We start from the raw sequence: 144,179 nt of genomic DNA on the forward strand, positions 1-144,179 counted from the left end.
CGAGAATTTTCAATTCTATTAAGGACACGGACACGAGGATTATGCTTCTCTTTCGTTTATTGCTACTCACAGCAGCCAATGAAAACGTTTTATTACACAAAATAAACTACATTTCCCATGATGCTTCTCATTACATCATTTCTTGTTGGACCCTATAAGAGTCACCGTTTCCTTTTCCAGAGCCTATTTCTTTGCACACATTTTTAGTCCAATATAACATTAAGTCAAGTCCAAACTGTCATCGTCCAACGTGGAAGAACCATAACCAAACTGGAATGTTATACATCTTCTTCAACCAGAAGCACATCCATTACGTCTTCTTTTTGGAACCTGAAATGAATGAAACATCAGAAAACCCGTAACTTCTGTTAAACAGAATATAAAATACGTACGGGTGAGCATATATTACAGACATTGTAATATAACCGTGTGGGATAATCCTCCCCTCTGTGTCCTTAATAGAATTGAAATTTCATGGCATGAATGCTAGCAAACCTTTTATTCTATTACAGGACAGGAGGCTTGCGATTATGCTTGTTTAAAGCTTATCAAAAACCACAGTAGTTATATCACCCACTGGTTTATAATAAAATTGTTTAAACACAGATTCAGATGACCAATCAGCAGATCTCGTAATGTCCTGAATGGTTGAACCCAACATAAAGGTTTTGGACGCCATAGCGCCACGCACTGAATGTTCTCCAAACACCTGGGTATCTACCCCAGCTTCTTTCATGACTATTTTTAACCATCTCGCTATTGTCGCCTTAGATACTGACTTGAATGGTTTTTGCAAGGCGATCAATAGCTGCTTGGAACCTTCTTGTCTCACAGACCGTGTACTCTCCTCATTTGTCTTCAAACACTGTACCACACATCATTTCTCATTATTAGGAAAAGCAATATATTCAATGCTACTTGACATTGTTTTCGTCCTGCTTGTAATGGTAAAAGAAACTCCTACTGGAGTATATACTTTACATGTTATGTCTAGAGCTTTCACATCTGAAGAACATCTGCAAGCAGAGAGACACAATAACATAGCTGTCTTAAGTGTTCAGACCGAAGCCCGCAGTAAGGCACTATGTAGGACGCGCAGTCTCGCTGGGGAAGGAGGGGGCCTGGGGTGATCAGACCCATTGGGTTGTATGGTCAGCCCAGGATCAAGCCCTGCTTATGACGAGCTGTGCGGAGTGTATGCGGAGCAAGATGAGGATGTGGGTTTGCAGCATTGGTACCCTCCCAAAAGCGACTATCAAAGTGGTAGAGCCCCGGGCCAGGGGACTTGCCCCCTTCCGACCCCGGAGGTTCCGCCTGCGTCTGGAGCAGGCGAGGGAGAGGAGGCGCTGCTACATGAAGCTCCAAGGAAGATGCACAGCCTTCCACCGGTGGCAACTTTCTTCCCACATGAAACTCTGTTGATCAGTCTGGTGAGAGGCCCCCTCCTCCTTCCCTTTAAACTTTGTTTTTGACTTTGCTGCCTCCCGTTCTGCGAACAGCTGCCTTGGCACCTGTGGTCTTTCTTCCCTGATCCCTGGTCTCCGGTTCGAACTCCTCTGCCCCAGCTCCTCATGGATGATGAGGCTATGACTTTGCTGCGGACTGCCTTACTCCCCTCTTCCTGGACTTTCGGACTTGGACCTTTGTACTCCCCACCATTTTCTTTTTATGACTCGCCTCTTCTTCTACCTTTCTACTCCGCCATTTTAGCGATCTCTGACCTCCCCCTCTGTCTTAGCGACCTTTCTATTGTCTCTCCTGTTGCCTCTGACACACTCCTCGCTGTCTTACTCGTTACTATCTGCTTCCCTCTCTCGTTTGTCTCACTTTTCTGCCCTTCTATGTCCCTTCCCTGGTGCTGTGACTGCATCCCCCCTCCGACCCCACTTAATGGAACTCTGCTTTTCTGTAAATAGAGATAACTCTAATCACTAGTATTTGCAGTAGACCTTTGTACTCTCTACCACTCCTATGTGACTCTTAGAGTATATCCATTCGTATCCCTTCCCTATGTATATAGAGATAACGCTAATCACTAGTATTTGCAGTAGACCTTTCTACTCTCTACCATTCCTATGTGACTCTTAGAGTATATCCATTCATATCCCTTCCCTATGTATATAGAGATAACTCTAATCACTAGTATATGCAGTAGACCTTTGTACTCTCTACCACTCCTATGTGACTCTTAGAGTATATCCATTCGTATCCCTTCCCTATGTATATAGAGATAACGCTAATCACTAGTATTTGCAGTAGACCTTTCTACTCTCTACCATTCCTATGTGACTCTTAGAGTATATCCATTTGTATCCCATCCCTATGTATATAGAGATAACTCTAATCACTAGTATATGCAGTAGACTTGTGCACCCTCTACCATTCCTATGTGACTCTTAGAGTATACCCTTTCGTATTTCTTCCCTATGTATATAGAGATAACTCTAATCACTAGTATATGCAGTAGACCTTTCTACTCTCTACCATTCCTCTGTGACTCTTAGAGTATATCCATCCGTAGCCCTTCCCTATGTATATAGAGATAACTCTAATCACTAGTATATGCAGTAGACCTTTGTACTCTCTACCATTCCTATGTGACTCCTAGAGTGTATCCATTCGTATCCCTTCCCTATGTATATAGAGATAACTCTAATCACTAGTATATGCAGTAGACCTTTGTACTCTCTACCATTCCTATGTGACTCTTAGAGTATATCCATTCCTATCCATTCCTTATGTATTTAGAGATAACTCTAATCACCAGTCTCTTCTTTGTGTGACTTTACATCTTGTACATTTGCATTTTTTTCTGTTTGTATATTTTATGTAACTCATGTAATCCTTAGTCCTTATGTTATGCAACTGGTTCTTATGTAAAGCGCTCTGACACCTTCGGGTAAAGTTTGCGCTATATAAAATCGCATAAAATAAAATCAAAATAAATAAAATAAATTACCGGGCCATTTATCAAACAGATTTAGCACTATTGATACATCCCATAAACATGAGTACTTTGGTTTTGGAGGATTAGCTACTCTAATCCCCTTAAGCAATTTACACACAACAGGATGCATGCCGATTGGCTTACCATCTACCTGGGTACGTCCTGCGGAAATGGTGGATCTGAAATTGTTGCTGGATCGATATTCCAAGCCCTCTGAGGCTTTTCAGATAGAAAATTCACAACCTGGGGTAGCTCTGCCGCCAAGGGATCCATATGCCGTTCCATGCACCAACATACCCAGCATTTCCAAGCTGAAGAATATCTCTTTCGAGTGGAAGGGGACCAAGCTTATTAAATGAATTCGGAAGCTTTGTACGAAATTTCTGGCATTTCTCACTGTTGCCTGAAATCCTCCATGCCATCAGGGACAACTGCCTGACGTTACCAATGGGTGCAGTTCCCCATGAGGGCCCTGGAGCAACGTCTGAGACCAAGGGAACATCGTGGGAAGATCGCAACTCATTTCCAACAGAACTGGGAACCAAGGTTGCGCTTTCCAAAGCGGCGTCACCAGTATCACTTGGACTTGTTGTAAAGCTATGGGAGAGGTCACTCGGGGATTTAGGATGAATGGGGAAAAAGCGCAGTTCAGGTTCTGTGCCCATTGCTGGGTTAAGGCATCCGTTGCTATCGTTAAGGGGTCTGGTCTCCAGCTGAAGAATGTCTGCAGTTGTCGATTCAGTCTGGATGCGAAAATATCTGTCTCGCAAAGACCCTACACCTTCTGTAACCATTGAAACAGTTGCGGCTGGAGCTGCCAGTCGCTGTAATCCTTCAGATACCTGGAATTCCAGTCCGCGACAGTGTTGGACTGCCCCGGAATGCATTCCACAACCACCGATATCTGATGTTCCAGGCAATAGTGCAAGAAATACAACGCTATTTCCACAAGTAGTGACGACCTCGTACCTCCCAATTTTTTTATATATCTCACTTCTGAGATATTGTCCATCCTGAGAAGGATGCAACAAGACACTTGCTTGGGGGAGAGGGTTTGTATTGCAAATGACTACGCTAACAGCTCCAGGAAGTTGATGTGATAATTCTTGAAGAGACCATCGACCTCCTGTGGCGATATCTCTGCAATGCGCTCCCCAGGCCCATCGGCTGGCGTCTGACTCTATAACTACCTCTTGTTGAGAACCGAAGACAGCTCTGCCATTCCAAGCCTCTACGTGACTTAACCACCATTGCATTTCGTCCCTGAATTCTTGAATTAAGGAAACTAGATCTGTGTATGAAAGTCCTTTGCGCAGATGCTGAATATTTAATCTCCGAAGGCCTGATAGTGCAACGGGCCCGGAAATATTGCCTGTATGGAAGATGTCAATAACCCCACTATCCTTGCAAGTGTTCATAGAGATACCTCCTGTTTGGATAATACTGAGGGTATCTCTTTTGAGGTCCCGTAGCTTTGACTTGGGAAAACTCATTTAACTGTCTGTGAATCTATAACAAATCCCAGGAAGTCTATCAACTTGATGGGGGATAAGGCTGAATTGGAATTGTTGTTGATCACAAAACCCAGATTTTGCAGAAGGGAGATCATCATCTGCAAATGAAGTTTGGGCAATGCCGGAGTCTGAGCCATGATAAGAATATTATCTAGGTACACGATCATGTAAATTCCCTGTGTTCTGAAATGAGCTATGACCTGTTTCAGCAACTGGTTGAAACACCATGGTGCTGAGGAAAGCCCGAAAGGAAGGACCAAATATTCCAACCATTGGTTCCGCCTTTGAAACTGAAGGATTCGCCTATGAGGGGGTAAATAGGGATCGTCAAGTAGGCGTCCTCTAGCTCTAGCCGGACAATCCAATCCCCCTTCTTTAAAAGATCGGCCAACAGATGGATGCCTTCCATCTTGAAATGTTTGTAGACCATGAAATTATTGAATTCTCTCAGGTTTAAAACAAACCTGTGACCCCACAAACCCTGTTGTCTCAATAGGCAATTGCACGTTTCTGCAGCAATTCCTCTATTTCTACGTCTATTAAAAACACACTCTTGTTGAGAAAGATTCAGTTATCTGGGGTATCAGTCTTGAAAAGGTGCTTGTTAGAACTCTTGATGGAATCCCTGAATAGTCTTCAAGAACCAAGCATCCTGAGATAACAACCCCAATTGTGTATGAAGAATTGTGTACGACCCCCCAAGGGTAGTTGCAGTAACCTCTGGTACACTTACTTACAGCATTTTGAGCCTGGAATCCTGCACGGTGACCACTTCTGTTGAACCGCGATCTGAATCTTTGTCTTGTCGGGTAGAAGGTCCCACCCCTGTTAGAGTCCCAGTCGCCTCTACCTCGTCCGTAGTCTCCTCTGGGAGAACCTTAATAATACTGGCGGACCGGAGAGCGTCCTCTGCCGCGCCAGGCCCGGTGAAAAAGGCCATTGTGGAACACACGTTTGATACCTGACTGTGCTTTGTCGAGGGAGGTAAAAGTACCTACATACTTGGACACGTCCTTGACAAATCCATTGCCAAAGAGATTGCCTTCTGCCACCGGATTCGGCTTGGCAGAAGCTAATTCTGTGAGATTAGAGTCCATCCTCATTAAAAAGGATTTGCGTCTCTCTGTGGAGATGGCGCAGTGTGGGTTTCCCAGCAAGCAGATTGCCCTTTGTGTCCAACTCGCTAGAATAACAGGATCTAAGGGAGTGTCTGGATCCTCTTTGCCCGTGAGGGCCATTTCCAGAATCAAGGCCAATGGTCAGTAGCTTGTCGTGGCTGCCTTGCCAGGCTCAATCAATGTCCTTTTTTGGATCCTTAGCGAATTTCTTAAGGAACGTAAGGAGACTAGCATCGATGTCTGGAGTTTCTGCAACTCTATCTGGGATATCCGGCCGAGGGCACTCTGAGCGCAATCTATTGCGCACCCCTTTGTCAAAGCCTCTCCTAAGGTTGTCGTGTAGGCAATCTGCCACCTCTGGGGCAGGCACCCAATAGGAAGATCTGAGGTGGACTATAATTGCTGGATCAAATGTAAAAGGTGTATTAGGTCCTTATCTGGTACATTAACTGTTTCCCGAGACTTCTTTTTAGGCGGCACATCCTCGTCTGTTGTATCCATTTTGGTTGTGTTGGTGTCTATGTAGACTTTTTGTTTGCGCTTGGCTTTACCACCTTCGGTAGTGGATGGTGTGGCATACCCATGATCCACTGCATTAACCTTAGGCAGATTAGCCAGTGCATCTGCATGGGGCCATGACCCCGATTGCGCCAGAGTGTCATCTGCGGAACTCTGCTTTTGCAGTTCCAGAGCGTAGGTAAACCCATGTCTATTGGAATTTTTTTTCTAGTTGTTTGGTTATTAGTTTTAAAGCCGCTGCCAAGGCTTGTTGCAATGTGCCAGGGACCATGCTTTCTATGGCCCTGTTGACTGACTGCTGAACCGAAGCGTCCAGCGCGGCAACAATATTATCTTCAGAGACATTTTCCTGTTGTCCCTCCTCATAAGGTTTATCCTCCTCCTATATCACCCATTCTTTCATTATGGGACACTAATCACACCTTTGCCAAGTTAAGGCTTCCAAATAAGTACATGTCCAGGAGGAGTAAGGTGGGGGAACCACCCACGTGCACACCAAATAGAGTTTACCAGAATTGTATTTAGCTGCTCAGCAATGCTGTACTCTGTATTATTCCAGCCCAGTCCTTAGGGCGTAATGAGACAATTTATGAAAGTCTGTGGAGCGTGTGTTCACTCCCTGGACCTACTGCTATTACAGCCAGTCAGGCGTCGACAATACGTTCTGCTAGTGCAATTCCTGGCTATTTTCAGCTCTGGATGAGCAGTGGGGAATGTGTGATGTGCGTGGCCCAAATGATGCCCAAATTAGGTCCAATTGGGCTACGCACGTCCAACGTTTCTTGGCTCGTAGCTGACGTCAGGCCGAGCAAGGGAAGGCCTCTGACAAAGCTCTGACTCGCGCTCTACCTCGTTATCCAGAATATGCCCTAAAAGTCCACGAGGTGCACCGCAAACCGCCATGTCGCCTCTGCCCCCGTGGGCTAATTCCAGCATCTAAGACCGCTCGTGGTCACACCCGCTTGCGCTAGACGCGTGGTAACGTTTAGCCCCCCCCCCCCCGGAATCGGGAGTAACAGATGTGAAATAAAATAACACTTGCGCACACCCGCATACTCTCCTAGTCAGTGTGCCAATAACAGTGAAAAAAACCCTGCTGTGGCTTTACAGGCACACGAGAAGCACGCAAGCAATTACAATATTCAGCAATTATGCGTTATTACTATACATACAACTATGGTAATTATATCAATCATACAAGTAAGTTATACAAAATGAATAGCACTTATCTCTGCCATGAGCAGCAAAGAAAGAGGCTCAGGAAAAGGAAATGGTGACTTTTATAGGGTAAAATACGATATGATGTAATGAGAAGCATCATGGGAAATGTAGTTTATTTTGTGAAATAAAACGTTTTCATTGGCTGCTGTGAGAAGCAGTAAACAAAAGATAAGCATAATCCGAAGCCTCCGGTGCTGTAATAGAATCTCTGTGCAGGCTCATTAAAGTGTTACATGGCCAGTCGTACTCTCTAAAGCCCCATCCCCCTGAAACTATAGAAGCAAACTATTGTACAGAAGGTGAGTTTGCTCTCCAGCTTGGTAAGAGAGATATATATGAGAGACTCGGGACAAGCTGATAAGCAGATGTAATTTTTTTCAACTATCAGCCTGTGTAATAAAAATAGGGTAGGTGTAGTTTGACAGTTCAACACCCTTCCCTTAATACATTTTGAAAACTGATGTGAGGCCAGGCCATACTGCATACCCAAATTACTTAATAATTTAAATACATATTTTACAGCTAATTCTATTGGGAAATTGTACAATAAAGTATCAGAAATGAGAAGTCTCGAAAAGGAAAACATAAACGTTCTACTCACTTGATTTGGGATGCCTTTCATGCTTGATTTTTCATTACGGGTTGATATGCTAATCTCTACCAGAAGGAGACAATTTATATATCTATACTACTATTATAAAGAGAGAACACAAACCTTTTGGCAAGGTAAACTCGAGAACCACAGCGCCAATCCACACACCCAATACATCGTTGTAATTGTCAGGGTCTGCAGATGGACATAGGCTATATAAAAAAATATATATATACGTTCTTTAAAAAATTTACAAACAAAAAAAAAGTAGTCCCTTGGAAGTAGCGCCGGCCGGGATGTGCGTGCTGACATCAGAAGCGCAAACGCAGGACCCCTACTCGGCAGGAGAGGTGGCGCGGACCCAGGCGGTCAGGTAAGCTTTCATTACTTTATTTTTAACCCGGCCCCCACCCCCGTGCGTCCCCCCCCCCCCGCAAGCATTGAGAGCAGTGTTTTTAAACTCTCTTTTCCGAAAACTGCTGGCGCAAATGCCAGGGCATAATCTGTGTAAGAGATGAGCAGAGTATAATGGCCCCTTTCTCCCGTCTGAAATAATGGCATCTTATTCAAAGTTATTTGCATGCCTCGAGACTGGGTGTCAGGCTGGATGGACGGCGAGGAACACGAGGATTAAACGTACAAAACACATTGATGTACACAAAAGAAGCGTGAGGCTTGCAGGTAGAATTAATAACACAAGAAGGGGCCAAAGCCCCTCGGGAGCCTCCGTGGGCGTGGGGCCCGCTACTCCTCGGCAAGGTGGGGGATGCTGCGTGCGCTCTGGGCAGGGGGCGAAGGAGATTCGGGTGCCAGATTGCACGTGGTCATATCCCGGCTGGCATGGGTCTTGACTCTTGCACCTTTAAACTTGGAGTTTCACTTCAAATGGACATGGAATGTTTTGTCCATCAGGGTGAAGGCACTGCACTGCATGTACTTAATAAGACTGCTCACATGCATCTCCATGCCTAGCCTTCTTTTAAGCATGGCTGTGTGCCGTGTGCAATCACTACTCTGGACATCTGTCGGTGCATTTTTAGTATTAGTTCACGCTCTCTGTGTGCATTGCCTTATGTAGATACGCGCGGGTGTGTTCAGAGCCGCGTTGTTATGTCTGTGTGCATCTCCACTTGGGATCTCTGTGTCTGTACTCTGTGTGTATGTAACACACCCTTTGGCTTCACCTGATTATCTACCACTTAGTATACCTGACAGACTCACCCGAGGCCTGGGTGGCCTGCTGCAGCTTCAGAGGCAGGCAGGCACCAGCGCCAAGCGGGCAGCCGAAGAGAGGGCAAGGCCGGCTACCCTGGCAGCGGGGCAATAATTAAATTATGGCCTGGGGTGCTGCACTGTGACCGTGACGGTCTCTTTCTGTAGAAACTGTGGCTGGTGGCTGGGGCCTGGGTGGGATGCCAACCTCACAAGCCTGACGCGCACTTTTAATTGCGCTTCTGCGCATGACAATCGTCACCAGCCCCACCCTGAAGACGAGCACTTGCACAGACATCTGCGCGTGCGGGGCGCGCCAAGCACCATCTATACTACTACATTAAAGAGAGAACTTTGAACCTTTCAGGCGGGTAAACTCTGGAACCACAGCGCCAATCCAAGGGTCTGCAGATGGACATAGGCTATATAAACAAAAAATATACGTACTTTAAAACATTTCCGAAAAAAAAAGTAGTCCCTTGAAAGTAGCGCCGGCCGCGACGTGCGTGTTGACATCAGGAGCGTGGGGAGGAGCGGCGTACAGGAGTGCGAAGAGGAGCGGCGGACATGAGCGCTGGGAGGAGCGGCGGACAGGCGGGGAGGAGCGGTGGACAGGCGGGGAGGAGCGGTGGACAGGCGGGGAGGAGCGGTAGACAGGTGGGGAGGAGCTGCGGGGAGGAGTGGTGAGGAGCGGCGGACAGGCGGGGAGGAGCGGTGAACTCAGGAGCGCGGGGAGGAGCGGCGGCTGAGGTAGGTGAAGCGGCCGCGGGTGCGCTCCGGGGGACCCACGGACAATGTCGGGGCGGGCGGGGGCCCTGAAGTCTGATTGCTCCCGAACAACGTCGGGACGGTCTGCTAGTATATATATACAAGTGTAAAAAATTGATCCCTAATGGTAATATACGAAAATAATAAAACAAAGCTGGACTGAGTGAAGATCCATGATATTATTTAATTTCCATTAAACTCTTCCTTTACTCTTTTGTGATATTAAAGAGAATTTTAAACACTGCAGAGTGCTCACATTAAGTGAATTATGTGAATTATCTCATAAGCAAAAAATAAGCAATTATCATGTTTTTTTTCAAATGTGCCAAATTTACACAAAGCACTATGATTTCTAGGCTAGAAAGTAAATAAAGGCCATAAAGATAAAACGTCTGTATTATCAATTGAATCCTTAATCCTACTTAGCAAAAAGTCTTCTTTATCATTGGCAGAATTGCAAACCATTGCAATATTTCACATCTATTTGCAAAATTAAAGAGCTGTTATCCAGACATAATACAGCTAAACATTAGATATGACATAGGCATATTGGTGTTAAAAATTATCCTTCATCCACATATAACAAAATATTCCTAAACTTTGAATAAAGGCAGGAGAGAATGAAGGTGAAGACAGAAAGAAGAACATCTGAATAAGAAATGTTTAATCAACTTCCTAAGCTGTAGACCAGGATTCTCCAAAGTCAGTACTGGAGGCCAAGATCCATGCCAGATTTGTAAGGTAACTATATTTATTTAAATGTGGATATGCTAAAAATCTGGCATGGATCCAGACCCCCCCAGGAGGACTGACTTTTGAGAGCCCTGCTATAGACTTTACAAGTAATGTATAGTTTTGTCCCATATCATACATACTTAGGGGTGATATTTGGAACACAAATCCAAATGTGTATTTTAACACCATCATATAGTAGCTAATCTTTCCTTCAAAGAAAAAGATGTAATGATGCTTTAAGGAAGTGGATTGTTTACAGTAGATTGGATATTACACAAAGCTGACTCAAATTCATGCACTCCCGAATGTCAACAGTATGACACTCATCCTGTCTTTAACAAGACATCTTAAACTCCTTACTGCTCAGGATGGGTAAACTCCCTGTATTTACTCCTCTACTCATTTCTAAATAATGAAAGAAACATCAAACATAACAAAAAGTTTAACCACTTACAGAATCCCTCTATAAGAATCATATTAGGAGAGAATTGTTTTTTTTTTTTAAGTTGATGCATTTGTTGAAAAATATAGTAAAACTGTCATTATCCATTCAATGAGAAACTTTGCTACAATAGCTAATGCCAACGTAGAAGGGTGGGTAAGACTCTCCTGCCAATCATCATTCTCACATACACCTGAAGCCCTTGTTTTACACAATTAGAGAAGTCCATAAAATTAAATTAAACAGCATTGATTCTGCCTGCTAATGAAGCGCGCATTGTGCAGGATCAGACATAAGCCAAACAGAAATCACTATGTACAGATGTTAAATACAGGTACCTGGTGTAGGTACCAATACACCTATAGGTGTAGAAACTGTGGAAGTGTAGGAGATTTATCCCACCAGAATTTGGAGGTGGGGGGATCCAGTGGACAAGGGTGGGGTAGACAAGCGGAACAAACGACCCTGCAGTTTAAAAAGAGACAGCAATGAAGCCCCAGTTTTTACGCACATTAAAAGCATCAGGACCAAAAAAGAAATGAAGTATAACCAGGCTGCTGACTTAAGTTCAGCTGTCCCTTTCCCCGAATCCAAGCATACAACGCCTATTGCACTAAAAGGGCTTCAGATCACCTTCCCACCCACCTTCTGTGCTGCAGCCAATGCTGCTGCAGCTTCCATGACACAGAGGGTTCATATCTGATGTGTGTGCTGTACTCTAGTACTTCACAGGTCATTCAAATGCCTTTCAAAAGTAGAGTAAGCTTTGTTTTTTGTTTTTTTAATTGCTTCCTCTGCCTTTGATGTTTTGCACTCTCTTCGGCTCACTTGCAAGGCGTCATTTAAAGATTTGGCGGGGACAGATAAACAGAGATTAATGGCTCCATTAGCATATCTCTCCCCATTGACAAATACACTGCAGTAGTACCTTATCACACTCTTAACTCCTACAAAGGAGTGGCTGTGTGAGTAGCCTTTAAAAATATAGCTGAGCAAGACAGTTACATTGCATTACATTGGCTTTTCAATAGAACTATCCTACACCTGGTGAGTCCCATGAAGCTGTCACATAAATATGTATGACAGAATACAAATGTTAATGAGGTTTTTTTCCCATTTTCTTAGCGCCTTGAAACGATTAATAACTTAAGGCACTATTTAAACAGAATTTTTAATGAAAAAAGTTATATTCTGCACTCAGGTTCTATAATTGATTGTATTTATTGGCTCAGCCCTCCATGTTCTCCGCTCATCTCATTCCAGGTAATTGTTGCCTTTATCAAAGTATATTGTGGGTGCTGTGGACCTATTGCATTGCAAAGTGCATGTCGCATTTTTCTTCTAAGAAAGCTGTTTTTGGGAGGTGATTGGATGCATAAATAGGGCCATTTAACTGCTTGAAAGCCATTGATTTGCACCTGTGAAAGTTGGTACCCTTCATAGGTCACATGACTCTCGCACATTTCTTTCTATACATACCTTACAATCTTTCAGGAGCAACCTATCTCTCCTTTTCACCTCAAATTCATGCATCGGAGTAGCAAAACCACATGATAGAAGTACAGCTGTGAACATCACATACAACATATATGCAACCGATGGGCATTAAACTGTTACTAATGAGGTGATGCCTTTGCCCATACAGTGTTACGATTTGAAAAAATGGCTAGAGGTGGGCGAGCCAACAAATTTACAGGGAGAGCCGGGCCCGAGCCGAGCTGAGGGTCGGGCTCATATCTTAGAGACCAACCACAAACTGAGCCCTGAACACATTTGCTATGTAAATCACACGTCCAACATCACTCCAGAAAGTTCAAAATAGTGTTTTTCTTTAACAAATGAAAATTTGGCGCTAATGCATCACATCATAACACTGCGCTGAGAAGTACTTCTAAAACTGATACTTTTAAGCATAACCCTTTACTGCACTAAGAGGCAAGACAACTGTTATGCAAACCCCGAACATGGCCCAGAATATTAAAGAGCAACAATATGGTCTGTGAAATAAAGCACGATAGTTTTTTTTACAAATTATATTCTGAACTCACATATTTGAAAGTGCTTTCCTATGTGATAATGAAGAAATAAGAGCTTTGGTGAAATACAATATTTGCCTAAGATCACACAATTTAAGTGGGGAAGCAGCAATTTATCCAGGTTTTCTGGTTTCACTTTGTACTAATCATCCAGGAAATGGGTTGTCTATTTGTCTTTCTTCATGTTAAGGTTTTTTTTACCTCTTTGTAATTTTTTTCTGTTTTTATAAAGAGTGAACTCAATAATAATAATAATAATAATACTGACATTTCTAAAGCGCGATCAGCTACCTCACAAGGAGGTGTCCCGGCGCTAAGTGGGCAACTCTTGTTGGGCAGGAAAACCAAAAAGGGGGGAGAGTGCTTATCTTTTCTGAGCAAATAGCCAGGTCTTTAGTAGCTTCTTGAAATAGGATTCAGTCGTGGCAGCTTGGATGGCGACCGGCAGGGTATTCCAAAGTATTGCCGTGTTAGCAGAAAAGGACCTGCCACCGAGTCTGGCTTTTTTGGCGCGAGGGACGAGGAGCTGAAGCCGAGCGTTAGAACGCAGGTGCCTCTCCTGCTGATACCTGGGAAGTCTAAGTTTTAAGTAATCAGGACAGGACCCCTTAAGTGCTCTGAACGCCAAGGTTAGAGCTTTGAACTTTATTCTACTAGCCACAGGGAGCCAATGCAGGTCGTGTAGATGCGGAGAGACATGCTGTCTAAAAGGGATGTGTTTTAGCAGTCTCGAAGCCGCATTCTGCACGATCTGCAGGCGATGTACCAAATATTTGGGTAGGCCAAGATATAGGCCATTCGCGTAGTCCAATCTGGATGTAACTGTTGCATGGACTACCATTTTTCGGCAGTCTGCTGGCAAAAGCGCAAGGAACTTGCGAAGGTTCCTAAGTTTGAAAAGACAGCCAGTTGTGACTTGTTGTATGTGTGACGAAAAGGAGAGACCCTCGTCCCATCTGACACCTAAGTTCTTCGCATAGGTGCTAGGAGGAGGGGGGGGACCCATTTCAGGAGGCCACCACAGGTCAGAGGGAGGGCGATTATGTTTGCCAAAAAAGACAACCTCCGTTTTGCCAGCATTCAGTTTTAATTTGTTAGTATTCATCCAGCTGGAGATATCCCGAAGACATCCCCTCAATTTGCTGAAGGCTGCCTCAGATACGTCAGAGAAAGGGAAGACTAATTGCGTATCATCTGCATACGAAATTGCCTTCACTCCCCATTTTGAGATCAAGGTAAAGAGTGGGGCTAAGTAAACATTAAAAAGTAATGGGCTGAGAGCCGACCCCTGAGGGACGCCACACTGGAGGTGTTTTGGTTTTGAGGTGAAGGTGCCCAGCGCTACTTTCTGGGAACGATCTGTAAGATAGGATTGTAGCCAGTCCAATGCTTTGTCTTTCAGACCTATATCCTTCAGCCGTGAGATCAATCTGTCGTGATCCACCGTATCAAATGCGGCTGATAGATCCAGGAGTACCAGCATGGCTGATGCTCCTGAATCTAAAGACCATCTAATCGACTCAGCCACCTCAATGAGAGCAGTCTCGGTGCTAAATCCCGATCTGAAGCCTGACTGAGTTTCATGCAGAATCTCGTTGTCCTCGATAAATCTATTCAATTGACGTTGTATCAATTTTTCGAGCATTTTGCCCGGGGCTGCTAGAAGGGAGATTGGGCGGAGATTACTTAGATCATCCGGAGCCGCATTTGGCTTCTTTTTCAGGGGAAGGAGAGTGGCGTGTTTCCAACAGTCCGGAAATATGCCTGATGCAATGGACGTGTTCCATATGTGTAAGAGCGGTAAAGCGATCGCCTCCGACATCATTGACCAAAGCTTAGGCGGGCAGGGGTCGTCAGGGGCCCCTGCTTTACATTTTTTTATTTCCAACAGGGCCTCGGCCAAGGGAATGGGGTAAAAATGGGCTAGGGAGGGGGAGGGCAGCACTATGTCGGTCATATCCGTCAATACTGTGGGCTCGGGGCTAATGAAAGAGGCATAAACCTTCTCAATTTTTTTATCAAAAAAATCTGAGATATCCTCGCAGAGTTTCTCCGACGGAGTGACTTCAGTCTCAATAGATGAGGGCTTAAAAAAAGATTGAACAATCTTGAAGACTTCTTTGCTGGATTGCTCCGCTCGCTGAATGGAAGACGCAAAAAATATCTTTTTTGCTTTCCTTATGGCTTGGTGGAGACCATGGAGGGCTTCATTATAGCGAGTTTTTGCTGAGTTGCAGTAGTTTGCCCGCCACATTCGCTCAAGCCTTTTACAGTCGCTTTTTTTTCCCCTCAGTTCAGTAGAGAACCAAGGGGCGGAGGGGGATTCCCTCCGTGATATGGCGACTGTTGCCGGGGCTATGATATCCACCGTTTTTCCTATCCAGGAATTCAACGCTGCCGCATCAATGTTCACGTCCAAAGACAGAACCGGGGGGGTAGCTGCAAGAGCGGGGCAAAGGGAGTCTGCTGATATATTGTCCCATTTTCTACGTACATATGAACGTCTCCCATTTGTTCGGTGCTGGTGAGAGAGAGAGAATGAAAAAGGGATAAAAAAGTGATCCGTCCATAGCAGTGGCTGTGGGGGATTGGCGGTTATGTCCATGATGTTGGAGAAAATCAGGTCCAGCATATGGCCCGCCTTATGCGTAGGTTCCAGAATAATTTGGGGTAAATTCGCAGCTTCCAGTGTTGAAATAAGTTGCAAGGCCAAGGGGCAATCAGGACTATCTACGTGAATATTAAAGTCGCCAGCTACAATGAAGTATGAATAAGCCAAAGAGCTTTGGACTATAAAATCCATGAGTTCACAGGTGTTGGTTGAGGAGCAATCCAGAGGCATTTGAGCGATTTACATGATCAACTAGTTAAATTACACATTTATTGCTTATAGGCATGGGTAGAGTAAGTGATTTGCCCAGAATCACAGGACGTTGAGCCAACTCTGAGATTTAAACCTGGTTGCCCAGATCTAAAGTCGGCAGCTCTAGCTTTAACGCCACATCCTGGGTGAAAGGAGGGAGGCAGATAGAAGTCACATGAAAGCTTGGTTTGTTAAGGGCACGAGGATCCATTCGAACCTCAACTGACCCAGAGCCAGGCTTCAGACTAGAGCTTAGCTCCAGCTTTCAGTGGCTCAGCCACATCTAAAAATGGCAATATAATCAATCAATCAATCACGGCATTTATATAGCGCGCTACTCACCCGGAGGACCTCAAGGCGCTTGGGGAGGGGGGTCTGCTACTGCTCGAACAGCCAGGTCTTGAGTTGCTTCCTGAAGGAGAGGTGATCTTGGGTCAGGCGGAGGTGGATGGGGAGGGTGTTCCATGTCTTAGCTGCCAGGTAGGAGAATGATCTTCCTCCCATGGTGGTTCTTCGGATGCGTGGGACGGCGGCGAGGGCGTGGCTGGTTGATCGTAGCTGGAGGGTGGGAGTGTAGAAGGTCAGGTGGTTGTTGAGGTACTTGGGGCCCTGGTCGTGGAGGGCCTTGTGTGCGTGGGTGAGGAGTCGGAACGTGATTCTCTTGCTGATGGGGAGCCAGTGTAGTATAGTGAAGTAATGCCATCTCAAAAGTGTCACAATATTCAGCATAATTTGCTTTTACTGCTGTATAATTTATTGAATGCTGTCACATAATTTGGTCCTTCCTGACACATAATCCAAGTGGCTCAACCATGGGCAGTAACTGTATGCAAAATATAATTGCAGACACCTTAACTGAAAAATAAATACAAAATAAGCTCATCTGTGGGAAATACATTGTTCTGAGAGTAAACCTCAGTTGGTTAGTATGGAGATGAGCGAGCTAACAAATGACCAGGCCGAGCTGAGTCAGAGCAGAGCCTAATCTCTGGCTTGGCTGAGTCCTGAAAAGATTTATCATGAAAATCATACACCAAACATCACTTAAAATATCATAAAATCTCTTCAAAATTAAATAAAGTGCATTTCTTTTACATGTGGAAGTTTTGACACAAATACGTCACATTATCGCACTACACTGAGAAGTATTTATTTAAACTAGTTTTAATCATGAACTTAGAACCATTCCTGTTCTGAAAGTTGTCAAGTGAATCATTTATGCAGATCACATTGTTATAAATAGACCAACATTATAGTCTATTAAATGTAACAAAATCAATAGGTTTTGTACAGCTGGTACTCTGTACTCATGCATTTGAAGGTGCTTTCATATGCAATACTGAAGAAAAGAAATATCGGTAAAATCAAATATTTGCCTAAGATCACACAATTTTAATAAGCGGGAAATCATGGTTAATTCAGGTTTTCTCGTTTCTCTTTGTACAAATCAGCACCTAAATGTGTATTTATTTGTCTCTCCTTTTTACCTCAAATGCTAATGTTTTGTTTTTACCTTTTTGCACATGAGGTTAGAGTGAGGTTGGCAGGCAGAAGCCATATGGCTAATTATGGGCTTGCGGTCCCAATGGGACCTCGATCTGAGCCAGGGCCTGGATTCAGGCCCGAATCTCATTGAGCTTTCAGTGGCTTGCTCACCTCTAGGTTAACATGATTACTATTAAATATCTTTATGTATAAGCGATTGGTGCACTGGGGACCACTGACTTGTGTGTTTATGCACTAATGAGATCCCAGCCTGGGAATGAAAGCTCGGTGAATATGTTGAAAAATTAAAAAATGTCTTACAGGCTGCACACAGTATAAGATATACTGCCAGAAAATGTACAGAAAGCATCAAGGGGAAATTTACAAACTCCTGTCGCCAGGTTTCCATCTAAAAAAAAAAAAAGGTGAGGCAAACCTAGGACCTGTGTACTTTACAATACACATTCTGATTTGCATTGGAAAGTTACTCAACATAACGCAAAGTAGGGCTAAGCTCTACTTTGCATCATGGGTACTTTCCATGAGTTGTACATGTGCCTTCCCATACGACCACCCATGGTTTTTGATGCAAAGCCTTATTTACTGAAAAAAGGTAGCTAGGCCTTTGCTCAAAAATGTACACGTCCTTGAGGCAGGCATAAAGAATAAGTAAAGATTTATTTTTTCTAAACTTTTGAAAGTTTAGCAATATATAGCACTTTATAGCATACATACAGTGGAAAAAATATTTAACTATGTTAAAGCATAGTTTTTTAACAGAGGGTACCCTTCCACTACAAAAGCCCATGCTTGACATCCCACACTCAAACACACACAAACACACACACGCACATGCACTAAAATGCATGGATGTGTGCACGAGGCGGACAAATTTGCACCAGAGCAGATAGAGACCAAACTGGCATCATAATTTAGTAGATATTGTGCTGTTCTACTCTGTCCTATTGATGCAGGAAACAAACTTGGTTACTGTGCTATGTTGCATCAAAACTAACAAATTTCTCTAGGATGACAATATGTAATGGTATGTTATGTTAGTTCACCTTTGTATAGCACGTAATCACCGGCAGGTCTCTTAGCGGTTTAGATAGAGGCCAGAGGTCGCTAGAACATGTACATAACAGCACAAGGAAAGGGGATTAAACTGTGTCCAAAGCCTCCCTAAACAGGACTGTTTTGAGCTGTTTTCTGAAGGGGAAGAGTGTGGGTTCCTTGCGAAGGTGATCAGGCAATTGGTTCCTTAGTTGTGTGAGTAGGACGGAGAATGCTCTGCCCCCTTTGGTTGCGGTGTTGCACCATAGAAGGGCCAGGCGCAAGGCCTCGGAGGACCGCAGTATGCAACCTAGGACATAGTTCTCAAGGCGTTCTTTAATGTAGACTGGGGCTTGACCGTAGATTGCTTTATGGGTAATACAGAGACCCTCAAATGTTTCTCTTTGCTTAAAGGGGCGTCAGTGCAACTTGCACAGCAGAGGGGTGGTGTGAGTCCTTCTAGGCAGCCTAAAAATGTATCTGGCTGTGTTGTACAGTACCACCTGCAGTTTATTGATAAGTTTCTGGGGGAGGCCGATGTATAAGGCGTTGCCGTAGTCTAATCTAGAGACGATTGTTGCTGACACAATATCCTGTAGCGAGGCAGTTGATACGAGGTAGACAAGTTTCCGGAACTGTCTCAGGAGACGTATACACGTTCCGACCACTTTGGTGACTTGCTTGGCCATGGAAAGCTCGGAGTCAATTTTTATGCCCAGGCTTTTCATGACAGATACTGGTGTGGGGGTGGTACCCAGCTCTTGGAGCCAGAAGCGGTCACTCCAGGGATTGTTTTTCGTGGGAATGACAAGGGCTTCCGTTTTGTATGGGTTAATTTTGAGGGAATTGGCCGTCATCCAGTTTACTGTGAATCTGAGGATGTTTTGGGCCAGATCTTGGGCATGGGCGGAATTATCAATCTAAAGGACGAGATGAGTGTTGTCCGCGTAGTTGAAGACTCAGCAGTCCATACGGGCTAAAGCCGCCACCATAGGCTGTAGTTATATGTTAAAGAGGAGCGGGGACAGTGTGGATCCCTGGGGGACGCCGCAGGTGAGGGTGCCCTTGTCCGATACCTGCTCATCCAACTGGATCCTATGGGACCGACCTGACAAGAAGGATTCTAGCCACTGGTGTGCCTGCTCGTGAATGCCCAAGTCAGTGATTCGGGCCAGCAGTTGTGTATGGCTGACCGTATTGAACGCCGCTGATAGATCTAGTAAAATCAAGGCATTCCGTTTTTTATTGTCAGCCATAATTCTGAACTCATCAAGCACAGAGAGCATCACTAGCTCAGCACTGTGATGTGCTCTGAAACCCGCCTGTCGGGCTTGGAGTAGCTGGTGTTCCTCCAGGAAAGATTAAAGTGTCTTGAGGACATGTTGTTCAACGACGTTCGCCAGAAAGGGGAGCTGAGAGATGGGCCTATAATTCTTTAGATTAGCAGCGCCTGCTCCAGGTTTATTTATTTAACAACAAGGGGTGGTGATGGACAGAGTTTCTGAATTAAGCAGAATACTCTCACCCAGTCAAGAGATCAGGGCTAGATCCAACCCCGTTTTTTAGCTCACTGCAACATCCCAGCTCAGAACGTGGCTATATGCAAATTAGTCTGTTCCTGTCCCAGTGCTTGATGGGAACAGGACAAACCAAACTACCAAGCCAATTCTTACACTGGGAAGGAAACAAGCTTCCGGGGACCGGTTTCTGGCATTTCAGCCGTCGTCGGCCCGGCTTGCTTGAATCCTGATGGTGCAATGGTGCTCCAGGTTTATTTAACAAGGGGGTTACTCTGGCCTCCTTCAAGTTGGAGGGTAGGTAGCCAGTCTCCAGGGAGTTGTTCAGTAGAGCGAGGATCTGCCTTTCCAGCCCGGGAAGGGCCATACGGAAGATCCTCGGGGCAGGGGTCTGCAGGAGAGCCCAATTTGGTGTGATTCATCTGTAGTGTCAGGGATGTAGAGTCTAGATTAGGGAAGATGGTGAGTTGTTTGCAATGGAGGGGTGGAACTTGAATCTGGACTAGAGAGCCTTGATTAATAGGGGTGTTATCAATCTCGGAGAGGAAATCCCTTGCTTAATGGAGAAAGTATTTCTGAAACACGTTGCAGTCTACTGGCGCGGCTGCGGATTTTGGAACTGACTTTTGGCTGAGTTCTTTCAGTATTCTGAAAGTCTCTCTCTGTTTATTTGGCAGTCTATAATTTGTGCCTTGTAATATTGAGCCTTCCTTGTTATGATGGATTTTTTGTATGCAGTAAGTAGGATTTTATAGGTTGTCAGCTCCGTTGGGTCATATGATTTACACCATCGCCTCTCGGCTTGGTGGAGACTTCGCTTCTTTTCCCTCAGAGTCTTGTTAAACCAGGGGGCCCCCTTGCCCTTTCCTCTAACCCTTTCCCTCCATTCCGGTGCCACTTGATCCGCGTAGGGTGTTAGTGAGGGCTTCACTCCTAGACAAGTGTCAAGGTCTGTGTGAGTGTTCTACGGCAGCACCTTTGAAATGTAATTGTGCCTTATCATTGAGTTTGGTGTTTTGGGGACGTAGGGCTCTGTATAGGTGTGCTATTTGGTGTCCTATTATGTTGAGATTGGCTGCAAGCTGTAAGAGCGAAGGTGTCTGGCTTGTAAGGTTTGCCTTCCTAATTGCTACTTTTATTTTCAGGAAGTTGTATAGTTCTATGTTTTGTAGGTTGTGCGCTTCCTTGAGTGTATCGAAAGTTGTGTTCTCGCCCTGTCTTTGAAGGTCATGGGCTGTGGATATGCCATGTCTGTACCACTCAGGCATGTCTAGAACCTTATCTCTGTATTTTAAAATGGGGTTGTGCCAGAGGGATTCAAATTGGCCTCCTCTGATGCTTGTTGACAGTAGTTTGTCGACGCTCAGAAGTGCTGTCTTTGTGTTCTTGAGGACGGGGTTATCCTTCACTGCTGGGTGTCGTGTGGCTGTCAGGAGGGTAATAGGGTTGATGCCTTTTAGTAGTCCGCGCTCAAATGATAGCCATGCTGGGGTGTATTCCTGTCTTGGGTCTAGCCAGTGTAGTCCCTGCCTAGCTATGCAAGCCGTCTGGAATCGCTTGAAATTCGTTATGTTCAGGCCACCCTGTTCTTTTGATAGCCTTAGCTTGTGTAGGCTTATTCTGGGTTTTTTTCCCCGCCATAGGAAGCTGTTCAGTATCTTGTCAAGTGTCTTGTGGAAGCTCTCTGTGTTAGTGAGTGGGAGCATGGTTAGCATGTAGTTGACCATCGGTGTCAGCATCATTTTTATTGCTTCTATCCTCCCCCACCATGTTGTGAACTTGGGGGACCACCCTTCTACTTTATCCTTGATTTTCTGTATTGTTGCGTGTTCGTTGTGTTCCAGTGTCAATCTTAGGTCTCTCTCGAAGAGGATACCCAGATATTTTATAGGTTTTGGTTGCCATGTTAGTCCTGATGTTCCTAATACTGTTCTTGTTGCGTGGATGTTTAAAGGTTCGCATTCAGATTTGTCTCTGTTGAGTTTGTACCCCGAGACCTGGGCAGGGAAGGAACTAAGCGAGACCGAAAAGGCAGAATTGTGGAGATCGACCACTAGGAAAAAGATAACTGCTTCACTAAATCAGACCAAATACTGGTTAGTGCACAAGGCATACTGGACACCGGCCCGCCTATCCACCCTGGGGATCCGAGAGAGCGACACATGCTGGAATTGTGACAGTGGAAGGGGGGACTTAGAGCATCTCCTACTCACCTGTCCTCAAATCAAGGATTTCTGGGAAAGAACGGGGAAGCTTATCAATGACATAACTGGAGTAGCCTTACACATAGATTTCCCAAGTCTAGTCCTGGGCTTTGCAGCCCCGTCCATCACAACAACAGAAGACCGTGACCTCATTGACCTACTGTTAACGGCTGCAGTCAAAATAATCCTAAGCAACTGGAAAGACACCACAAAAGCCACACCACAGGAGTGGCTCAACTGGGTCACTTTCCTAAGAGGGGCAGATAACATTACAGCGAAACACTCACCGAAAACACACAGACAATCAAACATATGGAGGCCCCTAGACCTCTACCTTTCATCACATAAACCCCCCTAGGCGCAGACACTAGACACCAGACAGCCATCAAGGGACACACTATAGGGACCCACACTCTAATAAAAGAAACCTGCGAGGAAGAACACTCTCCTATCTCCATTCCTACCTCTATCCCTCTCTATCCTCTCTATCGTCCGGGGCGTTATACCCACCAGGCAACGCAAAGGGGGGAAAGAAGACAACGCCAAGCAAGACTCGGAATACGGACTTCTTCTTTTTTGGGACTAGTCGAACTATCCGACCCACGCACCATGGCAAGGAACGAACTATTGCAGGACTATATTGCTGTACCCACCCCCCCCCCCCCCGGCGCCTTCTTTTTCTTTTTTTGTTTTCTTTTTCTCCTCTTTCTTTCCGCCACTCATGTATGCTCCATGTAAATATATATTTTTTTATATACAATAAAAAATTACAGAAATCTAAAAAATATATATTTTTATGCTGGATGTTTTCATTGAATTCCCTAGTGAAGTTACCGTTCTTCAGTGAAGTTATTAATAAAATATGACCTAAGGAATCTACTTGTACAGTGAGCAGCTCTGATGTTTGTACAAACTACAATTTGCATGAAAAATCTCTGTTCTTTTTTTTATGATGCAGTGCACGTACTGCCGGGGATGCACCTTAGTGTAAACCGAGACTTTCTGCCCTTATATTTGAAGTGCATTCGTTTGACACAAACATACACCGTTCTATGATTTTAATAAAAAATAAATGTTTCCTTTAAAAAAAAAAAAAAAAAAAAAAAAACAAATGTAATTGTGCCAAGATACTGCTCTGCTCCTTGCATCCTGCCAACACCTAATCCCCCTTTGTTTCACTGTCTGAGAGGAATATACACAGGCCAACGGCCAACTGCGCTCAGTCATGCAACCTAGCCCAACGATATAAACACACTGCTACATTACTCAAGCTGCTGACCAAAAGTCAAAAGGATAATATTCCTTTTGGACAGTTTCACCAATTGAGGAGAAAATGTACATCAGTCTATTACATTTATAGACACTCAGAGAATTTGAAAAAGAAGTTGAGAGAAAGGGGCTACCCAAAAACGTTGTTCAACCATTCATCTAAAAGGGATTGCTTTTTTCAGAAGTTAGCAATCCGATTAAAAATGCTTTTAACTGAAATTAGAATATCCTGAATAGTGAAGAGAAGGGGATTTTAGCCTTTTGGTGCAATAGAAACTTGAGGAATATGTTAGTACACACATACAGAGATTGTGTACATACAGAGAGGATGTGGGGACTGCAGCTTAGGCCTGGGTGGAGTTCTGCAACGCGGAACTCTGCAAGATGCCAAAAAATCTCTGCCCCACTCCGCAGAGTTTGGCAAGCAGCAGAGTGTGGCAAGCCACACTGCTTGCACTGATTTTTGTGCCGAGAGTATGCCCTGCGCTGTAAAATCAGTGCAAACAGAACCAGACACAGCACAAGCGGGTGTTGCTTCTACTCGAGCAACAGCTTCCTCAAGCGAGCTGTAGGGGTCTCATCATAAACGGTAGCGACCTGGTGCAACCTCCCGTGTTGAGTAATCTCACCAGGAGGTGTTCTAGCATATGATTCTCCTCGCAGGCGCTCCCCAACTTAATGTTTGTGAGCCATGCAAGAGAAAAAAACCCCACCCCATGCTGCTTTGCAGAGTTGGTCAGAACTCGCGCTCTACCTGGAACCTGGAGTGGGCAGAGCAGTAATTATGTTATGTTATTTTATGTTATTTAATCTTATAAGGCGCACAGCTACCCTAAGGTTTCCCGGCGTGGCCGGACAAGAACAGAAGGAGGACAGAAGATCTATTGATTAAAAAGCCACGTTTTTAAACCCTTTTGAAAATTCCTATAAGTGACAGGGGGAGGGAATTACACATAGAGAGGCCCAGGCAAGAAAAGGACCGACCACCCATTCATGACAGGCTGGTCCTAGGGACCCAAAATTTAGCCTGGGTGGAGGAGCGAAGAAGGGGTGGTGGTGAGTAAGGGTGAGCTAAAGCATTAAGGTACTGAGGTGCCTTGCCAGATTTGATCTTAAACATGCAGTTCAGGGCTTTGAATTTAATATGATTCTCCACCCTGAGCCAATGAAGGTCCCGAAGATAACCTGAGATGGAAGCCATTCTGGGAACTTCGCAAAGAAGCCAAGCGGCCAGATTCTGCACCACCTGTAATTTGCATATCACATCTTTGACTCCTAGGTACAGGATGTTGCCATAATCCAGTCTAGAAGTGACAAGAGCCTGGACCACAGTTCTTTGAGTGGGGCCGGGCAACATCCAAAGGATTTTCTTGAGCCATTTAAGGATGGTGAAGCAGGCTGATGCCACCTTCACCGCTTGTTGGTTCATTGATAGCTGGTCATCAATGATAAAGCCTAAATTGCGGACCTGATGCGCAGGCTGGGGTTGAGCACCCATTTCAGAAGGCCAGGGATCTTTATTATTCCCCAAAATTAGCACTTCCGTCTTTTCCCCTATTGCAGTATTTATGATCAGTGCTTTAAGCCAAAAGTGTAGACTGCCAGGGAGTTAAATTCACAACGAAGGCCTATAACAATTGCCATAACAAAACTATTGTCTATCTCCTAGTGTGCCCATGTGACCTTGAATATGTTGGAGAGACTGGCAGGGAACTTAGGATGAAGGTAAATAAACATAAATCAGCTAACAGGATGAAAAAGAGTAATGCTCCATTGGTGGATTTCTTCTTAAAGAAAGCCATGGAAACCGTGAATTTCATTGGTTTATTTTGGAGAAAATGACTGCTAGAAAAAGAGGTTGCAATATAGGCAGGAAAAGGAAGCATATGGAGTATTGGTTTATAGCTAAATTCAACACTGTTAGATGAGGCCTTAACAGTAGAGAAGAGTGGGAATGCCTTATAGCATGCACATTGATGCAACATCCTCCATAAAAAGATGGTAATTATCCAAAGGTGAGGATTCAGGTGGGTTAGGGTCACAGCAGGACCCACCATGACAAATGTATTTCTAGGACTTTGGTTCCATGTTTTGCACTTGTTTCATGGGACCCTTAAGGTTGGTGTAGTGGGATTTTCAATAAATGTGAAAAAACGAGCCCATAACGATTTTTCATAAGAAATTCATGCTAATAACTCTAGTGGCCCTCACGATTTCATTTAATTCATTTATAGTTTTACATAGAATAATTTTGAGGCAGCTAAATAACCGTAAAGATCAGGTTTCTAAAGTTTTTGTGATATCCCTCTGTTCTTCATGTCATGTCTTTACCTCTGTTGTCCTAGTTACCTAGAATTGTACAGTGATGCTCTACACTCTAGTTTACCTGTTATTGGAATGTGTATGTTTGAAAATCACTGTTAGATTCACCTGTTCTGGCTGAGGCGTGGATGTGTTCCTTGTCTTATGCAATAAACCTGGATTTGTTACTACCCTTATGCCTTGAGCTTCTTACTTCAGCTGCTAATCTGGAAATCCTACACTGGCGTAGTCAGCAGCTCTCCATTTAAGAGGAACTCAACTCATCTCTACTTTTCTTTACTGCCCTCAAAACAAGGTACTGTGCTCCAATTATTCTTGTGTGGGTAGTGTGGGCTCGGCTGAGAGCTATAGCCGCGGGTTTAATCGACGCAGGGTGTGACCGTCCTGATCTCATCAGAAGCGGTCACTCCTCACGCTGCTCCCTGCTCTGCCTGCCGCTTGTGGTATCGTAGCGCTATACTGCAGATTGCTCTCTGCTAGCTCACATTGCTCCCACAACTATTATTGCCTGATTGCTTATTATAATTATATTGTAGCGCTATATTGCCAAAGTGCGCTTTCACGATCTTTCAATTGTGCTGTGCTGCCTGTATAATTCATTTGTGCCTGATTGTGCCGGTGCCACTGCCATTTTCATCGCGTTTATTCAGATTGCGCCCCAATCCTGTTTCGCTTTTGGCTTGCCCACCATTTTGTTGTTGTGCCTCCCTGCCCGGCTCTCCACCCTGCTCCCGCCTCCCAGCTGCTCCTCCCTCGCCCCTCCCCCCTCCACCATCCACATATGACAGATGCCTTCGTGCGCAGCGTTCACGCGCTGCGGTCGCGCCCCATGCGCGCCGAAGGTGCGCCAAAGGTAAGCCCGTCTACGCCCGTCCGCGCCTTGACCGCACCCAGGGCCATACCCCGTGGCCCCCGCAAAATCCATTCCGCCCGCATAACATACGACGCCGCAACCCTCTCAGCCCTTAACCCCGGCCACACACCACAATGCTACCAAGCTGCCCCAGGACACACCCATGGACCCTTCACCTGCCACTCCTGCAAATTCGACTGCATCGGGACCCACACCAAATCCACAAACTCCAAACAGAACTCCGACACCAACCATCTAAAGTGCATCCTGCTCAACACCCGCTCGGTCCACAGACACTCCATTGAACTCTGGAACCTACTCGACACTACATCTCCAGACGTCGCCTTCCTTACAGAAACCTGGATGAACGCCTCATCAGCGCCCGACATCGCCATAGCCATCCCGGACGCCTACAAGATCATCCGAAAGGACCGCACCAACCAAACAGGAGGAGGCATCGCCATCATCCATAAAAACACCATCCGCATCACGACCAGTTCCAACGATATCCTCGCTACCGCCGAACACCTTCACTTCCAGATCCACACCGACCACACTCAGAGGCACCCTCATCTACAGACCACCAGGACCCCGCACACAATTCAACGAAGACATCACTGACTTCATCAGCCCACATGCCCTCCCCTCAGAGAACTACATCCTACTGGGAGACCTCAACTTCCACCTGGAAAAGATAAACGACAGCAATACCACTACCCTTCTGGACAACCTGGCCAATCTCGGACTCAAACAGCTTGTTGACACCCCCACCCACTCTGCCGGGCACACACTCGACCCAATCTTCACCTCCAGCAAGCACATCTCCTTCGATCACACCACAGCTCTCCATTGGACGGACCACAGCTGCTTTCACTTCAACTACAAAAAGACCACGACCCACAACCCCCCACAACCTATTCCCCGAAGAAACTGGAACAAAATTACCACCGACCAGCTCTTCACATCGCTTCACCAAAACTCTCCAGCCAAATCATCGGACCCAAACCAAGCAGCCACCAACCTCACACAATGGATCACCCACAGCGCCGACGAACTAGCACCCTTGAAAAACCATCAAATCAAGCAAGGTAGCAAAAAAGCCCCCTGGTTCAACGATGACCTTAAGAAATCCAAGAAGCTCTGTCGTACCCTCGAGAAAGCCTGGAGAAAAAACCCAGCCACTAACAACCTGGCCACCTTCAAGAACGCCACCCGCATACACCACCAACTCATCCGATCCACCAAGAAATCAGCATTCAAGGATCGACTTGACAACAACGCCCAAAACAGCAAGGAACTATTCAACATCGTCAAAGAATTTACCAACCCCACCGCCCGCACCAACGACATCACTCCCTCCCAAGACCTCTGCGACTCTCTATCCTCATTCTTCCACAACAAAATCGCCGACAAACATAACAGCTTTGAAAACCAGGCCGAAGACCAATCCACTCCACCCACCCCCGAAACAAAACTGCACTCTAACAACCTTTATGCCTGGAACCCAATCACCACCGAAGACACTATCCGCCTGATGAACTCCATCCACTCAGGATCACCAACCGACCCATGTCCCCACCACATTTTCAACAAAGCAGACTCGATCATCGCACCCCATCTCCGCGATGTCATCAACTGCTCCCTCAACTCCGCTACCATCCCGGAAAGCTGGAAACATGCCGAACTCAGCGCCCTTCAGAAGAAACCCACAGCAGACCCCACTGAACTTAAGAACTACCACCCCATCTTGATCCTCCCATTCCCTGCCAAAGTCATTGAAAAAGCCGTCAATAATCAGCTCGCCGCCTTCCTTGAATCCAACAAATCCCTCGACCCCTCACAGTCCGGCTTCCGAGCCAAACACGGCAACGAAACCGCCCTCATCGCAGCAACAGACAACATTCGCACTCTAATGGACAACGGAGAAACAGCCGCCTTCATCCTACTTGACCTCTCCGCAGCCTTCGACAAAGTCTGTCATAGCACCCTCATACAACGCCTCAGCAACGTCGGAATACAAGGAAAAGCATTGGACTGGATCATCTCATTCCTCACCGGAAGAACCCAAAGAGTCCACCTCCCTCCTTTTAGATCTGAGGCCACCGAAGTCATCTGCGGCGTACCACAAGGATCATCACTCAGTCCCAAACCTCTTCAACGTATACATGAGTCCCCTCGCATCCATCGCGCGCCAACACAACCTCAACATCATCTCCTACGCAGACGACACCCAGCTGGTCACCAGCCGACTGGATTACGGAAACACCCTTCACGCCGGAACCACAGCCAAACTACAGAAAAAACTCCAACGCATCCAAAACGCCTCAGCCAGACTCATATTGGACATCCCTCGTCAAGCTCACATTTCCGGTCACCTGAAAGACCTCCACTGGCTCCCTGTCAACAAGAGAATAACGTTCCGTCTCCTCACCCACGCACACAAAGCCCTCTACGACCTAGGACCCGAATGCCTCAACACGCGACTGTCCTTCTACACCCCCACCCGCCAACTACGATCGTCCAATCAAGCCCTCACCGCAATTCCGCGCATCCATAGATCTACCATGGGAGGAAGATCCTTCTCCTACTTAGCGGACAAAACCTGGAATTCTCTCCCCACCCACCTCCGCCTTACACAGAACCACCTCTCCTTCAGAAAGCAACTAAAAACTTGGATATTCGATAAGTAAAAGCACCCCCACTCCCCCAAGCGCCTTGAGACCCTCTGGGTGAGTAGTGCGCTATACAAATCTCTGAACTTGAACTTGAACTGGGGTCGCCCTGCTCTATTTTTATCCTGGAATAGATGTTGATGAAAATTTTGGCTGGGAGCTATCCCCGCGTATTCTGTGGTATGCATGATGTCTAATCGACGTGGGCTAGCCTGCTCTATTTTTATCCTGGGCTAGATATTCATGAAAATTTAGGCTGGGAGCTATCACTGTGTATCCTGTGGCATGCGTGATGTTTAATCGACGCGGGCTCACCTAATCAAATGTAATGGTGAGGTATGCTAAGTCCTACAGTCTCCCTGCTCCCTGGCATTAGTAAAATAGCGGAGAAGCACGTCAACCACAGCCTCTCCTCCCACCTTGAAACTAAAGGTCTGCTTGAACCCTCCCAAACAGGATTTAGACCAGGCCAGAGTACTGAAACTGCAATCCTGGCGGTAGTCGAGGAAGCAAGGAAAATCATGGACACAGGAGGATCAGTGGCAGTGATCCTCCTGGACCTAAGCGCTGCCTTCGACACCGTCAATCACTCTACTCTAGTCCACAGGCTCGAGGACCTTGGAATTGCAGGAACGGTCCTGACCTGGCTCAAATCCTTCCTAGAGAACAGATCTTTCCGGGTGGCAGACGGAAACTTCACGTCCAAGCCTACGGCCATCGGCTGTGGGGTCCCTCAGGGCTCCTCCCTGAGCCCGACCCTTTTTAATGTTTACATGTCCCCCCTTAAGAAAGTCGTCGCCCCTTTTGGGATCAAGCTCCTAACATACGCCGACGACACTCAACTCGTGGTATCCCTCAGCCAGCAAGATCACTCTCTTCCTAACCTTCAAACCTGCCTCACCGAAATAACTAAGTGGATGAACCTTTCCCACCTCAAATTGAACAACGACAAAACGGAAATAATGATTCTTGGAAACAAATCTCTCTACAACCTGTAGAGGTTGGGCAGTGTGGCCCCCACACTGCCCAACCATCCCGCATTACATACGAGGCCACCACCCTCCTAGCCCTTAACCCTGGCCGCTCCCCCTACTGCGTCCAAGCCGCTCCTGGGCACTCCCATGGACCTTTCTCATGCTACTCCTGCAATTTCATCGGCACCGTCAACAACCCCGCTACGATCACACCTCAGATTCCCGACCCCAAACACCTACAATGCATCTTGCTCAACACCCGATCGGTCCACAGGCACGCCATTGACCTATGGAATCTACTAGACACCATCTCTCCGGACGTCGCCTTCCTCACAGAAACATGGATGAACGCCTCCTCCGCCCCTGACATCACCATTGCCATCCCAGAAGATTATAAGATCATACGCAAAGACCGTACCGGCCACACAGGAGGAGGAATCGCTATCGTCCATAAGAAATCTATCCACATCTCAACCAGCTCTGACATCAATCTCGCCAACTCTGAACACCTTCACTTCCAGATCCACATCGACCCCAAGACAACACTCAGAGGCACCCTCCTTTACAGACCACCAGGACCCCGTGCACAATTCAGTGAGGACATCACGGACTTCATCACTCCACACGCACTCCCCTCCAAAGATTACATCCTTCTGGGAGACCTCAACTTTCACCTTGAAAAGAACAACGACCGCAACTCCACCACCCTTCTGGACAACCTCGCCAACCTCGGACTTAGACAACTGGTCACTTCCCCCACCCACATCGCTGGTCACACTCTCGACCCTATCTTCACCTCCAGCAATCATGTCTCCTTCAGCCACACTACGGCTCTCCTCTGGACTGACCACAGCTGCGTTCACTTTACCTACAACAAACCCAAACCCAACAACCACCCCCAACCAACTCTGCAAAGAAATTGGAACAAAATCACCATCGACCAGATCTCCTCATCGCTTCTTCTAAACCCCCTAGCCCACCCCTCAAACCCCGACCAAGCCGCCTCCAACCTCTCCCTTTGGCTATCCAACAGCGCCGACATCCTAGCACCACTGAAAAAGCGACAAAGCAAACTTGGCAGCAAGAAGGCCTCATGGTTCAACGATGATCTTAAGAAATCCAAGAAACTCTGCCGCTCCCTTGAGAAAGCCTGGAAAAAAGACCCAACCACCAGCACCAAGGACGCCTTCAAAAACGCCACCCGCATACACCACCAACTGATCCGAAAGGCCAAGAAAACCGCCTTCAAGGAACGACTAGATAACAACGCCCACAACAGCAAGGAACTTTTCAACATCGTCAAGGAATTTACCAATCCCTTGGCCAACTCTAACGACATCACCCCCTCTCAAGCACTCTGCGACTCACTAGCCTCATTCTTCCACAACAAAATTGCAGACATCCACAACAGCTTCGACAACCAACCCGGAGAACAACCCTCCCAACCATCTACTGGACCTGCACCCCCATTGAACACCCTTAATGACTGGAACCCTATCTCCACTGAGGACACCATCCGCCTGATGAACTCCATCCACTCAGGATCCCCCACAGTCCCTTGTCCTCACCACATCTTCAACAAAGCAGACTCCATCATAGCAGCGCACCTCCGAGACGTCATCAACTGCTCCTTCAAATCCGCCACCTTCCAGGAAAGCTGGAAACACGCAGAACTTAGCGCCCTTCTGAAAAAACCCACAGCGGACCCCACGAACTCAAAAACTACCGCCCCATCTCGCTCCTTCCATTCCCGGCCAAAGTCATCGAGAAAGCAGTCAACAACCAGCTCGCCGCCTTCCTCGAAGCCAACAAATCCCTCGACTCCTCACAGTCCGGCTTCCGAGCAAAACACAGCACTGAAACCACCCTCATCGCAGCAACAGACGACATTCGAACTCTACTGGACAATGGAGACACAGTCGCTCTCATCCTCCTCGACCTCTCCGCAGCCTTCGACACAGTCTGCCATAGCACCCTTCTACAACGCCTCAGAAACATCGGAATCCAAGGAAAAGCACTGGAATGGATCACCTCGTTCCTCACCGGAAGGACTCAGAGAGTCCGCCTCCCACCATTCAAGTCAGAAGCCACTGAAGTCATCTGCGGCGTACCACAAGGATCCTCACTCAGCCCTACCCTCTTCAACGTATACATGAGCCCCCTCGCGACCATCGCACGCCAACACAACCTCAACATCATCTCCTACGCTGATGACACTCAACTGATCCTCTCACTCACCAAAGACCCGAACACCGCCAAAACCAACCTGCATGAAGGAATGAAAGAAGTAGCCGAATGGATGAAACACAGCCGTCTAAAACTGAACTCAGATAAAACAGAAGTCCTTATCTTAGGTACCTCCCCCTCCGCATGGGACGACTCTTGGTGGCCACAAGCCCTTGGAAAAGCACCCATCCCGACAGACCACGCACGGAACCTGGGCGTCATCCTGGATTCCTCACTTTCGATGAACAGACAAGTCAACGCCGTCTCTTCATCTTGCTTCAACATTCTTCGCATGCTCAAAAAAACATTTCGTTGGATCCCCACCGAAACTAGGAAAACGGTCACCCACGCTCTGGTCACGAGCCGACTGGACTATGGAAACACCCTCTACGCCGGTACTACAGCTAAACTCCAGAAAAAACTCCAACGAATCCAAAACGCCTCAGCCAGGCTCATATTAGACATCCCGCGTAAAGAACATATCTCTGATCACCTGAAAAACCTCCACTGGCTTCCCGTCAATAAGAGGATCACTTTCCGGCTCCTAACCCACGCACACAAAGCACTCTACGAAATCGGACCAGAATGCCTCAACACACGACTGTCCTTCTACACCCCCTCCCGCCAGCTACGATCAGCCAACCAGGCCCTTGCCACTGTACCCCGCATCAACAAAACCACCATGGGAGGCAGATCCTTCTCCTACCTGGCAGCTAAAACCTGGAATTCACTTCCCACTTACCTTCGCCTTACCCAGAACCACCTAGCATTCAGAAAGCAACTTAAAACGTGGATATTTGACAAGTAATTCCCCACCCCTCCTCAAGCGCCTTGAGACCCTCTGGGTATGTAGCGCGCTATATAAATTCTTTGACTTGACTTGACTTGACTACAACCCCTCTTCCCTATGGCCACCCACCATGGGCCCTCCCCCCGCCCCGAAACATGAAATCAAGAGCTTGGGCATATGGCTAGATGAAGGCCTCAACTTCTCGGCCCAAGCAAGGAAAACGGCGGGAACTTGCCATGGCCTCCTAAGATCAGCAAGAAAGGTCCTACCTCTTCTCCCTGCACATTCCCGCAAACTCTTAGTCCATGGCCTGGTGCTGTCCCGCCCGGACTACGGTAATGCCTTGTACCTGGGGGCTCCCAAAAAAGTACTGTCTAAACTTCAGACTGTTCAAAACGCGGCAGCGCGCATTCTCACAGGAACCAACCGCCTCTGCTCAGCCAAACCAGCCCTACCTGCTCTACACTGGCTCCCCGTACAGGAACGAATAAAGTTCAAGGATCTCTGTACCACTACAAAATTCTCCACGGCAAGGCCCCTCCAATACTACAAAACTTGATTTCACCCCATACCACTACAAGAACTCTCCGCTCCTCCAACTGCAACCTAGCCTCCATACCTAGAATCAAGAAAGCTCGTTCAGGAGGGCAATTGTTCTCATACAACTCATCCAAACTCTGGAACACTCTTCCCCCTGACATCAGAGCCCAACCCAACCTGCTCGCATTCCGCAGAGCGCTCAAAACATGGCTATTCCCTTGAGACCCCTCCGCAGAAGGTTCTTGTCACTTAGCGCTGGGACGGTCACGGGCAGCCATGCGCTCTAGAAATCTGTTAAATAAATAAATAAATAAATAATACAGTGTCAGTGGAAGCCTTCATTTTCTACATTGAAATTTTCATGACCTTCTCGGTAGTGTACTCCGTTAGTGTTACACTATTGTTGTTGACTTTCTAAAATTGTCAACAGCCTTGTCAACGGCTTCCTCACCGTATTGTTTGAGTGCTCTCGTCTTCTTCATGCCTCCATTGTTGTTGGCGTTATTCCTTGCGCTCCTGAAACGCAAAGCGTCACCCCTGGAATGCATGACTGCGTAGGGTCTTCCGCTAAGCGTCATTTGAGTGTCGTCAACAATTGGAGCACCTTCATTCCAATTGGCGTTCAGTCCCTGAGCTCCTGTAACACACAGCGTCACGGCTGCTTCTACACATTTTTATTTGTGCTCCTGAATCACACAGCTTCATTTTGTGGGCGTTCATTCTCTACACTTCTGTAATGCTCAGCGTCACGATTTCTACAATTATTTGCATACACTATTTTATTTAAGCATCAGAAACGAAGAAATCTCATTGCGTGTTATTCTTCGTGTTGTTTCCTGCTGACTCTTTCAAACCAACAACACCAGGTCTTGAGTACACAGATGACTTTGGGCTAGATGTAGGTGGGCAAATACCAGTCGGTAACGGACGAAAATTGGTAATTTTCCCGTTACCAACCGATATTTATCCCTTTGCGATGTAGGAGGTTGGATTTAAGGATTCGGTAATTTACCGATTCATTATCAAGTTGGTAGTAAATACAGAATACCTTTAAAAAAGCAATTTTGTGCTTTTTTAAATGTGCCATGTGGCAGACATAAGTGCCCTTAGGGCATGTATGTGCCCCACATGTGCACACATGCATAATTCAGGGGTGCAATAGGGTGTAAAAGTGACACCCTGCCACCCATGAATATGCTCCCCCTGTTACCGATTTGGTATTTACCGAATTGGTAATAGTGAATGGCTTCCTATTCATTCCTATGGGCCTCCAGGCCCAAAGGAATGAATGGGAAGGTATTCCTTATTACCGATTCAGTAAATACCGAATCGGTAATAACGAATATTACCGAATCAGTAAAATTTACAGATTCTTTACCTACATTCTATTTACTGATTCTTAAATACCGAATCGGTAAAATTTGGTATTTAGGAATCGGTAAACAGAAATTACCTACATCTGGCCCTTTGTCTTCGAATGAAGATTTTCAGCGTCATTCATCCTAAATAGTTTTATTAACACCACCTGTGTCACAATTTACATTTCCTATATATTTCCTGTTCATTTTGTTTTAATTACTGATTTGTTCAACTGAATTATTTATTTGTGCTTAATTTATGAATACTTGAGTATATTCTCATTTCAACTTGTTGGGAGATTTGTATTACTTTATTAATATTTCTTCATAATGCAGAATGTCACAGCCCCTCCTTCCTTCCTGATGTCATCTGGAGAACCAACTATTAAATGGAAGAAATGGAAGAAAGTTTTCAAACATTATGCTAGGGTTTGTGGAGTTAGTCTTTCTGCTGAACGCAGAAATTCACTTCTGCTTCACTGTCTTGGGTCAGAAGGCCAAGATGTGTTTGACCATTTGCCCCAACTCAGTGATGAAGAAAGTTCTGGTCTCAATGAATAAGAAATCTGTATTAAGCAACTGGATAAGCACTATTCGCCCAAAGTAAGCACTATACTGGAGAGATACAAGTTCGCAAAAAATATGCAAAATGAAGGTGAATCTGTTAAGTGGTATGTCACTTAATTGAGGAAACTTGCCTCTTCCTGTAAGTTTGGAAATCTATGTGACGAAAGAATAGGAGATCAACTTATGTTTGACTGCAACATCGAAAAGGTAAGAGAAGAGCTTTGGTTGAGAGACGAACCCTCATTAGATGAAGTAATCTAAGTTGCCAAGAGAGTTGAACATTCACTTAAATGTGTAGATACTTTAAAAAAAGATAAACAAGTTTCTGTTCAAGTGGTTAAAGAACCAAATAAATCTGCTCCCAACTTGTATTCCTCTGGGAAGCCTAAGAAGAAATATTTTATGCCCAAATGTTTTAGGTGTGACAAAGTAGGGCATTTTGCCAACAATAGCAAATGCCCTGCCTTAAATGTAATTTGCTCAAAGTGTAAAAGGAATGGACATCTTTCCGTTGTATGTAAAACAAAGGTTACCTCTTCTAATGTAAAATGTGTTGAAACTGAAATTATAGAGGAGGATTTTGTCTGCGGACAAATAGTGGTTCAATTTGTTTCTCATGTAGAAGCCAAGTCTTGTCCCTTGGATGTGATTCTTGTTGAGGTGCGTCCACAAGAGTATTGTTTGACTCAGGAGATAAGATTAATATTGTTTCTAGAAATTTCTTTGAAAGTAAACTTTCTCATAAGGTCTCACTTCACAAACCTGACATATGTCCTTTAACATATGGTGGAGAACCCATTCCTCTAAAAAGGTTATTTCACTGGCCTTGTTGAATATAAAGGACAATATGTTTCTGGTAAGGTCTATGTTTCTCTAAAAGGTGACAGCATAATAAGCTGGTTTCATCAGGGAGATTTAGGGGTAATGTTAGATCCTGGCAATGACTGTCCTATTAAATTGAAAGAAACTGTTCAAACTGTTCAGGTAAATTCTAACAGTTCCTTAGACTTTAAGATTAAAGAAAAGTTTCCTAATGTTTTCAAAACTGGTCCGGGTTGTCTCAAGAATTTTAAATTAAAGATTCCACTTCAGCCTGATTCACAACCTTTTTGTTGCAAAGCCAGAAATGCCCCTCTAGCAGTAAAGGAGGAAATGAAAAAAGAATTGTTAAAACTTAAAGATGGGGGTAATATTGAGGAAGTCACAATGACTGACTGGCTTTCTCCAGTTGTAGCTGCTCGCAAGGCTGATGGTTCCCTTAGCCTCTGTGTGGACTTGAGGCAGCTAAATAAATGTGCGGTGGTGGATTGCTATCCATTACCCAACATTTCTGAATTACTCACTTTGTTGGATGGAGCTAAGGTATTCAGTACCATCGACTTAACCTCAGCCTATCATGAAATTGAGGTGGATTCAGCTTCTAGAGATCATACTTCCTTTATCACTCCGGTTGGAACATTCAGGTTTGTTCGGATGCCATTTGGTCTTGTATCAGCGGTGTCTGTATTTCAATGAATAATGGAAAAGACTTTGGATGGTTGCAATGGCTGTTGTGTTTACCAAGATGATATTCTTGTATGTGGTAAAGATCACGAAGAACATGAAAAGAATCTTGAAGGTGTCTTGTATAAGTTAGAAAATGCTAACCTCACTATTAAGTCTGAAAATTTTAAATTTGGAACCTCATCTATTCATTATTTAGGTCACACTATTCCAGGGACTGGTATTACTCCAAAGTCAAGTCTTGTAGATACTATAGCTTGCATGCCGCCCCTTCTTGCAAAGAAGAACTCACAAAATTCTTTGGTATGGTTGAATACTACAATAAATTTGTTGAAGGGTTTGCTGGGTTGTCTTCCAATATGAGAGGACTTCTAAAAAAAGTTTGTGAGTTTAAGTGGAATGCTGATTGTGACAGGGATTTTATGTTCATTAAGGAGAAACACCTACGTTAACAAGCTTCAATCACTGCAGGACCTCTGTCATTACAACTGATGCAAGTCTTAAGGGATTATGTGCTGTACTTCAACAAGAAAGTGAGGATGGTATGGCGACCATCATGTTCGCCTCAGGTGGACTAAGGGACCCAAAGTCTGTCATCGAACGTGATGGTCTGGCAGTTTTTTGGGCCTTTAGAAAGTTTTTAAAAAGTCTGTGGGGCACCAAGTTCTTTGTAAAAACTGACCATAAATCTTTATGCGAGACCTTTTCCAAGAAGGGTATTGATCTTATTTCAAGCAGGATCACTAAATGGGTCATTGCTCTACAAGAGTATAATTTTGAAATAAGATATATTCCTGGGGTTGACAACAATGTCGCTGACACTTTTTCACGATTGGCAGAGATTGGTCAAGGTGAGTTTCCCATGGATGAGTGGGATGATCCTGATATTCATGTTTGTCATGTTGATGAAGAGATTATTAATCAAGAGCAATGATGGGTCTTTTTAGCTTCTGATCCTGTTTTATCAGAAGTTAATTCTCTTATTCACAAAGGTTGACATACGAAAAAAGAGTGTTCTATTGAGGCGTCTAAGTTTTGGGGTGTCAAAGATGAGTTGGCAATTTGTGATGATGTACTTTTATGATGTACTAGGCTGGTACCTCGCTCTGATCTTCGTGGAAAGTTGATTGATTTTGCACATAAATCACACTCTGGTATTTCTAAATCTAAATAGAGACTATGTGGTTCCTACTGGTGGCCTGGAATGGACATACAGGTTGAGAGAGTTGTAAGAGACTGTGTGGTGTGTGCCCATTGCAATAAGTCCAAGGTGGTGAGGGTCCAGCCAATGGTGATTAGAGAGCTTCCCAAGGGACCTTGGAGAGAGGTTGCATTTGACATTGTGGGCCCAATTCACTCTGATGGTCAGCAAAATGTTATATTTGTTTTCTTGGATTTATACTCCAGATGATCTGAGATACATTTCACCTCAAATATTGAGACTTCTCAGGGTATAAAATTCTTAGAGTCTCTTATACTTAGAGAGGGGTACCCATAATCTATTCTCACAGATAATGGGGTACAGCTAGTCTCAAGAGAAATTGAGTTTTTCTTGAAGAATAGAGGAATTAGACATAAGAGGTGCTTGCTTTATCGCCCTGAAAAAATGGGATGATAGAAAGATTTAACAAGGTGTTAAAGGAGACCATTTCTTGGGCCAAGAGCTCTGGGCTTAATTGGAAGCAAGAGGTTCTCAAAAAAGTCAAGACTTATAGGCTTACTCCACATAGATCTACTGGAAAATCTCGGTTTCTTCTTTTCAAAGGAAGAAATCTGTGTACTCTCGTTGAACATTCTTGAGTGAGAGATTTTGGTGAGTCTCTCTCTAAATCTTCTTCAGAGGAACCCTCTTGGCATTTGAGAGAGAAACTTGGGTTTGAAGGTAGGAAATTATCTTTTGATTACAGAAAGTCAATGAAGAATACAGTAGTGAGTGTCGGGGACTTTGTTGTTATCAAACTTCCTTGTTCTAAAGTCAAGTTTTCGGAACCTATAAAAGTTATTAAAGTGTGTAAAAATGCTATGAGAACCCAAGGTCATAGGATATGGAATCATAACAGAGTTTCTGTTTTCTCTGGTCCTTTGGACTTGGAGTCCTCTATTGGTTCAACGAAGGTTAAGAATACTCCTTTGAGTAATTCTTGTTCATCTTCTAGGACTGTTAAAAAAACAAGTTATTTAAGTGATTATGTATCTTGATTTCTTAGTTTGTTATTTTGGAGGGAAGATATGTGATATCCCTCTGTTCTTCATGTTATGTCTTTACCTGTGTTGTCCTAGTTACCTGGAATTGTACAGTGATGCAATACATCCTAGTTTACTTGTTATTGGAATGTGTATGTTTGAAAACCACTGTTAGATTCACCTGTTCTGGTGGAGGCTTGGATGGTTTCCTTGTCTTATGGAATAAACCTGGATTTATTACTACCTTTATGCCTTGACCTTCTTATTTCAGCTGCTAATCTGGAAATCCTACAGTTTTCTCTAGCAATGAAGTGAAGAGTTGTGTGGTACCTAATAAAGGTGATAACCCCAGAATTCTTTCAGCACATGTACTTGCACGTTCAAAGATGGAGCCGATAGGCTGAAAGGTGGGAACTTTCAGAAAAGTTCATAGCATCACGTTTACGCGTGGGTCACATGTACGTGAGGCAATCAGCATGGGTACTTAATGGCACTTCCACAATGGGTAGTTTCTTTAATCCGATTCAAACCTCAAGCCGAAACACAGAGTCTGCCAGGTATGTCAAAACAGAGCGGGGCATTGAGAGGCGCATTGGGCTAAAACACAAGACAATTTTTTATGTCTCACAGCTAATGTACTGCAGGAGCATGGAGCGCTCTGAAGAAACTGAGGCCTTTTGATGTTGGTCTTTCCAGCACTATAATACTGTCTTTGTTATTTAGAGTTGAACCGGCTGGTAACTAGCAACCAGGTGCTCAGCTGTAGAGTGATATTGCTGTACCCACAGAAGAGGCATGATTGCGGGTTCTTCTGAGATATATCGCTTTCGCAGTGAGCGCAGGGGATTTAAACAATGTAGATTTGGGCTGAATAAAAAAGTAAATGTCCAGCATCACTTCGAAGATCGCATGTATACTGCTATGCGAGGAGTGAGAATAAATGATCTTAATCGACATTCAGGGAAAAACATACTTTTGATCCAAAATAGGAAATCTTTGGACTTTGAGTACCCATTACATATCTATATTTAGAGGTAAGAAGTCAGGGACATAATATAGCTACAAAAGCAAATACCTTTATATAACAAAGGCTACATTATTCTGAATATGATTATTTGGTTTTTATACATACAGGCCAATGTGTAGATGGAAATTATCAGAGAGAAGGAAGAAATATTCTTGTATATACACCCTAATCGAGGTATAAACCTAAGGGTCTGTTGCCGCTGCAGCCAGTGCAGGTAAGAGCGGTGGGGCCGGGTCAGGGGGGTATTTTGACAGACATTGATGAGGGAAAATTAAATAAAAAATAAATGTTCCCTTGTCATCCGTTGAAATCTCCCACCTGGCCCCACCGTTCTTTCCTCCACGGACCGTGGCTGGTCGGTTGGAACCTTTCATACTGATGTAGTTACACAATTGAAAGGTAAGGAAAAAAGATCAAGTGGAGTGACGTATAAGAAGTTTAAAGGTATATTTGTGAACAAATTATAGTGCATTTACTTATAGGTTCCCTCTACTTACTTGACATTGGCTGAAATATACATATATACCTATGTGATCTCATGATTTCCGAGAGGACTGTCGCCACTGGATGATTCGTATCCATATGAAGGTCGCGAATGAGAAATCTTGGTCTTCTCTGTTGGTGAGATGATTATATAGCTCATCAGCATGGGAGTGATTCCATATTAGGGTCACATCGTGATAACTGGGTGAATGTGTTAAGTTTGTGAGAGTTGCTGAATGAGATGAGTTGCTGTATAGTTTGATAAAGGCGGAGAGCGTCGCCACATTGCCTTGAAGAAGCAAAAGAAAGGAAAAAGAATTGATAATAGCTAATGTTATTATAATTGTATTTTGTCCTCCTGTTGTGGCAGATTGCGTGAGGGGCGGGTGGGGCTGCAAAGCAGGGGATCAGTGGTAGAACCCTCCTAAATGTGCAATGACTGTTTGGCCTGACCTTTCAGGCCACCCAAAACAGTCATGCGCACTTTCCCTGTTCTCCATGCAGGCTGCATAGAGAACATGCACACCCCTTCAGCCCGTGGCTAAGCGCTTTGTCACGGCACTCAGACCAATCAGACCAATGCGTAGCAGCATTGTTTATTTGCTGTGGGAACGTGGGAGCCCTGGTGCTTCCTATTTCACACAAAAAAAACAAGAAGAGGACTCAGGAGAGGCAGTGGCAGCAGCCGGGTGGAAGATAAGTGATTATTTTTAAAGTGATCCCCCAGCTTCCCCCATCCGCCTCACTGCTGCTTCCAGGCAGCAGCCGCCACTGTAAGTAGGTTGTAAGTGACATGTGGAAATGGAAAGTAAAATTCAGACTGAATATTAAGGTCTAATGTGTGCAGAGTGTTTAAACAGCAAAGGTACATAGAAATGGAGATAAGCACATGAAATGACAGTGGACGAATGACCTAGGTATAATGTAGAGCACATGAGAGTACCTCTGGGGTTGGGTTGTGCACTTTGTTTTCATGAATTGTTGTATTGAGAGAATACACTTTTAATCAAACATACTGTATACATTCTAAATAATGTATGTTCTATATACTTTATCATAGATATTGTGGCTGAATAATTTGTACTGTACTGAAGAAGGTAGCTGATATTGATATTTCCACTGAATCATGTCATCGTATATCGGTGCAGAATCGGCTTGACACTGGAAAATCATGGATGAGAAATTAAATACATCATGGATCTCTAGTGCTATTTAAAGTGAAATAGACAAACGTTTGTGTATTTTCTTCTCCCTTTTTCTTTTTCTAATTTTGTTTTTGCAGTATGGGTTTGTTTTTATGGGATACTGTATGGTAATTATGATGTACACAATTTTAAACAATGTTTAAAGCTCTCTATACACATTGAAAAAAGAGTATATATGTATTAATGTTGTGTCGTACATTGTGACATTAAAGCTTTGTGTATTTTCCACAATTTCATGTGGTTATTGTTCTGGTAAACAAGATGTTGCAAACCGAGGGGCATATTTACAGGGGAATTGAACCACCAGAGCATAACTTTTTATGACACTCCGGTGGTGCAATGCCCTGCTCCATATCTACAATGTAGAGCTTAGCCACTTTGCGTCGCTTAACGCTGCATTGTAAATATTGTACCGTTTCATGCATTTTTCTGCGCCAAAGTGGAGTGCAATGGGTGTTGCTGTGGGTTTCCAGCTTTGGGTGTTCCCCTGCAATGCCCATTACTTTTTGACACTGCCCCAGATTTACAAAGATGTGTAAATCTGAGGGAGCGTTAAAAACTAACACCATTGGAAAGCAGGCATTATAGTGGCGCAACGAGGAGAAATACATTTTTTTCTAGTTTTTGCTCTTTCTATATAATTCTGCAGCACAGATAGAAGGAGCAAATCACCTTTAATAATAGGTGTCTCTTCCTGCACATAAAAAATCATCCCTGCAATGCAGGCACCCTTGCACCATGGCGCAAGGGTGTCTGTATGGTCGCTAGCCAGCTTTTTTAGCGCAGGTGCAAGGGAAAACACAAAGGCGTGCAATATTCTTGTTAATACAGTGCATTCCTGCATTTTTTTAAATGGCGCACTGCGGCGTTGCTAAATTGCTTGCAGATCCACGTTGCTTCATTTCTTTGTAAGTAAGTCCCAGAGTGTGTGGTGTGGTGTATAGTTTAGGTGAATTTCCTGACTTTAGTGACCAAATGGTTTGGACTAGTAAATATCAACTTTCTAAAAGTTGTATTTTCAGATTTGAGTTAAAATTCAACTTTACCATTAAAAAGGGTTTTAAATTACAATTTTTTAGATACTAAACTCGACCTTCCAAACTGTTCCCAATTGGAAGTTATTACTTTCTGTTAGAAATGGGGGTCTCTAGTTGGCAATGGTCTGCACCTTTGTTCAAATAGGTACCCTTGCTTCTAGTCAGGGAAAAATGGATACACTCCTAAATTAACTTCTGCCAAGGGGATGCCATTGATAGCTTGGCACGAGCAGACAGGCTTATCTCAGAGGCAGTGTGTAAAGCATTTGTGAACACATACAGCAACACAGTAAAACACTACAAATGGACACCACACCAGTTTAGAAAAATATGTATTCTTTATCTAAACAAGACAAAACAACAAAAATCCACAATACAGTTATCAAAAAATAGGTTCTTCAGTGGTAGAAATAGTTCAGTTCAATGCAATTTGTAAGTGCAACACTTTTCCAGCAAAGTACCTTGGATGAGTCACGCAAAACAAACAATAAGGCCCCATGGAAGGTGTTAGACCTGGCACCATTGGCGTGGGTCTCCTTTCCATTTTTGTTTCTGTGCCTCATGTGTTGTGCAGGTGTTAGCTGCTCAGAGCACTGTGCCACTACCAAACAGTGCCACAATGCAAGTGCTCCCTATGTAAAAGTGTATTTATGATTGGATTCCATGATTGGCTTATTTGGGTTACTGTCAGACCCCAGTAAAATGCACCAGGAGTGCCAGGGCTTTTAACTCCAAATGCTGCTAGTGGGCCTTGCAGCACTGGTTGTGCCACCCACAGACGCAGCCTTATAAAATGTGTCTAGGTCTGCCATTGCAGAACATGCGTGCAGTCTGGTACTGTCATGCTGGCTGGGCAAGTGCACCCACTTGCCAGCCCTCAACCTTCCCTTTACGTCATGTAAGTCACCCCTATGGTAGGCCCCAGGGCAGGGTGCATTGTCAGCATAAGGTAGGACATGCCCTGATGTGTGTGGCATGTCCTAATAGTGAATTACAGCCATTTTCGTTTTTCACTATTGTAAGGCTACCTGTTCGCATAGGCCAGAATGGGCTGTTGGAATTGTTACATCATACATTCCTAACAGACTCAGGGAACATGGTAGAAAGTCAAGTTTAGTATGCCTGAACTCAGAATAATAAAATACATCCTTTAGTAAAGTTTATTTTAATATCCTGTGTTTGCAAATGCCACTTTAAGAAAGCTGGCATTTGCTTGCCTAACCATTTCAGCCCGCCTCTGCTAGGATGTGTAACTGCTGTCTGGTTTCTGTGTGTGACAGGGATGGGGAATTCCAGGAGACAGTCTGGGCTTCCAGGTGGTGAATAGAGAGATTACACCAGGATGGGTGGGAGGAGTGCCCCTTGACTCTGAATAGGGCTATGCTCTGCCACCACAATGCTGGCTCCACCTCCTGCGGAGCGTCTGATGTCTCTGCCCTGCACCCTGAAAGAAGAAGCCAGAGTATCCAAAACAAAGTGCTCCAAAACTGGGTTGAACTAGGCACAAGCCTCCTGGCCTGAAAGAACAAAAGATTTGCTGTATAAATGTAGGAGCCCTGCTCCTAAGAAATTAGATCCTGTTGACGCCAAGAAGAACCTCTGCCTGAAGAGAAGGACCTGGAAAAGCTGCATGGAGGACTACTGTCTCTGACCTGGGAGACTGGCCTGTGGTGGGTGCCTTGCTGCAAGAAGGAGAGGAAAAGACTGAAGTGACTTTTTATTCAACTTGTGCTTTTGAAACAATCTCCAAGGGTTTGTGTTTGAGCTAGCCTCCTGAACTGAGCCCCAGGACCATTGGGCTCTTCTCCTGCCTTCAACACAAGCTGCTGGACTGCCTGTGTCCGTGCCCCGCTGAAGCCATCACTGAGTGCGCCTCGCCAACCCTAAAGCCCATGTAGTGTCCACCCTGCTCCGTGTGACTCCGGTTATCCCTAAGCCAAGTTCGCACTGTATCGCCTCTGGGAAGCCCCGCACCCGGCTTCACTCACCCCCATCCGAGCCGCACTGCCACCGCCTTCAGCCGCCTCGAACTCAATCCGGCACTTCATCCAGCGAGGTAAGGTTCGTACGTCCTAAGCGTACCCAACCACACCGTGCAATCATCCTCTGGGGCTGCGCCGCACTGACAAAGCTGCCAGGTACGTCGCGTACTGGCCGCTGAGTGCCGCACCGCCGCCTCAGGGAAACAACCTCGCCAAGAAGGTACGGCTCGAACGCCGCCCTACGCCACAGACTCTGCACCGACGACCCGGACCGTCCACAGTGCCCCGTGAGGTCCCGCTCCCACGCTGCGCATCGCAACGCCTGCCACGAGCCGGACCTGTATCAGTGAAGCCGCCGACCAACGTCCAGAGTACATCTGCATTTGTCCCCGCATTGCTGTGTTGAACTCAACGATCCTAAGAGGTACTGTGTGGGCATCGCACCAAACGGTGCACGTCTCGGACTGGAGTGTCCGCTTCGTTGTTAGACTCGTTTTGCTAATTTTTTACCACCGGAGAGTCACACCAAGAGGTACGAACCGCACAGAACTAACAATTAAGCATATTTACAAGAACTCTTCATTCCTGAAACAGTATTGTGGTCATTGAAACGTTATTATGGTCTTGTCATAAGCCTGCTTAAATATATATATAAACTACTTTATTTTTATACAAATCCTATACAGTCCATGTGTGGTGTTGTCATTGAATTACTGTATGTGTTCACAAATGCTCAACCTATGACGCTCTGAGATAAGCCTTGCCTGCTTGCGCCACACTACCTCAAGGGCGAAAAGGGGTTATTTAAGCGGGTGATACCCTTATCCTGACTAGAGGAGAGGGTCCCTGCTTGTCACAAGTCTTTACCTGTGCCAACCAGAGCCCCCCAAATCTAACATAAGGTGATGCGTCAGTTCCTTGCTTCGGGGGAGGCGATGCGTCGGTTCCTTACTGCAGTGCAGGGGAGGTGATGCACCTGTTTCTTACCGGAGAGGAGGCGATGTGTCGGTTTCTTACTGCGTTCCGGTTATGATGCGACAAGATGGAGCCGCGATGCAATGATCCCCTGCAATGCGACAAAATGGGTCTTTGATGCAATGCGACCACTTGGATGTGATATGTGCATGCCTGACGGCTGTGCTGGGAACTCGGTGGACTCTTGAGCTGTGACAAACCCTGTGACACGCTTCTCCGGTGATGCGATGCCAACCTCTGCGACGGCGACATGCTTCTCCGGTGATGCAACGGCAACCTCTGCTGTGACGACACGCTTCTCTGGCAATGTGTCGCGCTTCTTCCTTGTTGTGTTGCTCTTCCAGCTCCCAGCAACACACAGGTCCTAAATAGCTGCAGGCACCTCTCTGTAGTTTAGAATTCACAGCAAGGACATTCAGGGGAGCTGGTGGAGAAGTTTTTGTGTTCCTGGGACTTCAAACAGGAGGCAAGCTCAGTTCAAGCCCTTGGAGATCTTCCTCAAGATGACAAAGCAAACAGCAAAGTCCTTCTCTCCTTTCCTTGGCAACAAGTAACCACTGCAGGCCAACCCCAAACAGCAAACAGCACAGGGGCAGTAATCCTCCTTCAGCTTCTCCAATTCTTCTCCTTGGCAAAGGTTCCTCGTGATTTCCCAGAAGCGATCTAAAGTTCTAGGGTCTGAGTCCCCCTTTTTATACACAGAATTCCTTTGTCTCTGAAGGCAGAGAGTGTCTGTACCCAGCCAAAACCAGTTCTGTCCTCTCTGGTGCAGCATCCTGGCAGGAGGTGGACACAGCATTGTTGAAAGCAGACCGTGCCCAGGTAGCTGAAAGGAAATCCCCTCCCCCGACTCGCTATTCTATGTAGGCTCAGGCAAGTGAAAGGAAATCTCCTCCCCCTACTCTAAATTCAACCCAGGTCCCATTCAGCCCAGCTCTGACCCATCAGACTGCTGGAGCCGCAGCCCTTTCCCAGCTCCTGTCACTCACAAGCCAGACATGCAATACACAGAGGCACATTGGATATTTAGGCAAGAAAATACCTACTTTCTAAAAGTGGTATTTTCAAACACAGAATGTTAAAATCACCCACACTGATAGATGCACTTTAACATTCTAAGTTCAGGCATACTAAACTTTAATTTCCGATCTTGTTCCCTGGATCAGTTATATTTATAAGATGTTATAAACTAACTGCCCATTCTGGCCTATGGGAACAGATAGCCTTGCAATAGTGAAAAAAGAAATTGGCATAATTTACTATCAGGACATGCTACACACCTCAAAGCATGTCCTACCTTTCACATACAATGCACCCTGCCCACAGGGGTACCTTGGGCCTTACTTAGGAGTGACTAACATGTAGAAAAGGGAAGGTTTAGGGACTGGCAAGTGTGTGCACTTGCCGGGTCGACATGGCAGCCCTCAGACTGCCCACAGGATTTGCAGTGGCAGGCCTGAGTCACATTTTTGAGGCTGCTTCTGTGGGTGGCACAGCCAGTGCTGCAAGCCCACCAGCAGCATTTGATTTACAGGCCCTGGGCACACATGGTGCACTGTATTAGGGTCTGACAAGTAAATCAAATAACCAATCATGGAATCACTAATCCATACAACAATTTACAATAGGGAGCACTTGCACTTTGACACTGAACAGCAGTGGCAAAGTGCCCAAAGCATCTACACCAACAAAAACAGATGCTGCAACAGCAAAATGTGGAAGGGAGACTCACGCCAATGGAGCCAAGTCTAACACTTACTAAATGTAATAAGTTAACCCAATGCTATCCTAAGGGAGAGGCTGGCCTTGCAGTAGTGAAAAATACATTTAAGAGTATTTCACCACTAGGACATGTAAAACTTAAAAGCAGATGACCAACTTTTTGAATATACTGTGCCTTGTCCTATGGGTTGATTACAAGTGGAGGTTAGCTAATTTTGCCATGTTTAAAGGAGATAGCACAAACGCTTAACCATTGATTAGCATTTGTAAAGGGCACAGAGTCATAAAAGACACCAAAAGCAGGTTCAGAAAACAGAAGGGGAAAAGGCAAAAGGTTTGGTGGTGGCCCTGCATAGAGGGCCAAGTGCACCAGATGCAGTTTTTATTATTGGTGTCCCATTGGCTAAGATACTCTTACAATTCCAATTCAATCAGCCTTTATACAAATAACTCTCCAAGAGTAGCAACAGTGGGCACTCAAGGTTTAGTCAAGGTAATAGAGTGATGGTGACCTCCTTACAGCATGATACATTAATCACACCCAATTAAATTCAATTAATGATTACAGTTTTACCTTTCGAAAAGACTGATGGTATTGCACAGAATAACGGTATGGACTGAAACCTCTAAAATTGGCACAGAGACAAACACAAGACACCATTGCTCAATACCAAGAAATTTACCCTTTGTCATCATCACTTCAGTTAACTATTTTATTAAGTATGTTTAAGTACTCTTCATAGCCAGAACTTGCAGACACACTTAAAAAGAATGCATCCAACAGATAAACATTTTTTTTTCATAGGTTGAGAAGCTATTACAGGTTATCTTAGTTTTTTCAGTATCTTCTTTAAGGCTGAGAGAAACCTCATTGGTCTCCACCAACAGAAAACTTTGTTAAGGTCAATTATGTCCCAGAAAAGTCTGAAACATATATAAAGAGATGATCGAATCCTTTGACATACAGACAATAGCAATATAATTTGTCCTCCACATTGAAAGTGTAAGAAAATATCTGATTTTGCAAACCAAAGTTCATGATTTTATTATAACTGCCTGCAGCAACAAAAGTGGATTCTGTTTAGTCTAGTTGCATTTCGGCTTCTATGAATATCGGTAAGAAAATGTTGTTTCTTCTTCCTTTTTTGTCTCCCACCCTTGTTTGTTAGGTGCATGAAGATGCAAGGTTCATGTTTTTCCACATATTTTCAAATTATTTTCCAGAATGTCATTAACGATAATACAAACTTACAGACTGTGACAACATGTCCTCCTTTCTTGGTATTTCACTTCAGAACTATGCAACGGTCGACATTTATCAAAGTCTGTGGGATTTCAGACGGCAGGCACTTTTATAGGGACAGTGAAAAGTCCCCAAGGTTGTTTTTTTCCCCCCAGACATTATGGGCCTCATTATGATGCAGGTCGGACGGACATCTCTGCAACTGACGACTTCCGGACGGCGGTCCCAAAATCGCTATTGCGATGCAACCGCACATGGAGCGGTCGCAAACTCCCATTTGTCTACAGGAGCTTGCGCGGCGGTCTGAAACTGGCCGCAGCACAAGCTTCCATAGAGAAATGGGAGTTTCTGTAAATCCCTGCACCGTGTGCCAGGTACCTCTTGGTGCATGCCACACGATGCTAGGATTTTTAAGGCTCACAACCAGAGGGCCAGGGGAGAAGGGGGCCCTGCTAAGGTCGGAAAGCCCGACATCGAAAGCCTGTTGGAAACCGACATCATAATCTTGACAGCGGAAAAGCAGTCCTAAAGGGATTATATGTGAGATTTTCGACTGGCCGACAGGCTCCTTTAGCCCTTCAGAAGTCAATCAGATTGCCCGGCCGGTTTGGACTTTGACCGTCATTATTGAAATATGGCGGTCGGAGTTCAAACCAAGGATGTCAGTCGATAAGCCTCCACGAGCGGTCAGAGGAGTGGGCAGAGGCTTACCGACTGACAGCAAAATCAGGCCCTGAGTGTCTCCTACACCCCTAAATACACCCACAACACATTACACCTTGGTATGAGGTTCCTCTAGGAGTAAATGATCAAATATCTAGTTCCTTTCTAAGGAGACAACAAGGCACTTTGCCTGACCTTAAGAAAATACCTGTGATGACTTAAAATAGCTAAGTAGGAAAAACAATAATGCAAAAGTAGAAAGGAAAACATCTTGTGGTATCCTAAGTTACAGAATCTTGAGAGTGTGGGTTCTGTATCTATGGATGCAGGGTAGAATGCTGGGAAGGGAGTAGCTGAGAAAAGGCTGTTGGCTCTCAGATGTGCCCTGCAGTTTGGGTCTCTGTACAACTATTAACTTAAATAAAGTATCCTGATATCATTAATGTTCAACGTGGATTGTCTATCTTTTACACATCTCTTTTCAGTTGGGAAATTACTAAGCAAAAATATTCCTTTTGAATTAATTTCAGGCATAATCAGAAGAAAAGGTTCATATGTATGATGATTTTAAGGGTAAGATTGTTCATGAAGAATATAAAAAAAACGTATGTCTTACAAGTAACAGTAATTTCCTTGAGAGTAAATTGTTTTATTTATATCTATTTTTTCATGTCATGTAATTGCATAGAAATAAATGTTATTAGATAGAGTCAATCATTACGAGCAGTTCAGTTATATTGCAATTAGGAGTTTTATGATAAATATCAGCAGGTTAAAACTGCCAATATTCATGAAAGATGAATGCCTTGTCTTTTATGTAGCATGCAGATTTTGGTGCAATGCGCACTAAAATCTGCATGTTGGTCCCCATAAATCCATAATTGGGTGGAATTTATTGCACCCAATAAATTCTGACTTGTTACAGTCGGATTTTATCAGATGTGACACTTATCATACCAATACCGGGTCCCTCTTAATGAGGTAATGCATTAAGCTTTGACTGCATATATCCGCATCTACTCAACAGGGAGCCTAGAGGGAAAAAGGAAACAACGGGCTGCCCTCCACTCACAAAGTCCTCTCAACAACATAACCCGGTTCCTTAAAACAGAAATCTCTTCTCATGTATTTCTGTTTGCAAATGGTGTGAAGCTTTGAACCCAGTAGGTGTGCATGAATAGCCTCCCACCCTGTTTTATTCTTGATGGGTTTCACTAAGTAAAGAATAAAGTTGTTGCGATAAGAGTGAACCCTTCAATTTTAATCACTGTTTGCCACAACGTGGAGTGTGATTTGTTGTCACTTCACTGTACACACTTTCTTACTTTTATTTTTGGACACTTTTTCTTTGGGCAAAGTGACCGCCGATGATGAGAAAAATGGGCTTATTTGGTGAGTACCTGCGAGTTACACAGTTGGTGGTGCGCCCATGAGGGGTCATTTTGCCCTTTCACAATTTTTTCACAACGTAAGTGTGGGGGACTGTTTGTATTAAGATTCTATTGAATATTTACTTTAATAGTCCCAGATTTCTTTAAGACTGTCAACGAAGTTAATGGAGATTTTATGACAGATAATTGAATTGATGTCAAACTAAAGTTGAGTGACGATAATGTAGAAAACTGTAAAGCTTCACACAATTTGCAAACAGAAATACATGAGAAGAGATTTCTGTTTTTTGGAACCGGGTTATCTTGCATATATCCGCAACCAGAAATAAAGTGACTGAAGCACCTCACTGTCCTTGGATGGAATAGATCCTTAGGAGGTCAAGCCAGAAATCTTATGTTTGAAGACCCTGAGACCACTTCTCATAGGGATCCACCAGGAATATGATCTGCTAGTGCCATAAAGAGCAGGATGGCTTTTAAGAGGAATTACTGCTGTTGATAAAGAGGCTTTGAACGTCACACTGAAAGTGAGAGACTTTAGACATCCCATTAAACTCAAGAATGATAAGTCGAAGGTGTTGGAGGAGGCTTAGTGGATAAACATCCATATATAGGGCCAGGTGTTTCAAGAATTGCTTTTGCGATTCTTAAATAGCGAATTTTACTGTTTCGCTATTCAAGAATCACAAAATGCAATGTATGTAGGATTTTGAAAAAAAATAGTGAATCCTACATATTTCTTGATAGCGAATCGCAAATTGCGATTCGCTATTAAGGAATACCCTACCATTTATTCTTATGGGCCTAGAGTACTACATAGGTACTCGCAAATTGTGCATGCAAATTCAAGGGTGCACAGATACCAAAAGGACACCCTGTTGCTCCCCTCAAATATGCATGTGGGCCCATGTGGCGCTCATACATGCCCTAAGGGCATGTATGTACGCCACATGCCACTTAGAAAAATGCTAAAAGGTACCTTTTTAAAGGAATTTGCAAATTACAACCAACTTGAAGTTTGTGGTAATTTGGGATTCCTTAAATGCAGGTCGCAATTTTTTCTTGCTTCCTGCATTGCATTTAAAGAATCGCAAATTGCAATTCCCTAAATGCATTTGCAAAATAGGTAATCGCAAAAATTGCGATTACCTATTTTGCGAACGCCTTTTGAAATGATACATCCCAAAAGGTTTTTTCCAGCTCGCAAATGGGCCGATTCTGCGATGCGGCCCATTTGCGAACAGGTAGACGCTTGATGCATCTGGCCCATAGACCACTGTGATCACACATTAAGACAACTTGGATTCAGAAACCTTTGCTTGGTAATAACACAACAAGCCTATGTGACTTGAGCATATACACCCAACAACGTTCTTTTAACTCAATTGACTGGTATTCAACATTCTTTTTACCCAGTTCAATGGAACTTATTTTATCAATCTCTGAAGGATGAAAAGCTGAGAGGATCCAGCAGGATTCCGTGAAAGCACTGAAGACAAAGAATTGAATAACACATTTCCAGATACCCAAGTCAGGAGATTAACCTTCAATCTACACACCCTCTTTTAGACTCTTTTAGACTAAGAGATAGTCACAAAAACTATAGCCTTTGTAAGAAAGAGTATCTGTCATTATATTAAAAGGAATAGAGAAAACTGCACCCCAGGGTGTGAAAGGTTCTCTTCACTCAAACCGTAACTGCTTTACAATACAGTAGTAGATTATAAAGAAGTCAATTTTCATAGATTACATTGGTACCTGCAGCACTTTTGCTACAGAAAAGGGCTGTGTATTTGTGTAAGGTTGCACATAACCACTCAGATTTTACAGCGTGCATTTCAGCATTACACAGCTGTTGTAAAAACATGTTTATAAAATTCCTATCAAACTCATGCAATTTGCATTTAAGTCTGGGAGTAAGATGTCCTTATTATTAGCACCATGAAATTGTACATCTCTCTGTGCCAAGGCTATGCATGTCACAGATGCTTGACATTGAGTTTACGATGGTAAGATTTACAATATCTAGTGCTTCTTTGAAACGCGGCACTTTTTTAGTTTTGTGCTGGTTGCTTACTGGTAATCTGCATTTCTCCAACTCTATGTCTTCCTCGTCATAGTCCTTACACCATGAGTTATCTTTTGACCTTAGAGTATTGTTTACCTATTTCAACCTAAAACATCTACTCCCTATATGGCACCCAATACACACAGCTCCCTAAAAGAGGAACTCACAATGATCAAATCTTGTAATAATCAAGCAAGTCTAAATAAAAAAGCATCAAGAAATCAACTACTAAAAACTGATGGGTTTAGAGAGGGAGGGGTTCAGAACTGTGGCTAGGAAGACCTGGAATCTAAGTAATGAAGATTACCAGTAAGCAACAAGATGATTACCTCCTCGTATGTCTTTCTAGTACAGACCTCACCCTGAGAAAATACCCAAGCAGAAAACATTGATTTATTGATTCACATCCAAATGAAATACACCACAGTAATGAAATGCAACACCTGTGAATATTTCATATAAAGGAAATATTTCTAACTGTCATGTACTGAGGGCAATATGGGGAGCCAAAATCTGCAGAAAAAAAACGCTATCTCAACCTTAGACAGGAGTAGAGCATAAAAGTGTGTGGAGCAGACCAGGTAGTAGCACAACAGATGCCTTTAAAAGATGCTGTCTAGGAGGTAGACATTACCCTCATAGATCCTCATAGAATTAAAGAGGGGAGCTGCAGAGTTGTTGTTGCATACGTTTTTGAGATGTCTAACTTAATCTTTCTAGAAAAAGTGGAAGAAGAAGGAAGAATTACCTCTTTCCCAAATACCGAAGATGACAAAGAGAGAGTCAACTTCCCAGAAAGGGGCTGTCCTATTTAGATAGAAACAGCCCTGTGAGCATTCAGAGTATGGAGTGACTATTCTTCATCTGAGGATGGATTTGGAAAGGATGCAAGTAGGATTGTGTCTTCAGAGTAATATAATCTACTTTAAAATTTCGGGAGCAGTGAAGGACTTAGCCTAAAGATCACTTTATTCGGAAACAATTTAGAAAAAAAGGTGGGGATGAATGTAAAACATCATTTTCACTAATCCTTCTCTAAAAACAGAACGCCATTAGAAAATGTACCTTTGCAGAAGGATATGTGAGATCTGTTGAAAGAAGAGATTCAATTAGGCCTCATGTAGGACTCTGAAGACTATAAGAAGATTTCAGCATGGAACCAGAGAATGGATAACAAATCTGCAAAGAAAAAACCTCAATAGACGAGAGGCCAAAGACAAAATTGATAAAGAGCCAACCCCTCAAAAAGCGTGGATGGCAGGTCACTGACTTCTGATTGTTGAGACGACAAGAGCTAACATGAATCAACAATCTTGTTTAGGTCACAGGAAAAGGGAGACACCCCATTGTCCCCACTTCAGGCCCCAAAGTTACTCCAGTTTCTGGCATATGATTTTAAAGTTGGTGATCTTCTAGACTGCTGAACACTCCTTGAAGCAACCCTTGGCAATGAGATTCATCCTCTCAAAAGATATACGCCTAGAGTGAGATGCCTAATGGATGCTGGAGGAAGAAGAAGGAGTCTGAGAGGAGAAGGATGAATCGGAAACTGCCAATGAGGAACTACTTACATCTGAAGCATGATCAGGAACAATGGCCTCCTCGACCACTCCAGGACCACCAGAATTCTTTTGCATGACCCTCATTGATCTTTTTTTAAAACCTAGGAATCATCTGGAAGGGAGGAAAACAGTACAAAAGACCTGGAAACCAAGAAATCGCGATGGCATCTATCAACAAAACTTTGTGAGAAGGATCCAGGTTGCAGATATAGGAAAGAAGGGTGTCCTTTCTTTTGTAAATAGATCTAGCCAGGGGAGGCTGAATCTCCTTGTGATTTTCATGCACAGAAGGGGACAGAGGGATAGGGGCTCTGCTGATGGGAAATTCACAAGGTCTGCAGTGCCAATCTCCTTCCACAAAGCATATACTGCTCAGAGAGATAGCAGATCCCTTTCTGCCCAAAGTCGAATCTTGAGAAATGGAGAGCCAGTGCTGATGATCAAATGCACCCCTCCCCCGGCAGACCCAAGCTGGTTAATGTGAATAAGAGGAGTAAAGTGAAGGACAGCTCTCTGGACGACTGCCAAATCCCTCCAATTGAAGGATAGGACTGGTTATTGAGCTGATCATTTGCCCTGGGTGTGGAATCCCCTGAAAATTGCCCCCCCTCCTCTTGTGATGGCATCAGACATGACAACCAACATGGGAGTAGATGACATCTGGAAACATCTGCTTACATTTAAAGAGTCCAGAAGTGATTTTCACAATCACTGGAATGAGAGCCTCACACCTCACAGTCATGTGATACTGGATTCCAGAATTTCAGCGGGTGGTGGACTAAAGGTTAAAGGTGAAGATGACCCCAAGGCATGATTGAGAGAGTGGAGCCATCTCACCCTGCGCTCTTTGATAGTAGATTCACCAGTTGAGAAGATAACTTCCTCTTGCTCTCCTTCATCAAAAACACCCGCCCCAGGTATATGCAGAACATCTCCCCAATTAACTGGAGACATTTTGGAGCGTTGAGGAGGGGGCATTTGCAGTTGAAAAGAAAGCTGTGCTCCCGTAGCACTCTTCAGGCTTGCTGGATGTCTTCATCCACCTTGGAAAGAGAAGAAGAAGCTATTAGACAATCATCCAGGTAAGGATACACTTGAATTACTGATGCAGTTAAGATACCCTCCACAGGAGCTAAAACACCTCTTCAAACTCCTGGTGCTGGAGCAAGACCTAAGGTAACACTTGCAATTGAAAATAGTCATTGCCTCTTGCACACTGAAACATTTCTGAAAAATTTACATGAATCAGCATATGTAATTTCTGTAGCCTTGTCCAACAGAAGCTGAATCCCTTCTTTTAGAGCTTGATGTCTGATAAAATATTGAAGCATTGGTGCCTGATGAAAATGATGAAGAGGATATGCCAGAAAAAGTATTTGGTAACCTCTTGCAACACGGTCCGCAGGCCATGCATATGTGATCAATGCCTGTCTGGTCTCTATAAAACAGCAAAAGATGCTCCCCAGCTGGAGCAGAGGAAGCATAGCTATGCCTTTGGGGGAGGAGGAGGGTTTGAGGAAAAAGAAGGATATTGGTCTTGTTGGCAAGAGGGGCTCCCCCAGCCATGGCCATTGCCTCAAAAGGCCTGGTTATTTCCCATGGGAAGTTCCAGGACACGCAAGCTCTCTGGACAAAGATCAAATCGACGTCATTCGTTTCTTACTCTTCACTGACTTTTTCGCCAACTCCTCAAGTTGCTGACCAAACACTGTAGATCCCCGAATCTTGTCTTCATGAGAATAACCTTCTGGAATGCATCTATTTTCCTACAATACATCGAAGTATGATCACGGAAGGCAATAGAAGCAAAAGAGGCAGCAGCAGGCGTACACAAATTGTCAAACGAAATGTCCCACAAAATCTCACTTGCTCTTCCATTAATGAGAGTGCCAATAAATAATCCACACCATTTTGCATGCGGTCTGCCAATGTTTGGAAGTCTTAAAGGCAGGGCATGAAGAATGTTCCTGCAGCATATGCAGTGCAGGGAGGCCTCAACTCTCCAGGGGTCCCCCAACTGTTCAAGTGGGGCCCCATTAAGCTCAAGGTCAATGAATATCTGTGAGATATGGACAATTCTGGGCCACCTCATCACATTCTGCATGGGGGCCATTTTTTGTGTTATAGCACTGCTTAGCAGTATTGACTATGCGGAACACGAAGTGTAGGCATTAGGCCCGAATGGCAAAATTTGATGCGGCATATGTCCTCCTCACTGCACCCTCAATTTTCTTCTCTATAGGTTCATAGGGGTATTGCACCGTTACATCGCAACTTTTACAACGGAATGCTGGTACAACGCAACTTTTACAACGCTGGTTCCATTACATCGCATGCCTTTACAACGCATGACATTACATAGCAGATGCTATTACAACGCATGCCTTTACAACGTAAGTATAGGTAAGTATATAATTTTTTTTAATGTTATTTAATATTATTTATTTAATTTAATTAATATTAAATATAAATGAATACATTTATTTATGTTTTTTATATTATAAATTAAATATATTATTTTAAGTAATTTTAAAAATAAGTATGAGTATAGGAGTATATGTTTTGGGGTACTGAGGTATATGTTTTGGGGTGTTTTTTTTTATGTTTTAGGGCTGGTTTTGGGGTACAGGGGTATTTTTAGGTTTTAGGGCTGGGTTTTGGGTTTTGGGGTACAGGGTTTTTTTTAGGTTTTAGGGCTGGGTTTTGTGTTTTGGGGTACAGGGGTATTTTTAGGTTTTAGGGCTGGGTTTGGGTTTTGGGGTACATGGGTATTTTTAGGTTTTAGGGCTGGGTTTGGGTTTTGGGGTACAGGGTATTTTTAGGTTTTAGGGCTGGGTTTGGGGTTTGGGGTACAGGGGTATTTTTAGGTTTCAGGGCTGGGTTTGGGTTTTGGGGTACAGGGGTATTTTTAGGTTTTAGGGCTGGGTTTGGGTTTTGGGGTACAGGGGTATTTTTAGGTTTTAGGGCTGGGTTTGGTTTTTGGGGTACAGAGGTATTTTTAGGTTTTAGGGCTGGGTTTGGGTTTTGGGGTACAGGGGTATTTTTAGGTTTCAGGGCTGGGTTTGGGTTTTGGGGTACAGGGGTATTTTTAGTTTTTAGGGCTGGGTTTGGGTTTTGGGGTACAGGGGTATTTTTAGGTTTCAGGGCTGGGTTTGGGTTTTGGGGTACAGGGGTATTTTTAGGTTTTAGGGCTGGGTTTGGTTTTAGGGGTACAGGGGTATTTTTAGGTTTTAGGGCTGGGTTTGGTTTTTGGGGTACAGGGGTATTTTTAGGGTTCAGTTTTTTTTTAAAAAAAGACTTTGATTAAATTATTATTATTTATTAAATTAAATTAAATTAATTTAATTATATTATTTACAATTTTAAATTAATTAAATTAAATTAATGAAATTAAATTAATTACAATTTTAATATTAATTAAATTACATTTATAGAATTAAATTTAATAAATTAAATTAATAACAATTTTGAAATTAATTTAATTATATTAGTTAAATTAAATTAATTAAATTAACTTAATTACATTTTTTTTTAAAAGATATACTTACCTATACTTACGATGTAATGGCATGCGTTGTAATAGCATCTGCTATGTAATGACATGCGTTGTAAAGGCATGCATTGTAATGGTTCCTGCGTTGTAAAAATTGCGATGTAACGGTCTGCGTTGTAAAATAACACGTTGTAACATCATAGATCTGTTCATAGGGCAAGCATCTTCAGAGATCACCTTGTCTTAGGATGACAAGCCGGCCATCAATTTGCTAGTAGTAGGGATCTGTTCTGCAAAATATTGTAGAGGATTACGCTTAGCAAGTAACATCGTTAAGGGCTGCTTATCCAAATCTTTCAACCTTGAGACAAAACGTGCGATACAGCTCTGTGAAGAGTGGGGGACTCTGGTACAAGTCCTGAAATTGAGAAAATAAATCTTCATCTTGAGATGTTGAGATGGGTGGCGAAAACACCACATTGTTCCTTAGATGCTGCATTATTTCTGTCAGGTCAGTGACTGGTACTGGGTTGCTTGTTTTCCGACTGAGGGAGGATCTGGCTTGGCAGGTCTGGCTGGACTGTTTCTGTTTTGGCTTGGGTAGCTGCCCTGATTATCAGTGGCTGAGTTTAATTCAAGCATTCCGTCCATCGCTGTTTTGTATACTTATTGAATCCCGGGAAGGCAGCAGTAATCTACATACAAGAGTTTTGTCATCCAAGTTGAGCCATGAGCAAAGCAACACAATTCATTATGAAATATGCAAAATTGTATATATTAAGTACCTGGGGCCTCATTTATGATAAATTACGCATCGCTGTATGAAAGCAGCGATGTGTCACTTCTCAGTGCGCACTCCTTGCGACATTCCTGATGCGTCATATTTAATGTATGACGCATCATGTCGCAAGGACTTACAGATACGTCAGTATTTCTGACGTATCTGTAAGCGCAAAAGTGACGCATTGCTGGAGTGTGTCACAAAAGTGACACAACTCCAGCAATGCGTCCTTTCACATGGGGAAAGCCCCATGTGAAAGGGCCTGCGTCAGTCTTACGCCTGCTGTGAGTCAGGCGCAAGATTTTGACCCAACAGCGTTCTAAAAGTGACGCAGTGAAAATATGTAGATGCGTCACTTTGTAAATATGGCGCAACAAGGCGCATTTTTTACGACACTGGTGCGTGACAAAAAGTGACGCACCGGCGGCGTAAAAGTGACGCACAGCCTCATAAATGAGGCCCCAGAATTCAATGGTGGATACACCTTAGATTAAATTTCGCCCTGGTGGCACTGAAGTCTCACCACATCAAATGTCAAAAGGCCTGAGCCATATGCAGGAAAAAAACCTTCAAACACTGGCAGAGATTAACATTTCTGCAGTCAGAATGATTCCCAGCAGTACACCTATAAAGCTCAGCAATACAAAGATTTATATATGTGCTACTGACAATTTCACGTGAAAGGATCCTATTCCCACTAAGCAGAATTCTACATAACCTAGAATTTTGAACTGTGGGAATGGAGTTTCATGCACGTATGGGCATTTTTTTCTTCTCAATGAAAATAAACATTTTTCCTATGGAGAAAACTCTTCACCTGCACTGTTATTATTTGTACCATTTGTAAAATGCACTGTGACCAGACTGGTATCCTGGTGCTGAAGCATAAAGTTGTTTGGTGGGGGGAAAAGAATCGAATACTGCTGCAGGGATCCACTACTTTGAAAATAACCACGTTTTACAGGCTTTCCTGAATCTCAACAGGTCCATGTGGGCTCTTAGGTTGGGCGGAACTTGTTCCACACTGCCACTTAATGTGGTGTGATTTATTCTGTTTCCTATCCTAGAAGGAGAGCTGCTCTTCCTTCAAGCGCTTGGATGCACTAGGGTAACTGTGCGCTATATAAAATTTTAAATAGTAATAATAATAATTTTGTCCGGAGTAAACCTCAGGCCATTACTAGAGTGAGAAGAGGCTGGACTGGAGTTTGGGAATTGTTACTACTTATTATATTTGTGGCAATTCTCAAATTTCACATACTAAACACCGTGGACCGCCCACTTGCCACCTCTTGTGTTGCATTTTTTACTGTGTACTACTCACTTGCAGCAGAGAAATCTGCAGTAGTAAATGTTTTTACACCTTCTAGGATTTCATCTTTGAATTCCTGGAAGCCCTAAATGATGTATTTTTGGCTTTTAAACTTATCTTTACAGCTGAAAATGCATTTGTTCAATGGAATGAAAGCAAGGACAGAGCTGACAACATACAGGGCCTTCAGTGTCACAGGAGGCAAAGAAATTGGATGTCTGAGTGCGTCAGAGGAATTTACCTTCTTTCCACATTTATGTATCTGTGCTTCACAAAGGTCTGAGGTCCACACAAGGAAGGAAATTGCATGGAAATGCATTACAATCTGCCTTAAAGAATCTGTGCCTCTTGTGATCTAGTGATCTCTGATCCATCCGCGATCACATTATTCCTTCCAGCCTTTGTTGTTTACATGCATCTCTTTGTGTTTGTCTAGGGTAATCTTGATGTTCATTGGTGGCGGCATGCAGTGAGGGCGGCAGCGGTGCAGAACATCAGCCCGCGATATCTGTAACAGGGTACATTACCATTCTAAACTGCAGAAAGACAGGCCATCTCCAGTCCCCCATGGGCGCTTAGCTTTTTTTTGTGTTATTAGGAGTACCTATTCTGTTTCCTGGTGGAACAAACACAGAATCTGCAATTGTGCAGATGCTCTGATATGAACGTACTGCATAGGCTACATTCCCATAGGGATATTGAAGAAGTTGGAATAGATTAGCTAAACAGGAATTATGGAGATTTCTCCACTGACTGGTAAGTGGTTATGTGAAGTAATATAGTAAAAGGACGATAATGCAGTGCAGCTTGCACAATAAAATGGTCTTTACGGGGCATATTATCAAGGGGGTTTATCTCCGCTTTTTTGGCTTTAAAAGCCAAGAAAGCGGAGATAAAATTATCTCCCTATTACCTAGCTGTCGCTAACACCAGTTAGCGACAGCTAGTAGGAGATAGCGACCATCTTGGGCCCCACTTTGCATGTCAGTCATATTTATCACTAATGACATGCAAAGTGGGCGTGCCAAGATGTTAGCGACTGGAAACAGTCGCTAATATCGCTATCTCCTATTACCAACTTTTGGAGATGTTCGCGCTAAGCGCGAATATCTCCAAAAGCTAACACCTGCCCTGAGCAGTTCTTAGCCATGTTATCCAATGGGAGGTGGATAACATGGCTAAGAGCATTAGCTCGCTAATGCATGAATATCGCTGACTTTTCAGCGATAATCATGCATTGCGGCCGATTTTTATCGCATTTGCGATAAACCTTGGTAATACCAAGGTTTATCTGCGATAAAAATCGCCGCAGCTCGGCGATAATTTTTTCACGCTAACCAAGCAATAGCGATAATTATCGCTATTGCTTGGTAATATGCCCCTACATTCTTAAAAGCCCTGAGTAAAATACAGCACTTGTGTGCTACATATATGTCTGGGAAAATGTCCTTTGTAGTTGTGTAATCTCACATTATTTTTGATATTTCTGTTGGAATGTGCTTAGGAGGTTCCAGCTTGGCTGGGGTTCAAGCCCTTTGTGATGTTTTGGTGTTCTGTGGGACGGTTTGTCAGTTGAGGGACCAGCTGTGCCTGGCAAAGTTGTGGCGTGGGGTTTTACCTCTGCCTTCATAAATTCACTTGGATATGCAAAGTGTGTCCTTGTGGTGCCTTTAATAATGACAATGTTGGCGACGATTTAGCGAGGCATACGGCAGTGGCAGAGGTAAAATGAAGCCCCAACCACAAACTCAACACATGTGGAGCAGAAGAGCATAGAAGCAGGCTGACTAAGCAGCGTGGCCATCTTAAAAATATAGAGGCGACTGCTCATGGTGTCAATAAGAGCATAGGCACCAACAACAACAGGTAGCATGAATCCGGCCTCACTGAGCGAGTGGTGAAGTGGAGAATGCCGAAGCTGAGGGGGGTTGAGCATGAGTCCAGTCTCACAGAGCGGTTGGGGAAGCGGAAGACACCAGTGCTGAGGGCGTTAGGGAGCGACAAGTGAGGCGCCCTGAATACCGGTCTCCCAGCACGAGCAGGGCAATCCAGGAAGAGTCAAACACACCTTTGTAAAAATTGATTACCAACAAATCCAACTCACCCATTAAAAGACAACCGCACGAGCTGATAATGGGGTTAGGCAGTAGCAGACCAACTACAATAGGTAACAAATTGGATATTAAAATTTGCAAACCACCTTTAGGCCGACGTGAGTGTGATGGAGGGGCTGAAGTAAAAACACTGAGCTAAACCCTTCAACATAGATGGGTTCCATACTCCAGGTTTCTTGGAGGCATATCAAATGGGTGATAGCCCAGGGCAGTTAATTTATTTTGAAGACCACAAATATTCCAGGAAGTGAAATAACAAATCCCTTTGTAGCCCAGATGTATTAACCCCTTCCTTGCTGCCGACGGCCATTGGCCGACGGCAGCACTACCTCCCCAGTGCTGCCATCGGCCAATGCCCGACTAGGCCCCGCCTGTTTTGCGGAAGTGCCGCACTGCGGGAAAATCGGGGCCGCGGTAAAGGGGTTAAGGGTAGAAATGGAGGGGAAACAACCGTTACAACGCAAGTGTTACAATGCATGCCGTTACCCCGCATGTCGTTACAATGCAATTGGCTTGTTGCAGGGGGTAGACTGCGTTGGATTTAACTCCAACACCTTCCCGACTGGTGCACACACTGGAGTTGGAATAGTAAATTATACTATTCCAACTTCCAGCGCATCCCTGACAGCAAATCTAGGTAAAGAATTGTGTTGTAACGGCATGCGGGGTAATGGCATGCGTTGTAACGTCACACAAACAATATGGAGATGAAAGAGAGGAACTAGATGAAATTTGTTGCGTCGTCCAAGCTGTTAAAAAAGAACAGTTGGAAGCAGAAGCAGATAATCCAGGTATAGGTCCAAATTAAGGGCATAAGGGATGGGCAGTCTGGTCGGAAGTGTCATCCAGACTAGTGGAGTGACCAGTACCTATGGGGATATGATATCAGTCTGTCTCTAGCAGGTCGCTTAGAGGCTCAAATCTATTGGAAGTGCGACTAAAAAATGGACAATAAGATGGAGGGTACTATCCAGATGATAGGATTTGGGACACTCATGGGTTTGACACAAGTAATAATAAAAATAAAACTTTGGGAGCACTTGTAGAGGATGTCGGAAGCTAAGATAAGATCTCACCCACAGACCTAGGATGTTTAAAACTGATGATGACACAATCTCCCTTGAACGGTTTTTTTGTTGGTTTGCTCCACCCAAACCTTCTTGTCATCAGGATTTGGTTGGCCCTAGAGATTGAAAAGCCAAACTTGAAATGCTGCCAATGACGAACTTTATTCCTAAGCTGGGTGGAAGATTCAGTTGTACTTGGGGGGGAGGTACATTGATCATTATGACCACATATGGGAAGCAAGCAGGGGGTTCCCAAGCTGGAAGGCTCTCCCTCTTCCTTTTGGGTACAGATATTTCCTAATTCATTGATAGTGACACCTGACAAGGATTCAAGAGGTTGGATACTACTAGAATCCCTGCCCGAAATAGTGGTTACTGTCAGGTGCTGATTGGTAGCTTGCGAAAACTCAGCAGATTTCAGGACCCTATCCCAGGTAGACTCCCCTGTCTGCTCGGAAGTACTTCCACATTACAAGCCCCACGCCCAACTTGGGGGCAACTATGATGGAAGAAATTGTTATACTGCATAGTGGGAGTACAACCTGAGTCTGTTAATATGGAGGAGATTGACTCTGGAGCTGCAGCCAGGGTAGCTGATAGGATGTGCTCAGCATTCGTGATCTTTTTATTTAAGGCGCCTACTGCACTCTCAATTTAACCATCTAAAGAGGAGATTTTGCACCAATTTTAGTTGGATTAGCAGGATTAGCAGGTTTAGAGACCTTTCACTTCATCCTTGTAAGGAGAGGAGAAAAAAGAGGAACTGTATTATGATGCCAATAAGAGGGGTGAACAGCAAAGTCTCAAAAGCTTTAACAAATCTCAATAGAATTTGGAAGGGTGGTATAGAGTGTCAGTCACTCCTTCTTTTTGGCTTCTACAGGGCTGGACTGGCCGGAGCGGGCACTGGACGTTTTCCCCACCCTCGCCTACACAGCGTATGGCAGCAGTGTGGCAGGCTGCGGATGTAGGCCAAGTGAACTCGGTGTCCATCCTTCTGAGAGGGGATCTCTGAACAAGCCGCTCTTTCATTGACCTGTGGTGCCACGGACCAAACACAGAGACCCATCAATCATCTCAACACTTGGCACCTCAATGGCCACAACTTTGAGGTTTCCTTAGTATCCGAAATCCAGGTCTGCTTTGAAACCAATCAAGGGTCAGTTACCTGGACGGTCACTTTGTGGGAGAAAGGTGAGGCAGTGATTTGAGGTTTGGAGAAAGGGTTCATCCGGAGTAGTGAAAGGGAGAAAATGACACAAATTACTGACCTTGAAACCCAAATCCATGCCCTGCAATGTCAGACCCCTGGCCAGCTTACCCCCTCCCATGCTCTCGATGGTCAGAAGTTGCTGACACAAGCCCACCCTTGAGAAGTCTAACCAGTGTTGGTGGCACGTAGGAGAAACATTCATGAACACAGTGATAAGTTGGGGAAGCTAATCTACTGGTTTGCCATTCCCAACACTATCTCCAGATTCTAGCGCCCCAACGCACAGACGAAGATGGATGTCACCTATTACACACCATTGATATCCTACACACCTTTGCAGCCATTTATCAAGACTTCATGCCTGTAGGCCTTGACCCCCTGCCCTCCTGGGGGATAGAACACAACCAACTGTGTGTTATCCCGCTCCCTGCGATTCCTTCCTCCCCGGCCGTGAGCTGGGTCAGCCCATTGATGCAGCAGATGAGATTGACTCTGCCTACTCCGATATATCCTCTGACAAGATCCCCAGTCCCAAAGGATTCCCCGTGAGTACTATCAGGAATTTCGTACTCAATTGACCCCATTCCTGCGCACGCATTATAAGGAGGTGCCTGAGCGGGGAACATTCCATCCTGAGTTCGACCTAGCCTCCATAGTAGCTATCCCCAAACCACGACACCCTCCTGAGAAGTGCTCCTCGTAGAAGCCCATCTCATTAATCAACACAGATATTAAGCTCTACACTAAAATCCTGGCTATTTGGCTGTATACTACTTTACCATACTGAATTTACCACAATCAATGTGACTTTATGCCCAGACACAGCATGAGACACTGTATGAGGAGAGTCCAGGTGGCACTCTCCAGGCTGGATGCATACCAACCGCCCAGCGGTTCAAGTCCCTTGAAGTAGTGGACTGGTCCATTCTCAAGGCAGTTCTCGAGTGCACTGTACTAGGGAGATGAATGAGGCCCCTTATTGGTGCCCTTTACCGCCAGCACTATGCGCGAATCTGGGTCAAGGGCTCCCTCTCTGACTGCTTTCCTATTTGCAGGGGCACACAGTAGGGCTGCCCCCTATCTCCTTTATCATTTGCCCTTGCGATGGAGACCATGGCATGGATTATACACTGTGATGCCCAACTCAGCGGGTGCTCATGGGATGGAGGACCAGAGGACAGGATTGCCCAATACAGCATCCTACTGTTCTTAGCTGACCCTCAGACCAACGGGACCGATGCCTTGAACTCTTTACATTATTTGGTGAGGCCTCATGTCTCCAGGTGAATGCAGCCAAATCTATATTGGTCCTGGTCCAAAGAGATGCTAGCACCCACATGTGGCAGTCCGACATACTGGTGAAGCACCTCTTCTTCAAATACCTTGGGTTCGACATCTTCCAACTCCCCGAACTTACAAGACAACTCAATCTGAACCCACTGGTGTCCAAGATGAAAACATACATCTAGAGGTGGGTGCAGCTCCCCCTGCACGTGATTGGCCACTTTGCCTATCAAGAAAATGATTCTTCTGTGCTTCTTGTATTTATTTCAGCACCTCCCACTCGTGATCTGCCCCCGATGCATCCATACACTAAACTCCACCATTTGTTCCTTTAGTCCGGTAATTGGCCACGAATTGCACTCCCCAGTGGTAGGCAATCCCCATATTATGGGGTGAGAATGGTGGTACTATTATGCTTCCCAATTAGTTGTCATTAATGACTGGTTTAGCAGAAGGTAAGATAATCTAACTTATTGATGGGAACTCTCTCTTCTGGGGCTTGATCGCATCAGTGATATTTTATATGGCCCCCCAGTACCCCACACTCTCCCGACATCACTCATGTGGTCTTCCTTTGTTGGAGAGTCGCATTGAGGTTCTTTGATTGGAATGGAGACTGACTGGGATGAACTCCCTCTGGAGGGGGTGATAGCTCAAGTGCGTGGCAAGGCTGACGGGGTTCCGTAAATGGGACTTGATAGTCATCACAGACAGTCCTGGGAGATCTCTGGGCTGGAAAACAAATCTTGACTTTTCAAGACTTACAAGACCGATACAGATGCAATTGGATGCAATTCCTCAAATATTTGCAACTGTGGCCACACCCTCATGACCAACATTCCTCCTGACACTGACGTCCTTAAATGTAGCCCCCAAACTGCCCCAGGGATGCATTAATAAGGGTGCCATATCCCAGTTTTGTCACTCTTAAACACCATTGGATGAGGCAGACTGGAGGGAGACTAGGTTAGCTCCACAAATGTCCTATTCTACACACAACATACTTTACCCCACCCTGCTTGCTTCCGCAACCCCAACTGACTTTTACCACATGGTTGTGGCCTGCCCGATCCTCTTACCTTACTGGGAATGAATAAGATGTGAACTCCCTGAGGTCTTGGAATGGGACTTTGAACTAATCCCAAGAGTGGCCCTCTTGGGAATGGTTGACGAGATTGTGCACCCCCCACCGGGCTGATCGAATACTTGTGGGCAGTGCTACCTAGGTCACTAAATGTGATATTACTTATAGGTGTGTAGTGGATGGGCCACTTTTGTGGTCTGATGCCCTATGGTGACACTCAATCACCCCAATTGCATATTGAATTTAGTGTGTTATGTTATCCTATCCTTAATGTAGGGTAGTCTTATGGTCTTGCATATGCTGATTTCTCTTCTGTTCTATAATCTTGCTGTCTTTCAGTAGAATAGTCTTGCTAAGAATAGAAGGTATGGGATGTTGAGGTGCAGTTCGTGATGGTGCACACATGTGCTCCATATTGGATACTGACGGATTAAGTGTATAATGTTATTTGGGTTAGGTGAATTATGATTTTGGCCTATTGGCTTTGTCGTGGTTTAATGTCATTCTGTTTTCTAAGTCTGAATATATTAGTTTAGCTGCTTCAGTTGCAGGGATTCCTGGACTGACAATTTATAATGCTAGGGCTATTAGTAGACTGGCTTGTCTTATGGTTAAATCTGTTAACCACACCTTGATAGCTTTATCTGATTTCCTGCTTGATATGTGTGGTGTTTAACAAGCTATTTTGCAGAATACGGTTGCTATTGATGTTCCTGCTACTGAAACATGCTGTTCTGATCCTGATGGATTGTGTTGCTTTAATCTGTCTGACCACTCAAAATCCATTCAGTCTCATATTATTGCTTTGCATAATTGTCATTTGAAGTTCAACAGACCCTTGATAAAGGATGGTGGGATTAGCTCCTTGGGTGGTTACCTGATTTTAGTATGCTTTGTTCTATTTTGGGTGGTGTACCTTTTAGTAATCTGTTTTCAGTTGCATTGTGCTGTTGCATTCAATCTGTGCATAGTCTTTTGAATATGTTTTGCCCTAGAACTGCTTTTGTCCATTCTGTCAGTTATGTTTCCTATTTTTCCAGTAATAGTTTGCATACTGTTTGATGTTTATATACGTTCAATGGTGTTGGAAAATGGTCAAGGGTGGAATGTAGTGACTGAGCAATTTTTATGGATAAGTGGCTCGATTTTGACCATTGCCCACTACCATCTCAATATATTTTAGCCTAATACAGTGATATGTAGGCCTGTTTCTGATTTTACTTTGTCTTATGGCAGTGCTGACTATTGCATTTGACATGCTCTCATGTCATTTTGCTTTGCAATTTATATTATCAAATAACATAGTGATGTGTAGACCTGCATAGTATGAATACACTACAAAGTAGGGTTTGATTATGTACCTTTCTGTTTCTGACTTTATCTTGCTTAATGGCAGGGCTTGCCTGTTGACTTTGGCATAATTTTATGCCTTCTTGCATACTAATTTTGCTCTTTTGCAGGAATAGAAGCCTATGCTTGAGCCATCCTCTGAGCCTCTCTAGGTGAGAGGCTGTGCTTTACTTTCTACTTGTTGTTTACCCTCCTTAAACCAGAGAGGACCGGTTCTTGTTGGAGGAATGTGCTCACTTTATGCCAAAGTCATAACAGACGCTTAGCGAGCCGATGGTGTCTCCTTGGCACGGAGTGGTACGGGAATCTGATGGGAAAGGAGGCGAGGCTTGATGGAAGCTTCGACTAACGCTTCCATTTTCTACTTAAGGGAGTGTCCAAGCTCTGATCTCTGGTAGTTCATCACAGTACAGACGTGTAGCTGTGACAGTGGAGCAGAGAATCCTGTTTTGACTGGAGAAAAGGACTCCCCTCTAGCGAAGTGAAAATGGAACTTGGTGAGGTGTTCCACTAATCTCTACTTTTCCTACTGTTCTTGCTTACTATCTCTTTCTGTTTTCAGGTTCCATACATTTATATACAAATATTTTTACAAATTTGTTTTCCTTGATTGTGTTTCAATCATTCTATTGATATGTTAGAGTCTGCTATGATAGATGTATTTGGCTTACCGTGTGGTGTTATTATAATGTACTAATAAATATATACCAAATATACTGATTCATCTTTTCCTTGTAGCAGGAGGTGTGGACTCTTCTTGGCCAAATGCTTATGTGGTAGAAGGATGGGTGAATTCCCTTCTAGCAGATAATTGTGTTATAGGAAGTTGTTCTACTCCTGGCAAGTGATGTGCAAATTCTAAGTATTCTATCCAATAAATTGCTAGGAGGAGCATTTGCTGTGTACCCTCTCGGATGGGGAGGTGTTGTGATTTGCTGCGTACCCTTTCAGATGGGGAGGTATTGTGACTTGTTATTTGCGAGCTCCTCAGCAATGGTCTTATATCTTTAGTTTGTTGTTGTTAGTGTTTATTCCTTTCTTAGGTAAGTATTGTGAAATGTAGTGTCTTTCTGGATCCTGAGAAAGGATGTGGTAAGTAATGGCCTGGTGACTGACAGAAGCACCAAAATATACAGAAAAGCAGGTCATTACACGGTGGAACTTCCCAATGCCCCTTCCCTGGCAGGAGTGGACTGTGTGCCCAATTGGAGAAGCCCATATATATTGTATGAGGCTGCCCGCAAAAACATGACAAGATGTGGGGACGGTAGAGGGCATTGTATGGTTTGTGATTTATTATGTGGTTAATAATTAAGTAATAATGCTATGCAGATGTAATTGTTCTTTAAGGTGTGGAATTCGAAAATATAATAAAAAAAATTGGTAATAAAAAAACGATTTGATTATTTATTTAGAAGAGTGAATAGTGAAGAATAGTTATGTCACATTTTTCTGTGAGACATGATTTAATTAAAAATGAATGTAGTTTCTAGTGTTCTGCTCATCTTGCTCCTGATCATTGCCCCCTTCCAACCAGCGACCTGTTGTGAGTCTTCTCTCCCCACAGTTTCTGGGGAGCACAGAGTGCTATGACGAAAAAGACAGTTGTATTAGAGTCCATGTATTGTGAATGAAACTTTCCAACCTGTACCTGATGTATCTGTTTGAAGGATTTTCCACTGAAAGCTCCAATGCAAGGGTGCAGAAAAACAGAAATGTTTCATATTATGTTGTACATCTTCAGAGTGAAGTTGGTGAGTAAGCAGGCGGAAAATGTCTCTTACCTTAAAGAAATGGGATGTATGACGTGACAACGCATACTGTTACCACGCATACCTTTACAACGCGGTATTTACAACGAATACCGTTACAACGCATAGCGCTTAGAGGTGCTGGATAGTGGTAAGTATAATATGATATTGCAACTCCAGTCCCCGTGGACACTAGGGAAGGTGTTGGATATAAAATGATACTTATTCCCTATCCTAGAGCGCCCCCCAGCGCAATGCGTTGTAATGGTATGCGTGGTAAGGCCTGCGTTCTAATGGTAGTGCGTTGTAAAAATTCCGTTGTAAACGTTGCATACCGAAGAAATCTGTTAGTGTTAAGAACTTTTGTAATTGCAAAGTTGTTTTTGATTTGCCAAGGCGACCTAACCATGATTACACCATTCTGAATGTGCTGTTTTATTATTTGATATGTGTAATTGGTGTATATAACCCTTGGCTTTGAAGGATTTAGGGGCCTTCATATTATCCTCCCGAGACTCTGTCCGATTATTTGGAGACTTTCTGTCCTCCCTTAGGAGCTCTCAGTACTTAGCATCTGAAGAGATGTAATTGCCTAAGTAGGGATGATCAAGTCCAAGTGTGCTTCAGTAGATAAACTAATAGATGCAGCTACAGAAGAGCATAGGTCCACTGGCCCTTACCACTGTCCGCTTTTTAGCAATCATTTATTCATGAATTCTAAAGAAACCTGAACATTCCAAATGCGATCAGTGCCCACTGGTAGCTGCACTAAAAAGAAAACAGGTGTATTTCAGTGGTTTGGGGGTTTTCAACGTAACTATAATGTCACATAAACCTTTTTTTTTTCTTTGAATTTCTAGGCTTCTTGTAATGTATGTTAAAGTCTTAAAACCTTACATAACTATAACATTACTTTAATCCTAGTTCCTTTCAGTGAATTTCTGAGTTTTTAGTAATCATTTTCTAAATTGGAAGAATGGCCAACCCTTCAAATGCAGGTAACCTCACTTGTGCACGGTCTTTGGGTGTGCATGCCCTACGCATATTTTCATCTGCCTTTTACTTCTGCGGTTCACGTCAACTATGCTTCCACCTGATGGTACCAAGGTACTGTTCAAGATTCCAAGAGGAAGCTTCCACAATACTGCAGTACCATAGGGTGAAAGCCTGCATGGAGATTCCCCCAAAAGTAACATAGTATTTCACAGAATGGCCACTCTGGGTCCTGCGGTACCTGCAGGCAAATGTTTTTTTCATTTTTATTTTTATTTTGATCTCTGGTTGTGTTCTTCAGGCTCACGTTGCTGGGGGTCAGGGTGTCCCTGCTCTGGCCTCCTATACTTTTTTTTAAACTTTCCAAGTACTAGAGCCCTGTAATGGTCACTGCAACATTTTGCTGAGATGTTGCTGCTGGCCCATCAGTTCAAGAGGCACTGCAGTACTGTCAGGGGATACCACGGCACCCCATTGACTGACAGGAGAAAAGACTTCCTCAGCCAATGGGATTCGAGGATTTTTTAATTGTTTGGCACCGCTGGAGTCCCACTGGAGTCCTGCTGTACATAACGGTCCAGATATCACTAATATTTCTGGAAGATTAACCCTAAGCACCTATTTAAACACACATTTCTCAAAAACTGCTAAACAGATTTTACAGCAAATCATGAAAGGGATGCATTAGGATCAAATTTGGTGTAATTCCGTTCCGTCATTTTTTTCCGTATTAGAGAGCAAATTTCCTTCAAATTTAAAATCAGAAATCAATGTTTTGGTATACCCCCTTTTTTCTTGGGCCCTGCTTGACAGACCAGTGTGAAAGTTTCCATGGAGGAGCTGCGGTGAGTGAGCTTATTGTTGTAAACATTGGTGCAGATTCCAGACTTAGCGAACGATGGCAAAATTATTAAAGAAAAAAAACATAACATTCCTATGGAAAGTCAGTCATGCTAGTGCGTCATGCTAGTGCTACCATTGTACCACTGCACTGTGAATATATATGTATATATATGTTCATGCACGAGTTAGGGGTCACCAGCCGCTACACGCCCCCCCCCCCCTTTGTAAAGCAAAACTCAGCAAGTACACGAGCAACACCCGATCCGGCTGCTATTTGGACTCCATCAGATGTATGCTGGGAGCTGTAGTTGTACATCAGACTACAGCGACTCCAAGCAGCCAGGTCAGCTGAGCTCCTACCAATGGGAGTGCCCGAGCAACTTCAAAGGAGGGAGAAAGTGACACCCAAGGACACGTCAGCATCAGAAGAAGGCTTGTAAGCCAAAATGCATCATGCTGTGATCCTAAAGCAATGAATAAAAGGCTCCTACCCAGTTCCCCGCTGTGACCTTGGATTACTTTGTAAAAGGTGATTGTGCCGCAATATTTCTCGCGCCTGCCAGTAGCACGATACTCGGACCCGTCCATTCAAGTGTCCAGGAACGGTGTTGGCATCGTGACAACTTCAACTAATCAAGGTATTGATTGTTTCTGGACTGCCTCGAGAACGGACCAGGCAAGTGGCCGCTGTCTTCGGCAGTCAGTGATTTCACTAGGAGGCGGGTTGAAACTCTCCTGCATCCCGGCCCTGGTTTGCTTCAGTCTGTGAGGCGTTGGACATTTGGGGACTCGAGGAGACTTGTTCAAGCACGAATTAGGGGTCACCAGCCGCTACACCCCCCCCCCCTTTGTAAGGCAAAACTCAGCACGTACACGAGCAACACCCGATCCAGCTGCTATTTGGACTCCATCAGATGTATGCTGGGAGCTGTAGTTGTACATCAGACTACAGCGACTCCAAGCAGCCAGGTCAGCTGAGCTCTCACTAATGGGAGTGCCCGAGCAACTTCAAAGGAGGGATGAAGTGACACCCAAGGACACGTCAGCATCAGAAGAAGGCTCTTAAGCCGAAATGAATGTCTGACATAATATCGACAGACAGAATATCGAAATACAAAAATATCGGCACAAAAATATCGACATCAAAAATATCGGAGTCATATCTTCATAAAGGTAAGTACAAAAATATCGAAAAAATAATATCGTAGTACAAAAATATTGAAATTAAAAATATCGTTTTTTAAATGTATTATTAATAATGTAAAAATAATTTTAAAATACATATAATTTTACAAATATTAAATAAAAATATTAAAACAAAATTAAAACGTATATATATATACATTTTAAATAAATAAAACACTTAATAATTTAATGTAATTTTCTTTTTTTTTATTTCATTTAATTGATTTAATGTAAATTATTTATATTTTTACCCTGTACGCCTGTACCCCAAAAACCCAAAACTGACCCTGAACCCTAAAAATATCCCTGTACCCCAAAAACCCAAAACTGACCCTGAACCCTAAAAATATCCCTGTACCCAAAAACTGAAAACTGACCCTGAACCCTAAAAATACCCCTTTACCCCAAAACTGAAAACTGACCCTGAACCCTAAAAATACCCCTTTACCCAAGAACAGAAAACTGACCCTGAACCCTAAAAATACCCCTTTACCCCAAAACTGAAAACTGACCCTGAACCCTAAAAATACCCCTTTACCCAAAAACTGAAAACTGACCCTGAACCCTAAAAATACCCCTTTACCCAAGAACTGAAAACTGACCCTGAACCCTAAAAATACCCCTTTACCCAAAAACTGAAAACTGACCCTGAACCCTAAAAATAGCTCTTTACCCAAAAACTGAAAACTGACCCTGAACCCTAAAAATACCCCTTTACCCAAGAACTGAAAACTGACCCTGAACCCTAAAAATACCCCTTTACCCAAAAACTGAAAACTGACCCTGAACCCTTAAAATGCTCCTTTACCCAAAATTAATTATTATTATTTAATTACCAATTAATTATTAATTAAGAATAACAATAAAGTAAATATATTAGCACATTAGCTGTAATTAATTTAATTTAATAATTAATATTATTTTTTCCCAATTAATTAATTAAGAATAACAAAAAATTATATATAAAAATAAATTACTCTAATTAATGTAATTAACTAATTAATATTAATTAATTACCAACTAATTAATAATTAAAAATATGTCCAAAATTATATTAATTAATTAACTAATTAATATAAATTAATTACCAATTAATTATTAAATAAAATATTTACAAACATATATTAATTAATTAATTATTATTAAATTACTTCCCACCCTATTCCCCTATAAACCCATAACCCGCTACAGAACATATTTATCAATTAATCAATTAATTAAAAATAATTAAAAATTAATTCTCAATTAATTAATTAATAATTCCTACTAATTAATAATTAATTTAACATAATTAAATTACTTCCCACCCTATTCCCCTATAAACCCACAACCCGCTACAGTAGTAAAAGACAATATTTAATTAAATTACATTAAAAATAAATAATAAAACCTAATAAATACAATATAATATACACTAAATTTATTTAAAAATTGATATTAGTAACATCGAAGTTATTTATTTCGGTATTATTGACATCGATATTTAAAACTTCGATATTACTGATATCGTACTAATATCGATATTAAGACTGTCGATATTACTTACCTTCGATATTTTGTCCCATCGATATTTAAACTTCGATATAATTGTATATCGAAATTTAAAACTCGATATTTTGTCTGTGTACCGCCGAAATGCATCATGCTGTGATCCTAAAGCAACAAATAAAAGGCTCCTACCCTGTTCCCCGCTGTGTCCTTGGATTACTTTGTAAAAGGGGATCGTGCCGCAATATTTCTCGCGCCTGCCAGTAGCGCGATACTCGGACCCGTCCATTGAAGTGTCCAGGAACGGTGCTGGCATCTTGGCAACTTCAACTAATCAAGGTATTGATTGTTTCTGGACCACCTCGAGAACGGACCAGGCAAGTGGCCGCTGTTTCCGGCAGTCAGTGATTTCACTAGGAGGTGGGTTAAAACTCTCCCGCATCCCGGCCCTGGTTTGCTTCAGTCTGGGAGGCGTTGGACGTTTGGGGACTCGAAGAAACTTGTTCATGCACGAGTTAGGGGTCACCAGCCGCTACACGGCCCCCCACCGTTTGTAAGGCAAAACTCAGCAAGTACACAAGCAACACCCGATCCGGCTGCTATTTGGACTCCATCAGATGTATGCTGGGAGCTGTAGTTGTACATCAGACTACAGCGACTCCAAGCAGCCAGGTCAGCTGAGCTCCCATCAATGGGAGTGCCCGAGCAACTTCAAAGGAGGGAGGAAGTGACACCCAAGGACACGTCAGCCTCAGAAGAAGACTCGTAAGCCGAAATGCATCATGCTGTGATCCCAAAGCAATGAATAAAAAGCTCCTACCCTGTTCCCCGCTGTGTCCTTGGATTACTTCGTAAAAGGTGATCGTGCCGCAATATATATATATATATATATATATATATATATATATATATATATATATATATATATATATATATATATATATATATATATATATATATATATATATATATATATTCAGCTCGGTGGGGTGTCCTTCGATCAAGCGGCACAGGAACACACATGGCTCTTCCCCAAAAGCCTTTATTGGTATGAACAGCTCTGTTCTTGGTCCTTCTAAAAGCATGCAACTGCAGTCTGCCTATATATATATATATATATATATATATATATATATATATATATATATATATATATATATATATATATATATATATATATATATCTGTGTGTATATATGTATATATATATATTTTTTTCTATTCAATTTATGTAGCTGGTGGCAATTCTAACATGTTTGGCATACAAACATTTTCACAACAGAGAACATATTTGGTGCTAGCACAGCTACATCATCGGCCACAATTTGGTACTTGGCATAGGAAACATCTCAGAGTATTTCTTCCAAACAACATATTCCAGCCTCTAGAGCTCTGTTAGAAGCCTGGATAGTTAACAATAAACATGAAAACTTATCAACAAATAACAATCAGGAATATAATCAAAAATCTTTGTCTTTTCTATCCTCTCGAATGGAACCAACTGGCCAATTTGTAATAGTTGCCATACTAAATCCTTAAGTCATGCAATATGCATAATCCATATCAATGATTTGCTTAAGTGCTAATTCATCAAAGGCATACCATACTGAATATTATTTGCTTCTCAAGCAATCTAAATCATAATAATTATGACCCGGGTCATAAATAATTTTGAGACCAAAGGTGCTACTGTTTATCAAATTAAAAGCTAGTATAAATTATTGCCTTCCTATGTGTGCTGCCTTAAATATCATCCTCAGAGAACTTACATATTAAACATTCAATATATATAAAATGCTAAAATTTAAAGATATGAATATAAATGCACATGCAGTTAACTGCAAAACAATGCCTTTTGTGAAGCACTAAAAAATAAAATTAAGAAATGTTAGACCTCACTCACAGCTCACCACCACCTCAACGCCTAGCAGGTCAAGCAGGCCCTACTCCTATTCCAAGACACTAGCCCAGCAGTGTATCACCTGCCACTGGGTGTGCATAATGCTGATGTGATGCTGACTGTTGTGCCACATTTACCCCGAGTAGAGTTGGTTTTCTGCCATCTGCCACCAACAAGAGGGGGAGATGGCACAGCACATAAAAATGAATGTCGACCCATATTGTGGGGGTCACGCCTCCACAATCAGTGGGAAAGGTTTGTGAAGCCTTCGTCTGCTATGACTGGTGGGCAGAGTGGTGACAAAAAGAGGAACAAAAAACAGAACATTAACAGAACATTAAAACACAGGAGCAGGTGAACAGGGAGGAAAGAAAAACTAAATTTAGAAAAGCAATTGGCAATGCCAATAGGTCTGATTTATGAAGTACTGTCAAGCCAGCCCTTAAATCCACCTAGTTTAACGAATGCCCCCTCCCATTTGTGCTACTACCAGAGAAAAACACCATAAATGTTCTATTTATCTAAGACACTTTACATTTACATATTACAATGTCATGTGTGTGCTCCCCTGAAAATCATCAGGCAGCTGGATAAACAACCTAATCACAGCTGTGTGAAGGGCAAACTCCTTTTTTTATGGGAACGCACAACTTCTGCCCAATTTAAACATGTACTCCTGGCTCCCAACATCTGGGGGGGGGAGCCAAAGCCCATCTCTAGTGATGGGCACATAATTGTCGAGCGACATGCACTGTCAAGTCAGACCATAAAAACTGGACAGGATGGTTGGGAATTGGGGAACGGAGAGCAGGATTGAGTCTGGGGGTGCCCTCATCAAAATGATCATCTGTAGGCATTGTGTCATGCACATAAGATCTTGTGCAACTATTCTAGCTTGAAATACATCCTTGTAACAATTTTTGGACGCAATATGTCTAGCTCATTCATGTAATTTCACATAGTTTTTGGCAATTTTGCCTAATTTCCCCCAAAATAGTTACGTGAATCATGCCCACCCCTAAATATGATTCAGAGATACACACCCCTAAGTTATGTATGGACAAAAAGACCCTTCAGAAGGACTCTGAAGATCTCCACAAGGACAGGTGCTGTCTGAAACTTCACCCGTTTTGGTAGGACCCTTCAGGGCTAATATCAAGGGTAGTAATGCCCACTGCCTCCACACAGATGGCAGTCCAGCCCCTGAAACACTACTAGCAGATTTCAGCTCTGCAGCGGCAGGAAGTAATTGTATGTCACGATCCAAAGGATACAGATCCCAATTTTGATCAAATGTTTGAGACTTGAATCCCACAGCCTCTACATTAATTGAACTTAGTCGGAGTTAGTGAAGGAGACACCGGACTCCTGCTAGGACAACAGCCCTATCATTGAGAGTGACCACAATGGTACCCCTTGAGCCCTTCTGTGCTTGATTAGGCTGTCCAATTTCTGTCCAAGTCCTGATGAAGACCCGCACTGACACCCCATTAGTGCAGACCTTGGGTTGAAACGTCCACAATCTGAACCGTGGACCAGTTGAGGTACCCTGCGATGAGACTTATTAATTCAGTCCGCCGAGTGTTTTGAAATATTGTGTTCTCTGGCCACCACCCCCACCTTTCCTTCCCCAATCACCGTTGTATATATTACACAGTCACCGCATCACTGAGCACCAAATGTCACCTTTGTTACATATTACTTATCACGATGTATATATTCTCTGACAGCCATGCAAATGTAAATTCGGGTATTTCTATGAATGAAGCCATTTATAAAAGCTCTTAAATACCTGATATGGTTTGTGTGTGTATTACAATTGATGCTTCAATGTATGTATAGTTTTTTGAGTAATCCTATTTCCTCAAGAAATATTTTTGCACCCGACAGAACCAATTGTATTCTAGTACATGATTGCCCTGGTTCTGAGGGATTCTGGGTTACCCCATTGTGTATAAATTATACCTGAAACACTACAGGCAGCCATGGTCGGTAGTGGGGGTAGCTGCCGTGCGGTGACGTGGGGAGGGGGATAGTAAATTATGGATTAGGGAGGTTACAGGTAAGTAAAACATATAAATGAATAAAACGAATTTCGTTGCGTGCACTGCATCGCATTTGGGGATAGCACTGCCTTATAAATATGGAGCAGGGCATTGCGCCACTAGAGCATTGGAAATAGTGACGTTCTGGTAGTGCAATGCCCTTGTAAATATGCCCCCAGAATGTGTCCCTGGGGCTCACAGTAGGTGTAATGCTGTAAAATTAGCAGCACCTGCATAAGAGTGGTAGCCCATGGCATATTACATAAGGCTTAGCGGCCTGCAGCATCACAAACTGCCCCAAGGATCGCTTGTCCAGGTGTGGCTTTTTGTTAACCTCAAGCCAGATGATTGGAAAGATTATCATATTGTGCATCTGAGAAAGAAAAGACAGTGGCTGTTCCAGGCTAGGTTTGTCTGTACTCCAGAGCACCAGTCCACCATCCTTCAGTAGGAGTATGGCGACCAAATGCAAGCTTTACAGATGGGACTGTAGGCATTCTAAGGTCCATACGTTTGAATTGTGGCCAGATGGAAAGTTCCCCTTCTTTTGTGGATCCCGATGGATGACATTGAGGGCCTGCAATCCGCATAAACATTCTAGATGATGAGATATTTTCTGGGGCGTGGCTTGGATGCCGAGGAGGTAGGCAGCGTGAGCTCGGAGCTCCGCGCCCGATCCCGGAAAATATCCTGAATATCTGATCGGACCCCGACGAAATCGGTATAATCCGACGCTGGAAGGTGCCACGGAGGGTCCGGCGCCGACGGCGGACGACTCGAGTCCATTCCAAGCCCGGTATCTGAATCTGAAAGCTGGACTCAGGCGTGAAGTCATCGACCTAAAATGGCGGCGGTGGCATGAGGCACGGAGACGACAGAGCCGCTGGCCCGAAGCCACATTAAGGGCTGCCACTTTCTCAGATAGGAGGTGTTGACGGCTGCATCGGACCTCTCTCGGGGTGCTGGAGTGGACCCTTAGCGCGCCACCGGCGGTGGTTGGGAGCCGAACCCTTGGAAGTGGCGGCGACATCGTGGCGGCGACCCAGTGACGATGACCCCGGGTCTCTGAGCACGACTGGCGCCAGTCGGATTAGCGGTCAACCCTGATTCCGAGAGGCAACTTTGGCTCCGGAGACTAGAGTGGTGCCCCAGGCGTGGAACGCAGCGGGCCTTTTCCACTACTGCTACAGGGGGACCTTCCTAAGGGCGAGGCCCAGCGACGTGCGGAGCGGAAACAGAGACAGTTTTGGAGGCCACCGCTCGTGCCAGCCCAGATGGGGAAGCCGAAAGGGAAGGGAGATGGTGCGACCGATACGGAAGCCGCGGAAGGCGCGGATCGAGACCAGTCGGCGCTGCAGCGTATGCAGGACCGTATCCTGGAGGCCATCGCCACCACAAAGGACGCCCTGCAACAGGATATAGCCCAGGTGGCGACGGGCTTGGGCCTCCTGAAAGCTGACCACAATAAGCTCAAGGACAGAGTGAAATCCGTGGAGATCACGGTTCAGGAATTGGCCCCGAGCCATGCAGCGGTGAAGGCGCAGATGGCGGAGGTGATGGATCGTTTGAAGGTGCTGGAACGGAGGGCCGAGGACGCGGAAAACCGAAATAGGAGCAACAATGTACGCCTAGTAGGCCTGCGGGAAAAAATCGAAGGAGACGATATGGTGGGTTATCTCGATAATTGGTTGCGAACAGAGGTGGCACCAGAGGGACTGTCCCCCTTCTTCTCCCTTGAGCGAGCGCATAGGGTTCCGGCGCGTCCCCCGGCCCCGGGTCTCTCGCCTCGCCCAGTGGTGTTCAAGTTGCTCCATTACAGGGACAGAGACTGGCTATTGCAAAGGGCGAGAGAGGCAGGACCCTTTCAAGTGGACAACAACAGGGTCACTATGTTCCCGGACTATACATTTGAGACGCAGAGGCTCAGGGCGAACTTCCTATCTCTTAAGCGGGAGCTCCGTGATGAAGGCATCAAGTACTCCCTGTTATTCCCGGCGAAGCTGAGAGTGGTGGTAGATGAACAGACACTCTTCTTCACGTCCTCGGCGGACGCTTGGGCCTGGTGGGACACTTATAAAGCGGGAACGGATGGTGCCAAGGCCAGGGAGGAGGAGGCCAAGGTGACACAACCGATCAGGAAATCCCAACGGATCAGGAAGAACCGCAGGAGGACCGGCAGGCCTTCGGTGTCACAGACGGAGACGGAGAGACAAGCGGCCCTACAGGCAGTGGCGGACTTGTCCAAGACTACCAGAAGTCAGTCCGGGAAGGGCACGGACTCGGAGGACCCGGGCACGGGCTCAGAGACGGGACTTTCGGAATTTGGTGGAGCCAGGGGTCCTATAGTGACGCCACAGACTTCGGAGGAGATACTTGAAGCGTGTTAATCTGGACTAGTGGAGTGGATTCGCTGGTTGGACACCGGGGCGCTGGGCCCGTGGCAGTGGAACACTGTTACTTGAGGTTTCGGGGCGCTATGATGTGGGGATTGTGGGGTGGAGTGTGCGGGGATGATTTGCTTTCACGAACCTTTCGCATCGTACCGCGCCCTACTGGCCCTTAAGGTCATCGCAGTGGAGACTGCGACCATTACTGCCTTTCTTTGAGGGGTGGTTGGGAGTGTTGGTTTGGATGGGGGTACTTCCAATTGCGGGGGGGCCTGTCCTGGGGGGGTGGGAATTGAGAGCAGTTGGGGTTGCTCGGGGTGTTGTTGTTGTTGGGGGGGTTTGGCTTCCTGTTTGGAGTGGGAGGGTGGGTTGGTCCGTGGTCGCGGAACGAACGAGGTCAATGATCTTTATTGTTCGGTCTGGTTGTGTGAAGGGGAATGGCTAGTACCGGGGCGCTGAAATGTGTGTCCTGGAATGTGCGGGGGCTGCAGTCCATGACACGCAGGCATAAAGTTCAGGCATACCTCAAGCGTAGGGGGGTTCACATAGCGTTCCTGCAAGAAACACATCTTAATAAGCAAGAAGGGATAGCATTGCAGAGGCGTTGGAGGGGGCAGCTGTTTAATACGACGTTCTCAGCTTTTGCAAGGGGGGCGCTGATTTGGATACGAGCGGGGGTTCCCTTCCAGGTTACTAAAACATTGGTGGACCCTGAGGGCAGGTATGTGGCGGTGGAGGGGAGGCTGAAAGGCAGGGTGGTATCTCTCTGCAGTGTGTACGCTCCCAATGTGGATCTGCCCGCATTTTTGTCTTCACTCTCGGGTAAACTGGCGGGTTATTTGGCGGGGCCGGTGCTCCTGGGGGGGGGATTTTAATTCGGTTGAGGATGTGGTATTGGACAGGTCCCATCCCCCACTGCGCGCGTCCCCAGTGCATAGGGTAGCCAAACGCAGGTTGGAGTGGCAGGAGAGCTGGGCCCTCACGGATGCATGGAGGGCATTACACCCCACTACTAGGGACTACTCCTTTCACTCGCACCTGCATGATCTACACGTTAGGCTGGACGCATTTCTGTGTTCGTCATGCGTACTTTCTGCGGTGGGAGGGGCGGAATATTTGGCCCGGACGATATCGGACCACAACCCTTTGTTGCTATCCCTGAACTGGATGGTGACTGCTAACTGCGTACCAACATGGCGCCTGCAACCTGACACCCTGGATGACTTGTTGTTCAGGGAGGCCCTTGGAGAACGCATTGAGTGTTATTTTGAGGAGAACAGTGGCTCGGCCTCCACGAGGGCGGTGGAGTGGGATGCGTTTAAGGTGGTGGTGCGAGGGCACTGTATTGGACACACGGCTGGGGCTCGCAAGACTTTGTTGGATGATTTGGATAAGGCTGAAACGCGGTTGAGAGATCTAGAGAAGGGTCGCCCAAATCACCCTGAGTTGCAGGAGGGGCTTAGTGGGGCCAGGGAGGGGCTGGCTGTGGAACTGGAACGGCTGCGCAGCTTTGACCATAAGGCGTACATGACGAGGGCGCACGCGGAAGGCGATAAGGCGGGGTCTATGTTGGCGTGGCTCGCTAACCCAGTCAGGAGGGGTATGCCGATCATGATGATCCAAGAGACAGGGGAGGAGCCCTGCCATACCCAACCCGGGATCCTGAATAAGTTTCGGACTTATTATGAGGGGCTCTATGAGAGTGGTGAAACAGGGGGGACGGATGAGCTAGGCGAGTTCTTGGACGGCTTACAACTGCCGAGAGTAGAGGATTCAGAGGCAGAGGAGCTGGGTCGGCCCATTACGCTTGGAGAGATAGGGTGTGCAGTGAAACAAATGGCTAGAAATAAGACCCCGGGACTCGACGGACTCCCGATCGAGTTTTATAGTAAATATCTGGAGTTCCTTGCTCCCCGGTTGCGAGAAGTCTACAATGAGGCACAATCGAGAGGTCGGCTCCCGGGCTCCATGTGTGAAGCCCTCATGATCCCGCTCTTAAAACCGGGCAGAGAGGGAGCGGCTTTATCCTCGTACCATCCGTTGTCCATGTTGACAACGGACTACAAGATCCTGAGTAAAATTCTTGCCAACAGACTGCTGGTGCACATGACTGGCCTTGTTCGTAAGGACCAGTGCGGTTTTATCCCGACGCGCAACACTACCCACAATATTCGCAGGCTTACGAGACTGATGGGGGCGGACTGGCCAGGCGCCATCTCTCCATTTGTCCTTTCTATTGACATAGAGAAGGCCTTCGACAGTCTTGAATGGGGGTACTTGTACGAGGTGATGCGACGCTTCGGGCTGGGGGATGGATACATAAACTGGACCAAGGTCCTGTACACTGATGCGGTAGCGAGAGTCCGAGTGGGCGCTCTAATCTTGAGGCAATACCCGGTCCAGCGTGGCACCAGACAAGGGTGTTCCCTATCTCCGCTCCTGTTTGCCCTGGCGATGGAACCCTTCGCTATGGAGGCCAGGTCGGGCCGCCACTATGCCGGATTATTATTCAGGGGCAGGCCACATTTCATTTCTTTATACGCAGATGATCTGCTGATGTTTTTGGCTAACGCGGGCCCCGAGCTAGAGGGGGCACGGCGGTTACTAGGGCGGTTCGGCCGGCTATCGGGCCTGAGGGTCAACTGGCCTAAGTCCTGCTTATTCCCCCTGAGGTCAGGAGAACCGTGTCCGCTCACCGCGCAAGAACTCCGGTGGGAACCGCGCTGTCTGCATTATCTGGGAGTCTATGTCTATCACACCCCGGCTGATCTACTGGAGGGTAACATCACCCGTCGTATTAACGCCCTACGGGGGAACATGGACTTCTGGTCTACCCTGCCGCTATCCCTGGCTGGTAGGATCTCCCTGCTTAAGATGGTGGCTCTGCCCAGGCTGTTGTATTATTTTAGGACGCTCCCGGTGTGGATCCCGAGCTCTATTTTTAGGCGCCTGAGATCTCTGGTCATAGCGTTCTTATGGGGCACGGGAAGGAGGCGCATAGCGCTCGACACTCTGCTACGCCCCAAGGATGAAGGAGGATTGGCGGTTCCTGATTTTGAAGGTTACTATCTGGCCGCGCAGCTGCAGATTTTTACTCAGGAGGTCGCGAGAGTGTATAGAGGCCCTGAGGACGCGAGAGTAGAAGGTACCCCGCGACACGTGCTGGCATACATCACATTACACCAGAAACTCCGGGTAAGGGACCTGACGGTTGAGGAGCAGACGTTCAGACTCTGCTGGGACCGGGCCCGCAAGCGAGCGGGGGTCCGCCTTATGTATGCCCCTGAAATCCCGTTGGGGATGGTCACGGCCCTCCCTCATGGAGGGGACTGGTCGCGCTTGCTGGGTTGGGAGGAGGCGGGGATACAAATGCTGGGCGATTTATATGAGGATGGGGTACTGCTGCCATTTCAGGAATTGCAGGAGCGGTTCGACCTACCGAGGGGCGACTACTTGTTGCACGCAGCGGTCACGGGCGCCATGCAGGCTCACTGGGGGGAAGGATTGCAGGAGCCGGGCACCTCCATGGCATGTCAATACACGATGATGGCAGCGGGGACCTTTAAGGCAGTCACCTGCTTGTACTCCAGGATGCAGAGGGAGGCCTTACAGCCACTGACGGCCCTGAAGGCCAAATGGGAGCTGGACCTCCAATTAGAGATCCCTGATACGACCTGGGGCCAGCTGCTGAGGCGGGCACGGAAGAGCTCGAGGAACGCCAGGTTTCAGTTAATCCACTTCTACATCATTCACAGGGCATACCTCACGCCGGGGAAAATACGACAATATTTCGGGATAGAACACGCTGCTTGCCCCAGATGCAATACGGTTGGGGCGGACCTGGGTCACATGTTATGGGATTGCCCCTCTCTGGGAGACTACTGGCAGGAAGTTGGGCGGGCCCTCAACAGTGCAACAGATAGGGACATCCAGTACACGAAAGCGGTGGGTGTCCTCCATTGGTTCCCGCATACGCCTAGAAACAAGACTACCAGCAAATTTATAGACTTGGGGCTCATTCTAGCTAAGCGGGAGATAACGAGAAATTGGAAATCGAGAGTGGGGCCCACATATAAAAGATGGTATGGGGAATGCCTGCGGTGGGCGGCATGTGAGAGCACCTTGAGGTACCAGATGGCCTGGAGAACGAATGATGAGAAGGCTCTGGAGAGGGCGACTGCGTGGGAAATGATGGTGCAGGCGCTCCGTGACGTAGATGATGAGGAGCAGGTGGGCGAGGAGGAGTTGGATATGACAGACCCTGTCACCATACCGGGGAACACACCTTAGTGAATGTATGTACTTCCTACACCACAACAGACGTTTTTACAACAATGATATAGCGCGGCGCGACCACGAGGGGGGGGGGGGAAGGAAGCTGGAATTGGCGGGCTGTTGGGGAACGAAATTATGGGGCGGGGGAGGGGTGAAAATTACGAAAAGCAACCCAGCAATACTTTAGTACTACTACTGTCGGACAATGTAAGGTATTGCGAGAACTACTAATGGACAGAAGCCACACCGTGCCTAAGGAGGGGGCGGACCTCCTGGACAAGAGCACAATGAACATTGTCATTTCTTGATTACGGAGAAATTATACTTTTGATTATATTGTCTGTACAATTATATTGGTGATGCAATAAAAATGATATTAAAAAAAAATGAGATATTTTCTTTAATGCAACATATCAGATGCTTCTGGTGCTTTTAACAGAGAGGGGATGTCCATTGTTACTTAATTCAGTGGTACCTTCTATAAACCTCTGAATGATGAAAGGCAGAGCGAACTAGGAGGGGTCAATCACAGGTACTATCTGTTCAGTGAATGCATTATTCTACTCAGCCTGTGAATCCAGCAACCAATTTCAAATGGAAGAAATCTGGCTTTATTGTAAGGCCCCTCTGATATAAGGGTAAGGATGAATAAATCAGAATACCTAACTTCTGCACTACTTTAGGGGGCATTAATAAGAGTTCATTCGGGGGCCCCACATTGTCAATCATGAAGAGGGAAGATTTCCAAACTTGGCCCTAAATATGGCCTGTTACTCCTGGCTGTTACTCAACCCAGGAGGCACTGATATCCATTCTATCTGTAGCCTGAGGTGTGGAGAAAATCCATCTCAATACGAGTTCAACACTTATAAACCACTAAGAAATGAGGAATTATCAGGGAATCTGTAATTCTGGGTCCTATTTTCCATTGATGACCTAATTTTGCCCAATCCTTTAAAATAGATTTCAGCTATTTTTACAGCAATGGTAATCTCCAGAAAAATGAAACAGATCCATGGTGTTCCATGGATCCAGTTTTTCTGATTGAACTGGTAACTCTTGCCGGGCTGCGACCAATATTGTCTCCATACATTTTGTCTATATCCAAAACCCTCCTGTCAAATGCCCATTTATGGACTGGCAATAACTGTGCTTTCAATATCTGGAATCGAAGGTTATTCACATAGTTAATGAAAATAATCTCATAAGGTAAAAGATGCATACATAAGTGTAACCATTCTCTTAGAGACCGGGCACAACCATGTCAATGGTGAAATCCTTCAACCCTATGTTGATTTCTGATTTATACTCTTTTTTTATATACATTACATTTTTATTATATTACAAACAAAAAACAGAATCATGTCCACTTAACCTGAATTGACATTCAGAATAAATGAATACAGGAAAATAAAAGTGCAACACTTTCCCTTTCTTTATCAATATCATATCTATCATCCATTCTTTAATAGTAGAGGTTATTGTGCTATTGTGTTTTCAGATTGAAAGCTATAAGGAAAGCTCTTGGAAATACTCTTTTTCCTCCCACTGACATATTTTAATTATCTGTGAAAACCAGAAGTACCCGTTATAGAATTGAGTTTACCAAACATTTAACATCACCAATTCCACTCTATCATATACACTAGAGTGATGTTACTTTTGGCATTCCAAAAATCACATGGCCCAATGATTCATTCACATATTGACATGACCAACAATTTACCGCTACTAATAAATTAATATTTTTAATTCCTAGTGATAGTGGTGGTGTTGGAGGTGGTATTGGTGGTGGTGGTGGTATTTGCGGTGGTGGAGGTATTGGTGGATAAACATTGCAATGAGATCTGGTTTCATCTTGTGGATTTCATAGAAGACCTTTAACCACATGTTCTCTAATATTCACTGATTGTTCTTTTGATCATAAACATACAATCTGCAAACTCGAAAAAAAACTATACTCAAAAGATTTTTAATGCCCGAGGAATAAGGACATGTAGGCAAGCTTTGATAAGGTGTCTACATTTTAATGATATAAGTATGAATTCAGCTTTTATGAAGTTTTTATTAAGAGCAAGAGACAAATTGGAAGATTATAATTAAGAAAAGATCTGCACAGTATGAAACCTTGTTTAAACTTTTGGTATATTTTTATTGTAACTGGTTCAGAATTTGATGCTGCATTTTTATCTTGTTTTATATTATAGTATATATGATATGTATAATGTTGCATTGTAAGTTTTTTAGTAATCAAACAATAAAGAATTATTATTATCAATCGTACCCAGAAATGTATTTCTGTCATCTTCAGTGTTTTGAAACAAACTCAAAATCATAGAAAGAAGGAACCGGTTACTTCTGAATAAAAAAAATACTCTGGGCGAGTCTGAAATATTATTATTCATTATTCCTGTCTACTTTTCATGCAAATTATTCAGGATTGCCTCGCAAGTAGTCTCTCTTCTCAAGATTAAATTGGAATCTTAGAACTCCAAAAGGACGGATTCAGTTTTTTTACTAGACTTCTTTGAGATAAAGGATGTCAGAATAAATTCACCTACACTACCATAAGAGTTTGTTACTATCTGGTGTAGTGGCTTTTCCCAAATAGGGGCATCACTATAAAGATGGAAGGCTCTAGCACCAAAAAGTAGTTGCAGAGTTGAAACTGTAAAATGTACCATTGAAGGTAAACGTTTTTTGGAAGCTATTACCTGAAAGTGCAGATAAGATGAAGGAAAGGTAAAAACTGAGTTGATTTCCGCAAATCACCTATCGAGAGTATCTGTATTTTTCTTTTGAAACCAAAAAGCATTAGTCTCACTAAAGGCTTTACGATATTTTTTAAATATAGGAAACTAGAAACATCCTTCGAAATCCCCGTATGTGATATGTATCTGAAAAATATTGATTTCTTCTGTCAACTCTCAAAATATTGCCTACTATGGCATTCAGCAAATTCAAAGCAGATGAACCAATAACTATTAATAATGGTTATAGTGTATAAAGTAGTCTTCCTTCACTTGGAAAGCCTAGTGTCTGATAACATTGCTGGGTCTTAAAGGAACCAACCATCCCATGTCAAGGGGATTTTGTGCTTGCAGAATGGGAGATTCGCAGGAGGTCATCTGACGGAACAGATTTTTAAAGGTCCTCTCCCGTCTTATGCTCTTTTATGTGAGGGACTGTAGTGGGGAAACAGGTGTAATATAATATCTCGCGTGAAACTCCCACCTCTGAGATCGAATGTCCCCTGGTCCCATAGCAAAGTGGTATTTTTGTAAAAACCTAGAGTAGTCAGGCTTGTTGGAACTTCCCTGCCTTAGTCTTAGTATGGTAACCATGGTGGGAATTTGAATTTGATGTGTTGGAGGGTGGTTGGGAATCCAGCCGGACATAGGCAGTTTCTCTTAGCAGACTGGGAGTGCCGCCTTCTTCTCAGGTGATGGCTCCAGCTGCTCGGCCCTGGATTATAAAAGGCGGAGTGCTGCGCGAAGGCGCATAGCGGGCATGCCAAACGCGAGCCTAAGGCAAGCGCCTCTGCACCCGTCAGCGTCCCGGAGGCAGCCGGCGCCAGCCATGATGCCAGTCCCACACTCACCAAGGTAAGCGCACAGTGTTCAGTAGAGTCACGCTTTTGGAGATGGGCAAAAACTCACGCTGCCATAATCCCACCACTTTGAACGTCGATGGTACCACCTCTAAGTGTAACCATTGTAATTGGGTGGCCTTCAAAGGCAACGGGGAGAGCAATTCGGGGGGAGGTACATGGCGCCAGGGCTCACAGTACTGGCTCACTGATTAGCAATATTGGAAACGTCAATGCTTTTCTACGTAATACGCGCTCTTTAAATAAGCATGACTTACACATTTTTGACCTACTGCAAGAGTCCAATCTGGACATTTTGTTTCTGACAGAAACTTGGCTCACCAAAACCTCCAACCCCACTATTGCATCCTCCATTCCCCCAAGGTATCAGATTTTGAGGAGGGACTGTGCTGGGGGCAAGGGTGGACTAACGATCATTATTAAAAAAGACTTTTCCAGTACCATAGCTCCCATGGAAGAAATGGAAGGGGCAGAATGTTTAGGTTTTCACTGTGTACTCTCACCTCACCAATCCCTGGCCGGAGCTTTAAATTACAGAACCCCTGGTCATGCCGGGAAGTTCCTCAAGTCCCTCAATGACTCAATTGTGTCGCTAGTCCCCAGATACAAGCATTTCCTGGTACTGGGTGACTTCAATATTCATATGGATAACCCGGTAGAGCAGGAGACCACCTCTCTGTTAGAGACCCTTGATATTCTGAACCTACCCCCCTATGCTTTTCATCCCACCCATGACAAGGGCCACACTCTCGATCAAATTTTCTCCAATGTCAAGATTCAAACACTTGAGCCTGTCCCTTTAACATGGACGGATCACCATTTGATAGGTTTCAAGGTGTGCAAATTGGCAAGATGCCCTCAATCTCATAATAAGCACTGTCCCTCTACATCACAACCCTTCTACCAAATTACCCCAGCAGCCCTGAGCGTCGAGCTTCTCTTGCACCCGCATTCACTCAGTGGCAACACAGAGAGTGACACCCTCTGTTTAGAGAATTGGCTGCAGCAATACACCTGGGAGCTCGCACCTCTGACCATGCACCCTTTTAAATCTGCTCGACGGTTCTCTCCACGGTTTAATGAAGCCCTCAGGCAGAGCAAAAGTGCATGCAAACGTCTGGAAAGAACATGGAGAAACAATTTTAATACGATGGACAAAGAAATTTAAAAAGCAGCCTTAAAGGCCTACCATAATAAAATTTACGGGGAAAAGAAAAATGTCTTTTCATCCAAAATTATGTTATCTGGAAACAATAGTAAGGAGAGGTTTTAAATTGTAAGAGACTTTTTCTCCCCAAGTGCAGTAGCTAGACCCTTCACCCAACTTCAGAATGGACAAATCAGCTTGTGTCAATCTTTCATGAGAAAATGATAACTTTCCAAAACTCATGTGGAGCCTTCCCGAAGTGGAAAAGGACACTGGGGCATATTACCAAGCAATAGCGATAATTATCGCTATTGATTGGTTAGAGACAAACATTTACCGCTGAGCTGAGGCGATTTTTATCGCAGATAAACCTTGGTATTACCAAGGTTTATCGCAAATGCGATAAAAATCGGCCGCAATGCATGAATATCGCTGAAAAGTCAGCGATATTCATGCATTACCGAGCTAATGCTCTTAGCCATGTTATCCACCTCCCATTGGATAACATGGCTAAGAACTGCTCAGGGCAGGTGTTAGCTTTTGGAGATATTCGCGCTTAGCGCGAATATCTCCAAAAGTTGGTAATAGGAGATAACGATGTTAGCGACTTTTTCCAGTCGCTAACATCTTGGCACGCCCACTTTGCATGTCATTAGTGATAAATATCACTGACATGCAAAGTGGGGCCCAAGATGGTCGCTATCTCCTACAAGCTGTCGCTAACTGGTGTTAGCGACAGCTAGGTAATAGGGAGATAATTTTATCTCCGCTTTCTTGGCTTTTAAAGCCAAAAAAGCGGAGATAAACCCCCTTGATAATATGGCTCCTGTCTCTTTACCCTCTAGCACTCCTGCAAAGGATCCCTCCTTCACACAGTTCCCCCACCTTCCACTTGAGACATCCTAGAAGATTATGAAGGGCCTAAAGTCAGGTTCATCTACCGACCCATGTCTGACCAAAACCCTGGCATCTGTGGCTGAGATCATTAATCCAATTGTCAATACCGTTTTGAATTTGTCACTAAGTAACGGCCAGATGCCTCCAAACTGGAAGAGTGCAAAAATCCTCCTACTGTTAAAAAAGCCTTCTGCTGACCCCCTGGAAGCATCAAACCATAGACCAATCTCACTCCTCCCTTTTTTCTCGAAAATCCTAGAGAAATATGTAAACTCAGTGATCAGGGACTACGTAGAACCTAATAACTTTCTCCATCAGAGACAGTCTGGCTTCAGACCTAATTTCAGCACGGAGACTGCTTTGCTGGAAATCTCGGAGTCCATAAATGAGAAACTAGATAAAGGAGGTAAAGTGGTGCTGATTCTTCTGGACCTATCTGCAGCTTTGGACACCGTGCCCCATGACCGACTCCTGCATAGACTGCAGGAATGCGGCCTGGGAGGCATGGTGTTCAAGTGGTTCTCCTCCTTTTTGGAGGATAGACACCAAGAGGTCTGGTCCCCTCCTTTTGCCACTCCTATCCCCCCCTCTGAAAGTGGGTGCTCCGACCAACACTGTTTAATCTTTACATGGCCCCCATCTCCCCGTTGGTCGAAGCATGTGACGCAACAATAATTTCCTACGTTGACGATACGCAGCTACTGTTCACATGTGAAAAGGGCAAGGATTTCGTAGGGGCGAAGATAAAAGATTGCCTGTCTGGAATCTTTTCTTGGCTTAAACAAAATCAATTAAAATGCAACCCTGAGAAATATGAAATCATCTTCTTTGGGTTTCCATCTCGGGAAGAGTGGTGACAATGGTGGCCTTCTGACATGTCACCCCCCTCAATCTTCGGTAAATACGGTCAAAAATATGGGGGTAAAGTTGGATGACATAATATCCATGAAAGCCCAAATACAGACTGTCGCTGGATCCTGTTTTTTGCCTCCACCCTCTTGCTCAATGAGCTCTCCCTGCCCTTTTCTTGTTTTTTATTTGAGCAGTCAAAAACCCGTGTGGTGTTTTCCTTCTTTTTCCCACAGTGCATTTCGGGACAAAAGAAATTGTGGAACATTGTGGTTTTAAAAATGAATCTCTATTTATTTGGATGTTTTGAGTATGAGTGTGTGAAATTCACTTAATTTACTTTTCCGTCATTCCTTTAAATTTCAGTAAAATGACACAAAATGACATGGAGTTATGAAAAATGCAGGGCCACCATTTTTCACTGTATTTTAGACAGCAATGCGTGGGAATTTAAACGAAATCACTATAAATAATCGTGGCTCACTTTCTGTTGTTCCAGTGCATTCGCAGTAAATGTTTGCTTCGAATGCTAGGAAATTATGCAAAGTGGTGTGTAATGGCGAAATTTCGAGATTTTTGCCTAACAAGCGTAAAAGCGAAATTTCCGAAATTATAAAAATTAATGGAGGTGTAATATAAATTTTGCCTAGGCCTGGTTTTGAGAAGAGAGAGTTCAGAACGTTCCTGGGAGGGGGGGGGGGGGATGGTAGAATAGCTTTTATTACGTAAGCAAGCATTGTCCTTTAGAGATCTCGATAATTAATAAACCTGAGTTTCATACGTCTTTGCATTTTGGCGCTGTGAATTCATGGAACGTAGATGTGTAGTTAATAACAGTAAATATATACTCACCTATCTACACTTACTTTGTTGCTATTATGTTCCTTGATATTTTCGTCACAATTTTCGGTCCACACCATATTTTTGGTGTTGATATTCTGCTTGGATCACTAGCAGTCTAAACAACAATTTAGTCACAATGTTGTTGTACAACAATATTTTATAGTGGATATACTATCAAGCAAAACCACATTGACTCGACATTTTGGCGCTGTGGATGTTTATCGCTCTCTCTGTAGGTGGGCTGATGTGTTAAATAGTAATTGTTTATTGGAGCAAGCCAGATGAGACCACTGCATAATTATGTAAATGCATGCCTAATAATGTCTTCATCGCTAGTGTGTACAGAAATATGTGTACCGTGCGCATTCTAAACCTAGGATTATTTATTCACAGGAGTTTGAGTGATTGTTTTGCTCAACTTAATTGTTTATGGTTCCTTATGCCACTCGGTGTGGGCCCAGGTGTTTTGCTTCTTGCAAATGTTCTGCCAAAAATGTTGGCCAAGAGTCCTCCTGCCTCCTGCCCCCTCTCTTTCATGGCAGGCTGCAGCCTTTGTGGGACATGCAGATGTGTGAGTGGGTGTAAATTGTTTTTTGTAATGAACTTCCTGTAGTTCGTACAAATACCATGATTACTGACTGCAGGACAGGAGGTTTTCATCCTGTGGGGTTTGATATTCAAGAGGAATTTTGCACTCCTTGTTTAAAAGGAAAAAGGTCGCAGATATCCAACCAGCTACAAAATTGTAAGGAAACCGACTATAAAACAAACTACACGGGACAATGACAAACCTATATTCAGTCACGACAAGCCACTATAAGGAAATATGCCACACACATGGAAACAGTGCTAGTTTATAGGTTGAAACTACAAAGATGCAGACGACCAGCACCGTGATTGGTGTGAGCGCCATAGTTAGGCGCTCACTAAGGGACTAAGACCCTCTGCTTGTTCTCCACCCGGCTATAAAGCACAGCTTGGGTGGAGAGATCAAAGTGCGCATGACAGTTTAGCCGACCTTAGACAGCGGCCACCAAACCATCATGCACACTTGAAGCAGTGCCACCACTCCGCCTCCTTCCTGCGGCTGTGTAGACGTGTCGGAATGGACGGCTCTGTCCTCGGTTCAGCTGCAGGAAGTAAGGGAGGAAAAATAAAATGATAATATACTGTGTTATTATCAGTTTGTTTTTAATTTTTCACTGCTCAAAAGCAGTGGGGCAACGCTCCTCCACCTTAGTGGAGGAGCCGACTCTGCCTGACTATCTATCAGGCTAAACTTCTCACATTGTATAACCCTTCCCGCTTGACTTCGACATCCTCTACACTTTCTCCCTCATCCTGTTCCCTTCATTTTCACTTATTCTCAAGAGATGCAGGCATTTTGGTTAGGGTAATTCAATTCACAATTCCTTTCTCATTCTCTCTATTTTGTTACTCCTTAGTGGTGAGATCTGGCACAGAAGGGTGGCCATGTATCATCCAGTAACCAATATAAGTATGTATGTCTGATCATTGTGCATCAGTGTGTTTGGTACAGAATGCCCAATGGTGTTTGCTTGTGGGTGCTATATGTCTGTATAAATGGGTGCCAGTTAGTCAGCTAGTCTGCATGTGTCTCTAGGTAGGTGTGTTTATATATGTGTGTTGATCTAGGTCAATGTGCCAACAGACAGTAGAAAAGTCAGACCTAATGGCTCTGCTGTTGTTTGTTATCGTCTGTTGTCCACACAATATTTATGTTGTGAAACCAGAAGGACTCTCATATAGACCAATCTTTTCTTGAAGGTTCCTCCTCTTGACGTGTGGTACAAAGAGATACAGGGGCAAAATTTAAAAGCCCCTATCTCCACCGGAGGATCACATTTTGTTGACGCTCCTGTAACGTAGATCCATTTTCTATATTTACAAGGGGGCGCTAAGCAACTTAGAATGGCTTAGAGCCATCTTGTAAATATGCCCCCTTTTGCAGCAGTCCTCCGTGGCAAAGGGATATGCAGTGGGTGTTGCGCTGGGCATTCCACCGTAACATCCATTGCTTTTTATGCTGCCCCAGATTTACAAGGAGGTGTAAATATGTGGCAGTGCCAAAAACTAACTCCATGCAAGAGCAGGCATTAGAACGGCTCATGAGGAGCATTGCATTTATTTCTCCTTGTTTTGTATTTTTCTATGTGTGCTGCATTCTGTAGCACACATAGAAAGAGCAAAAAGCCATTGATGATTGTTTATGTGCAGGAAGGTGTCCCTTCCTGCACATAAACAATAATTAAATAAGGACGCTATGCTACTTCTATGTGTGCTGCCTTCTGCAGCACACTTAGAAGTAACCAATGTCTATTATGGTGCAAGGGTGCCTGCATTGGAGCTAGGCAACTCATTTTAGCGCTAGGGAAAACACAGGGGTGTGCCATATTGTAGTCAATACGGTGCCTCCATGCATTTTGAAAATGTTGGCAAGGGGCACTGCCAAATTTGGCGTTTCGACGCACTCCGACATTTTCTAGTAAATATGTCCCACAGAATCTCAGAATTTTGGCAAACACATTTGAACTAGAGACATTTCTGTACAGCAGCAAAGTGTAAGGATTTGGGGCCAGATGTAGGTCGACATTTACCGACTGGTAACGGCCGATTTGCCGTTACCGACCGGTAAATGGCTATTCTAGATGTAGGCGGCCTATTTTACCAATCCAATTGGGTGGTAAAATACCGATTCCAGGTGTGCATGCACATGTGTGCATGCACACCTATGGCATGTGACAGACAGACATGCCCTTAGGGCATGTCTGTGTGCCACATGTCCCACATGCCTGAAATCGGGGTGCTAGAGGGTGTCAAAGTGACACCCCCTGCACCCTTGCAACATTCGGTATTTACCGAATCGGTAAATACCGATTCGGTAAAGCCCATTTATTCCTATGGGCTTCAATGCCCATAGGAATCAATGGGCATTACCGAATCGGTATTTACCGATTCGGTAAATACCGATTCTTACAGAATCGGTAATTCAATTACCGATTCTATCTACATCTCCCCCCTTCTATTTTACCGATTCATAAATACCGAATCGATAAAATTCGGTATTTATGAATCGGTAAAATATACTTACCTACATCTGGCCCCTGATTAGGTAGTTACCTTGTTGGTGCAAGAGTTTACACGAATGTAGTAACCATGTGGCTGCCATCCTCCCAGTTGTCTGTGGTGATTTGTTCTTACTTTCTACTCCACAATCGTTCCTGCAGGTCTCACTGCACCTCAACTGGGTCAAACAGGTCAAACCTCTTTTGTCGTTTCTTCAGTCTGTCTGATTTTGGTCGGTAACCGTGGCCTACGCTCTGCCCTACTTTTCAAAATGAGTCCAATTATCTACTTATTGGATGTTCCAATTCTGCAGAGCGCCCTCTTCCACAGACTGTGCCTCCTCTGCAGATTACAGAGTAGGGATGGCGAGAGGCGATTGGGTGAATTTCAGCAAATACTTTTAGATGGAGAAATTGCCGGACTAAAGATGATTTAATTCTGAGTCATCAGACTCAGGTACAACCAAGTGCAAACAAAAGGGTGAAGTGTCTTCCATCACGACCCTCAAAAAAATAATTGATAGAGCCACCAGTAGGCAAAAACAATAGTTCCGGTATTGGCAAGTTGGAGTATTGGTAAATTAAAAAAAAAAAATTCTTGCAAGCATATGCCGCTCAAAAAAAAAAAAAAAAAAAACATGCTCTACCTAAAAATAGTGATAACATGTTGGCATTTAAAAAAAATTATGTTAATTAATTATTGTATACAGAACTGCATGGGCGCTCAGTATGCATAGAACAAGTAGAAAAAATATTTATATTTTTATTCACATTACCAGAAATTATGCGTCTTATTTTATTAGCACATAAAAAAGCTAATATTCGCTTTCAAATACTGTAACACATGGACATAGTTTAAACACTCATGGATTAATTAAAAAAGAAATACAATAAACGGTAAAGAATGGAAAGAAAAAATACTGGATAGTTCAACATCTTCCTGGCCCCGGTACTAAGAAAACTAACCTAAAAATAAGGATACTAGCCGGGATAGTTCAGCAGTTTATGACCCTCAAGCTAAGAAAGTCAACCATCCCTAGATGCGCCTCCTTTCGGATGGTGAACTGTTGACACACCTTTGCACATGTTAACTACCATTATTTGGCCACACAAACTCTGATGAGAGAGCACGACCAGGGATTGAGGTGCACACAGAGAAGACTTTGTTCCTGAAGAAAGCAGGGAGACCATTGTTGGGGCTATTAATGGAGGGCAGAAACCTGCCTTCGGCTCCACTTGGTTCCTAACTCTACACACCGGAGGCAGACATAAAATCATATTGTGGACTTAGTTATGAGCTGCTTTATGTTTTTTCTTGCTTATTCATTAATTTGTATTTGTTGTACCTGTTTTAGTTGCACTGTATCTTTCATCGTTGCATTTTTGTACACCGAATAAAGATTGATCTGATCTGATCTGAAAGTCACATTGTCAATCAGTAGGCATTTTTAGCTGCAGTTCTCTCTCTTTGACAATCTCTAAGACACCCCATCACTAGAGAATGTACAAACACAGAGAATGAAAGAGCTCCCTTTTGGGTTGTGGCCTACACTGGTGCAAACACAGACTAGTGTCAGCAGGAGAGCTATGATGAAGGATTCCACCCCCAGGTGGGTGAGGGGTCACAACCTAAAAACAAATTGTTTTTAGGACAAACCAACACCAGAGGTAGAATATACACACACAACCAGTTCACAGTTATCTGTGGCTGTATAACCCCCCATGTAAAACATATGAAATATAGTAAACCACAGTATCAGAATGTAACAAGCAATGGGGGAGCCGATATGTCCCGCCTTTGCAGACCTCTGCGCTTTGCCAATGCTTTTTTGCAGATACCAAAAAGTATTGGCTGAAAGATACCTGTAGGCAAGCATTAAAAGGCTACAATGGTGCAAGCTATTTAGACTAAGAAGGTCATTAGAGAATAGCAAACGCAGGCCATCCATCAATAAAGAAGCAGGCACCCTGTTCACCAGCCTCGTGGGTCCATCCATTCACAACTGGGGGAACCAGAGGTTTTCTAACCTTTACCTGGTGACCGGTCTGCCACTGGGTTACATTGCTTCGGCATGGTTACTGATGCATCCACTGCACAGTAAGATGTATTGAAGGCACAGAAATTCCCAGCAGGTGTTGAATATAAGATGATAAATATGAACATTGCCGGTGCCATCTTATGTAGCGAAGGCCTCCGCGAGCGCGTAAGCAGCAACCATTTTAGATATCGCAGCCATTTCATTCACTGCTAGTCACCTATGATTCACCCTGACCTCGCAATCATCCCCAGCACCCTGACCAAGCATGACCAAACATACTGGGGTTATAAAATCTTGTCCTCATGACAAAGCCCCAGAGCCACTTCCCGCCCTAAACCCATTTGTCCTTTCATCCTCTGCACATGAGCAAGGCCTCCTGATAACCTCCCTGACCGCACCTGGCTGCTCAATCTGGTCTCAGGTACTAACCTGCAGACATAGTTTATTGCCCCCACACGGCAGGACTTGTAGCACTAACAAAGAAGTCTGATTTAATCAATAGCACGAACCCTCAGATCTGACCGATCCCACACTTTTAGGTCCTGTCGGAATGTCCAGCTGCAAGATAGCAATCATCTGTTAGGTTTGGGATGGGGGGAACGACAGCTGCTGGGTCTGTGAGGGAACCTGCTGGAGGCAGGAATTCCAAGGATGTTTGACCACCAATAAACTAACTGAAATGTGTATAAAAGACTGAGCAGCGTCAGAGCACCTTCTGACGATAGCCCCGGTGTCCGAAGTGATGTACTCTCCTCTAGAGCAATAAACTTGTTCTTTGCCTTCCAACTCCCAGCGCCTGCCTCATTATTTTGATCACTAATCTTAGAGTGAATTAGAGGTGGTTTGCACCAAGAGGCAACGAAAGTCTTGGGAGTCTCGCTGCTTTTCATCAATTGGGGCACCAACGGTGGTGCCCATCAGCGACACGTGGGTCCGGTGAGAGAGGTCCTAACGACGGAGTGAACATCTGCAACGATCGGGAAAGTGTACCTGCCTGAAAGAGACCCTCGTCTGGCGGCCGATCCTCCGAACTTCACCGGTTCCGAACGGACCTCTCTCGAGTGACCTGCGGTCCTGACTGGGACCATACAGGAACGCCGCATTTTTTGGGAGTGAGAGGACAAACAGGCGCTGGAAGGGGAGGACGAAGAAACTGTCCATAACGGTCCGGGTAAGGTCGTGATATACAACAAAACTGATTGTCTGATTGTATTGAAATTGTTTGCTTGAATACTAGTATTCCGTTCTTTGAAGTTATTGGTAGTAATTGAGGTATTCCCTGCTTGCAAACAAGCGTAGAATAGGAATATTCCCTCTTTGCAGGCAGCGAAGGACAGGTAGTGCGGACCTTTGTCCACGATCTATTGAGATATTTATTTTGACCGCTTGTACGTCATGCCTGTCTTCTCAAAATTGTTTGATTGTTTTGGACCGGACCGTTTGTTAGAGGTCAGTCATCCAGCACCACCGGAAGGCACCCCTAACAAGGACATGTATGTCAAATATGGAGTAGCCATTGTTCCTTATAGCAAACTATGGCACAAATATACTAGAAAGGACCGGGTAAATCAGTGGTCACTGACGGGATCTTTTGATCTCGCTAAAATAGAAATTTTAGAAATAGCGCTCTTTAAAAAGAAAACTACGCAAGCCATGCTCGACAACTTCGGCCTATGGCGAAAAGAAGAAATGCAACGAAGGAAAAGAAATGAAGCCAGGCAGGATAAGGAAACACGAAAGCCTGCTTACCAGAACTGTAAAAAGTTAGAAGATGATATCAAAGAAAGAGAGAACGATAAAAGTGAACAAGAAGCGAAAATATTGGGCCAGTGCCCTGTTAGAACGCCTTCAACTCTGTACCCAGAGTTACCGGCTAAACAAAGAATAAACGATGACCTCTTAGTGGGTCCCCCGATTATCTACATGCCACCTCATTATGCCCCTAATCATTCCGTAGTACAGAAACAAGAACAGTAAGGTACCAGCGGAGACGCCACGATCGTTTCCGCTCCAATCAAGCCAATTACACCCAGTGCCTCATCAACGAACGCATTAGTGATAATAGAACAAATAGAAAAAGGGTTACCCCGGGTTCCGCGATTAAGTACACACGAGGGGACAAACATTGATAAAATAGTCAAAACCCTTGTGAATAGGAGAGAAACAGAAGAGTATGTTACTGACATATGCAATTCTTATGACGCAAGCCAGAAGCGGTTCTTCATTGTGCGCTTCTGCTACTACGCACTTACTGCCTATGAAGAGAAATATCAGGATGTAGGACCAGGGAGGCTAATGGCTCTTTATAGAAAAGTCGACATAGGAGACGAGAACGACAGCGAGGTAGAAGAACTCTTCTTGTCCACGTTAGAAGTATTCCTCCACCTCGTAGAACAAGGGCGGATAGATGCAGACAGAGCATCGAAGCCAGTGACTCCCTCAATAGAGAAGCTAGATAACATGATGCCGATAAAAGAGGGTGCCCCATATTGGGTCCCCCCTAGAGAAGAAGGGACTCATGATGACATAAATCACCAAGACGCTAAAGGGAGGATAGTATACAATTGGGTGTATCAGCCATGGGACAGGCAGGACATCCTGACATTCCGTAAATCTCTTCCAGATTTACGAAAGAATCCCACTGCCTTTTACACCGAGCTAAGTACCACTTTGGGGTCCACGATAATGACACTTGCCGACATTGACTTGTTCTTCGGGTTATGTTTTCCGGCCGATGTGTGGAAGCAGATCAGAAAGATAAACCACACAGAATTGTTCGGTCATACCTGGGAACAACTCAACACATCAGACAAGCAGCTGAATGCTGGCCAAAAACCAGTTAAAGCTTTATTGGACCTCCCTGATAAAATAGTGCAGAAAGTAAAAACATTGATACCAGAGAAAAAGATAGACTGGTCCATAGTGACAGCGTGCGGCCAGAAACCACAGGAGGATGTCTCCGAGTATTTCTCGAGATTATAAACAGTGTTCTCCGACTACAGTGGACAGGACATGTCCACTGCGACCGGACTCCACTTATTCGTGCAGAATTATGTCAAAGGATTACTACCGGAGGTATCCCAGAAATTACAGACTAGCGAAAGTAGTTGGGCAGCCTCTAAGCCAGCGGCAATTCTCCAAATGGCCCAGTATTATGAGCATCAGAAAAACGAGAATGACAGAGCCACAGAAAAGAAAAAGAAAGATTTGAAGGAAAGAGTAATGATAGCCCAACTCCAAGGGGTGAATACAGGACGGGAACGTATACAGGAGGATACCAACAGAATGTCCCTAGAGTGCAGCCCCCTAGAAATGACTCAGTGACACCATATGTATGTCGCCAGTACTTAGGACAAGACCAATGTGCATTCTGCAAGGAATACGGACACTGGAAATCTCAGTGCCCAGCCTTATTACGAGCTAGTAGAGGCAGAGGGATGAGAGAAATACCACATGAACAGGGAGGAAGAGGGCGTGGAAGAGGGTATGCGAACGAAGCTAGCGAAGGAAGGCCAGGAAGAGTGAACGCATTTGACCGCCCTAGACAGAACCAGTGCCAACAGACAGATTATGACAATATGTATGACTTTGCAAAGGATAGCCAGGGGCAAGGTATGGATCCAATCGAGCTCTATGTTGACCAGCAAGGCCCTTATGTCACCGCAAAGGTCCTGGGCACAGAGTCGCCATTTTTGGTAGACACAGGAGCAACGCGTAGTGCACTATCCAAATGACTGATTCCACGGGTACCCTTGTCTGGCTCACATATAACCTCAATAGGATTTGATGGTACGCCCTCCACCAACCCTTTATCCAGACCGATCCCCTTCAAACTTGAAAACAATGCTATCGACACGACGTTCCTTCTCTCCTCCAACACCCCAGACGCCGTTATGGGTCTCGATCTACTGAAACACGTCTGTGCGACTATCAGATGTTCGCCGGACGTAGTACGAGTCATCTTATATGACAATCACCAACACCCAAGAGATAATCTATCCCAACCCATGTACCCCATTTCCGAGGCAGACACTTCCTTACTAGACACTTTACCCTCACATCTGTGGGCTAGGGCTGATTCTGATGTAGGACGAATGATGATCGACCCAGTGCACGTGACTATACAGCCAGATGCAACGTTACCAAAAATACCCCAGTACAAGATATCGCCAGAGGGCGAGAAAGCCTTGACCGAAATCATACAGTCACTCGTAGGGGCAGGAGTGGTGGAAGAGGTTGTGAGCAATGTTTGTAATAGTCCCATTCTACCAATCATAAAGAGACAGGGAGAGGGAGATGGAAAGGCCTACCGCTTCATCATCGACCTGCAGGAGGTAAACAAAATAGTAGTACCACAGTATCCAGTAGTTTCTGACATCACCACCATCCTAACCCTGATTCCGTCAACTGCTACCATTTTCACCGTTATCGACCTTAAGAATGCCTTCTTCTCCATACCCATTCACCAAGACAGTCCTCTTATCAAAAGAAGGAAGAAGAATTACACCCGACAGAATCCAGACAATCCTAGACACTCCCATTCCCAAGAATCAGAAGCAAGTCCGCTCTCTGATAGGCCTCACCTCATTCTGCCGACAGTGGTTACCAAACTTTAGTCTTACTGTAAAACCCTTCTCTCCCTCCTAGCCAAAGACACCCCCTCACCTTTTCCCTGGACACCCGAATGCCAGTCAGCATTCAAAGAATTGCGAGATGCCCTCTGTTCAGCTCCTGTTCTAGGTACCCCAGACTACTCCAAACCATTCTTCCTCTACACTCATGAAAGGGAGGGATGTGCATTGTCCGTCTTAACACAGTTGATTGGTCACAAACATAGCCCATGTGTATACTTCTCTGCCACCCTCGACCCAGTAGCTAGAGCGCTGCCATCATGCTTGCGCGCTGTGGCGGCTGCAGCCGTATCCATACGCCAGAGTGAGGGAATAGTGCTCTCCAACCCCATCACAGTGTTAGTACCCCATGCAGTCGACACACTACTGAACCAGACCAGGACCCAACACCTGACTAGCGTACGACTGACAGGCTACGAGTTAACCCTGCTAGCACCACACATCACCCTGAAGCAATGCACCACTCTCAATCCTGCGACATTGTAGATCTCCGAGACACTGCCTTCCCAGAACCAGACGGGGAACTATGGGTAGACGGCTCGTGCCTCAAACTTCCCGATGACTCCACCTCAGCAGCATTTGCCGTAACCACAGCCCGAACCATCCTAGAGACAGCCCGCATTGCCCAGCGATCCGCCCAAGCAGCTGAGCTCATTGCCCTTACACAAGCGTGTATTTTAGCGGCTGGCACGACAGTCAACATATGCACTGATAGCCAGTATGCCTTTTGGGTGGTTCATCATTTTGGGCTCCTTTGGAGGGAAAGAGGGTTCCTGACATCACACGGCACACCCATCCTACATGGAGATCTAGTCTCAGCGTTAACGGAAGCAGTCCTCCTCCCCAAGCAGCTAGCAGTAATTAAGTGCCAGGCTCATAAAAAAGTGACCGACCTCATTGGCCAGGGATATGCACTAGCTGACATTACTGCCCGAACCACAGCCCAGGACAGAACCACGACACGGATGTACGTGACCAGGTCACAAGCAGAACAATGGACTGATGCTAGAATGACTGTAAGGGACATACAAACAACAGGAACAAGGGACGAACTGACTGAATGGGCTCGGTGGGACTAAAAGACGAGGAAGGCTGCTGGAGGACAAAAGACGGGGACAAATGGCTGCTTCCAAATGCCAATCTGATCCCTATATTGGCCATGGCACATTTACCCGCACACATAGAATCTGCCCCCATGGCCGTATTGATCACCAGGGTATGGCATAACAGCAAGATAACAGAATCAGCAAAACGCCTAGTGCAACAATGCCTAGTATGTCTGCAACACTACCCAGGGAAAGAGACCGTAGTACCGCGGGGAGTGTTTGGAGTCCCCAACCATCCCTTTGAAGTCCTCCAAATGGACTACATCCAGCTAGAAAGGTGCCGCGGTCTTAAATACGTACTGGTGATCGTGTGCCCTTTTAGTAAATGGGTGGAGGTCTACCCCAGCCGTGACAACACCGCCTTAGCCACAGCGAAGGTGTTACTAAAAGAATTCTTCCCCCGATATGGCCTTTGTAGAATTTTATGGAGCGACAATGGCCCCCACTTCGTAGCAGAAGTTATACAAAACATATTGAAGGGGTTGGGGGTAAAGCAAAGGTTCCACGCCGTTTTCCACCCCCAATCAGCGGGCCTGGTAGAGAGACACAATGCCACACTAAAACTGAAGCTAGCAAAAATAGTCACCACAACTGGGTTGAAATGGCCAGACGCTCTCCCACTGGCATTGCTATCAATGCGCTCCACCCCAACAAAACACCGACTAACCCCCTATGAAGTGGTCTTTAGCAGACCCATCAACATTTGGGCGGCACCAAAGCCAACCTCCATCCACGATATCCCGGACATATTAATGTCTGATTACCCGTACAAGTTAACGAGCAAACTAACTCTTATCCACCAACAGGTGCTGCATGCCATTCCAGACGTATCCAGGGGCCCAGGACATGATATCCAGACTGGGGACTTTGTGCTGATTCGAAACTTCCATAGGTCGAAGAGTGTAGAACCCAGGTGGATGGGCCCCTGGCAAGTCCTAATTACCACCCGAACTGCCCTTCGAGTGGAAGGAAAGAAGAACTGGGTGCATGCACACCACTGCAAGAAGATATCTCCAACACTGACCCCCTCCGGAGAAGTGAACAGCCGAGAAGAGCTCCTGACCAAAGACCGACCAGCCCTGAGTTGCTACCCACAAACAGAGACACTTGAATTGGCAGAGTCTCCCGACCCCACGGTTGCATCCAAGGAGGGGTACAATTTGAGATCGACAAAAGGAGAGTGCTCCGACAAGCAGACCACTAACTGTCAAAAGTCTCAGATCGATAGCTAACACTACAAGGCTACCGGGAGATACGCTAGATGAAAGTATGTGGTCCTGCCAGTCGTCGAGTCTCTTGAAGGTGATGGAAGATCCCGGACGACCGAAGAACCACTGCGACGACTCCAAACTTGCCAAACTGCACAGTGCAAAGACAATAACTCTTGTGGCAGGATATCTCACCTGCCTCTTGCTGATCATTGCCATCTGGTACCTTGGAGAAAATGCTCCCGCTTACAGGACAATGTCACCCACCATGCAACCCAATACCAAGAAAGAACACTATCTGGTGTCACTGTCACCGTGCCTCCGAGAACGGCGTAAAGAATTCTGGAACAATTCCTTTCTACAAATATTGCACCAGCACAATCTTGCCGCAAATGCCACAAACTGTTGGATCTGTGGGTTGCTACCTCATGCCACTGAAAATTCCATTCCTTTCGTCCCTTCACCCTTCACTGTTCATGGATCCTGCCTTGCCTGGTTAATGCTCCTGCAAGAGAGCTACAAAGACAATGCCACGTCCGATGGGACCATCACAGAATTTTACGATGAGTTCTGGTTGAATAAAATGGGGAGAACCTCTGCTCCCTTCTGCTCTCTGACTTTGAATGCAACCTTTCCTATGAACATTCCCGCCAAAGAAAGAATTTAAATGCAGGTGTACCACAACCCAGCCAGACCTACCTTTTCCTATCTGAAGAAACAAACTGCCGCAACACTGACAGTGGCCCTATCTGTGGTGAACATCTAGGGCCTTGTCTGCATCGAAGGCCACGGGACTAAGATCGTAGGTCACAGCTCTTGCCAGATAACGAAGACTCTGAACACTGCCGACCCTCCTTCATTTGTTGCATCACCCAACATGTACTTTATCTGTGGTACCAAAGCCTACACCTGGCTCCCAAAAGGCTGGGGGGGGGGCACTTGCTACATTGCCTTTGTTCTGCCGCCAACCTACACAGCATCTGTAATCCATCACAGAGAAAGGCAGTCCAAAGATACAGAACAAGCAGACTCCACCGCATCACAGTTCCTTGATGCAGCAAAAGGACTCGTCCCGCTCTGGGGCCGATGGCAATCAGCCGAGCCATCCGACACCTATCACTAGCAGTAGAAACAGACTTGAACGTCACAGCTAGCATCCTCAACAACAACACAGCTGAGCTACAGGCGGTCCGCTTGGTAGCTTTGCAGAACCGTCTTGTTCTAGACGTGGTACTGGCAGACCGTGGAGGAGCATGCCGCATCATCGGTGCCAGCTGCTGCACTTTCGTCCCTGACAGCTCGCCTTCAGTCTAAAAAGCAATTGAACATCTCCACAGGCTAGCATCCGAGATCCACCAAAACCAGAGACTTAAACACTGGGAACCTGGTTTTGGGGCACATTAAAGGAATGGGGTTGGAAATTATTGATGGTCCTCTTGGTTCCGATCTTAGTAATATGTGGCTGTTGTCTGGGGATACATTGTATACCGCCTCTGTGTTCTCTTTGTTTGCATTCTCTGTGCTCTAAGACTTTAGACACTCGATGCGAAAACACGAAAGCAATGTATGTCAGAGAGGCACAGGACATTATGGACATTGACGTAAACTGACAAGCTGGCTCCTATATGTTCAAAGGGGCGACTGAATATAAGACGATAAATATGAACATTGCCTGCGCCATCTTGTGTAGCGAAGGCCACCCTGACCTTGCAATCATCCCCAACATCCTGACCAAGCATGACCAAACATACTGGGGATATAAAACCTTGTCCTCGTGACAAAGCCCCAGAGTCACTTCCTGCCCTAAACCCATTTGTCCTTTCATCCTCTGCACATGAGCAAGGCCTCCTGATAACCTCCCTGACCGCACCTGGCTGCTCAATCCGGTCTCAGGCACTTACCGACCCCTGCAGACATAGTTTATTGACCCCACACGGCAGGACTTGTAGCAGTAACAAAGAAGTCTGATTTAATCAATAGCACAAACCCTCAGATCTGACCGATCCCACACTTTTAGGTCCTGTCTGAATGTCCAGTTGCAAGATTGCACTCATCTGTTAGATTTGGGAGGGGGGAACGCCAGGTGCTGGGTCTGTGTGAGAACCTGCTGGAGGCAGGAATTCCAAGGATGTTTGACCACCAATAAACTAACTGAAATGTGTATAAAAGACTGAGCAGCGGAGAAGTTGTCAGAGCACCTCCTGACGATAGCCCCGGTGTCCGAAGTGATGTACTCTCCTCTAGAGCAATAAACTTGTTCTTCGCCTTCCAACTTCCAGCGCCTGCCTCGTTATTTTGATTACTGATCTTAGAGTGAATTAGAGGTGGTTTGCACCAAGCAGCAACGAAAGTCTTGAGAGTCTCGCTGCTTTTCATCACAGGCAGGCTTAGATCTCTAGCTGTAGTGACCAGGCACCAGGTAGAACAAACGCCTGGATGACAATGATATCATAAGTGCAACAACGCACCTGCAAGTGTATGGTCAGCCTGCATGATACAGGATGCAGCTCCCGACAATGAACAAGTAATCCTGCCTGAATAATTTTTTGCAGTCTCTAATTCTGTGCTGAGAAGATGCCTCCATTCACCCCAGTCTAAAATTGAATGAAAGCAAAGTTCTTGGACATCCAATCAAGGAATGGTCAGAATTAGTTTTAACATTGTTTTATTGGAAGAAAGACAATTGTATTGAAAATCTATGTGTGTCCTTGATGAGTTTATTGTAACAAACTGAGAAAAATCAAGCATAGACAAATTAAACTGACCAGTGCACAACAAACTGTGCTCAACCGATGTATCCAAGGCTAAATCAATGTCATCATAATGATGTTATATGCCCAGTGTTGTAACTCTGAGCACCCAGCCATGTCTACATACTATATACAACATAGGCAATGGCAATAAGTCTGGCTTATGAATGAAAGTGCTTTTCTGTCACTGGTGTTTAAGAATTCATCATACACGCGCTCTGTCACTCATCTTTACTCTCATGCTTCCAAGCAACATTCACTATCTCATCCTTCCATTTAACCTCTGACATAACCAGAATATAACACACAAAAACTCAGCAGCATATGCAGGGTAAATTAAAGGAATACAAGCACAAAAATGAAAAGATGCTGCCTTCTAAACACTGCTGTAATGCATTTAAATATTTTTATTACAAGATCCTGACAGACGTGTAGGAAGAGATTATAGCAAGATTTATTACAGTGCAAATCTCTTCCTCCTAGATTTTTTGAGACGCAGTAACCAACATCATTGACTATGTAGGTTTTTTAAATTTCGTGCATCAAAGTACCCATTTGTAGACTTTAATACAGATACATAACAGTCCACCCTCAAATACTTGAAGAAGTTGACATATGCTTCTCTCAATCGATATGTCAAGCCTAATGTGTTTATCGAAGCTTTCCATAATATACTGATCAGACCTATGGCATCGGCCATAACATTTCCCTCCAGACAAATCAAGCCAATAGCTGTTATAATTAGCTTGCCGCAATATGCAACTCAAGCCTACTGCATTGAGCAAAAGCTTCCCCACAAGTCAACCATCAGCCATATAATCATAAAACTGCAAAGGCGCACAAAATCACAGTTGGCCAAGCAAAATATTATATCTCATTACAGGGTTCAACAAGGCTCCTCACAGTGCAAACATTCCATCTTTATGGTTTGTCAGAGGGGGCAACCAATACAATGATCCCTTGCTTACTGTGGGATTCCACGCAACAAAAAACCTATATGTAAGTTTTAATGCAGAGTAGTAACAATCCACCCGTAAATGCCTATTGACTGTAAGATATGCTTTTCATAATCAATATGTCAGGCCACCTGGCTTTATCGTAACTTTTCAAATAAACAATCGGGCATATAGCATTTACCATTGGCTTGTCACTCAATATAACCAACTTACGCTCATTGCACTGCTTGTAAGCTTTCCACAAGGTAGCCATTCAGCTTACGGTCATAAAAGTACAAATGTATACAAACTGGCAAAATACTATGGGCCTCATTTATGAGGCTGTGCGTCACTTTTACGCCGCCGGTGGGTCACTTTTTGTGACGCACCACTGGCGTAAAAAATGCGCCTTGTTGCGCCATATTTACAAAGTGACGCATCTAGGTTGATGGGTCACTTTGTAAACCCCTGTGCCACATTATACCTGCGCCAGGTATAATGTATGCAAGGGGGGCGTATTGACGCAAGGAAGGGTCGTAGAAGTGACGCAGTGAAATCTATGAGATTTCACTGCATCACTTTTAGGACGCCATTGCGTCAAAATCTTGCGCCTGCCTCACAGCAGATGTAAGACTGACGCAGGCCCTTTCACATGGGGCTTGGCTGATGTGAAAGGATGCATTGCTGGAGTTGTGTCACTTTTGTGACACACTCCAGCAATGCGTCACTTTTGCGCTTACAGATACCTCAGAAATACTGACGTATCTGTAATTCCTTGCGACATGATGCGTCATACATTAAATATGACGCATCAGGAATGTCGCAAGGAGTGCGCACTGAGAAGTGACGCATCGCTGCTTTCCCGCAGCGATGCGTCATTTCTCATAAATGAGGCCCTATAAGTCTTAAGAGTATCTAATAAGAATTAGTGTGGTGCAGCGGCCAGGGCAGCTCACTTTGGAGCACTGGGTTCACGGTTCGATCCCTGGCTCTGGCGGCAGCTCAGTGCCATGTGACTCCGGGCAATAGCTTACTTAATTTTCATGACGGCTCCAGCGCCTTGAGACCCGCAAGGGTGTGTAGTTCGCTCTTCACAAATACGGATTTACATTTATCCCAAACAAAGAAAACACCTATTTGGAGGCTTTAACATAGAGTAATGACTGCCCTCATCTGTGTTGGGGTCTCTGCATGGTTGTGAGAAGCTGCTTTAGCAGAAACAGATCAGCTGGCTCATTTAAGATTCCAAGTACTCCAAGGCGGCTGCTTCTTATTGTAATAACCTTGGGACCAGGGCATTAACTGTGGGTAATGCAGTCTCAGTAGGAATGGCATTACCACTATTAATTGCCTGTCAGGAACCAAGTTGAAGATGAGGTGTAGTCCAATAGGTACTAGAAACCAAAATCAGCCCTAGCAGAAATATTCAAACCAGTTCCATAATGCAGAAGGACACCCCTTGAGTGCAATCAGTGGGCCTTTTTTGGGGTCTTGGCAGCCCATCCTGCTTTCAAGGCAGCCTGTTAACGTGCAGCCCACTGGGGGAATGTCAGAGTGGCAGAACGGCCAGACAGGCCCTGCTTGCAGCAAAGGATACGGTGAATAATAGTGACTAACACCTCGGGGGAGTTCGCTGATAGCAATTCATTTACTCTCACCCAAGACAAGCAAATCAATAATCTGACCCCTCTGTGGCCGCTGAGCTTCGAGTGCAGGCAAAGCAGCTGCACCTCGTGCCAGCCCACAGGCATTCTGATTGGCTGCTGGCTGCACCAACCGCATCCCTCATCATTCTGTGCTGGATGCACACGCTGCCCATGCCTAGCGCCGGCCCTGGATGAATGACAGATATTATAACTATCCGGTTCAATGACACTAATTTAGCATCCGTTGAAAGATGCCTTTGATCCTGGGAGGAGCGACTCAGACTCCCTTCAGCCATTGGTAAATTAGTGTCATTGAACCAGATAGTGATATCTGTCATTTTTCTTCGAAAATACTGTTCAGTTAGGGCGCTGTGTTAAAAACCTTAGTGGTGTACCTATCTCACCAAGGCCAGGACACAACCCACTGAGCTAGATTTTCTTTTTTTAATTTCAAAAGTTTTTATTGGTTGTTTCAGCATAGACATAAAAAAAGTAAATCCATTAGCATAATTTGAGTCATAAATTTACGAATCAGAATTACTGTACGCTACAATATATCATAGTAAATGTCAGTACAAAAGTACATGGCTGGCATCTAGCCTAGAACAGTAGAGCCCGTATCTCATATTCAATAACAATTTAGCAACAGACATTGTAATTCAACAGCATTTTACTCATTCATTTAAGGACAATTTTCTTCGATAATTAATAGTGCAATGAAGGTAGTCGGGGAGCATATGTTGGTGGGTCGTGGACGGTGTGAGGGCCATTCTAAGGTGGCTAGATTTTCTGATCTTAAAACTCTAGCTGTCCTACACGTCATCCACACAGCGAAAGCTCTAAATTCTCCTGTGAGCTCTACCAGACACATGCAGCCGCAGCAGAGGAGCCTGTCTTGATACCAGTGCTTAATTTGTTGAAAAAGATAAGTGCCAGGGCTCTCATCAGGGGGTCACTTCAGCTTGCTCCACACACTGCCACTGCTATGCTGTAAATGATTCTAACAAAAAGAACAATTGGTGGACAGAATGCAGACCAATGTCATACATTCAGCCCAGTGCAGAGAGTTGGGCCTAAATCTATTTTTTTTTGCTCCCCATGCCATTCCAGTTTGAACCCAGCCATAAGCATATCAGTCTTGACCCTGTGCCCAATGGGAACAGTCCAGCCCGAACTGCCAGGCCAGGTCTTCCCTGGACTGGAAACAAGCCTCCTAGAACTGTTTTTGGTGTTTCACCCCTCATCAGCCAGGATAGCTTGACTCCAGTGGCATGGTGAGCAAGGAACCAATGTCTGGGCATACCTGTCCTACTCGGGTGACAAATGCAAAAAGAAAATTTGATAGACAGAATGCAGAACAATGTCATACATTCACCCCAGTGCAGAGATCTGGACCTAAATGCATCTTTTTTGGCTCCCCGTGCCATTCAAGTTTGAACACAGCCATATGCAAATCAGTCTTGACCCTGAGCCCAATGGGAACAGTCCAGCCCGAACTGCTAGTTCAGGTCCTTCCTGGACTAGAATCAAGCATCCTAGGACCAGTTTTGGGGTTTCACCCCTCATCAGCCAGGATAGCTTGACATGGAGAGCACTGGACCCACGTCTGGGCATTCCCATCCCACTCGGGGTGACAAATGCAAAAATGATAGTAACAACACAACCACTAACCATCAAACTCCTACAAGTGCGACATGGAGAGCACTAGACCCACGTATGGACATACCCGTCCCACTCAGGGTGACAAATGCAAAAATTATAGTAACAGCACAACCACTAACCATCAAACTCCTACAAGTGTGACAAATCAGACTATTTCAGGCCTCCAAAGGTATAAGAATGGCTTGGGCGACAGGAAATAGTCATTTTAATGTATTTTATGTATATTGAATTAATAATTTCATGTTGTTGTGGTCCTCTCTAAATTAGCCAGACAGTGCCAATTTGTGGCAGACTGTCACACGTTCCAGTGTTGACACTTAAGTGTTAGTGCCGAGCACCGGAAACCACTGGTTCAAATTAATCACTGCTTGCTACTCATCTTGATGGGAAGGCTTTAAGTAGTGCTTCTCTGAGCTGGATGTTTACAAGCCGCATAGCCAGATATGGAACATTATGTCCCAGATGATATTGGAAGGTGTGAAGAAACAAGGACCCCCTGGGTAGTGGTTACGAAAAACTCCTAGGGCAGGGTAGATAAGATGTGTGTACAAAAACTTCCTAGGCAGTCTGAAGACCAGACAACAGGTGATTGGACCAAGTAGGGCTAGGAAAAGGGGCAGACAATACAAGAAAACCTTAATAAAAATAGATCATGAAAAGACACCAACATAAATCTAATAGTGTCTGCAATAAAAATTGTGGTGGCAAATACTGAGTAATTTGCCACCACAATTTTTATTGCAGACACTATTAGATTTATGTTGGTGTCTTTTTTAATTATATTGAGTATATACTGTATTGTTTTATGTAATTGTGTCATATAATGTGAACCCATTGTTCTTTATATGATTTTTAATATGTCGATTAAAATCATGATCTATTTTTATTAAGGTTTTCTTGTATTGTCTGCCCCTTTTCCTAGCCCTACTTGGTCCAATCACCTGTTGTCTGGTCTTCAGACCGCCTAGGAAGTTTTTGTACACACACCAGATGATATTGGGTCATCTGATAGCCCACAGTTGCCAGGTTTCCCAGGTCCATGCGTGATGTGGCACTCCAGTCCATTTTCTTTTCCTTTGTCTTTGGGTACTTGTCGTCCTGTTTTATAATGGCATAAACAACACTACACGTCCCAGAATCCAAGGAAAAACCTGAACTGGACCAGCACATCATGCATAGACCTGGGAAATTTAAGGGGAGTGGTAACCTTAGCCGAACTCTCAAGTCTCCCCAGTTTATGCGTGAGTAGCTCATCCAGTACAGGGTTTCTTGGCACTGTGGTATGTAGGGTGACCAACCGTCCGTAAATTTCACGGACCGTCCGTCATTTTAGTATGATACAAGGCGTCCGTAATTTGGGGATCTCAAATTACGGACGCTTTATAGACATCATACTAAAATCGAAATGGGAAATCTCAGTAAGGAATGTTGTTCCCCATGCAAGAGGCCCCGTGAGTTAAAAAGATTTCACTCAGGGCCCAATTGTAGTGACAGCATGTGGGGGGCCTTCTCCTGCATGGGACTAGGGCAAAGCATTCTGCTTTTGTCTTGGCGCCATGCTGGAGAAAACAAAAATAAAATAACTAACACCGTTTTCACTGTACATTTAAAAGACAGATTTCAACATACAAATAAAAAAATACTATTTATTTATGTTTATTGTTACTAGCACAATTCTTGATTGCAGAAAGGGCCAGATGTCTCTTTGCAAAGTTGCGTGCATACTGAAAAACTGTGATTGTCTCAAACTTATATAAACTTATTTTGACCTGTATTTATTTTGGTTGTCTATTTACTTACTTATATATTATTGTGCCACCTCCTCGGATATGTCTCTAAAACTTATGTTTTGTCTCAAATTTATGTCCTGAATTTTGACCTTCTGTCCTGAATTTTTGTCCTGAATTTTGACCCTTTGTCCTGAATTTTTACACTGACCGTCCTGAATTTGCACCCTTCCAGTTGGTAACCCTAGTGGTATGCGTAGCCCTAATTTTACAATGAGATTGAGCTCACCCAGACTACAAATCACAGATTGCAAAAAACGGAACCTGGACGCCATATCCGCCAACTCACACGGTGCCTCTGTATGACACACAGTTTCGGCTCCCATCACACAGTCTACCACTGAGGAGCGGATATCGCATGGTGGCAGGGAAAACAAGCTGGAAACCACTGTAAATAGTGGTTTTCCACCTCGTTTACTGAGGCTTAGAACTGCTGACGTCCATTAAGAGGTGTGAAAAGCCCCATAACATCGGCAACAGCCTTAGCAAGGTTTTTATTTTGGTGGGGGAGGAAGGGGCTAGAGGGCAGGTTGGGGTTCAAAAGTGCCTCGTAGGTACTCCTCACACGAGGGCCTGCCCCTTTCAAGGCTCCGCCCCCTTCTCATGCGGTGAGATTGTTCTTCAAGTTGGCAAGTATGGGGCTGAGTGAGCAGCTCATGCATAGAACTCAGAAACACAAGAGCGTGATTGGGAGAAAGAGGGAGGTTACAACACTCTGTTTTAAGAATACTACTGACGCCGTAGTTTGTGTCTGCCACTCAAGATTCCAACCTCTTAGAAAATCACATCAAACACCAGACCATCACTCCCCATGATCTCCGAGTCAAGGTGATCACCTATCTCCAGGTCACTACTGACAATGTCTTCAGTCTTGGTCTTTTCACTTCCAAATCATTGTTTCTCAGTGTGTTTGTTTACCTGGATCAATGATAGCAAAACTGGACTACAGCACCCGGATTGCATTAGATTATCATAACAAAGTCCAGGACTGGAATGAGTGTTCTTCTGGACCTATAGGTCTGTGTTAGCTCAAAATTATGCAGTCTTGCCCCTCATCTCTTTGGTCGTTCTTACAAACCAGAACAAATGGTGTATCTTTTTGGTCACCTGACCCTTTTACAGTGATACGTGTTCTTTTGGCATAAACCATGCAAAATAGTTGAGGTTTTTAACCCTTTCGCTGCTGAGGCAATTCCGCGGCGGGGGGGGGGGGGAGTGCGCGCCGCGCTCCGAAGCTGGTGATGGAACGGCTCCATCACGCCTCTCGGGTGAGCTGTGCTTGTGACGGAACGGATCCGTCACGGCCCTGCCTGCTCAATAGAACGCGCCGCGCAGGCGCAAAATCAGCGCCGCGCAGGCGCGGCAAGCGGGCCGTGACGGAATCGTTCCGTCACCAGCACAGCCCACCCGAGGGGCGTGACTAGGGGTTCCGTCACCAGCGTGGGAGGGGTTAAGAGAGGATTTGGAAATTAATGATATAAAAAAATAAACTAATAAAAATCAAAAAACTGTTCCCGGCAAAAAAGAACATATAATAAGAAAAAGACCAGGAAACACAGGAATCAGCTTAGACGTTTATGCAAAATAGCTTTGAAATCAGTGCATGGCAAGTCAAAGCTCAGGGACATCTTTGAATTTATTATGAGTCATAAACGTCTCCAACTTTCAATTTTCAGAGCAATTACAACATTTTCACTTCCAAGCATGACTGAAGCCATGGCAGAGACAGATCTGCCAGCTCGAAAATGAATTTTGCGGTGCGAGGAGGGGGCAGGGCCTTGGAGGGGGCAGGACACCATGCAAGACCTACCTGAGAGGCTCTCTGCCTCCTACCAAGCCCCCCACTCCCTGTCATCTAAAACAAATGAAGGGTCACTGTGGCTGTTGCCAATGTCCTGCAGTATTTCACACCCCTGAATGGACCTCGGCTGCTTTCTGCCTCCAGACACATGCTGGAAAGCCTCTTGGTGCAGTGGTTTCCAGCTTGTCTTTCCTGCCATTGTGTGGTTTTAACTTCTCGCTGAATGACCGTGTGAAGGACACTGAAATCGTGCGACATAATTAAAATGATATAACTTACCTGAACGCCACCGCACGCTACATTGGACTCTTCTAGGTGTGGGCGGAAAATCCGTTCCGCTCGCGGATTTTGCGGATTTTCGGGAAATCCGCAATCCGCGAGATTTGCGAATTTCCCGCAAAATCCGCAAATCCGCGAGCAGCGGATTTTGCTCGCGCTGCTCGCACTGTTAGCGTGAGTTCGCGCCCCGCGAATAAGTGCGAAATTGCAGAAATACGATCTTGGCAAAACTGAAAGTAACTACTTACCAGGTTCAAAAGTTCAGGCACATCATTAGTAGCCATTTCCTGTAGGGCTTCCTGAGGGGCCCCTCCAGAGTTCAGTTGCCAGTTGAAACTATTATGTGACCCTGCTCTGAACCTCAGAATAGTTACACATATGCCACAAAGGTCCTGAATTACAGCTAAGGGAGACAAGCAGGAGCCAGGCTGGAAGTTAAAATCCATTAATCAGCCCCTAATTCATTATTGTCAGTTGGGGCAGGGCAGGTGTTGTAACTAATTTTGCAACAATGAAAGCACTTAGCAAGTGCAAAAGATCACTAATCAGGGCGCACTAAGGAAGCAGGTGCCAGCTAAAAAAATATTCTGTGACACATTAATCAGCCCCAAATTAATTCAGGTCACTTGAGGCAGGGAAGGTGTGCTTTGCTTTGCCGAAAATAATGTACACTGGACAACCAGAGGGTGTAGTGATGAAACAGAGGGTGGCATGGGTGGGCCAGAGGGTGGCATGAGTAGTCAGAGAGTGGCAGTGGTGACAGAGAGTGGCAGTGATGAAGAAGAGTGTCCCAAACAGGCTGGACACGTAGAAACAACAAGTTCGCAAAACTTGCGACCCGACAGGTAAGTTCGCAAATTGCGAAATTGTAAAAACCCTCGCGAACTGGCAGAAACACGGGCGAACACAAAAAAAAAAAAATCCGCAAATTCGCGGGAATTCGCGGATTTTGCGGATTGCGAATCCGCAAATCCGCAAAATTCGCGGATTGCCAATCCGCAAAATCCGCTCATGCTTAGACTCTTCCAGTATTGTCTGGGCACAGGCTCCCAGACTGCACTGCGGCCAATCCTGACGCTGCTTGAAGGCATCGTCAGGAATGGCATGCGCGCTGTCAACTTGAACTCCCAGGCAGACTGGGAACCTGTGTCTGCTTTCTCCCCACCCAGCAACGCAGCTGGGGCAGGAGAGAGCTTCAGTGCGCATGAAGATTTGGCCGGCCTGAGCCAACTGGCCAAACCGTCATGCGCACTGTAATTGTGCCCACCACTACCCCACTCGCAGGGTCATCCCCCCTGAACCCGCCCCCAAGAATCATCTGGGGGTTGTGGCATGGTCCGGGTTTTAAAATAAAACAATACTAAAATAGGTTTTACACCCGTTTTATTATCATTTCATTTGAGGGTGGTGACGGGGAGGGGGGCGGCGCTCCTCCGCCCATACAGAGGGATCGCCACTGAATCTACGTCCCCTTTCCCACTTTCCCTTAAGCTCCCTTATGCCCTTCTTCTCAGATAATGTATTTTTCCCATGACATAACAGCGTGATTGTTGGGAAATTTGAAGATCAAACACCGCCAATCTTACTGACCAAACTACGCCCCCACCACCATTGCTTTGAAGATGAATGACGCCATTTCCACTGACCCAAAGGAGACTTCAGTGGAGACACCTGCTGCCCCCGAACCCATCATGTGTGCATTCCCACCTGATCAAAGGAGAGCCCTGTGTGCCTCTCTTCAGATGCCCCTGGGTCGCCTCTTTTCTTTCCTTGAAACAAGGTCATCAAAGGAACAACTGCTCCTACTCAAAGCATATGGAAGTAGAAGTAAATACATTTCTTCTGCTGCTCTACAGACGCAGGCGTGATTCATACTACTCTGTGCAAGAGTCTACTGTCTGGGGAAAATTTTAAATAAATGTATTTAACCCAGAAAAGTAGCATGTGGCATCATACTTCTTGCAGCTCTCTTGCCCTTCTCCACCCCACAAAAAATGTGTTTCTGTCCCATCTACAGCTTTACGCACAGTCTTTTCATTCAAGATGCTACACCCTTTGTACAGCGCTCCAGTGATTCGCTGCTAGGTTCACACCATATGCACCACAACATGAACCCCTTACTTTAGCACCTTGAGAGGTGGTGGTTCCACTGGACAGTCTATCTGACATAACCTTTAACATTTAGTGTATCTTTACTTTAATTTTGAATGAAGACACTGGTGAGAAAACCATGACAAAGCAGTTGGGAGGAATAAAAAGGCCACAAGTGATCACAAAATATAATAAGGAAAGGAAAGATGGATGGGGAGATAGTTGACTGCATAGATGGGTGAAAGGATGAGTGGAAAGAGGTGCATGGCTGAATTGGTGGCTAGTGAGGTGGGCAGAGAACTGAAGGGGGTGGCTCTGTGAATAAGGGGTGGCTGAATGAGTGAAACAATGAGAACAAAGATGGAATGATGAAAGAAGGATGGATTGATGTAAGGCTGATGGATAGATAGAAGTAAGGATGATGATGGATAGAGAGAAGTAAGGATGATGGTTGGATGAAAGAAATATGGATGATGGAGAGAAAGATGGATGGATAGGAGTACGAATGGATGGATGGGTGGATGTAGAGCAGGATTGATGGATAGGATTGATAAAGGGGGTGATAAGTGGATAAAGAGAAGAAAGGGTGAAGAAAAGAATGTTGGATGGATGGATGGGTGGATGGATGGATGGATTAATTCACTGAGGATGCAGGTGTAAAAGGCACAATTTAGCCAGTGTTTTTTTTTAGGATTTTCTCTGGGTAGCACCCAAATGAGTGCTGGGCTTCCTCTACTCACTCAGTGTCATTTGGGCTAGGGTTCATAGTGGGCGGTATCTTATATTTCGGGCTACTCCCTTGCTTGGCGCCATGCTGGTCACAAAACAATGCAAGTAATTATGATTATGCCACGAAGTGCAGGAGGCCAAGGATGTAAATAAGGTTAGGCGGGTTGCGTTGAAGTATACGAGGTCAGTGATCACTGATCAGAAGAGTGAGATTCCACTGAAGTTGCTTATATCAGTGACGATAAGGGTGTGGCTTTATCAAATTGCTGGAGGGAAGTTATGAGGAACAGTCAAAGCTCCACCGCAGCATATGAGATGGGTATCGAAGAATGGGTGAGATGGCAATGAAGTGCACAAGGCCAATGAAATAAATCGTTGAACCCCCATTTATTTTATTTATATCATTTATAGAGCGCGCTGCAACCCTGCGGGCATCCTGACGCTTAAGAAAGGGACAACGAAAAAAAAACAGTCAGTCTAGAAAGCATGAGGAGGGTGTCTCGACAAGGTCAGTCACTATAACCCCTGGGGTGGGTTATACCCTTGGATTGGAAAGAGCCAGGTCCTGATTTTTTTACAGAACAGCAGTACCTCGCTGGTTTTTCTGATTTCAAGGTTATTCCAGAGGCGGGCTGCTGCTACGCTAAACGCTCTGCCACCCTGGGGAAGAACCTTGAGGCTGTGGTGAAGAATAGCAGAGACACCATTGACGTGTATGATGCTAATGATGAGGAATGGATGAGGCTCCATTGATGTGTATGAGGCGAATGTATGTCATTATACCGCAGTCTTTTCCCCGCAGGGAATCACAACGCGGTTGTTACAATGACCGTGTTGGGATTCTGTATACCATTGCTCCGCAAGTCGGAACAACGACTTGCGGAGGGGAAGCGCTGGATGTTGGAATAGTATAATTTACAATTCCAACTCCAGTCTGTGCAGACACTAGGGAAGGTGTTGGATTTTAAATCCAACAACTCCCTCCACTCCGCAAATCGTTGTTCCGACTTGCGGAGTAATGGTATGCAGAATCACAACGCGGTCGCTGTAACGACCACGTTGTGATTCCCTTCGGCGAAAAAGTTTCTTGGTAAACGTTGTTTACCGTATGAGGCCAGATATCAAGAATGAGGGAGTATTCCTTTGAACTTCAAGAAGTCAGTGAGGGGGAAGGTCAGACTCCATTGGAGTGTATGAGTCTAATGATGGGAACTGAGTAAGCATCTACTGAAGTGCATGAGGCTAGTGATCATTAATGGATGATGCTCCATTGATGTGCATGAGACCAGATATAAAGAATGAGTGAGTCTGTTTACTGGTTCAAAAGTCAGTGAAGGGGAAGGTCAAACTCCATTGAAGTGTCTGAGTCTAATGATGGGGAATAAGTAAGCATCTAATGGTGTGCATGAGGCTAGTGATCATTAATGGGTGATGCTTGTTCTGATTGCACAGTGCCGGATGCTTGTCAGCACTGTGCAATCATTGCAAACCGCATCTTGCACAGTGCAAGCGGTCGTTTTCTGCCTCTTGAGTAGATTTGTACTCGAACTGCAGCTTTCTCAACATGGACTGGTAGTTTCTCATCGCGAGTGGTCGCGAGCATACGCGACCACTCGCAATGAGAAATCTGACCTCCCCACGTTGAGAATCTCACCTGGAGGTTTATTTTCCACGCTCACGATCGGCAACTTGATGGTGCTGATCGCAGACGAGGAAAAAGTCTCACAAGGATGTTATTTTGCTCGCTCGCGGTCGCCAACTTCACGTTGAGGACCGCGATCAGGCAAAAAATGCCCGCTACGCTATGCGTTTTTGCACTGTGCTACGTGCAGTTCGCATAGCACGTAGTTTCACAAACTACGCACACTCCGCGAGCGTAACGTAGCCCTACGCCCAGGGTTACTAGAGATGAAGAATGGGTGAAGCTCTACTGAACCATATTTATTCCACTTATGAAGAATGAGTGATTCTCCTTATATGTGTAGTGCCAGTGTTGAAAAATGGACGAGCCTCTTCTAAAGTGTATGAGATCAATATTGAGGGGATTGGGTGAGATTCAAGGAATTGTAGGAAACCAGTGACAACAAATGGATGATGCTTCTCTGAGCTTTTAATGTCAATATAGGTGAGGTTTCATACAGTTTATTTGTTGATTGATGAAGAACTGTCAAGGTTCCATTCAAGTTTATGAGGCCAGTAATTGAAGTGTACCATCAGCGGAGAGGAATGGTTAATTAGGACTAGGTGAAACTCCATTGACCAGAGACGAGGAATGGGTGAGGGTTCATTCTTGTGTACAAAACAAGTAATGAGGTGAGGCTCCACTGAGGCATGTGAAGCAAGTGTTGAGGAAGGGTTGAGTTTCCACTGAGTTGTATGAAATCAGTGATAAGGAATGGGTGATGGTGGAGGAATGGGGGAAGCTTCATTGAGTTGTGTGAAGTCAATGATGAGGAATAGATGAGGCTTAATTGAAGAGTGAGACGAATGACAAAGAATTGGTGAGCTGCCCTACAAGTAAATGAGGTCAGTGAAGAGGGCCGGGTGAGCCGCAGTAAAGTGTCTGAAGCAGGGAAGGGTAATTTCTTGAAGCATATGGGACCAGTGATGAGGAATGAATGAGGCCCCATTGAAGGATAAACCTTAACTGAACCACATGAAACTGGTTAAGAGGAAACGGTATGGCTCTATTGATAAATAGGAGGTCATCGTAGAGTAATGAGTGAAGCACCATCAATTAGGTGAGTTATGATGAAGGTGTGAATCCTCATTGACATTTATGGCGGCCAGAAATGAGAAATGGATGAGGCGCTACTGAAGCATATGAGGCTAGTGATGAAGAAGGATTGAGGTTCTTATGAGGGATAAGGGGCCAGTGATGATCAATGGACGATGCTCATGATGCCAGTAATGACGAATGGGAGAGGCTCAAATTCAGCTATATGAGGTCAGTGTTCAGAGACGCATGAGGCTTCAGTGAAGTATAGGAGGCCGGTGAAGAAGAATGGTTGAGACTCTATTTGATTTTAAGACACCATTGATGAGGAATAGTGGAAGCTCCATTCATGTGTATGAGGCCAGTGATAAGAAACGGATGAGACACCATTCGTTGTGTATGAGGCCAGTGATGATGGAATCATGAGGCTCAAATGACGTTTATGAGGTCAGTGAAGAAGAATAGTTGAGATTCTGTTTAATTGTAAGATGCCACTGATGAGGAGTGATAGAAGCTCCATTCATGGCTGTTGAGGTCAAGTTGAGAAATTGATGAGGTTTTATTGAAGTGTAGGGATTCACTGATGAGGAATGGGTGAAACTCCATTTAAGCGTCTGAGGCCAGTGATGAAGAATCAGTGAGACTCCATTCAAATACATAGGGTCAGTGATGGTGGAAGAGTGGCCTTCGTTGAAGTATAAATGCAAAAATAAGTATATAAAGCCAGTGATGGGGAAGGTTTACTTAATTGAAGTGTATGGGGCCAGTGATTAGGAGTTAGCAAGAGTCCACTACTGAGTATAAAGTCAATGGAGGCAAGGGTGAGACTCTAGTGAAGATGATGATGGACGGGTGAGGTTCTGCTGAGGCAAATGAAGGCGATGGTGAGGAATGCGAAGACTTCACTGGGATGAGTGTGAGGCCATTGATGAGAACGAGGAAAGAGCCATTAAAGCTGTTGTGAAAAGGGAAGAGGAAAGTTGAGTCTCATTCAAGTTTATGATGCAAATTATGAGGAAAAGGTGCTGCTCTACTGAAGTGTTTAAGGCCAGTTATGAGGAACGGGTGAAGGTCCGTTGAGATGTATGAGGCCATCAGTGAAGAATGGGTGAAGCTCCATTGAGAGGTATGAGGCCATCAGTGAAGAATGGGTGAAGCTCTTTTGAGATGTATGAGGCCATCAGTGAAGAATGGGTGAAGCTCCATTGAGAGGTATGAGGCCATCAGTGAAGAATGGGTGAAGCTCTGTTGAGATGTTTGAGGCCATCAGTGAAGAATGGGTGAAGCTCCATTGAGTGGTATGAGGCCATCAGTGAAGAATGGGTGAAGCTCCGTTGAGATGTATGAGGTCATCAGTGAAGAATGGGTGAAGCTCCATTGAGAGGTATGAGGCCATCAGTGAGGAATGGGTGAAGCTCCATTGAGAGGTATGAGGCCATAAGTGAAGAATGGGTGAAGCTCCATTGAGAGGTATGAGGCCATCAGGGAAGAATGGGTGAAGCTCCGTTGAGATGTATGAGGCCATCAGTGAAGAATGGGTGAAGCTCCATTGAGAGGTATGAGGACATCAGTGAAGAACGGGTGAAGGTCCGTTGAGATGTATGAGGCCATCAGTGAAGAATGGGTGAAGCTCCATTGAGAGGTATGAGGCCATCAGTGAAGAATGGGTGAAGCTCCATTGAGATGTATGAGGCCATCAGTGAAGAATGGGTGAAGCTCCATTGAGAGGTATGAGGCCATCAGTGAAGAATGGGTGAAGCTCTGTTGAGATGTATGAGGCCATCAGTGAAGAATGGGTGAAGCTCCATTGAGTTGTATGAGGCCATCAGTGAAGAATGGGTGAAGCTCCGTTGAGATGTATGAGGTCATCAGTGAAGAATGGGTGAAGCTCCATTGAGAGGTATGAGGCCATCAGTGAAGAATGGGTGAAGCTCCATTGAGAGGTATGAGGCCATCAGGGAAGAATGGGTGAAGCTCTGTTGAGATGTATGAGGCCATCTGTGAAGAATGGGTGAAGCTCCATTGAGAGGTATGAGGACATCAGTGAAGAACGGGTGAAGGTCCGTTGAGATGTATGAGGCCATCAGGGAAGAATGGGTGAAGCTCAATTGAGAGGTATGAGGCCATCAGTGAAGAATGGGTGAAGCTCCATTGAGAGGTATGAGGCCATCAGTGAAGAACGGGTGAAGCTCCATTGAGAGGTATGAGGCCATCAGTGAAGAACGGGTGAAGGTCCGTTGAGATGTATGAGGCCATCAGTGAAGAATGGGTGAAGCTCCATTGAGAGGTATGAGGCCATCAGTGAAGAATATGTGAAGCTTCATTGAGTGGTATGAGGCCATCAGTGAAGAATGGGTGAAGCTCCGTTGAGATGTATGCGGCCATCAGTGAAGAATGGGTGAAGCTCCATTGAGAGGTATGAGGCCATCAGTGAAGAATGGGTGAAGCTCCATTGAGAGGTATGAGGCCATCAGTGAAGAATGGGTGAAGCTCCATTGAGAGGTATGAGGCCATCAGTGAAGAGTGGGTGAAGCTCTGTTGAGATGTATGAGGCCATCAGTGAAGAATGGGTGAAGCTCCATTGAGTGGTACGAGGCCATCAGTGAAGAATGGGTGAAGCTCCGTTGAGAGGTATGAGGTCATCAGTGAAAAATGGGTGAAGCTCCATTGAGAGGTATGAGGCCATCAGTGAAGAATGGGTGAAGCTCCATTGAGAGGTATGAGGCCATCAGTGAAGAATGGGTGAAGCTCCATTGAGATGTATGAGGCCATCAGTGAAGAATGGGTGAAGCTCCATTGAGAGGTATGAGGCCATCAGTGAAGAATGGGTGAAGCTCTGTTGAGATGTATGAGGCCATCAGTGAAGAATGGGTGAAGCTCCATTGAGTGGTATGAGGCCATCAGTGAAGAATGGGTGAAGCTCCGTTGAGATGTATGAGGTCATCAGTGAAGAATGGGTGAAGCTCCATTGAGAAGTATAAGGACATCAGTGAAGAACGGGTGAAGGTCCGTTGAGATGTATGAGGCCATCAGTGAAGAATGGGTGAAGCTCCATTGAGATGTATGAGGCCATCAGTGAAGAATGGGTGAAGCTCCATTGAGAGGTATGAGGCCATCAGTGAAGAATGGGTGAAGCTCCATTGAGATGTATGCGGCCATCAGTGAAGAATGGGTGAAGCTCCATTGAGATGTATGCGGCCATCAGTGAAGAATGGGTGAAGCTCCATTGAGAGACTTTTATGTCTTTAATTCTTGGAAGTAATATTACTCTCACAGCCGAGATTGTTTTGCTAGGCACCTCCTTTATCATCATTCCTGAGGATAAAAAAAACTTGTATTCATATGTATGTCTATATATCGTGCTTGTGTTACTCAGGAATGGATAAGTCCTGATCCGGTACAATTTCATACTTGGAGGGCCCGGCTTTTAGCAAAATACAACATAGAACAGGCAATCTATGCTGTGAAAGGTTGTGCTAAAAGACTAATGGGGGAGAAAATCTGGGATCCAATTCATCAATAGATACAGGAAGAACTGGGAAGTTAGCAATTCCTCTATATTAATTGCAATGTACTTTGTTACTTTATGTCGCTACTTTTTTTTTCTGGTTTTCTTTTTGCTGTTTCTCTAGGTATGTTTCTGTATTTCTTCCCAATTTGATTTATGTATCTGATTTTGCTTGCAATAAAATCTAAAATCAAAAAAAAAAAAAAGAGAGGTATGAGGCCATCAGTGAATAATGAGTGAAGCTCCATTGAGAGGTATGAGGCCATGAGTGAAGAATGGGTGAAGCTCCATTGAGAGGTATGAGGCCATCAGTGAAGAATGTGTGAAGCTTCATCGAGTGGTATGAGGCCAACGGTGAAGAATGGGTGAAGCTCCGTTGAGATGTATGCAGCCATCAGTGAAGAATGGGTGAAGCTCCATTGAGAGGTATGAGGCCCTCAGTGAAGAATGGGTGAATCTCCATTGAGACATAGGAGGCAATCAGTGAAGAATGGGTGAAGCTCCATTGAGAGGTATGAGGCCATCAGTGAAGAGTGGGTGAACCTCCATTGAGAGGTATGAGGCCATCAGTGAAGAATGGGTGAAGCTCCATTGAGAGGTATGAGGCCATCAGTGAAGAGTGGGTGAAGCTCCATTGAGAGATATGAGGCCATCAGTGAAGAATGGGTGAAGCTCCATTGAGAGGTATGAGGCCCTCAGTGAAGAATGCGTGAAGCTCCATTGAGACGTAGGAGGCCATCAGTGAAGAATGGGTGAAGCTCCATTGAGAGGTATGAGGACCATCAGTGAAGAATGGGTGAAGCTCCATTGAGAGGTATGAGGCCCTCAGTGAAGAATGGGTGAAGCTCCATTGAGAGGTATGAGGCCATCATTGAAGAATGGGTGAAGCTCCATTGAGAGGTATGAGGCCGTCAGTGAAGAATGGGTGAAGGTCCGTTGAGATGTATGCGGCCATCAGTGAAGAATGGGTGAAGCTCTGTTGAGATGTATGATGCCATCAGTGAAGAATGGGTGAAGCTCCGTTGAGATGTATGAGGCCATCAGTGAAGAATGGGTGAAGCTCGATTGAGATGTATGCGGCCATCAGTGAAGAATGGGTGAAGCTCCATTGAGAGGTATGAGACCATCAGTGAAGAATGGGTGAAGCTCCATTGAGAGATATGAGGCCATCAGTGAAGAATGGGTGAAGCTCCATTGAGAGGTATGAGGCCATCAGTGAAGAGTGGGTGAAGCTCCATTGAGAGGTATGAGGCCATCAGTGAAGAATGGGTGAAGCTCCATTGAGAGGTATGAGGCCATCAGGGAAGAATGGGTGAAGCTCCATTGAGAGGTATGAGGCCATCAGTGAAGAATGGGTGAAGCTCCATTGAGATGTATGCGGCCATCAGTGAAGAACGGGTGAAGGTCCGTTGAGATGTATGAGGCCATCAGTGAAGAATGGGTGAAGCTCCATTGAGAGGTATGAGGCCATCAGTGAAGAATGGGTGAAGCTCCATTGAGAGGTATGAGGCCATCAGTGAAGAATGGGTGAAGCTCCTTTGAGACGTATGAGGCCATCAGTGAAGAATGGGTGAAGCTCCATTGAGAGGTATGAGGCCATCAGTGAAGAATGGGTGAAGCTCCATTGAGAGGTATGAGGCCATCAGTGAAGAATGAGTGAAGCTCCATTGAGACGTATGAGGCCATCAGTGAAGAATGGGAGAAGCTCCATTGAGACGTATGAGGCCATCAGTGAAGAAGGGGCGAAGCTCCATTGAGACGTATGAGACCATCAGTGAAGAATGGGCAAAGCTCCATTGAGAGGTATGAGGCCATCAGTGAAGAATGGGTGAAGCTCCATTGAGACGTATGAGGCATCAGTGAAGAATGGGTGAAGCTCCAATGAGACATATGAGGCCATCAGTGAAGATTGGGTGAAGCTCCGTTGAAGCCACAAGAACATTAAGGAGGAACATCGGACCCCATTCGACTCACCGGGCCAGTGTTGAGGCCTAGATGGAACCCCACTGGAATGAATGAGATAAGTGAACTAAGTACTTGTGAGAAGCCATTGAAGTGAAAGACCAAAGCCCTCATCGAATGAGAGTTCAAGGACATAGTGGTGTCAGCAGGCTGCATGAGACTTGTGTCCATCGGGAACTTCAGTGGACTCTTCCCACTTTTCTCACCCCGCGTCCCATCTGCTGACACTAAGCCTTCCTTAACCCCTTGAGCGCTGATGACGAAACCGCTCCGTCATCAGCTGCGGTGTCGCTGTGCTGATGACGGAGCGGTTCCGTCATGGCCCGCCCGCCGCTCATGCACGGCGCGAATTCTGCGCCTGCGCTGAGCGTTCTATTGAGCGGGCGGGGCCATGACGGAACCGCTCCGTCATAAGCACAGCGCAACCGACGCTGGTGACAGAGCGGTTCCGTCACCAGCATGCGCCCGCCGGTCTTCCGCCCCGCCCCCTTAGCACTGCGGCGGAAGAGCCGCCGCAGTGAAGAGGTTAAAACTAAACGTGAACTCCTCCAACGGACTCAGCCCCAGCTCTACTGACTGCTAAACATGAATCATGTGACTGACTTCCATTAATACCTTACAGCCATTCAAGGAAGCCCACCTGTCAGGAAATCTCTCCATTATCATCCCAGCCCTCTCTCTGCTGATACAAATGCACTGGGTCCCATGCTGGAGGGAGGGGGGTTTCGGAGGTGGAGTGGGGAGGGGGGGGGGGTGCTCAATCTTCCTTGCCTTCTGACACTTCTGTATTGGAGGCAGGAGGGTTCGGTGGGTAAGGGTCGACGAATCCTGCTCTGAGATGACGTCACTTTGCATGGTCTGGGAGGTAATTTCTTCTCTCAGGCAGTAAGGAACAAACACATTACATTCTGTAAGCGGTTCTCTTTCGAGGGATCAGATGCCGGGCGTGGCTTTTTAACTGGAAAGCGAGTCGAGGGGCTACTTTTAAAGTGCACAGCTGTGCACTGTGCGTACACAGGTGTGCTCCAGCGACAGGCGTGCACGGAGGCTCACTGAGTCCCTTGGTGACGTCAGCGTTTATGAACACGTTAAAATGTATGTACCTAGATAGGGGGCTTATAAGCATATATGCATGCAACGTGCCATAGCACGGGCAGAATAGTAAACTCTTTATCAGGCTGGCAGCCATTTCAAGCATAAATGAACCAGGAATGTTTGTGGAATTTCGCCTGAATTATTCATGAACCTGAATTAATCGTGCACTACCATGAATTATTCATGCATTATCATGAATTATTCATGAACAAGTCATGAAAAATCAAGTATTATTCATGCAGCAGAACGGCTGGGTGCTGGCAGACCCATCTCCGCGTGCAGCACCGGCGCTGGAACCCAGGGCTGGGCACGGTGAGTGGGGCAAGGAAACAGGGAGGGCGGTGGGATTCGAATGCCTCCTGGGCAGGGGCATCTGGTGGGGTCTTCGAACGAAAGAGCAGGGTAGAGATCCGGCGTTGAAGGCCTCCAGAGCTGCTAGTGATTTTGAAACATGCCGGACAGTGACTGGATGAAGGTCACAGCTGTGCCAGCTGTTGAGGTTCCGGGGAAGAAGGATGGGGACAGGGTCGGGGATACTAGGCCTCCGGAGGATGTTTGCTGGCATCTCTGTGCCCCTGGGGCAGGCTGACCTGGCGCTGAAGGACTCTGCAGGGACTTAATGGTTGCAGATCAGGGCGGAGGTGCGGTGCTGAACGGGGCAGTGAATGACGTCATGGGTCTCGAGCGCAGTGTTGGCAGCTCAGGGCGGAGGTGGGGTGCTGAACGGGGCAGTGAATGACGTCATGGGGTCTCGAGCGCTGTGTTGGCAGCTCAGGGTGGAGGTGCGGCAGAGGTCAGGCCCTGATGGGCGCTGCTTGGACCGAGGTTGGCATCCCGGGCAGAGATCATGCCACCTAGATTCTCGATGAGAAGCTGCCTTGGCTTCGGGCAGGTGTGTGTGGATGAGATCAAGTCGTTGATGCTGATCCAAGCGAGCAAAAAAGTATAGAAAGTGTGATCTTGGGGGCAAAGGAAGGGGCGGGGCACCGTGGGCGGAGTCATTGGATTTGTGGGCGGTGCCAGAGTGTCCCTACAAAGTGCTGAGTATCCTGTACTATGCCATGAGCCTTTTACCTTCAAGTAACTGCACGCAAATAGGTACACCCACAACTGATAGTTATTTAGACATATTTTCATTTCATTTCTAACAGATAGATTGCTGAGATTAACATGTCCACCCCTCAAATTGTTTTCATATTTTCCTATATTGATTCCACTAATCCTTTTTGAGGTCCAGAGTAGCGTGCTACTCGCTGAAAAATGCTTCAACAACTCGTCAGGGGTAGTAAGCGCTATATAAATGTAATTACAATTACATCTGCTAAATGCAACGGTCAAAGTGCATTAGGAAAAATATGGGAACTGTGATGTAAATGTATTTGAGCTTATATAGCGCACAGCTACCCGCAGTGGGTGTCCCGGCGCTTGCTTAGGGAACCCGTCCTGGTATTCCCCTGTGAGACAGCCACGGCAGGGTATCCACAAGGTGAAAGCCAGGCATCCCGCCGCGAGGGGCCGTTGTGGAGATTAAGCAAGCTATTGCCCAGAGTCGCAGAGTGTGAACCCGTGAGTCGAGAAGGCACCAGAGCGAGAATTATCAAGTCCGTGGAATTTTTTGCCCAAGACCCGCCGAGGCGGGGAATTGAACACTGGTCCAGGGCTGATCTCAGCTTCCGGGTCTGCCGCCTCTAACCCCTGAGCCACACTTCTCCACCTCGGCAAGACCTGCTTCAGCGCTGGTGAAGCCTTGTGCAACAATCTTTTTTGGGCGCCCCCCATGACCCTCTCCTCGGATTCCCTCACTACCACCCGGCAAAGGTGCAGCTCATCTCTCCACAGTCCCCTCTCTCACATGTTTTAACCCTTTCCGTGCTCGTGACGGAACCGTTCCGTTACGAGCCTTGGGTGGGCTGTGCTGGTGACGGAACGGTTCTTTCACAGCCCGCTCGCCGCGCCTGCGCGGCGCGAATTCCGCACCTGCGCTGACATTCTAAAGAGCGGGCGGAGCCGTGACGGAACCGTTCCGTCACAAGCACAGCCCACCCGAGGGCCGTGACGGAGCTAGGCGATTAAAGCGCTGGTAAAGGCTGGCTTTACTAATCCACTCACAATCCACGTAAAATACAGATCTGTTCTTTGTAGCAGATATATTAACCCTCTGAGTACTTTATGGTGCGTCAAAACTGCCACTAGACAAAATTCTGAGCTCCCTCTCTAGCAGGACCATTAATCACAAGAGTTATCTTGACATTTTTACTGCTACCTGAAAGCTGGACCCACAAACAACTCTGCAGCAGGTGCTTTTGAATCCTAAATTATTGCTAAAAACAGCGCCCCACCTGAGGTCAGAGACCAGGTCAGCGTCCAGTGCAACTACAATGGTCTCGCTGCCCTAAAGCCGGTCCTGGATCCTGCCGCAATGGGGCGGAGTTGGTGAGCATGGGGCGGGATCAAAGGTGTGGCTAAAGAGAGCAACATATTTTGTAACCTCCAGGGAAGTGCAAAGAAAATAAGGCAATGATTAAATGAACTATACATGTAAGTTCAAATAAAAAGTAAGAGATGCACTTTTGACATTTTGAAAATTCTATAAGGTTAATGTGATGTCTGCATACATCTCTGTGTAACCAGAGAGCCAAAGAATTGAAATCTGACCGGTGCTGTGAGGAAAAAATACTTTTTTTTTAGTTTTATGAGTTTGCATCTGTGACAGAAGCACTGTGAACATGTAATTATTTTAAACTTGCATTACACACAGTATAAGATAAGATGATAATAAAATGTGCAAAAGATTTCGTCTTGAGATAAAAAAAGAGCTTTCGAAATGTAGATTTTAGTAATACACAGATTGTAGTTAGTGCAAGCGTTTTTTATAACTATCCATTAAACACATGCACTCCACAGCTCAGCTACTAACATCTTTACAATACTTATGAAAAACAAGAAATCTTTGTCATCAGGAAGCTTGAATTAAATCTATCAGTTAAAGCCAATACCAGCTTCCAAGAAGAATTTGTTTGTAGATTAACCAATTGCGCACATTTACATTTCTTTGAAGGCAACAAGCACCAGGGCAAGAAGGTCTGTTTCTTGTTTATATGTCTGTCCCAGGAAACATCCTATATTACAAAGCTGGAATCACCCTGTGCCTTAACAATACCTGCAATAGAACAAACGCGTTGTTACCATGCATTCGTTTAGCACACAAGACATTAAAACGACTTGCTTTAGGGGGTGCATTAGTGCAGTGGTGTTGGATTTTAAGTGCAACACCTTCCCGCTTGTTGCGCAGACTGGAGTTAAAATAGTAAACAAAACCATTCTAAAGTCCAGCCTCCCACTAAGGCAAGCTGTTGTAATGACTTGAGTGCTAAAGGAGCGCTTCGTAACAACGCATTCATTCGAATGCAGGCATTGTAAAGGCATGCGTGATAAACGCATGCGGGATTCCGCCATACAATCGTCTGTCCCTTCCTCAGCTTCACAGCACAGGAACCACTTCAGTTGTGGAAACTCAGCTGTCAGGATTAACTGTCCCAGAACGATTGTCTTTGAACAAAAAGTAGGGGAACTGTTATGGTCAAATAAGAAAGTACGGCTACCTTGTGTCCCCCAGATCCTGCACACTTCGACCTTTAGCTGAATGTGAGAATCTTGCAGTTCTTGTATACCAATCTCTGAATACTCCTCACAGTCAGTCCGCTGCTGAGAGTGAGCTATCTTAGAAGGACTGAATCGTGAAACATGCAATTAGATTTTTGCCGTTCCTGCATTAACCGGGAGATTTATATCACTGCGATTGTTAATGACTAATATATGCCACGCACAGTGCTTAGTTTGAGCTGGTGATTTCCGGTGCTTGGCGCCAGGACTTAAATGCCAGCACTGGCTTTAACCCCTTACGTGCATGCGGAATTTCCGTGCTGTGCGGGCATTTCCATTAGTGGGCGGGGATTTGGACTGCCAAGGGCCGTCCTGCGCACACACCCACCGTGACGCGTGACAGCTCCCGGCGGTCACGAGCATGGAAGAGGCTAGTGTCTGTCCATCACATTGTGGCACTGTCTTTTATTTTGAAATGAGCCCAACACACATGGAAAATTAATAATGCCAGCCTCTCATGCCATTTAAAAAATATATATATACATGTATTGTCATTGCAGTACCAGGCGTCACATATATATGCATTTTGACATCATGGTGATACTTGTTTATATGTCAACAAAACATTTCCCTTTCCTCCCCCTGCCCCCCATCCCTTCCAGGTGAAACAAGATCCAGTAGCCGGACAATGGTGGAAACTAAGCATGGGCGAATTTTGCGAATTCGTGATCCGCGAATTTGCGGATTTGCGAATTCGCGATCCGCAAAATTAGCGAATTTTTGCAAATTTGCGTATTTTTGTTTTTTGCGTGTTCGCGGGGTTTTTTGCGTGTTCGCTGGGTTATTTGCGTGTTCGCGGGGCTTTTTGCGTCTTCGCAAGCCGCTTGCATAGCGAAGTTACCCATGCAGTCGTTTATGGGAGAGGGAGAGAGAGATAGATAGATAGATAGATAGATAGATAGATAGAAAGAGAGAGAAAGAGAGGTAAAGAGAGAGGGAGAGAGAGAACGAGAGAAAGAAAGAGAGGTCGGATCTCTGAAGGGCCAGATTCCTGAGTTGCCCCTACAGAACATACAGCTTTTTATTTTTAGCAAAATGCATATGAAAATTGTGCTGTAAAGGTCTCTTTTAGTTTAACCCCTCCGGACAACTCAAAATGGGTGTATTTGCCATCCTCTCCCTTCTTCCTGTTTTTTATATCTGTAAGTGCTTCCTGATGAGGTTTAATTCCTTGGACAGGTGCCTCGTTGCCTACTTGTAACTATTCTCTGACCCTGCTTCAAGGGTCAGAGCAGGGTCAGAGAATAGTTGCAAGTAGGCAACGAGGCGCCAGGAAGCAATTAGCAGCAGGTGTCCACGTTGAAGTTAATTTGTTTGTAACCCTTTTGTAAAAGGTTACAAAGAAATTAGGTTCAACTTTTGCACCTGCTGCTGTAATCCTTGCTTGGCTGAAAATTCGTCCCCGCTGATTCGCGGATTGTACCGCGATTTCGCGAGATTCGCGGATCGCGAAATCGCGGAAAATCCGCAAATTCGCCCGCGAAACGGATTTTACGCCCACCCTTAGTGGAAACTTTGTGGTGGAGCGTCTGAAGGTGGGTACTTGGGCCATAGTGCATTTGCGCCTGTGTGTTTATAGCAGAACGGTCACTTGCTGTTTACTTATTTTCGACGCAGGTCTACCCATAGGACTTCTCATGTGCACATTGAGGGAGGTCACACTGCCCTCTTAGTTCATTCAGTTACATTCTCTGCCGCTACCATGTCTTCCCAGGCACTCAGCTCTGCTATCAACTGCCTCCATGCTTTCAGATCCTCTCACGCAATTATAGCTATGTGTGGCCCAAAATAGTCTGAATTGTCACACTTGTAGGAGTAAGAGATGTTATGTTGGTAATGTCATTGGCAGCGCCGGCAGGGGCCATGTGTGGAGCAAGCTGCAGTGGCCTTCCGAGAAGGGCCCTGGCACTTATGTTTCTTACAAATTAAGGACTGGTCACACACACACATACACACACATCTCTTCAGCAGTTGCATTTTCTGCAAGTAGGAGGTGAGGCCTACAGATGTCACCTGGTTCCCTGCAGTCCCTCTGGCAACCAATTGAACTATATCACAACCACTCTATCCACCAATTGAACTATATCACGTTTGCAGCCACGTCCCTGCAGATCGAACATAGGATTTCAAAATGCAGTGAATAGTTTGCAGTTGTACTTCCACTTTGATTCTGTTATCTAATTTTCCCTTGGTGTTTGTTACCTAATTTATCTATTTTCGTTCTTTCTCCCTCTCTCTGTTGCTCTCTATTGTACAGTTCAAGTGCTGTTCCATTCATTTTATATTCAGCATCTACTTTCCTCTCCCAGCACACCATTACAAAATGGCTGTCTGACACAGCTGGAAAAGCCTATGTTTTTCTATTCTTCAATAAAGTGTGTGCTGGTCCAATTATTGGGAGAGAGACTATTTTTGAGAATAGTATCAACGTTTCGACCCTGGGGGCAGGCTAGGCTGAGGTTATCCATTTTATACCTGTATCAATTTACTTTTGTACACCTCTCCGTGCACTAAACACTGCATTGTTCACTTTAAGTAGTACTGGAGTACATTGCTGTACCAGTTATGTTTGATAGCAATATATGTAATGAATGTTTATAACCATAACAATGCATTTGTAACAATACATATTGTGGCCTTTAAATTGACAAGCCTCTTGTATTATATGTAAATATTCTTTATTTGCACAGCATCAAATCACTCTGTGAGTTTTCCACAAGTTCATTGTTGCTGAACCCAATAATTGGCAGACTGGAGCATGTCTGGTCTCATGGCCAACAAAGATAAATGAAGCCTAGTCCCACTTCAGCAGCATCTGGGGCATATTTACTAGAAAATATCAGAGAGTTTAGCTGCACACAGGGATACGCCGTATTCACAAGAATATAGTGCACCACTGTGTTTTCCCTAGCACTGGTGCTAAAGTTAGGTGCCTAGCACCAATGCACGCACCCTTGCACCATAGTGCAAGGGTGCCTGCGTTGCAGGGAAGGATTGTTTATGTGCAAGAAGGTGTCTCTTCCTGCACATAACAATCACTAATGGTGTTTTGTCACTTCTATGTGTGCTGCAGAATGCAGCACACATAGAAGTAGCAAATCATCATTATTTAATGATTGAAGAATCATTAATGGCATTTTGCTCTTTCTATGTCTGCTGCAGAACGCAGCACACATAGAAAAAGCAAAAACGAGAAGAAATAAAAGTATTTTCCCTCGTTTTGCCATTCTAAAGCCTGCTTTTAAATAGTGTTAGTTTATCGGATCTACACCTCCTTGTAAATATGGGGCAGCGTCAATAGCAATTGGTGGTGCCGTGGAATCCCCGCAGCAACACTCTTTGCACACTAAGTGTAAAGGGGCCTTATTTACAAGGAGGCATTAAGCTACAAAAAGTGGCTTTACGGTGCTTTGTAAATATGGAGAACGGCATATCGCCACCAGAACATCACTAAATGCAACATTCTGGTGGCGATAGCCCCTTGTAAATATGACCCCTGATTCGGTAATGTGCAGCTTGGCTATCACCAAAATGGGTGGACTGCAGAGGCAGTGGTATTATTTTGTCATTATACCAATAGAGGTACCAAGTAGGGCATAAAATGGGGCAATCCTGTATTCCTAGAAATCTGGGATTGTGATACAGTGAGAGCAATAGTGATTTCTTCAGTCATTCAATTGTGGATTTCAGCACTTTGAGGTGATTCATGTATCGATTCCCAAATGACTGTTCTTTCCTGGTTGCTGGATCACGCTGGTACCCTCTGTCTCCCTCCCGCCGCCGCAGAACTACAGCCTTGCGGCCGCCATGTGGAGGGGAAACTACATCCCCCGGACTCCTTTACCGACATTTCTGCGCCCGGAGGCGCTTGAAAAGGGAGGGCAGCCGGGCTAAGCCCGGGCGAAAAGCGGGCCGTCTGTGGCCGTACGAGGCAGGGCAGGGCCACCAATCTAACATCTAGCCATTGGGGGTATCCTGGACCAGGTACACGGACATTATAAAAACGTTGTAATGGTCAGCGCCTTCTGATTTTCCTACATTGTGTATGTGAATAATGCTGTTAAATTGTGGTTGTCTATATATTTGTGTATGTGCACTCGTAAAGAAAGAGGGGGCCAAGGGGTAGTGGGCACCCTTGATGCCTTCCTCATTAGAGCTGAGTCGGTCCTAATAAAGGAAATGAACTGACGCAGAGAAGACTCTCTCTAGAACCGCGTAGACTCTCTCTAGAACAACGCAGGAACTCTATAGAACCCAACACAGGGGGAGGTTCCCTTATCAATACTAATACTAACCCTAAAACAGATAGGCCGGACAATGTTGGTTTGATTATCGCCCCACAAGTGCTCCTAGAACCTTTGATAACTGTTATAGAACCCCCAGCTATACCACATGTCCTTGCTCTAACTTCGTCACCAACACCACCACCCTCCCCAGTCGTAGCTAGAGTTACACGACAGACACAGCACAAAGCTAAGGGGAGTATGGCTCAGGCAGCAGCAAGGAAAAGAAAGGCTGGGAAGGCACCGCTCACAACACATCAAACCCGCAAAATGGCAAAAACAACGGGCAATACACTTGACAAAGAGGGTCGGGAAATACAAGCGGTAGTTGGTAGCCCCGCCTCTATTCCCATAAATACATCGACAAATTTTAGTGAACAACGCTCAGTTGAGTCGGAAGATATAATCATGGCAAAAATATAGGGGAGGCTAAACGCATTGCTAAAACCACTATTAGATCAACTTGTGGCTATTGAAAACCGCCTGAAGGCTATAGATCAAAAAATTTCGCTTCCCACCAGCCAAGTAATAAATACTGGGCCTTCAACTCTGAGCAGACAAATAGCACACTTGGCCGCAGAGGTTAATACGATCACAGCATCTGGAAATATTACAACAGTAGAGAACTTGCAGGCCCATAAATCCAATAAGGACAACGCACAGACAACAGCTGTTAGCTCTACTCGGGCAGGGGCGGAAATTAGTAGGTAATAATGGTTTGGAGAGACAAGACAGTGGAGAAACAATCACCGAGAACAGAAAGGGACATTTTAGCCTACCACCAGAATCTACACCTTATACTGTTGTGCTTTCGAATGTCCCAACGATTGAACCTAATTTGGAAGAACATTGGTTTTCTTTAAAAAATAAAGCATTACACTTAGTACATATTAAAACTGGACTAGGCAACCGCCTGTTTGAAGATTTCAAAATGGTGCGCAGGGTGCCATGGATAGGAAGCTCAAATAAACATGTAAAGGGTGACTGCATAGTTCTGAATTTTGGCTCTCCTGAGTTAGTGAGAACTATCTTAGAAAAGGCAGGGAAAACGCAAATGGGAAGGGAGGAGATCCATATTTTACCTTTGGGTTTCTTTTATCGTAACCCACAGACAATACCTGCCCATAGGCATAACAATCAACCCACTACATATAATTTTGGGAGATACAACTATAATGTCCCGACTTTTAACTGTTTCGAACAGGCGTTTTCCAACTTGGATGAACAAGATTGACTCCCGACTAAGGGGGTCATTAGGATGGCGGACGGACCTGCGTCCGTCCGCCACCCCCGAGGTAGAGGGACCGTCCGCATGGGCAGCGGCGGTCCCTCCATGCAAATTAGGATGTGACCCCCACCCTGGCGGTCACATCCCGTATCTTTAACCTTGCGGCGGGTGCTGCTTGAAGCAAGGTAAAAATGCATGTACTGCATTTACATGCACAAAGCGGCAGGCACCGAGCGGTGCCTGCTGCTTTGTTCATGTAAATGCAGTGGGGTACCATAGGTACCCCCCATCTGCACCCCACACCCCCTTACACCCTGGGGGCCCGCAACAGGCCCCCAAACTGAAAAGACCACATGCTTTTCCACGGCGGAAAAGCCGCCGTGAAAAAGCATGTTTCCTGCCCCATGATAATATGGCTGGCGGTGTCTGATAGACACCGCCACCATATTAGAGCTTTTTCGCCACGGTCGGAAGGCGACCGCGGCGGAAAAGCGGCGGACGGTTTTCCCGTCCGCCGATGACCCCCCAGCCATCCTAATCTGGCGGGGGGTCTTTGGAGGCACTGCTGCGGTGATTCCGCATCCTACGGGCCGGTGGTGGATTCCGCCGGCCCGGAGGATGCGGAATCACCGCAATCCTAATCGGCCCCTAAGTTGCTTAGCACAAGATGCCAAGAGGGACAACCGATAGTGAAAACCCCACAACATGTACAAATAAGTTCAGCAGAGGGTAATATGGCGCAGGAAGACATTCTGACACGCTCAGTAATGCAGCCAACTGATTGTTCTATAGTAGCGGCCAATCCACGGCTAACAGAACCTATTATAATTAACAAGTCAGCAAATGCCCATAATCTAAAGGAATTAAGTAAAAGTCAAGACCTTAAGATTTTAAGCTGGAATGTCGCCGGCCTTGAATCAAGACTGGCTGACACTGATTGATTATACACATTGAGTGGCATAGACATAATAATGTTTAAGGAAACATGGGCCACAGTCGATCTACATATAGAAGGGTACCATTGCACTAGTGTCATGGCACCAAAACCCGATTTTGGTCGTGCATCTGGTGGATTATTAACTGGCGTCAGGATAACCGCTGGAGGAAGTATTAGGGCAATACCGACTACCAGTTTAAATATCCAAATAACAGAATATAAGAGACGGATCCCATTATATTTGATTAACTTTTATAATAATGATTTTAACTCAGTCCCTAATAAGAACTTTGTTGAACTTTTCAAAATTATATCAGACCTAGCCCAACAACATGCTATGGGCGATGAAATAGGGATCCTCCTTGGAGGAGATTTTATTGCAAAAATATCAGGAGCATCCCAAGGCATGGACAAATTACAAGTCGACTCAGCAACACGAAGGGGCTTGGAATTAAAGCGTTTTATTAACGAACATATTCTTACTAATGTAATGGATTTGTGTCATATCCCGGAAGAACAACAGATACCAACTTTTAGAGGCAGAGATTTCTCATCAACCATCGATTATATCTTTATGTCCCCATGCTTAGTAGACTGGCTCATAGAGGCTAAAGTTCTTCCCACAAGCTTTGGAGATCATAACCCGTTGTTAGCTGCCTTATGTGTAGGTACTAGGCCTGCGCACGCAACTGCTCATGGGGCAAGAGACATTACTCGCTCAACGAATAATTTAAGGTTAAAATGGAGGGGAGTAGATAGCGGTGGTATATTAGAAACCGTGTTAGCAGAACACGGGCATTTAATTAATTCCTGCATATCAATAGATGGGAGTCATACAAGGAAAATTGATGAGTTCACCAAATTATGTTCTATAATAAAATCCCTTCTGTCAGTGCCATTAAACAAGGCAGAGAAAGAACCTAGATGGTTTCATCATACCAGTTCAGAGGCAAATAGGGCCCTACGTAAGGCTCTGTCCTCCAAACCTAGGTGCCCAGTGGAGATAAGAGTGGCAAGGAAGACATATAAAACCAAGATGGGTGAACGAAAGGCCACCCTATTGATGAAGCACTGGGAGGCTTTAGTTGATTCCGCCGGTGAGAAGAATGGAAAATCTTTTTGGCCTTCAGTTAGGAATATGCGTAATACGGGCCAACATTTGACAACAATTAGCTGCACTATTCGAGTGATATATGGGAGAACCATTTTTCTAACATATATGCTGCACCCTTAGAAAAGGAATCCTGTTATACACCAGGACAATTAAGTTGTTTACAAATCACGCTACACGAGGTAGAAGTAGCCATCAAACAGAGCCTTGGTAACAAGGCACCTGGTCCTGATGGTCTCCCAATAGACATTATTAAGTGGAAGTCGGATCTTTGGGCCCCAATTTTATTAAATGTTTTTAACAGTGTGCCCTTAGTTCCCATGCCTGACACCTGGTCAACCAACATTATCGTGCCGATATACAAAAAGGGAGATAGATCTGACCCGATCAATTACAGGCCGATTTTGCTGTTGGACAACACGCTGAAGATTCTGGGGAGGGTACTTTATAATAGGGTCTTGGAATGGACGGAGGAAAGCGGGATATTGGATCCCTGTCAGATGGGATTTAGAAGTAAGGTTGGCGCGGTCGAGCAGTGTTTGAATCTCAAATTAGTAATTGGTAAATATAATATTGCTCCATCCTCACCGATTTACTTAGCTTTCATGGACTTATCGTCCGCATTTGATTTAGTTAATGGGGCGAAACTCTGGATCATTCTCCTGGACTATGGATTAGACAAATCCGTGGTACACTTCCTGGCATCTTTACATACCGATCTTAATGCTCAAGTAAGGATTGGACTGGGTGGGGAAACCTCGGGCGCGATTAAGGTGGGACGAGGCGTCAGACAGGGGTGCGTTCTAGCACCCCTGCTTTTTATCATTTATATCAATGGGCTGAGTAATTTACTAAGGCAGGCAACTCCAGATGTACCATGAATCAAAGGGAAATTACTCCCGGCATTACTTTACGCAGATGATTGGGTCCTTATGGGCCGCACCCCTAACTCTCTGCGTATCCTGGTGAAAACCTTCATTGAATATATGGATGACCTGGACCTACGCGTACATTTTAAAAAATCTTTTATTATGTCGTGTGGGCCATGGAAACAACAGCTTAACTCCATTTCAGTGGGGGCAATAGATTACACTCTACCAGCCAATTCCCATATTTAGGGATGGTCTTTGCTGCGAACGGCTCGTGGACTGGCCATTTGGCCCACTCCACAAGCAAGTTCTCAAAGGCCATCAATTCATTCCTTAGTTTACAACGCACAAGGAAAATAGGTGCTACTAAGGCCATTTTAAAACATTTTAAACTGCAATGTGCCCCAGTAGTTACATATGGGGGAGAGATACAGGGCCTGGCAAAAAACCATTGCATCCAATCAGAAGAAAATCGATTTTTTAGGAAAATCTTGGGTGCACCGTTTTCCACGTCTGAGTATATTTGCCGCAGGGAACTGAACCTGCATTTTATTTATGATTTTATTGGGACAAGACCGGCGTTATTTTGGCTCTCCATTTGGAGGAATAATTCAGACACCTTGACGCAAGAAATTATAAGTGACTGTCTCAGTTGTTGTGATAAAGGTTTGGAGATCCCCTGACTCTCTGGAGTCTACAAAAGCTTATGTAGCGTGGGAAAAGGCCATCTTTTCTTGGATATCACTAGAATTGTGCCCAGTGATAAGAGGGAGCTACAACTTGCACTATATGCACTCTACAATCTAGAGAGGACAAATAAGGTACTTAGTAAATCAACTGTGGTAGCATATATGAATAAGGAAATGCATAGGTATCCTCTACCTCTCTACCTCACTCTACCAATGACTAATTGGGAAAGATCGCTTTTGTTTCGCCTAAGGGCTGGAAACGTAAGAGTTGTGCTATGTTTTCCCTTGGGTTATTGCTCAAACACGCACTGTAAACCCGGTCCTTGTGATGGAGTGAGCACACAAAATGACTTGCACTTTTTCTTCTTCTGTAAATTTTATTTAAAATATGTTAAATTGTTTTTAACTCCATACTTTAGAAAACACAGAATCTCCTTGGGAGATTCATATTTGTTGCTGCTCTCTTTGGATACTGAAGAATTAGTCTTTCGCACCAGCACTTTCCTGAGACTTATTATCCGCACTCGTAAAATGATGGAAAACCCATGAATTGTTAGTTTGTCTTAATTGTCAAAATAATCTGTTGCCAATTTTGAAGAATTTGTATAAAGTTTTTTAAATGGGATTTTATGATATTCTGTCATGTTATGACTTTTATGAATTTTTTTAATTCGAATAAAGAACCTTGAACTGAATTGATTGAATTGACTATTCCAAGGATAGGAAAACCTACAGCCAGAAACCCCCAAATCCTCTTGTATTGCTTTTATATGGAATAGTACATATAACAAACATATGAGGCACTCCAATAAATTAAAAGAGACCAGTGCATGTGGATTGTGGAAAGTGATTGAAAAATAGACACTCGAGAACAACTCCTTTTTTTATTCTTTTGTTTTGTTAAACAATTATACAAACTAAATCACAGTGCAATTGTACCTTGCTGCTCAGCAAGAAAAGGGAAAGGGGAAAATGTAGTAGCAGCTATTGGCAGAGACCCAAAAGGGTTATGACTCAAGAACAGCTCTTAATACATAAGTCATTGACTGTGACATGAAGTGTGAATAGGGCATGTTTCACATTAATCATTATTCTCATCCTACAAAAACCATGAGATTCAATCTAAAGCAAAGTCATTAACATTTTGTCGACAAATGTGATGAGCTATATATGTAATTGTGTTAGATTGTATCACTTACCATACAATCAACAAAGAGGGACTACAGAATCCCCTGCCCCTGTAAGAATATATGGGAGAGAGGGACTGTTGGGACGAAAAAGTCCTCCGCATTGTAATGGATGTGCACCCCTGCACTGAGTGTCCCAACTATACTGATGTAATGGATCACTAATGCTGATTTTGTTGTCATAGGCAAACACAGATCATGGGTGTGTGCCACGACATAGGCTTTTCTCACGGTTTGCGGTCTTATTGGGCCCGGAGGGTCGTCCAAAGCACTACCTCATAGTGGTGGAAGGTTACCGCCTTCACTGGGAGTTTTGCAGCATGAGCGCGGTGGTGGAAGCATACCATGTAGCGATCAGGAGGAGTGAACAGGTCCTTCTTAACCTGTCGATGGAGTGAGGCCACAGACTCACTCATTCAAATTTCAGCTGCTGTGTGCTTAACTCACACCGTGGCCTATGGCTGGTTGATGTAGAGTGCTGCGCAGTCATGAGTGGTGTATTTGCGCTGGGTGTATGTGTGCCAGAGAAGGGTGCAATACAGGGATTATGCAGCACTGTGCAGTGCATGCATTGTTGAATTCAGGCATCAGATGTATGTGTGTCTGTGAGTGGTACAGTATATGAAGGATGTAGTACTATGCAGTGCGTGCATGTGAAATGCATGTAATGGCTGAATGTGAGCCTGCGAGTGGTTCAATTCATGAAGGGTATAATGTTTTGTAACGCATGCAGGGTAAATATATGTACTGGGTATATGTGTGCCTGTGAGTGGTAATATACACGACGAATACAGAGCTGTGCAGTGTGTATATATAATAAATGCATGTGCTGGGTGTATGCATGCCTGTGAAGGATATAATACATGGTAGACCCTTGGTTCCTTACTGGGATACCCAGGCCTGGATGTGGAAACATGAGAGGAAGTATAGAACCTCCCCCCCCCCCCCCATATACATATATGTGTACTGCTGTATCCCTGTAAGCTAGGTGGGACACACTGGAGAGCCAGGCTTTCTCTGTACACTTCAAAGGGTGCTCTGCTTCAGAGGGAGAGGTCACAAGAAAGAGGCCTGGTCAAATCTCAGTAAAGCGATGGGACTCATAGGGAATCATAAAGACTCAGACTCTAAATCCCTGGAAATGGACTATAAGAAGGGGAGATTGAGACCCCAAAAATAGCCAATTGCCAAGGACCCAGATGGGCTGTGTGAGAAGGGGAAGGTATGCAAGACCTGTGCCTGTGATGGGTCATCACCCAGAGAATTTAAGACCACTTGTCCTGGAGCCTGGAGCACCACTGCCTGCCTGCCAAGACCAGTGTACCCTCTGAGGAGGAAGAGTACAGCACTGGAGGTAGTGAGATCCAATGGAAAGCCCTGTTGAGTGGTCTCCGTTTGTGAGGTGTGAGGAGACGACTGCTGCACCAATTGGGTTATTGTCCGTGTGCAGGACGAAGTCGGCTACCCTCGTATGCCAGAGGATGGCTGCCTTGAAGCGAGTCGTGTGCATCGCTGCGCCCATTGGCCGAAGCCTGTCCCTGATGAGGAGCTAGTGACCCTGCATTCCAGGAGGGGTCGCGAATGATGACTTTGCTGTGCTGATCTGTGCCAGAGCCTGGGTACAGTGAGGCTACGGTGACCCTGTAATGCCAAAGGAGGGTTACCTGGATCAGCAAGACATGTGACTTGATCAGAGTTGTCATAGAGAGGAGCTGTGCCCCCATGGTGACACTGCGTACCTGCACCAGGATGAGGGATTTGCACCATTACCTTTGCGCCATCCCCCACCAACATCCTAAGACGAACCAAAGACTACCCTGCATGAAGGATCCGCAAACAACCTTCGGTCACTGAGGTGGTGCTGTTGCGTCTGAGAAACACTGCAACCAATGAGTGCAGTCCGTTAGGGCTGCGGGCGGCAAACTCATCTGAATCAGCTGCTGCCACTCCAACACATGCGGAAGGGGCATGATTTGGAACTCCATTTGCTCAGATCCTGCAGGTGCAGGCAAGATGGATTTCTGGTCATGTGGCCCTTCGGGAACTTGCTTTCTATATAGTGCAGCAGTGCTGGAACATTTTTGACTTTAATATAGAGTCAGAGTGGACTCTTGAGACTGAGACTATTAGCTTACTCCGAGGGACGAGGGAGTAGGACACATGGAACTGCCTATAGAACACTAGAGCCCTGATCTCAGAGGAAATGTGTACTAGTGTGTGAATGTCGTACTTACCTTTGTGTTGTAAGGAGGAAAATAAAATACTTCTCTTTTTCCATAAAATTGAGTATTTGGTTGGACAATAATATATTGCTGTTGCTGCTTGTATTTTAAGTTGTAAGTCTGTGTTCACCTCCTGTATCTACTTCCCCCGAGGGATCCTTGGACAGCTTGGCCCACACATTCCTGAGGGACAAGTGCTGGACTTG

The sequence above is a fragment of the Lissotriton vulgaris genome, chromosome 7, assembly GCF_964263255.1.
Source record: "Lissotriton vulgaris chromosome 7, aLisVul1.2, whole genome shotgun sequence".
In the NCBI taxonomy this organism is placed as follows: Eukaryota; Metazoa; Chordata; class Amphibia; order Caudata; family Salamandridae; genus Lissotriton; species Lissotriton vulgaris.